General features: G+C 43.2%; 1 protein-coding gene across 1 annotated transcript; it reads left to right on the plus strand.

Annotated features, from left to right (window-relative positions):
- The first annotated feature begins 6,826 nt into the window (after positions 1-6,826).
- On the plus strand, positions 6,827-111,172 carry PLPPR4 (phospholipid phosphatase related 4). The gene is made up of 7 exons (XM_083157064.1): positions 6,827-7,345; positions 70,893-71,078; positions 86,901-87,030; positions 95,932-96,127; positions 98,769-98,826; positions 104,465-104,638; positions 107,427-111,172. The coding sequence occupies exons 1-7, from the start codon at positions 7,268-7,270 to the stop codon at positions 108,768-108,770; spliced, it is 2,166 nt and encodes a 721-aa protein (XP_083013190.1). The 5' UTR covers positions 6,827-7,267; the 3' UTR covers positions 108,771-111,172.
- The last annotated feature ends 33,007 nt before the right edge of the window (positions 111,173-144,179 follow it).

Consider the following 144,179-nt stretch of genomic DNA (forward strand, 5'->3'; position numbering starts at 1 on the left):
AAATATAAACGTGAGAAACGCAGGAAGGTGCAGGCCAATTATGAAACCAATCGGGTATACCAGTGGCTCAGTACGGCGGGGCCACAAATGAGTAACCCTAATCGACAGAAACAACGTCGACATAAACAACCACCGCATATTGATTATGAAGGGACCAGCACCTCCGCAAGCGATATGGATAATCCAAATCCCACTCTCACGGAAAATATCCACCCTTTAGGGGTTCGGACCCGGGCGGGTCTAAAAACACCCGCAGGCAGGGGAGGAGGCGGACGCGGCGCGGTCGGCAGACCGAGAGGCAAAGAAAGCCGAAAAAGCAGCCGCCCCTGAAAGAACTGGTCTTCAACTTATCTAAGACACCACTCAATGAGATGGAGGTGGCAGTCCTGTCTAAAGGGCTGTCATTTGTACCAAGCCACACACGTGTTAACTTTGAGTGGAAGGTTGACTGTTACAAATTTGGAAGGTCTTTACGCCTTAGAGAGTTCTTTAAGGACAAACCTGCAGTGGAATCTAAGGGGACTGATATACCGCTTCAGGTGAAGAAACTACAACAAAAATCATCCTTTGATCCCCCAGTAACAAGCCCATCAATTAAAACCTTGATAAGGATGATGGAGGCAACAAACCAGAACAACAATCCAGGTGGTCACCTAAACCTGACTAAACTGGAGAAAGAAGCCCTTACTAATTTGCAAAAAAGAACTGACATTGTTATAAGGAAGGCGGATAAAGGGGGATCTGTCGTAGTGCAGGATCTCCCTGATTACATCCGTGAATGTTTGAGACAACTGGAAGATGCCACGATCTATGAGGTTCTGAAACAAGATCCGACCATGGAGTATAAGAAAGAATTGGAGGTGGTATTGTCTGCTGCAGTCCGGGAAGACATCATATCCGAAGGACTGGGTAAAGCATTGAGTACAGAATATCCTATCACTCCATCTTTCTACACACTACCAAAAGTACACAAGGGCTTGGAGAGGCCCCCTGGCAGACCTATCATCTCGGCCAGGGGGTCTCTCTATCAGCCGGTGTCCACGTATCTGGACGCAGTATTAAACCCTTGTGTGCAGGCCACACGGTCATACCTGAAGGACACTAATCAATTGATTGACTGCCTTAACAAATTGGGGAATTTGCCAGATGATTTGATCATGTGTAGTGCCGACGTGGTTGGACTATACACCTGCATCCCACATCAAGAGGGTATGCAGGCAGTAGAAAATTTTCTCAGAAACAGTCCACAGTATACTGGTCCCCCTATCCCTTTGTTCATGGAGTTGTTATCTATGGTGCTGCATAAGAACTATTTCTTGTTTAATGGCGTGATTTACCGCCAATGACTTGGCGTAGCGATGGGATCCAATGTGGCCCCATCCTACGCCAATGCGTACATGAATGAAATTGATCATAAGCTTTTTTTTGCAGGTCAACATGCTGAGAAAGTTTTACTGTATTTACGGTTTATTGATGATTTACTTATTTTTTGGCGAGGTACCTCTAGTGAGCTAGAAGATATCTTTAAGATACAAAACTCTAGTGATAGCCCTATCAAGCTCACCTACAACTTGAGTAGGGATACGGTGAACTTCCTTGACGTTAAGATACAGTTGATTAATAATAAAATTGAAACATCATTATACGTAAAAGAAACAGATCGTAATACGATTCTGAGACAGGAAAGCTGCCATCCTATCCCCCTTAGGCAGGGCTTGCCCTATTCTCAAATGCTTAGGGTGAGACGTATTACTAGTAGAGAGGATAGTGTAAAAGAAGAACTTGACAGCATGCAAAAGAAATTTGAACAAAGGGGCTATAAAACTGAGGAATTGGTTAAAATTAAGCAAAAAGTACTGGCCACCCCAAGAGAAAAGGCACTAATTGGAGCCACTAAAGAAAAATCATTAGGAAATAAAATCCCTTGGGTCACAAAATTCAGTGTAGAAAGTAGCGACACTACTAAACAGGTCAAAGCACTTTGGCCCATAGTAGCCACAGACCGTGATTTAAAAAGCCTGCATAATACCAGAATCATGCCGGCCTACAAGAGGGGGCGGAATCTGGCAGATCTTTTGGTAAAGACAGATGTCTCTACATTAGTGAAAAAAAGTATACCATCTCATTTCTTATCCAGGCCAAAAGGATGTTACAAATGCATTGGCTGCATAACTTGCAGTTCAATGCTCACAGGAGATACTGTAAATCATCCACATACAGGGAAAAAATTTAAAATAAAGCATTCTGTAACCTGTTCATCTAAATTCGTGGTCTACATTCTGTCTTGTCCATGTGGTTTATACTACGTGGGCAAGACAGAATGTCAGTTCAAAGAACGTATGGCCAACCATCGATTGGCCATACGCCAGGCAATAGATACAGGGCGAAGTGACCAACCCGTAGCACGCCACTGTGTAGAAAACAAACACAGTTTGGCGAGCATAAGATCGAAGATAATAGATCAAGTCCCAGCCACGGCCAGAGGAGGCAACAGGAAGAAAAAGTTATTACAAGCAGAAGCCAGGTGGATTCACCTGTTAGACACACTGGCCCCCAGGGGCCTGAATGAGCAACACGGGTTACAACACTTCATTTAATGAGTTAGAAGTTTAAAAATATTCTGTATATGTTACAAATGTTGAGTGTTGCTCGGGACAGGTGCAGCTCTTAAAAGAGAAGATTAGCATACAATGATAAAGCTGACCTGCCATATACCTGCTGTGCTATTTTTAAACGTATGTTATATGTATGTAACTTTTACATTTTTTTAAAAACACTGCTGCATTAAGTTGCAGCCAATATATGATGCCAGATTGGCATCTCTTAAATTGACCTGCAAGGGTCTCTTATGTCACGCTTTTAACACATTTTTATTCACAAATGCTTGTTTTTGTTTTTTCACAGAAGCGCCCGGTTGCCTTAGCAACATATCCCTGAAGCGGCACCCAGAGCGAGGCTTGGACTCCCTGTGCGTTCCATATGATGCGCGGCGCGGGCTGATGACATCAGAGGGAGAAGCCGGAAGCCTGTGTGGTAACGGAGCTCTTACTACGGTGTCTGAGCCAGCGAAGCGTGGCAATGGCGGACGGGTGAGACAGTCTGCAGGGGAGCCCACAGGTGAGTGTTGTAGGGAACTAATGAGGCAGGGGCGGGTTTTCCTGTACAGCGTTGTTGTATTTATTTGAGCACATTGCACAGTGTGAATTGTTCCCTGAGGACGGGCTGCGCCCGAAACATGTTGGAGTCACCACAATAAATTTGATTGCATTTGAAAATCCGAGAGTGCCGCCTACCTCCATCCTAGAATCTACAAAGGACCCACCAAGTCCATTAGGAAGGCACCGGGTCATATTAAGTGACATCCGCAGGAGTGCCGGGCACTGGGCAATACTATATATATATATATATATATATATATATATATATATATATATATATATATATATATATATATATATATATATATATATATTGGGTCCGATTTTTATTTTGTGCGTCTCTTATCTGGTTTCTCAGTTTTTCAGCCTGGTTTCCGTTTTTTATTCCTCTCTCACCTCCCTTTTCCCCCCATGTCTCAGTTTCTAAATTCGGGGTTGAATTTCTCCCTGCAGTATCGCCCCCTGCTGGTTATATCCAATTCTTATATCATATAGTCCTTTAGCTGTGTAATCCTGCTGGGTTTCTTGTTAGTAATTAACCCCTTACTGTTACAATGGGAGTACCACTACTTCTCTATCTACTGTAGCTTCCTTTTTGGGTCCCGGTGCTGTAGTGGTATATCTACGGGGGTTATACTTTACGTCCAAATCAGTCCAGTCCAGACTCTTTACAGCTATTAATTTTAGTATCCAGCCGGCGCTATGATGCACTCCTTGCTCCAGTCTCACTCTCCGTGTTTTTTTTACCAGTTCTAGCAGGTCCCAACTATCTGCTGGTAACACTTAACTCCAATCCCATTTCACATATGCTATTGGTATAATGCCTAGGGTATCTTGTTGTTTAGTTTATTATGCCTCTAGATACCTTATCTCTAACTACTGTCCTGGTATCCAATGTCTGGCACACTCTGGCTTTAGTTTTGGGCAGCCTACTCTCCAGTCAGCTTCTGCCTTAATATTACGCAGTTTATATACAGTTCTTTTTGTCTGCAGTAAGCTTGTTTACTCACTACTTATGTTGGCCCTTGCTGCTGCCGTTTATTCTCCTCGGGCAGGCTTTCTCCGCTATGATCAAAGCCGCCGTCTGCAGCTTGATCTCTGTTGGCACAATTTTCTCAGCGTCTCCCTTATGGTGTAGGCTGCCGTTTGGTGTTCAGAGCTGGGGTCAGGGCTGCCTCACCGCACCTTGGTTCTGGTCTCTGCCGCTGCGTCTCTCATCCCCGCTATGTCGCTCGGCTCTCTACCAGCCTCTCTCCGTCACTCCTCCGTTCACCGGGTCGAAGTTCACCCTCTCCGCGTCCTCTTCCGGTTTCGACCAGTTCAGCCGCTGTCCCGCGTCCGCACACTTTCGGGCTCTGTCTCTCCCGACCCCTCCAGGACAGTCTTTTTCGCTAATCGGACCCCTTTGCTTTAGGGGGTGGGGGTTTGTATCTGCCGGGGGTTAGTCCATCTCCTTGTCTGGAGCCGCTGCAGCAACGGAGCTACCCCTTCACACGTCCTCTCACATTAGAGCCGGATCCGGAAGTCAACCCACACCTTCAAATGCTGCTTTCAAACAGCCCTCACTTGGTGCCTGTTAGACTAAATAGAATATACAGTTCTGCTTCACCCCTATGCTGGAGAGGTTGTGGAGAGTCCGGCAGCTTTTTACACATATGGTGGACTTGCCCTAAAATTGTTGATTATTGGGAAGAAGTGGCAAATTTGTTGGGTAAAGTGTTACTTACTAAAATTGATAAGGAACCATGGTTCTTTCTTTTGGGACATCCAATAGCTTTTCTAGACCCACCGTTCGAAAAATTAGCATCCCAGATACTTAGCACTTCAAGGTGTCTAGTTGCCTCACACAGGAAAAATCTGGACCCCCCTTCCCCTCAAACATTAACAAATAAGATATGGTTTGTAGCTTCAATGGAGAAGATAACAGCATTCCTACAGAACAAATCCATAAAATGTATTAAAATATGGAATCCTTGGTTTGATTATACCCAATCTCTGCGTGGGAGAAAAACCACTGACCATCTTGAAAGTTATGTAATCTAATTCTTTAAATTTCCTTTCAAAACTTCTTTCTTCCTTTCAAATACTCCCGGGCAAACCCATTAACTTATTAAATTCATTAAACTTTATTTTTTTATTTTTCCTTCTATATTATTCACCTTTATAATTTAAACTATTAAGTAAGAATTAATATGTTTGTAATGCAGTTTTCAATTTAAAGAACATGTATTTAAAGCATAGTTTATAGCAACACTTGTGTCATTTCATTATTTTTTTTGTTTTAAAAAATAAGTTTGAGTTATTTTTTTGGGCACAATGTACTTTCTATATTTTGAACAGTCACAGTGTACTATGTAAAATTTTGAACAACATTGTCCATTTTTAATGTATGTATTTCTTGATTTTTTTGTATATTGTAAATTGTAAAGCAAAAGATCATTTGAATAAAATATATTGATTAAAAAAAAAGACAATTTAAAAAAAAAAGAACCACTTGGCCCATCTAGTTTTCCCCTTTTTTAAATATGTTATTTTAAACCACATTTTATACTTATTTCTTTGTAAGGATATCAATATGCCTATCCCAAGCATGTTTAAACTGCTCTACTGTATTTGACTCTACCACCTCTGATGGGAGGCTATTCCACTTATCCACTACTCTTTCTGTGAAGTAATTTTTCCTCAAATTTCCCCTGAATCTTCCTCCCTCTAGTTTCAGTGCATTTCCTCGTGTTCTGTTGCTCCTCTAGATGAGGTCGTACCAATGACCTATACAGTGGCATTATTACTTCTTTCTTTCTACTGCTGATACCTCTTCCTATGCAACCAAGCATCTGACTTGCCTTCTTCATTGCTTTGTTACATTGCCTACCTGCCTTTAAGTCCCCTGAAATAGTGACACCTAGATCCCTCTCTTCAGTAGTTTCCATTATAGTGCCATTTATACTACAGTATATTTAGTCTTTGGATTTTTGATGAATGATTTTGCATTTTTTGGCATTAAACTGTAGTTGCCATGCTCTTGACCATTCATGTACCATTCATACCTAGATCATCAGTCATTTGTTTTACCCCTCCTGGTGTGTCTACATGTTGCATACCTTTGTGTCATCTGCAAATAGGCACATTTTACCTTCAATTCCATTTGCAATATCACCAATAAAGATATTAAAAAGCACTGGTCACAGTACAGATCCCTGGGGTACCCCATTTGTAACCTTTCCCTCCTTTGAAACATTTGGATTAGGGGTGCCATGAAACAAATTCTGAAAATCTAGGGTGCCATGATTCAAAAAAGTTTGGGAACCACTGCATTAAACACAACTCTATATACAGGATTTAAAAAACTTTATGTATTAATTTTTTTTACGCATAGTGGTTAAAAAGCTCATTAATCCAGTTTACAAAATGCATTGATCATTTTTTTTTAATTATATAAAAAAACAACGTCATCATTTCATATGGTCACTTGACAGCTGAGCCTTTCTGATCTTCTGTGACATTTCACATCATCTGGCTGGTTGTTGTAACACTGATCAGATCTGAATCTGCATAACCTACTAGCACATAAATAAACTCAGGGCATTTTTTTCCATTTTGCTCCCTGTAGCTTCTTTGACGTCAGACCTAGAGACAATAAGCTGTGAATTCTAATAATGCTTAAGTGAATAGGAGCTCATTGGGAGTTCAAGCAGAGCAAGAGGGGTGTTTTTGTACAGAAGCCATTGCTGTTTCTGTAAGGCGTAATGAATAATTTTCTCTGACTGTGTGGGAACTGGAATTGCTGCAAGCTAGGGAGACAGAGAAAGAGAGAGACAGAAAGAGAGAGAGAGGCAGGGGAAGAGGAAAAGGAGAGACAGAGAGAGGGGGGAGAAAGGAGATAGAGACAGAGAGAGAGACAGAGAGAGAGGGAGAGAGAGAGAGAGAGAGAGAGAGAGAGAAATAAGGAGAGAGAGAGAGAGAGAAAAAACACACACCAAATGCTGCACACTTCATAGGTGGTACTAGGGAATGGCACACACATCAACGCTGAGCTTTAGGTTTGCAAAAGGAAAATCATTTTGAACCAGCTTGTCTGAACAGAGGATTCTGCTGATAAAAAAACAAACATGTCTGCAAAGGAACGGCAAAAAATGAGAGTTACAAAAGACAGCGTTACCTTACTACCATGTTTTTATTTTGTAGAGGTAAGTGATGATAAAATCTTAAGTCTCTTTGATGAATGTCTGTTATATGAGGATTGTGTGCATTGCATGTTGACATCAGATGGTAAAGGATGTGATCTGTATCCATGCTGGAAAATCCTCTTTATTTTCTGAACACTGTATTTGTAAAAATGCTGAATACAGCCTAGTACAGTATGTGTAGCAGAACACTGGTTTGCATCATTTAAGTCATGTCTAAAGCAACATGACCTAAGACATAATGCAGGTGATACTAGATAGATAGATAGATAGATAGATAGATAGATAGATAGATAGATAGATAGATAGATAGATAGATAGATAGATAGATAGATATTAGGACTGTCTCATATCTGGTAACGTAAATCAGTATTATTTGTGATGAATGAAATACAATAAGATTTGTAATTGTACAGACTATGATACCAAAAACTGTAATGTAAATGTGTATAATGATATCAAGGTAAATCTGTTATTGGATACCTGACAGCTGATTCATCCCTCTCATAGCAAAGTCAGAAAACAAAGATATTTTATAATATTTTATACCTCAGCTTAGTAAAATGGTGATTATATTTAATATTTCATTCATACTCCTAATATTACTATTAGCATATCAAGGATAGTGATTTGGCAACATGTAGATTTCAGATGGCCGATTGCTGTTTGGCAAAAAGCCTTTTTTGTTATGTATTTGATAACTAGACCTGGTTGTTGGGTGCACATACATCATGGAATAGCACATATCTAGTGTATGTACAGTAGGATACTGCACACAAATTACACAAATATATAACGCAGAATGTTTATAAGGATATAGTTTTACATTAGGCTTGCAAACAAGGACAAATAGCTTCTTTTAGATGAGTTAATGAAGGTCATAGATGTTTGCCTGTGTGAAGGCCATGCTGATTTTGCTGTAATGCTCATCATTAATTGTAGGGTGGTAGTTTCTGTGTATGTCAGAGTTCAACAACAGGGCATATGTACTGTCATTAGGTTCAGTGTGATGCCACAGTATTATGTGATTGGTCTTTGAGGATTCAAGGAAGAAAGTCCTTATGGCACGAGTATTGACTGTTCCTGATATCTGTATATTTTTGGTTGTAAAATACAGTACAATTAGGAACAAATAGCACCGTACAGTATAACATGTAACAAGTTAAATGCCAGTTCATTAATATACATCATATTGACCATAATATAATATACATCATGTTGACCATATTCTAAAACCCTGGATAAGACCCATTCTACAGAGAAGGCCTATGAAGAGGAAATTATGTAAAGAGTTCCCATTTGCTCCCACTTGTAAAGCAAAAAGGGATATGCTGGTGCTATATAGGTAACTGGTAATAAATAAAATAAAATCCATGAATGTAAGGCAGATGATCTTGTCTGTAGGACTCAGTTCATTCTAATGAGGATAATTGTACCATAGGAGTTATTCTAGTTCCTTCGCTCTCCCGCGCGTTCGCACAGTGGAAAGATGTTTGTCATCTGCGCATACGCATTTATGCGCATGTGCAGATGCTTGGTGTGAGCGGGCATGGTGAACTGCTAGTTCGCTGTCCCGTTCGCACCTAGCAGTGTGGGCGGGGTGCGGTGGCAACGGGCTGCACCCATGGTAACGTCCAGCGTTTCATGGGCGTTCCCATGAAAACGTTGGGCGATCCCATGCCAATGCGCCTGTGACGCACATCTGTGGGGTGGGCAGCTGATGTCAGTAGATGTCAGCTGCCCACCCGCTTCCCGCACAGGGCTCCTGTAAATCTAAGACACCACAGAGGTGTCTTAGATCTGCAAGCGCTTGCAAAATCATTCGATGGTCGATGACTATCGAATGATTTTGTCCCTGCATGCAAGGCTGCGAATGGATGCTTATGCAAAACATCCATTCGCATACCTGCGGGTGATCATGGCGTACGAAGGGGGGCGGATGGCTATGTGGGCAGCATTTGGTGGACTCACAAGCTGCGAAATTTGCAGCTTTTCCGAGTCAACAAGAATAAGGTCCCATATTATGGATTGATGGATGTTCTACCAATTAAGCTTTTCCATACATAAGAACCAGCTTACATTTAGTTGTTTTTCATGGTTTTACAAAATACCAGTGTTGGATTGGCACAGACATACTGTAATAACGAGTTAAATAAGACTATAAAATCAGCCAAATGACAATGCACATATGTTGCTTGGAAGGAGGAATACTAGTTTGGTGCAAAAGGCCAAACTCCTTGAAACTCCAATCTACTGTACTACAATATGCAATTTTTTCCAAGGTTCCTTAACTGAGGGCGGGATGAACTAAAGTAAAGAGTGCTGTATGGTCAATGACACTTGCAGCTGTCGGTAATGACAGCTACATGTGTTGGAATGGTCAAGGCTGCTGACCATTCATATATTGACCCTTCCTATTGGCGCGCTATCTTAAAGATAGCAGCACCAATAATCTGAGGTGCCCAGCACCCCTGTCACAGAGCCCACTTCTCCTCTTACATAAACGGGCGAGAAGCGGTATTAGCGCTCTGATACTGCTTATCACCCACATTGATGCTTCTAACATTGACCCCAAACTACAGCGAAAGCAATAGATAAGCCAGCTGTCAATCAAAATTTGCTTCTGCTGTCACCATGGTCAACAGTCTTTACATCAGGTCTCTAGTATTTGCAAGGGTATCTAAACATGTGTCCCACTAGCTATATTGGCCAAATTGCGCTGAGTCTCAATGACTATCATATAGATTGTACCTTTAAATCCACCAATGAGTCGTCTGATGAATTGGGTGGTTACATTATACATGAGCTGTACATCACATGGGAGGATGCCATGGATGATGCAGTGTTGTTACGTTAAGAATGTAACAATGTTGCTGATTACATTGTGTGTACTATAATGCTAAGGTGTGTACCCAGCTTAAGCATAATTAGATAATTTGATCACATCTACAAGGGGAGTGGTACATTTACATGAGCATGCTCTTACCAGGGCCATCTTAACATAGACTATAGGCCCACCGGACAGCTGCCAGGGCCCCACGATTCTTTCTAATGCAGTTGAATATAGGCAAGCCACAATAATACTGTCAACGTAGAATTCCTGTTTCTGGAAGAGAAACTCTCAAGCTGGGTATACACTATAAGGCACTCTATATTGTACTGTACGATATGTATAGTTGTTCCAACACTGATCTGAATTACTGTGCACATTGTATAGCTTACCTCCCAACACGACCCTCTCCAGGAGGGACACAATGCTCTGCTCCTGGCCTTCCCTGGTAATGGATGATTGCCATCACCTGTGTTGAATCACCTTTCTTATCAATTAACCTGTTCAACACAGATGAAGGTACTCACACATTAAAAGTAAAAAGTCCAGGAGCAGAGCAATGAGTCCCTCCTGGAGAGGGTCATGTTGGGAGGTATGGTATAGTGCAGTGGTAGCCAACCCTAGCCCTCGAGAGCTACCAACAGTTCACATTTTCCAGACAACCTAGCTGCTGCACAGCTGCACTCATTAATCACTGACACATTTTAAAAGATACACAGATGGAGCAAATTAGCTCACTTGTGATTCTGTGAGGAGACCTACAAAACATGCACTGTTAGTAGCTCTCGAGGACTAGGGTTGGCTACCCCAGGTAGCCAATCCTGGCACTCATTGAATCATCCCACAGGATGCTGCTGGGTAGAATTACTAATATGGGGGTTCTGTTGAAGAGGGGATGTAGCCCATAGTAACAATACACCTGGTAACAGGAGTGTTTATCTAGGCTCTCATTTGTGTCTCATTGGTAATTACAGCAAAGTGTGTGGATTGAATGATGATAACACTGTCAAGTAGCATTATTTTATTTGGTATGACGTTGCATCCTGGGGGAGAGATGCATTACCATAGCATTGAGAAATATAGAACCCTGAGAGTGTTTTCCATTTCCCCTTTCAGGTTGCACAGATTACACTTGTCATGCAAATACATAGGGGTACATTTACTAAGATAGGAGTTCTATTTCAGATGGGATGTTGCCCAGAGCAACCAATCAGATTCTACTTATTTATTTAGCACCTTCTAGAAGAGAATAGATAGCATCTGATTAATAGCTATGGGCAACATCACATTTTAAGTAAAACTTCCATCTTAGTAAATTTACCCCTGCATGTCCAATCGGATGATACCATGGTCAACTACACTGTACTTACATGTGGCCTGTAACGATACATTGAACAATACATCATACGAATTGTTCAGTATAAATATATATATATTATATATATATATATATATGGGGTAGGGATCAGGCGGCACTCACGGACTCAATTTCTGGTGCAAAATGTTGTTTTATTTTAGGACAAATAAAACAACATTTTGCACCAGAAATTGAGTCCGTGAGTGCCGCCTGATCCCTACCCCATATAACAGGACCGGAGGGTCCATGCTGGAAGGCACCAGGCGAGCATATATTGAGCCTGCTATTTGGGAGTGCCGGTCACCACACAGAATATATATATATATATATATATATATATATATATATATATATATATATATATATATATATATATATATAGATGGGATCCAAGGGTCCGGCACTCAGGATGGGAAAACTGCTGCTCACGGTGACCTTGCCATAAATAATAGATAATTGCAGATGGGTCTATGATAGACCAGGCCGGCACTCCAGAGACTGACGCAATGAAATAATGTAGACTACACCATGTCGGCTGCGGTCAACGTTTCTGAGGTCACTTTAATACCTCTTTCGTCAATAAAACCGAAACGTCAGACTATCCAGTTGTGGGTCTGAGTTAATTGCTTTATAACAAACCCGTGTGAGTGCCGCCCGTCTGTGTCGACTGACACACTACTTCTATATATATATATATATATATATAGTGGATTGGATGAAGAGACATTGTGAAAAAATAAGGCAGTGATCTACAAGTGACAGTATGTAGGTGTTTAAAGGGAATAAAGGGAATTCCATATGGGTTAGCATGCAAACTTCTGCAACAACCCTGCAGTCGATGAACATGAGCTGCGATGCAGTTGTGCAAGAAATATGCTCTGCTGCCACACTTATATTTGTTGTATTATCTATAGATTGTAAGCTTGCGAGCAGGGCCCTCCTACATTTTGACTGTCTGTAAATACCCTGTCTTGTTGTATCACTGTCTGCTATTGTAAAGCGCAATGGAATATGCTGCGCTATATAAGTAACTGTTAATAAATAAATAAATAAATATAGTGTAGACTTTTTGAAAGAAAATCCATATATTTAGCAAAGTCATTGTGACAGTCTTTGTGTCACTGTTTGAGAGTTCTATCACAGTGCATGTAAACCCACTATGCCCATACTTACCTTTCAGCCCCCTGGAAAGGTGGGCAATCCTCCCGCATGTCCCCAGACACCAGACTCACTGATCAATACTGTGATCCATGGCTCTCCTCGTATACCCATGAATCACAGTATTTGCTGTACTGGGGGTGGGGCTTGATGATGATTAGTTACCGCCCCCCAAAAGTAGGCCAGTATGACTATGACACTAAAGGATGATAATGGCTTCCTTTACCAGTGATCCCTAAGAAGATGATGAGCTGGAGGACCAAGAAAATAAGTCAAAATTCAAGATCCCAGACAGAAAGAATGGTCATGGAATAGGTTTGATCAGTTATGAGAGATCAGACTAAAGGGGCATACATACGTAGCGATGCGGCTTAGCGCTGTAGGGCAGGTAATTTTCCTGATGGCTAGATCACCCATATACACATAAGATATTGCCTGCGATCTGTCCTAACTCAGTGCTCTTTATGCGTGTGCTAAAGATCTGAGTGTTTGATGGAGATGCCCAAAACCGTGCATCGCCATGGCTATGGGATGTACACACTGAGTGATTTGTGCTAAATTTCTAAGCGATCTAGACAGATCACTTAGAAAAAAGCAAAAAACACCCCATGTGTATCATAACACACTAACTAAAGCTCAAAATGAAAACCTCTTGTACAGAGACATTGCTATACAAGGGCCTCATTCTGAGTCACCCCAATACTTAATTTGCAGGAAAAGTGGATTTATCTGGATCTGGCGTCCTCTCTGCATATGCTCAGTTTTCTTGTGTGCACATGTGTTGTTGCCACCCCTCTGCCACCCAGAAGCACACATTAAAAGTCCATGGAGACAGAGCTAAGGTGTGCACAACTGGAATTGCTGTATGTTATAATGCTACATGACTTAACCCCCTTCTTACCATAATTCCCCAGCTGTCTCTACAGTACAGCAAATCGGTATTGTATCTGGAACAATTTAGCAAAAAGAGGAGCATTTGTCAGTTGCTCTAATTATAGGTCTATTTTCCATTGCATAGTTGAAACCTATTTCCCTATTTTTGCACTCAGATATGTTACTTGCAGTGGTGTTTTTTTACCTATGGGGGGCAGCAGCCCCCCCCCCCCCCAGGTAAAATCTGCCACTGTAGTGAAGCCAGGTGCAGTCTGTGAGACTGCACTGGCTTCAATGTGACTGGCCTGACTTCCTATTGGAAGTCCGACCTACCAGTCACCAAGGCAATCCCATTGGGGGTGTTCCCTCCCTCCGGGACGCCTTTCTGCGGGCTGGTGAGCAAAATCCTAGATTGTGCATGCGCAGTACCCACATCGGTACTGCGCATGCACCAGTCCCGGTGCCTGTCGTCGGTATTATACAGATACAGTCTCACATTTGCTCCTGAGGAAGCCGGACAGAGAACATCCGGGGAAATGCGTTGAGCTATTTGAATGATTGCTGATCCATCCATTCCATTCATCAAGTGATTGTCCACCCTCCCACCGACGTCCACAATTCTCCTGATCGATCTGGACCTTACAATTAATTTGGGATATCTGCATTGTTCCTAATCGTTCCAGCATACAAGGAGAAGACGCCTAATAGGGAGGTTTGAGCCCTCTCACTAAGGGAACTTTAGGACTCTTCATCACTCCTACTGGCCTAGAAAACATTGGGTGTTAATATACATCGCCACTTCAATAATCTTCTAAAAAAACTGCCATTTTTATATGGAGCTCCCCAATACTTACTCGAGATACCTGTGATACCTTTTTATGCTCATTATTCATATAGGTGTCATGAAGACACATATATATTTTTACATATATTCATTTTTATATTTGTATGTGTTCACAATAAATTGTATTTTTAACTGAGAACCGTCTTGTCTACATATTGGTACAGCCAGCGCTGGGCACATCCTTTATCTTTATCTTACTTTTTTGTTTGGGCTTGACAACCCAGTGCCAGCAGCTGTTGATAGCGCACCACTCCATCTTCTTTCTTTTTCTTTATGGATTTATTGTTGGCAGAGTATATAGCGGTGCCAGTGGTCTTGTTAGACGACATTCTTTTGAAGCTTAACCAGGAATGTGGTTTATTTGTAGTGAGCACAGAGTTAACAGTTATTAAGGGTAAACTTTGATATACTGTATGCTGTATATAGCGGATATACAAAAGGCAGGTGTACACAGGTGTATGGTGCTGGTACTTATCTTATCCTGTGGCAGCAGATGAAAAATGCATGGAGGTCTCTCTATGGCAATATAAGAAGTCTGCACAGCCATACAGACTTAGTGCTGGTCTGTAATGGCGACTGTGGGGTTAACGCTGCAGGTGCTGTATAACTTGGAATGCTGAGCGGTGATTGACAGCTCCTCTCACTGGCGGGGTATTATACAGCTGGCGCTCAGGACGTGCTGATAAGCTATAATAGCGTGGTCCTGTCAGCTTGTTTCTCTCACACTAGCGCAGGACCACTGTCTCCTCACAGTGGGTGTGCTGTCACATCATTCTCCTCGCAGAGAGGAGGCATGCAGACAGTGACTGCTGCAAATGGCGCGCTCACCACTAACAGGCTGAGTGCACTTTCACTCAAGGTTGCCGCCTACTACCACGGACGGCAAGCGTAAGGGGCCAAACAGCCCATCGGCTGTGGGGACATGCGCAGAGCACACCATATTAACATTTATCACCATCAGAATCCTCAGAGGCGGATGTGCTGTGATGATATCAGCCCAATTCACAATGCAATAAATGATTATATTGCATGGATGTATCAATTATCAAGGAAACAAACATAGCTCATGAGAAAGCTTTGACCATACGATGCCTCACCACAGCCTCATTGGGGTATTTAAAAAAAAAAAATACCCAGAATAATGGCTGCACATGCACCTGTGCAGATATCACTGTGGACATCACCGATACTGCTGGTACTCGTGCCCAGTCGTGATGACGCCACACCATGACCACCCCCCCACTGCTGGTCATACATACCTAAAGTGGGGATCAGTGATTGGAGCTCCTGGAGGGCTGTGGGTCATTGGGGCTATCAGCTGCTGTGAACTCTGGTGCGGTAAACACATGTGCCACTTTGCAGAATCACTTTACTGCATCAGGGGTCACATCCTCAGGAGCAGCAGGAAGCAGCGATAATCTGCCCTCACCAGATCACCGATCACCTGGGAAGGTGAATAAGAGTTATTGTTTTTTTGTTTTTTTATTTTTACACATTTAGCAGCTTGTGTATTTATCGGACACAGATAGCTGATCAGAATTGCCTGGTCACCGTACTGCTTTCCCTGCCTAAAGGGCAATGAAAGCTATGCAGGATCAGGCGTATTGCTGTGAGCCCTGTGAATTTGCTACCTGGAGTTGGCGTTATTATCAGAGGGCTCTGCTTTTTTTTTTTTTTTTTTGCAAATTTGGCCAGATTGCATTTCCCATTATAAGTATGGCCTATGCAATGTGGTTACTTCTGAAATGTGAATAAATTAAGAAAATAAGTGTGGCTACAGTATGTCCCATGCCTGTGATTATTATCTAATGACAATATTAAGCTTTTTTTTAATACAGTATGTGGGAAAGGTTACTACATAAAATGCTCTCAAATTCTTCAAGACTACTTTACTTCCAAAATCCTTGGTCACCAGCAGGGGATGCGGTCAATATGCCGGCGGTTGGAATCCAAATGGACGAAATACCGACGCCAGAATCCCGAGTGCCGCAATGCCGGCACTTTGTCACTCTATGGGTGTCCATGAAACACTGGGCACCGGGGCGCCGAGCGCGCGCCATTTCGGCAGTCGGGATTGCAGCGTCGGTATTTCGACCATCAAGATTTCAATCACCGGCATTTCATACCGAATCCACCAGCAGAGTAGTTCTATACAGAAGAAACGGCACAGATAATGGTTACCTGCTTCCGTGTGCTGAAATAAGACTGTCACTACACACACTCAAATAAGCAATATCAAGATAAAATACCATAAAGGTATCTCACAACCCAAACCCAAAAAACGTAGGGGCCGATTCAGACCCGATCAGTCGGGTTCGAATTTAGCACTGTTTTTGGTATTCGATGGTGAGGGTCTTGGCATGCACAAACCCCCTGTGCGAAAGTACAGATTATTACCTGTTAATAGGCTTTCCTCTACTCCACCATGGCAGCATACTTCTGGGTTTCCGCCCCCTTGGGTAGATATCTGAAAGGAACAAAAAAGACACTGCCCCCTATATAAGGGACCGCCCCCCTAGGCTCTGTGTCTTTCATTTTTCAAGCTTAACTCATACAATATTATATTAAATAACACGCTCAACCCTTTAATTCAGGGCTGGGAAAACGGCTGCCATGGTGGAGTAGAGGAAAGCCTATTAACAGGTAATAATCTGTACTTTCCTCTACCTCCCCATGGCAGCATACTTCTGGGTCTACCCTAGCAGTTTTCTTCACTGGGAGGGCATAATACCATAATGGAAAACAGAAAAGGATACTGGTTTCTTTCACCATATCTAAAAATGCGGCTTCAAGTCTTTCTTCTGACTATTACCTCTCTTCTCTTCCACTCCTTTTTTTTTTTTTTTCAAATTACTGCACTAAGAATTCTTCTTCCTAGTTTTGTGTCTTCAGTAGCCGCCACGTCTACCCTATAGTGCTTAGTGAACGTGTGTGACGAGGACCAGCATGCTGCCTTACACACTTCCTCCAGTGACGCCGCCCCTTTTTCTGCCCATGATGCTGCTAGTGCTCTCGTAGAATGGGCTTTTAGTCCTACTGGGGGATCTAACTTCCTAACCTTGTAGGCTTCACATATGCATGCCCTAATCCATCTGGATATCGTCATCTTTGTCGCTCCTAGGCCCTTTTTTATTCCTTCTGTAAGTACAAACAATCTCTTTGACTTCCTCCAGGCTTCTGATCTTTTCAGATATATTTTTAATGCCCTACTTACGTCCAAATTATGCAGTCTTGCCTCTTTGGAGTTTGCTGGGTTCTTACAGAAGGATGGTAATATTATTTCTTGATTCATATGAAACTTTGAAACGACCTTCGGTAAAAAATGCGGGTTCGTCCTTAATACTGCTTTATCTTCGAAGAAGTTGAGGAACGGTTCCTCCACCCATAGCGCCTGCAACTCCGAGACTCTCCTAGCCGAGGTGATTGCGACAAGGAAGACCACCTTGATGGTGATCTTCAAGGATACTTCTTCTAAAGGCTCAAAGGGTGCCTCCGTCAGTACGTTCAGGACCATGTTAAGGTCCCAGGGTGCCAGTGGGTTATGGAACACTGGTCGGATCCTTTTTATTGCCTGCACGAATCTTTGGATATATCTGTTGTCCGCAATTTTTAAATCTAGAATAGCACTTAGTGCCGATATCTGTACTCTCAGAGAGCTCGCTGATAGGTTCTTTTCCAATCCGGCTTGTAGGAACTCAAGAATTGTATTTATTCTCCTTTCATCTTTGCCCCCTGATTTGCAGAAGTATATATACTTCCTCCATGTCCTATAATACACACTGGATGTTGAATATTTTCTTGCTTTTAAAAGTGTATTTACCACTTTCTCCGAAAATCCTTTCCTTCTCAATGTCCTGGTTTCAACAACCAGGCCGTTAGCCTCCAATTTTCTGGCTGTCTTTGATAATACCGGCCCTGCTGTATTAGGTCCTTGCAATCTGGCAGTATCCATGGTTCTTCTATCGCCATTTGAGTTAGTTTTGCAAACCACGATCTCCTCGGCCAATATGGTAGAATCGCGATCACCCTGGATTTTTCTCTGCTTATCTTGTTGATTAGTCTGTGAATGACCGGAAATGGTGGGAAGACATATGCTAGTTTCACTTCCCACCTTTCTGTCAGGGCATCTACTTTCCATGATCCTGGTTCCCAGTGTCTGGAAATGTAACAAGGCACCTTCGCATTCTTTTCTGTTGCCATAAGATCTACTTGTGGTAGGCCCCATTTCCTCACAATTGCATCGAACACCTTTGGTGACAGCTCCCATTCTCCTGGGGCTATCCTGCTTCTGCTTAAGGTATCGGCTAAACGGTTCTCCTTCCCTGCAATGAATACAGCCTTGAGGTTCACCACGTGACTTTCTGCCCATTGCAGTACCTTTGCTGCCTCCGTCATCAGGGCTTTGCTCCTCGTTCCCCCCTGTCTGTTCAAGTATGTCACAACAGACTGATTGTCCGATCTTATCACAACCTCCTTGTTGATCAGTAACCTCTGAAATTTTTTGCATGCCATCAGTACCGCCATCATCTCTCTTATATTGGAATGGTTCTGGCTTGCTTCCATATTCCATTCTCCCTGTGCCATATGTTGTTCGCACACGGCCCCCCAGCCTTGCTTGCTGGCATCCGTGGTTACTATGATCTGTGTCTGAGTTGCGAACGACTTGCCTAGATTTAATCTCTCCATGTTGTTCCACCATCTGAGGTCTGTCCTTGCCCCCTTTGATAGTAAGATTTTTTGCCTCTTGTCTTTTTCGTCTCCATTCCATTGTTCTAGGAAGCATCCTTGTAATGCCCGCATGTGGAACCTTGCCCATGGTATAGCCTCTATTGCTGCCGACATAAGGCCTAGCACCCGCATACACTCCTCTGTATGAGTTATGTTTTCTTTTAACATTTTCCTTACTTCCTTGATCAGTTTCTGACGTCTGTCTTCTGTCAGCTTCACACGCATGGATTGCGTGTCTAAAACCATTCCTAAGTATGTTACCTTTTGTGAGGGTTCCAGGTGGCTTTTTTGATAATTTATCAACCAGCCATGCTTTTTGAGATACTCTAGCACCAATTTTGTGTGCTGAGCTGACAGAACCTCTGATCTTGCCATAATGAGGAGATCGTCGAGGTATGGCCATATCGCCACCCCCTGAATTCTTAGGTTGGCTACCAGCACCACTAATACCTTGGTGAAGGTTCTGGGTGACGTTGATAGGCCGAATGGCAGAGACGTGAACTGATAAGTTCTTCCTTTTAATCTGAATCTCAGGTATTTTTGGTGACCCAGAAATATCGGAATATGCAAGTAAGCATCCTTTAGGTCTATCGTTGTTAGATAGGCTCCTTTTTCTATGTCTGGAAGAATGCTCCTGATCGATTCCATTTTGAATTTTCTTGTGTGGACAAAGGTGTTCAACCTTCTCAGGTCCAGTATTGTCCTGAAGCCCCCTGACGACTTCTTCACCACAAAAAACCTTGAGTGCCATCCCTGGTTTTCTAGATGTTTTGGTACTGTTTTTACCACACCTTGGTCTATCATGACCTGTAAACTGCTTAGTAACGCTGATCTTTCTTCCCAGTTTCTTGGGACAGGTGATTCTTCCATCCAGTCCCCCGGCAGTTTGATAAACTCTATTTTGTAGCCTGAAGAGACGACTTCTAATACCCACCTGTCCTGGGTTGATTGGCACCAGACTTGTTCGTAATGTATCAGTCTGCCGCCAACCCTTTCTCTGGCGTCATTGTGTCTGACGAAAGGCAAAGCGGCCTTCTCTGCCCCTTTGACCACGAAAAGTACTTCTATTCCCAAACCATGGCCTCCTGAAACTACGACCTGGTCTATACGTCTTGGCTTCTTTATAATCTGTTGTAGAGTACCGGAAGTTCTTGTTAAACTGCCCTCTTCTTACCGCCTTATCTTGGGGTAGCCAAACGGACTTACCGCCGGATATTTTTGTAATTATTTCGTCCAATTGCTGACCGAATAGGTATTTGCCTTGGAAGGGAATAGATAATAATTTATTTTTTGATTGATTATCCGCCGCCCATGGCTTCAGCCAGAGCGCTCTCCTTGTTACTATGTTATTTGCACTGGATCTTGCTGCCAACCGTACCCCATCTAGGGAGGCATCGCACAGGAACTCTACCGCCATCTGAATGTTCTGCACCATTTTCATCAGTTCCGTCCTTTTAATTCCATCTAGCATATCCGACTCAAGGTCCTGGACACATGACCTTAGGACCCTAGACGTAATGGCCATGGCTGATGATGCTTTGATTGCTGCACCAGACGTCACGTGCTGCTTCCTCAGGTTCATTTCTATTTTGCGTTCCATAGAATCCTTAAATACATTAGCGTCCTCTAACGGTAGTGTTGTCTTCCTTGATATGCGGGCAATTGCTGCATCCACTTTTGGTGGCTCCTCCCATGTCTTAACCTCCTCAGGGTTAAACGGGTACATTTTCTGTACTCTTATAGGTACAGGAACTTTCTTATCGGGATGAAGCCATTCTTCCTCCACTATCTCTTTCAGAGTTAATGATAAAGCAAACTGCTTCCCTTTCTTCTTTTTATCTTTGAACAGTAAATCTTGAAGTTTCCCTTCTTTCTGCGTATCCTCAATATTGAGGGATTTATTAATGAGACACAACAGACTTTCTAACAGATCTGGGTTGAAGTCAATTTCTTCCTTCTCTTGAAACACTTCCCCCTCTTCTGCTTCCTCCTCTGGTCTGGCTGCAGGCCCTTCCTCTGGGTCATCCGAATCAGAAAGCACTATTCTTCTTCTTTTTGTAGAAGCCTTAGTACTTTCCTTTTTTGCCATAAACGTATCAGCTAATGCTGTTTTTAACAGTGAGACCAGCTCCGTCATTTGGGGTAATCCCATCTGTTGTGTCCCCTCACATTTGCTACATGTAGAACCTGAATATTTCTCTGGTAGAATCCTTTTGCACAGTACACACTTAGCTGTATGTAATTTTTTAAACTTGGCTTTCCCTTCTGCTTTTTCTTTACTGGGTCCTGCCCTGTACAAGTAAACGCCAAGTCACTAACTATATGTCAACAATAAAAACAAACCAATTCTCCAATAATGCCTGGCTTACCCTGCATCCGCAGGCTGCTTCCTGTCCTCCTCCATAATAAACTGTCACAGTATGCTGTGCTCTAATAGAGAAATTAATACACCTTCAGTTTAGTAATAATTCCGTCATAACAGCCATTGCCCTAGCAGCGCTGCTGCTTCCACAGGGCCTTACCTCGTCTGCTGGTGTAGGAGTACGTCTGCAGCGACCTCCTGGGCTTGCAGACTGGTTTTTAAACTCCATGCCCGGCGTGCGTGTTTCGCTGTGACGTCAGACGCCACCTCCGCTTCCGGGCGCCGCCTGATGACGCGCCCCGTATACACGCCGCGCTTACCGGCTTCAGACGCCGAACACCTCGCCGGGCACTTTCTCCTCTGGACGCACTGGGCGGCAGAGTGCAATAGCAGATGGACGTCCCAGACCACACTCGGTGGCGGGGGTCCCATACACGATGTGCTAAGTTCACAGCTGCACTGGGCAGAGGAACCAGCTCTCCTGATCCCTGCAGGGTAAGCCATCCATCTACCCTGAAAGGAAAAAAAAGACACAGAGCCTAGGGGGGCGGTCCCTTATATAGGGGGCAGTGTCTTTTTTGTTCCTTTCAGATATCTACCCAAGGGGGCGGAAACCCAGAAGTATGCTGCCATGGGGAGGTAGAGGAATGTCTATTACACATCCCAATAAAAAGGTTGGGTATTCCCCTGGGAAAGCAGGCGTGTTGATTCAACAACACCAAACATTGGGAGAAACGATAACTGCATCTTTGCTTACTATTTACTAAAAAGGGATTTCTCTCGTTTTACACAATGAAGAATTTAAAATGTCCAAAACTTGTCATGCTAGAGACTTGATCAGATAAAAATACATTTCTGTGTCATCGGATATGTTCAGCCATCTCTTCATTTGTCTAGGGAATACAGATAGGCCAATACAGTGCTTCTACAACTTTCAAAACGAGTAATTATTTTTAATACAATATACATGAAGCTGCTCGCAGTTCTTGAGAAATGCAACTAGAACTGGATAATGTTAATCGTTTCATTTTTTAAATTCCATTTTGGAAAGTTGAATACAGTATACAATATATCCACACACATACAGTATTAATGTGCAGAATGCTGACTAACAATTAAAATACAATAGAATTGATTTAAAAAAGCTTCTAAATTATAAATATATGATATGTCCTATCAATCACTATCATAAGTCGTACTATATGACTCATTTTAAATTTTTGGATAAATTAAATTACCAATTTGAATTTCAGGTTCACAATCTACACATTTTTCAAAAATACCAAAATAAAAGGGTCCAATTAATATAAAACTACAGATTGAATTTAGTGCATAGATACCATGGGTGACATTCTATGCTATGCGATTTTCTGTTTGTGGCGTTATTTAGACCACAAAATGGCGATATCGCATTTTTCTGCGAAATCGCCAATTTAACGTGATGCGTTAAGGGACAGAAATCGCATATTTTGTGCGTAAAGGTATGCGGACCAAAAGTGCGAGATTAATTCGCACTTTTATCGCATCCAGATGTTTTCCAATGCAAAACTATACAAACCGCTTATTTAATGCTATGCGCATTTGCAAATCGCACTTTTGCGGTGTCTATTTATCGCACTTTTTTCAGACCTGGTTCTGTTTGGCGCATTTGCACACACCTCATTTTGGTCAAGTGCGCACATGGTTAATTTCAACACAGGTGCCTTCATTATCAATCCCAAACCCCCCTACCTTAACCCCAACATTAATAAGGACACCTGTGAGGGTTTAATTCATGTAGATTTGTATGACTATTTTAAAATTGGTTATCTGTCATGTGTCCCAATTGGAGGGCAAACGCAGGAGGGAGGAAGGTGGGCAAAAGATGCTGGTTGCCCCCCCACTACTGGGTTCCCCACGTATGTATGGTGCTCACCTGTACCTGGACTACCTGTCGGACCAACAGGTTGTGGGGATGGTTACGCTGAACCCCATTACCCTGTCGGAGTTATATGAGCAGGTGAGAGATGCTTGTGCCCATTTTGTGGGTGCCAACTATGTAGTGTCTGTCCAGCAATAATGAATGTGTGCCCTCTACTATTTGTCCACAGCCTCCACTCAGTCTGTGACCTCATGGGCCTTGGTGCTATCACAGGCCCCTTTGTCTAAGAATTGTACTGTACTGTTACTTGCTATAAAGAAGTTGTTGCAGACATACATCACCAGGCGTAGCTTTTCTGGTAAGCACATGTGGCCTGTACTCCAAAATGTACCAGTGTTGGAAGTGTACTCATTAACAAATAATTGACCAGTACCACCGCTTTCCACCCATATTTAACCTAACACCAGTCCACAACAGATGCACATGGTGGTGCTGACCTATCCCTTGCTGATATCTACCTTCTAAGTACTCTTGGTCCATGTAACAATTAAGTTTTCGGTGAAACATGGCTCACTGGTGTTGTGGAACTACATGTTCCAGCATGCCCTGACACACTACAACCATTACAGTCCAAACCATGAGTGTCAGAGCCTGCTGGAAAATGTACATCCATAACCTTTGGCAGCCAAGGAGTTATACCACATTACTTTACTGCAACCCCATAGTCATATACCATTACAATATGTTATAAATCACACATTAATTTATATAGAGAAAAAGACACAAACACAATGGAATGCGGTTTGCAAATTTTACTTGTTATGAAGTAAACCATTCTGAAATGTAACATGTGCAAAATACAAACTGTGGGGCCATGTAGACAGATAGTTGGCCTTTTTTAATGTAGAAACACTGATGTAGCAGCTACCTTCGGCCAGCATCAGGCAGCCCTACACCACTTTTCGAGGCGGAACTAAGCCCACCACGGGTCCTCACACTACGACGGGGTGGGGAAGTGGGGGAGACACTTATTGGGGTGCTGGAGACACTGCTGAGGGTTGAGGTAGTGCCACCTCCCACATTGCCTTCCTGCTGCTGCTGTATTTGTGCCTGCATAGCTAGGAGGGCATTGGTCTGCGCTGTGCATGTGTGGGTTAGGGCTGTAAGACTTTGTGCCAGGCTCCCAATATGGCTATTCTGCTCACGTATTGCAGAAGTTAGTTCTGCAAAACGGCTGTCAAGACTGTTGGCAATGCGCACTTGAGTGCCTACAGCTACCCTTACACTACGGGCCATTTTGCGCAACTGCAGGAAGGTGTCACGCATGTACCCCTGTATATTTCCCATTTGGAGGCTTTGGGAGGCCATGAATTCAAGCTGCTTGTCCTTGAAATTCACCAAGGAGTTAGCTACTTGGGAAGCAGTAGCTGGTGTATGCAGTAGCGCACGCAGGGGGGGTTTCTGAGTACCCAGAAACCCCCCCCAGGAGTCTAAGGGCCCATGTCTGAAAGCTGAGGGTCCCCTCTTTCCATGGGTACAAGAATTTTAAAAATCGGCCCTTGGAAACCGGAGATATCTGACTTTAAATCAGTGGTCCCCATCCAAGCCTGTTAATTGCTCTTCCCAGTCAGATATTTTAGTTTCTGTCTGACTTAGAGTTTTTCCAAACTTCCAGTTTTAGAGTTTTTATATTCCAAAAGCTGGGACTCTCCCCCTTTGAAGGACACTAGTAGCTTGTCTCTACTGTTCCAAGAACCAGAGATATCAGCCTTCCAGCAGCTGGTTACTGCTCCAGCTCCACACACCTGGTATGTAGTTTTATATACTCGTTGGCAGATTGCTCTGCCCTCTGATCCCCTAGTCCCCAATATAATTTGGTAGGTGGGATTCTCTAGTGTTTAATTCCATTAAAATCTAAGAAATCTATTTCTGGAAACTGGAGATATCTGCAGTCAAGCAAGCTGTCCTCCCACCAGAAAATATGAATAATAAGCCCACTCCACTATACACCCCTCCTCTGCATATTAAACATCCTCTACCACCCTGGAAGTTATGTATCAGGGCCCCTCTATTCAGCCCATTGCCCCCTTCTCCCGCCCCATCTGCCACCATCTGTGCAGTACAGGGGTAATTAGTGGAAATTACTGATCCAGGCCTTACATGCTGAGCGGTTGATATAATACCCTGTACCACCCACGGGACATCAAAGCTTCCCCCACCCCTACCGCTGGAGGATCGGTAGGTGCCCCAATACATTGCTATGCCCAGGGGTCTGCACTGCTGTTGACGCCCCTGTATATACAGTATATATATTTGTGTGTGTGTGTAAATATATATATATAATTTTTTTTTATTAATATTGTTATTAATATACATTTGGTCTATCTATAATACTTTAACTGACCCGGCATATACTGGGTCACCTAAGTGTCCATCTCCGTACTTTGCCCCGCCCCTCTGGAAACCCCCTTCTGAAAATCCTGCGTTTGCCCCTGGGTGTATGGGGTTGCTGGGTGGTTGGGGGTGGGTTGGGTGGCACCCCACTTGGGGGAAGATCACTCTGGGACGAGCCCGGCATTTCTTCCTCTGCCGCAAAGGTGTCGACCGGATCAAGAATGATGTCCATTTCGTCTAGCACCAGTATTGAAGAATCTGTTTGGTTTGACCCTAGTTGTATAGCACCTGTGGATACAGAGAAGAGGTAAGTACTCATGCATATATAGGCCACACTGTCCTCTATACTGTTTTACATAGGCCTATAGATGGCTGACGCCCATACCTAGGGGTGTTATGCACTTACACATGTACCCCGATACTGCATGCAACAATGACACTATTAATATGTCACATGCCTAGCTCAGATTACACTCATGTCCGTTGCAATGTAGCAGCAGGAGCAGAATGTAGTGTGAGATCTTGTTGATGTGACATGGGTGTGTGTACTGTATGTGTAATGGGGTGTTGTTTAGTCATTTACCTGCTTCCACAGATTCTGCAGCAACGGGCCTTCTTCTCTTAGATGCTGCAGCACTTCGGGACGGACAATCTGTACAAGGAAAGATGGGCAGGCATTATGGACCTTGCAATGGATATGCATTTTCAGAAAACATGCAGTGAATTTACAATAATGGACAATACCCCTTAGAAAAGGGCAGCATTATATCTGGACCACCCTTTGTTTAGTTTTCAGGCCAATCTTTCATTTCAGACTTAGTAGTAAACTAGTGTACACATGACAACTATAGGATATTCGGTGGTTTGTAGGCATGCCAGCTAAACCTCCATTACACCACAGGGTTTTTGTACACATACATGTTAGTCTGCTGCAAAGAATGGTACACTGTTAATCAATCAGATTAGTTGTGGAACTACAAGGGCCAGCATTATCAGCAATTTCAAAGCAGGAGCAGCCATTTTCTTGTGCATGACCTTGCTGGGCTATGTAGTTCCACAGCAGCACTTTACAAAGCATAACAATACAAGTGCACATTACAGGTATAATACATTGGCATGTATGTTACAGTTTGCATGGGGTCACACTTACCAGCTCGCGGTGGCATTTGGGCCCTGTCAGTATCCGCCACATACATCCCAGGCAGGACCTCAGGGGGGATGATGCGCTTCAGCTTCACCTCATATGCATTGTAGCTGACAGTGGTGGGGCTTCCTCCTCCAGTCCTGGTGGCCTCCTCCATCTCCAGGGCCATTTTATGCTTCAACTGGCGTTTTATATCGTTGAAGCGCTTCTTCACATTGCGCACCAGGCGCTTGTGATTACTCACAGCGTTCACCGCCTGGGTGATGTCCTTCCATATAGCGGGCTTGCGCTGGGCAGTGGTTTTGTAGTTGCTTTTGCCAAGCAGCCTCTCGTACACTGGCATGATAGCCCTCACAAGTGCCACATTTTCCTCATAGGAAAACCTGACCATGCGGCCACTTTTGGTGCGACCAGCTACCACCTCCTCCTCCTCCTCATTTTCTGCACCAGCCATGTCACCCTCCTCCTCCTCCATGGCAGTGTCTTCCTCCTCCTCACCAGCATCTTCCTCCACCTCTGACATGTGGCCCTCCTGCAGCTGGTGTGGGGTATGGTCTAGGGCTTGGCTGTAGGATGGGGATGCCAGCGGATCCTTCACCTCCTCCTGCTGGAGCTGGACGGCCAGGGTCTGAGCTGAGGCTGGCCTTGCTGTGGCCATGCTGCCTGCCACACTGCTGCCTCTCCCACTTGTCTGGCTGCTGCCAGTGCTCCCTCTGCCAGTGCTCCCTCTGCCAGTGCTCCCTCTGCCAGTGCTCCCTCTGCCACTGGTTCCTCTGCCAGTGCTCCCTCTGCCACTGGTTCCTCTGCCACCAACTCCTCTTCCTGCACAAACGCTTCCACTGCTCCTCTCCATGCTCCTTACTTCCTATCAAAGAGTGAAATGGCGCCAATGCCCCTTTATATAGGGGGTGTGATGCATAATGGAGGGGACATAGGTGGGCCAATAGGTTTGGGGGTTCTTAGTCATGCGGAGACAGGTTTGTAAATCGCACTCCGGTTGGTCCAAAACTCGCACATGACCAGCGGAAGAAATGGCGCGTTTTTCGGACTAAAAATCGCACTTTTTTCATACTAAAAATCGCACTTTTTTATGACTAAAAATCGCCGCAAATCGCAACTCTTCGCACTTTTCAGCCTCAAATGCGCATCACATTAAATAATCGAATTTGGACTGAAAAGTGCGAGTTAGAAAAATGCGATTTGCGGCGATATAGTGTGCGAATTAAACATGCGCATTTAGCGCATAGCATAGAATGTCACCCCATATATGCATATTACCGTGCACGGAGCAATTGTACTGGCAGTTGTTAGCATATAAATCTGAGTTGGTTGTTTAATATTTTGTTTGATTTAGGCAGTTTTTGGTAGAATTGGTTTCTTAGGAATGGCATCTAAGTTGAAATTATTGGCCAATATTCAATAATATTCGCTGGTACATGGTGTTCTGACAATTGCAGCACTGAAATCTAGATCAAGTCCAATGTTCGAAGCGTGCAGATCAGTGGTGGTTGTAAGATAACATTTATGCCAGGTGGCAGTTACTATAGGTGCCCACACACAGTGCTATTTTACCTTGCGATGCACATTACTGCCAGGGCAGCCGGGAGGAATTCTGGGCCCCGGTAAAAAATGTTGGGGGCGTGGCCTAAGTGGGGTGTGTGGTCACCTCCCGCACTTAGGCCACGCCCCAAAAATGTTTAGAGGAGGGTGAAAGAAAACTCTAAAATCTGTAATCTCAGCAGCAATCTCAGCAGCAGCACACACCTACAGCATGTGCTGTGCTGACAGCAGGCTCAGCATGAGCTCTCACGCTGTCAGTGAGACACTCATGCTGAGCCTGCTGTCAGCACAGCACATGCTGTAGAAGTTTGTGCTGCTGTTGCTACCCGGGAGGGACGGAGGGGTCGGACCTGTGGGGCCCCTCCAGCAAGCCTGGGCCCGGGTAATTTGTACCCGCTCCCCCCCCCTCTCGGCTGCCCTGATTACTGCGCACATCATATAACAAGGCACAAAATATGTGCAGCATGTGCTTTTTATGCTAGATCGCATCTACAGTAGTTCAAATTGCAAGCTGCGTTAGCATATCGCATATGTTTTGAACTAGATGCGATGTGCACTACTGTAGTCATAATTACAACATTCTGTTGTTAAAAATGTTCAATTTCAGTGAGCAGTCATGGCTATACAGTAGATTGGTAGCGTATAGAGACGATCAACTAATATTCAGTCCATTGCAACTTCTACTATTAAAATGGACACTTCCTTGATTTGCAGATCTGTTCTTTGGATGAAAAAAATCAGCAAGTCGCTGAAAAATCTCTGCGCTGTATGTGGATAGATTGATGAATTGGGGAACCTTTATATCTGGGGAAAATTAATCGAATCTTTGAATAATTTTTTTTATCATAAAAAAGTTGTAGAGCTGTAATATCTGAATGTGAAGTTGCTAAAAGTTTTGCTAGATAAAGTGGAGTACTGCCCAACAACTGCCAAGAAAATATTAAGATATGGCAAAGGAAGAGAGGACTATCTTTGTATGCCAATAGATCTCAACAATTGAGAACTTTGGTTCTACAGATGAGGTGATCCAAATTGGTGCTACCGATTTATGAGTAATGTAAAGCTGTATCTATATATACATATGGCAACAATTTCCTCGGTCTGGAAAAAAATATATACCATATATACTCGAGTATAAGCCTACTCTTTCAGAAAAAAAATTATGCTGAAAAAGCCCCCCTCGGCTTATACTCGAGTGAGGGTCCCACTTGAGTCAATAAGTTTTCCCAGTTTTTCTGTTGTAAAATTAGGTGCCTCAGATTATATTCGAGTCGACTTATACTCGAATATAAACGGTACTTCATAAAACAATTCCAGAATAACAAATAATAATATTGCTTTGGATGTCCACCAAACTGGACTCTCAATGAAAAAGGTGTAAAATAGCCACCATAAGGATATAATTTATTTATTATTATTGATTATTATTATTTATTTATTAATAAGAAAACATCCTGCACATGCATGCTTTCTTGTCATTTCAAGAGATGTTCAGGCCATCGAGAGGCTGGATGTGCAAAGCTATTATGCCAGAATGGCTTCATGAAATTTGGTGAAAAATGAGAGAGGTTTTCCTTTAGCCCCATAAGTGTTTAACCATAAACTCAATGCATTTCTTACCTTCTGGGAAAACTTAGTAGGGAGGAGTCACATCGAGACATGGCAGCATCTATATTTTATGCTGGTCAGTTTCATTAAAATACTGTGATACCCACTTTCGGAAGTGTGGTTCTGGTCCAATATCTCTTTAAATGCACAATCGGTACACCATTGGACAAAGCATTGGTAGCACAGTCTCTTCATCCAAGAATGGACCCCTGTTGTGCATCTTGAGAACTTTGGTTCTCACTTTCTCACTTACAGCAACCCATCCACAACAAGCCATAGCCGATCTCCCTTGAGCCACCCGTAAGCATGTGATATATGGAGGAGATTCCGCTGCCAGAAGGCTGACAGAGTCGAAGGTTGGATGTCCAAGCAGGTCCGATTTCTGACTCTGATCCAATACGCATGGGAACGTACATCATATCGGATCAGTTTCCAAACACGGGCTATTTGGCCACTTTTTACCCGATTTCTCAGCCAGATCAGTTGGAATCGGATGAAAAGTGTCCAAACCGGATAAGTGTATGGCCAGCTTATGTTTTGCTTTGTTGGGATGCACTGTTTGGCCACTGACTACATGTTACAGATTGTAATAAGACATGTTTTCCCATTAGAACACATCTATAGTTTGGTATGAACTATACTCCATACAAAAAAACAAAAATGGTGGTGCACTGTGGGTGCAAATGATTTTGATAAATAATTTAAAATGAATATTGTTAATGACATAAGTTCTCTATTTAAGCAGCAGTCAAGTGAGGTATACTCAATCCACAAATGAAGAAACAAATAAACAAAATTGACGGCACTAAAATAAAAACACCTTTTATTAGAAAGGTATAGAAATCTGTTACTGGTACTGTACTTTGTACTATTCCTGGCCCAAAGCAGTCTCTTGAGGGAGCACAAAGTACAGCAAAGGGCAAGGCATGTTATAATATCTGCAGGTAAGCTATACCTGTACTGTATACATACCTCCTAACATTGTCATGTCCATAGTCAGGACTCCTGGGTGGCCCGCCATGAATGGGTGTGGCTTCATTCAAAAGGCAAGCACATGCCCCCAGCCACTCTGCCTCCTGTGAATAGGCAGAGAAGCGTGTGGCAGGGAGGACTCCCAACTGCCCCCTCCTATACACACACACCAGGGGACACTGATAGCCCTGGGCAAGACCTTCCCAAAAAATGTGTGAGGTATGGTGTTTTTACAACTTCCAGATATACAACTTCTAGCTGTCATATCTGTTGGAAGATTGATTCATCCACATGAAATGAAGATAAAGATGATAATTAGCACCACTAACAACTTTTTCAGCTGATATGACTGAAATGTGTCATTTTGGCTGCTACTGTATATTATATGAAGTCTCAAATGTCTATTTGCATTAGTTGCCATTTCCTTTGGACTACACTAGGATTAAAGGGTCCTACTTGTTTTTATAAGGGATAAAACTAACCTAATTTTGTATTTAACTTAATTGAATTTCATTGTATTTAATATGTATTAGTAGTTAATTATATTTCTTCTGGTTAATGTGCACTCTGGCACTGTCAACATACTTTGTGATTTCATTACTTTATCATAGTGTGTGTGTAAATGACATTTAAACACCTTTTTATATAGTGGGTCAATTAGGGGCGCAGACAGATTGGCCAAACCCCGGTAAAATGGAGGGGGCACGGCTACCGGGAGGGGGTGTGGCCATGCCCCATGAGAAAAGGAGAGGACAGGCCACTGCAGCTGCCTCTCTCCCCAGTTTAGCACTGAACAGCGTGCTATAGGGGAGGAGGAAGCAGGACCCGGGCACCTCCATCCATCGGCGTAACTATAGCACCGCAGCCACCGCGGGGGGGTGGCGCTGTGCATGTGGGGGCGCCGGGGGCTGCGGTGCTATAGTTACACCCCCCAATCCCCCGCAGACTTACCTATCTCGCTGGTCCCGGCGGCTCCGTTCTTCTGCTGAGGACCACCACAAAATGGCCACCCCCATATAGCACACAGTTCTCTGAAACTGTCTGCTGTATGGGGGCAGCCATTTTGTGGTGGTCCTCAGCAGAAGAAGAACGGAGCCGCCGGGACCAGCGCGATAGGTAAAGCTGCAGAGGATTGGGGGGGGGGGTGGGTTGCATGGGCGGCCGTGCGGCGGGAGATTGGGGGGGGGTTGCATGGGCGGCGGGGGATTGGGGGTGCTTGGCAGGGTGGTGGCGGGGGGGGCGCCCAAAACTTAGTTACGCCACTGCCTCCATCTGACCCGGGCACTGGGTAAAAATTACCCGCTCCCCCCCTCTCTCTGAGCCACTGGGGCCAATACATTAATGGAACAGTCTTATTTAGTATATACTTGATACTCATAAGGCAAATCTAAAAAATTAGAGGACATTTTTCCCAAAATACAGAGAAGTTTCAACAATAAAACTTGAACATTACATGATAATAATAAATTCAGACAACTTAGTTGCATGTATTTGCAAAATTAAAGTTAAACCAGTAGGCTCTCTGATACTGGTGGTCCGTAGCGCTACATGATAACAGCACGTTCTTGGGGGGGGTATTCAATCTGGGGGGTCATGGCTGTCGAGCTGGCTCGACAGCCGTGATACAGTCCCATTCCCGGTCAGCTCGACTGAGAACAAGCAGGGGAGATTCAATGTCCCGCCTGCCGGGAAGTGAGAAGGGGGCGTGGCTGCGAGAAGTGTCCGGGAATAGTCAAGCTGCGACAATTCTCAATGCTGTCGAGGAAGACAGCATTGAATAGGGCCCGGCAGCCATCTCCCCTGATGGGAGATGCTCACCGGTGATTGAATAGCCCCCTTGGTCACAATGTATAATTACTTATTAATAATAGCACATACTAAAAGATCGAAATTGAGCTCCAACTCATCTGTAGATTTTCCAAACACCACTGCATGGGGGACAATTTTTAGGCCGTGGCACTTTGTTGCCCTGTTTCAGTATTGTGAGCCTAAAATTGACCAGTACCTACAAAATATTTCACTCTACTGTACTATACACCCCCTGGAGTGGGGAGTGATGGGCAGGACATGCACAAACGGCTCCTGTAAGATGTCCTACTTAGTAAACATGTATACATAATTAACACAATATAAAATGTTATAGTTAATAGCTTTTTAATTATTAAAATGAAAATAATACAATTGGGCCAATACTGTTGTGCCTAGGGGCACCCTGATTCCTAAAACCGCCCCTGATAGAGACCCAATGTTGTTAATCTCATAGTAATTGTGCATTTTATCTCTATCAACATTATCATGTGATAAAGCTGCCTCTTTAATTAATTGAAGAATTGAATTTCTTAATTGAATAGACAGCATACACTTCTTGGGTTTGAACAGAAGACAATTATCATAATTATACAAGTAATTAGGAATCCTGTGAATACCACAAGGATTTCACAAGTGTCAAATTAATGAATTTAAAAGGAATTGTTCAGTGCTCTATGAAGTTTATCCATAGCTTCTAAAATATAGTATAACTAAGCTATATTTATTTTATTTACAGTTTCTTATATAGCGCAGCAGATTCCGTTGCGCTTTACAAATGTTGACAACACTGAAAGAACAAACTAGGTGAAACAGACAGACATAGAGGTTGGAGGACCCTGCTGCAAGCTTACAATCTATAGGATATCTCTATCTCTTATACAGTGACTACACACATCATAAACACATACTTCTGCTGAAGTATAGAGGAAAACTGACAGTTGTTCCTATTGGTCTAACCTACATATCAATTAAAATGTATTATAATGATAAAAAATATAATTGTGTGTATATGCATCTCCCAGAGTTGCGGCACTCAGTTTTCAAATAAAACACACTGCATCACAGTTGTCAGCAACGTTTCAATTGTGTGTTTATATATATTTTTCCACACAACCACCCCATACTTTTATCTTTCACCCCTGCCCTCTATTGTATTGTCTCCATTTCAAGCCCTCCTCATGTTACTCATCAACCCTTTAAGAACACTCATCAACCCCATATTTCCCTTCCAATCACCATGCTCCCCTGTTTCTCATTACCCCTATAATATCTATTTATAAAATAAATATTGATAGTGCCCTACATTAATTCCGTTCTGAACAATACACTTCTTATTCATAATATCAATGGTGATGCTCACCTCTCCCACTAATTATTCATCATTCCACAAACCTGGTGAGTTGCACTCCACAACATACTCACTTTATTATATTTTTTATTTTTTACATGGATTGAGCCAAAATTAACATAATGCTACACGGATTAATCCAAAATTCACAATATGCTCAATAAACAGGGACATTGCTTTACACTGTAATGCCCATTACGTGTTAAACCACACACCATAATGTCCATTACATATTATGCCAAACAACGTAATGCCTATTGAAAATGATGCTGCTTAAGTGCTGCTTACCTACGTGCGCATAGCCAGGGGTTCCATGCTCATTGCCAGGGTTTACATGCTAATTGCCAAAGGGGAATACATGCTCGTGGAAACTGGGAGACAGCTGCCACCTGTCAGAAGTGATAGCCATTGACAGCTGGGCAGTGAGCGGGGGGCTGCCCTGCTGTATTCATAACACTGCAGGTCCCAGCTACTTGAAATATTGTAATACCCCTTTCACACAGAAAATGTAGGGTCTTACCTGGGAATATGGTCCCTGGATCATGCAGGGACATTCCAGGGTTGGCCCCTTTCACGCCAGCCTAGCCCTGCATTTTCTGGTGTCGGTGGGGTGAGAAAACCACCCCCCCTTTAACCAGCTATATCGTTTAACCAGCTATTTCTTCTAAACCAATTGATCCATTTACATGAGACCAGTAACATATTAAAGAACTTTCGAGTGGGCTTCCAGAGAAATCTCTCCTCAGAGATAATGAACAGCCAAGAAATTACATTTCAGAAAAAAAATCATTTTACCCGCAATAGCTCCGGAACCAATTGATCCATATACCTGGTATCAGATTGAAGGCCTGGCGATTTGAGTTTGAATGAGATCAACCACAAGATTCTGTGATTCCAGGGGGGGACCCGCAGCCAGCGGAACTGGGTGGGTGTCTGAATTAGCGGGTCCCATGTTATCCAATGAGGAAAATGTTCCAGCGTTGGAAAGCTCAGGTCCTCAGCTACAAAATGAGCTGTGGCAGGAGGGGGTGAGTGCACAGCAGCTCCATCAGCAGGCAGAAGAGGCCCAGCAGTGGCTCAACAGGTGGGCTGGTGGGGTAAAAATGACAGAAATGACAGGGGGGCACGTGCCCGTGTCACCTCCTCCTGAATTTGCCACTAGACTGCTCACCCTAATTATATGTAAAAAAAAAAGCTAATAATTTGCTGAGACTTGTGGTGTTACATACAAATAGAAAGAATTCAGGTGCACTATCCAATCATTACTAATTATTATTACTATTATTATTATTATTATTATTATACCATAATTACCATAACAATAAGCTATGAATATTGTGATTAATGCTGTTCAAATACCCTTACACCAAAGGAGGCCAAGAAAGGACGATCAAGGTTATTCATTGGGTAGTATATTCATTTAATACACTCACACATCTACTCAGAGACGCATCTACCACTATGCAACCTAGACGCTCGCTTAGGGCCCAGCAGGTCCCAAGGGGCCCATTAACAGGCCCCCTGAAATCAGTCTCTAATCAACATAGGCTGTGGCCCTGGGGAGTGGTCCATTCACCTGTTTGAACTGTGAGCTGCTGGCAGGGGGGAACAGTGCCTCAGTCAGTGCGCAGATTCTCTGTCAGCATACAGACAGAGACCTTGTGCCCCTCCAGAGATGGCCACTGCTTTTTTGGAGATAGATGCTAGAGCTGTTCCTTCAACTCTAGCATTTGACAGGGGAACACAGGACGCTCAGCTCTACTGCTGTGCTGTGTCAACTGTCCCTGCATGGCTGCAACACCAGCAATGAACATGTTAACCCCAAGGCAACAAGCATCTATCCCCCCTCCTGTGGCAAAAAGCATGTAACTCCCTTTGGAAATGAGCATGTAACCCCCTAGCAACGAGCATGTAAACCTCCATGACAATGAGCATGTAATTCCCCTGGGCAATATGAATGTAATACCCTAGCAACATGCTTCTAACCCATTGCCATGAACATGTAACACCCACATTTCAAGGAGCATGTAACCCCCTGGTAACAAATGTGTAATACCCAGGCAACATAATCGTAACCCATTGCCATGAGCAGTATGGATGGTGTCAAGGTTTTGATTCCCACCATGGCCCTGTGTTGAGTTTGTATATTCTCCCCATACTTGCGTGAGTTTCCTCCAGGTACTCCGGTTTCCTCCTACATTCCAAAAACATACTTGTAGGTTATTTGGCTCCTAACAAAAATAAACCCTAGAATGAATGAGTGTGTGTACATGTGGTAGAGAATATAGATTGTAAGCTCCACTGGTGCAGGGACTGATGTGAGTGTTCAAATATTCTTTGTAAAGCGCTGTGGAATATATGTGTGCTATATAAGAAACTGTTAATAAATAAATAATAAATTAATAATAAATGTAACTCCTGGCAACAAGCATGTAGGTAAGCAGCACTTTTGTGGCATGATAAGTATATAGGCACTATGGTGTGTGGTATAAAATGTAATAGGCATTACGGTGTGATATAATATGTAGTGGGCATTACAATGTCTGGCATAATATGTAATAGGTATTATGGTGTGTTATCATTTTTAACAGTCATTACTGTTGTGGTATAATATGTAATGGACATTACAGTGTATGGCATAATATGTAATAGGCATTATGGTGTGTTATAATTTTACATAGTCATTACGGTGTGTGGCATTGTGGTATGTGGCATAATGTTTAAGGGGCATTGCAGTGTATGGAATAATGTATAAGGGGCATATCTATATGGTGGAAATATGACAGATAATGCCAGGACATGAATCAGGAATAAAAATATAGTGCTTTGTATTGTTTGAGGGAGTTTCTTGCCTAGGGCCCCATGAGGTCTAAATCTGGCTCTGCATCTACTGTGTATATTAATAGCAGAAGGATGACTTTTATGATCAAAATATTTCTAGAAAACCATTCTCATAGCAGTTCACATCATATACAGTATCTAATTAAAGGCATAAGGTCCTTATCTTATTTAGAACCGGTTGCAACTTTGCAGAATTCCGCAAAACTGCAACCCCTGACGGTGGTTGCGGGGGCGCCCAGCAGAAGGCGAGGCCTCCCTGCGCTTACACCAAGATGTCCAAGAATTGCAATCTCTGATTTTTGGACATCTGTGCTTGGGTCTAAATTAGACCCTTGGTCCACAGATTTGAAGGGAAAATATTTGCATTGTAATTGGTTACTTTGTTATGAGTCAAGGCATTTGCCTGCCATTTACAATACATCACTATTGCACTCTGGAAAATATGACAATTGGTAAATGCTCCCTTTGCACCTGCTCGGAGACCTGGAACATGTGAGCGACTGTGTGGTCTGGAAACTGTGAAAGTTATTCGCATCCACCCACTAAGCAGGGATAATACGGTGTATCAATTCCCATGGCGGTGAAAAACTATATTATTATTATTATTATTATTATTATTATTATATAATACATACTATAAACAGACTTAAAAAGATAAATCAAACCAGCAAAATAGTATAAATATAAAATACTGCTCCATGTTCTAACATGTAATAATAAAATGATCTTTATATAATAAGTTGAAGAGTGTGTGTGCGTGTGTGTGTGTGCGTGTCCGTTGCATTGCGGGCACACCGTGGCACTCAGAGCCGCCAAATTTGGCAACAAGGTACCTCTGGACCTGGTGGTGTGCACCTCGAAGCCGTTTTTGGGAAATTTCACTTAGAAATGTAAAAAACACCAAGGTTCAATTTGCCTTAATTAATGATCTGGGAAAAAAAAGACGATCGGGGAAACTGAAGACAAAGGAACAAAACCACACCTGAGTTCATTGCTGTCATTTAGTATGAATGCAAACACATTCTAGCATTATGGTGAAGGCTTTCAACAATTGTTGGGAATAATTGGGGAAATACATAGACCACACATCACACACACAGTACACCATATACGCACACACAGAACACATATACTGTATACGTAACATGCAACACACACTTACACATTGGCAAGATACACACACAACACACTCACACATACATATGATTGATGTAAACAGGAGCCAGGTCAGATGAATATGACAGGTAGCAGGTGGGATGAATGTCACATGTAGTGTGACATAGAGGTGCATGTCTCTACGTCACCCCACCATCTCTGTCCCTGTGTCACCCCACCATCTCTTTCCCTGCGTCACCCCGTCATCTCTGTCCCTGCGTCACCCCTGTCCCTGCGTCACCCCACCATCTCTGTCCCTGCGTCAGCCCAATATCTCTATGCCTGCGTCAGCCCGCCATCTCTGTCCCTGCGTCAGCCCGCAATCTCTGTCCCTGCGTCAGCCCGCCATCTCTGTCCCTACATCACCCCGCCATCTCTGTCCCTACATAACCCCGCCATCTCTGTCCCTACATCACCCCGCCATCTCTGTCCCTACATCACCCCGCCATCTCTGTCCATGCGTCACCCCGCCATGTGGCATATTGAGAATTTTGGCTCAATCCGGGTGGCATAATGTGAATTTTTGCTCAATCCGTGTGGCATAAAGTAAATTTTGGCTCAATCGGGTGGCATAATGTGAATTTTTGCCTAATCCGTGTGGCATAATGTGAATTTTGGCTCAATCCATGTTGCATAACGTGAAGTTTGGCTCAATTTATGTAGCATAATGGTAATTTTTGCTCTTTCCGGGTGGTATAATATGATTTTTTTTGCTCATTCTGTGTCGCATAAGGGGAATTTTGGCTTTTTCCGCATGGCATAATAATTAGGGGCAAGTGTCAGGGGATCTACTACTGTTTTGCATAATGTGTACAAGGGGCATACAGCATGGTACACTACACTCAAGGACATGCCCCCTTTTGAGTGGCGGCACCTAGGGCCGGCGCCAGCACTAGGCAGCCTTAGGCATTTGCCTAGGGCGCCGGGCGCTGGAGGGCGGCAGTTTGGAGCTGGTCCCCCCACCTCCATCACCCAGCAAGCAGTCCCATCCCCGGGGAGCGTCGTGGCGACCTGCATCACACGGTAAGCTCCCCCCCCTGGAAAGTCACGGCACCGGACCGGACCCAGCAAGCACCCCCCCCCCCGGAACGTCACGGCGCCGCTCGCCGCATTGCTGGACCCGGAAAGCCCCCCCCTCCCTGGGGAGTGTCGCGGCGGCCAGCATCGCACGGGTAAGTGATTGAGCACCGGGGCGCCCCCCCTCCCTCCCTGCCTGGCGGCACCCTCTTTTTCTGGAATGTGCACATAACTTCAGCCTTTAATTTCCCATACCTTACCATACCCCCACTTCAAAATTTCCACTTCGACCATTGCACACACATATTTATACGTAGCGCACCTCACACACTTACACATTGGACAGATACAACACAACACACCACACCACAGTACACATACCCACATACACTACAACACACACAAAAACAGTACAACGCACACAAACACACAAAAATAAATGCATCATAGGTGCTAAATCTCAGGAGTGGATGTGGAATTCATCAACACACACAAGCTATCAAGTCAGGAGTGGTGCGTTTCAAACAACACCACCACCCCTGATTTCATTTCTGCCATAGAGTATCAATGCAAACAGATTATAATTTTGTGGTGGAGGTTTTTGTAAAATTACAATCTTGAGCCGTAAACGCAGCAGAAGACAACATTTTACAGCAATTTTGGACATTTAAAAAAAAAACACCCAAGGTTGTCCCGGGCAATGCCGAGCGGGTCAGCTAGTCATTAATACAAGCCAATGACACATGACCATTTTCACATTTAATACTAACAATGTAAAACAATTAAAAAAGCTATTAAATCTTTACAGAAGAATGTGGTATAATAATGTGGATATTGACTCACGCTTCATTCACAAATAATAGTACTGACATGCAAACAATAAATGTATAGTATGTTTGAAATAAATGATTATGGCTTATCTCTAGAATTGAAACCCAGTGACATTGCCGCTTTCCAAACACAAGCTCATATTACAGAAAACATTTAACACTGAGCCTAATAGCATTTTCTATAACTATGTTGCAATAAAGAATAACATTATACAAATACAATGTAAGTGGAAAAAAATATAGTTCTCATGCAGTTTTATCAATGTATACTGACAGCTAATACAGTACGTCTTTGGTATTATATGGAAATAATAGCCAAGGGGCCCTTGTGTATTTACTACTTCGTTAAATTATTATAGAGTGTACAAATTGGGTAATGTTACTTTGATGCCATCAAGCAACATATGTATTCTTTCGTTACATTTAAGTATATATAGTACATATGACATTTGCATACTTGTTTACTCTCCTGTAAGCTGCTGGAGGCTCCTGATTTGGTTAGGAAAGCAGATCTCCCTCATCCTGCCAGCTTCCTTGTTTAATGGGTAGGATTATCACAGGAATCACAGTGAGAGAATGAGGAGATGGGGCTTAATGATGTAAACTATGCTGATTAGACCCCACTACCTACATGTGGAACCACAAATTGCTGCCTTTTCTCATTTTGGGGCACTCTTAATGACAGGAGTGTCTCCCGAATTGTGAGTCTGCATCTCCTCTCTGTGCTTCTCTTGGAGAAGAAGCAACAAGATTCAGTAATTATAGACATATGCAAGGTGCAAATATCACTGATTTTGAATAGATGAACCTGGACATACCTGTACTGTATGTAGGGTTACCACCTCATCCCTTTAATTCTGGACACATATTAATTACACAGGTTCTGTGGCTGGCTGACTTCAAGAGTCCATTTCAACTGGTTTTTTTTTTTAAACAGCCATCACGACTCCATTTCAACTGTTTTTTTTTTTTTTAAATCTAAATACAATATGCGTTTTCCAATGTATGGTCAATGCACAAAAACAACTCACTCTAACTGAGCCTCTGAGTGTGCAGTATTTAACAACATTCAGTATTTACGCCCAGGCACATGCTATAACTCAGTCCCTACAGCCTTTATTTGTGAAATAGACGGACTAAATCCTAGTAATTAGCACTTGTGCACATGGACACCTTTTAATCAATAGATAGAGGCACAGAACAAAGCAGCTTACTACTTCTGCCTTATAGAAAGCTCAAAGCAAAGTACATGGTCTCTTCATGTAACACACAATAGCGATGGGTCCCTGTAAAAGTTTTCTTGGTGGTTATGCTCTATTGAAATACAAAATGAATAAAGCAACTATCCTCGGAATAACAGAATAGGGAGATTTGTGCTTTTACAGAGATGTAACATACTTTACTGTAGCTGCATTAATTATATAGTTGCACCGTTACATAGTTACATAGTCGTTACGGCTGAACAAAGACATGCGTCCAGCGAGTTCAACCTTTTATTAGAGTGTACAATCTTTTTGGTAGTAGTAGTTTGTATTTTACGACTGTGACAACCTGTCGTATTCCTATTTTTAGAAAAATACGAATTAATACGTTATCAAAAGAATACGCCTTGAATTTTACATTACTCCAATGCAATTTTGAAATCTACTATTAAGTCGTATTTCAAAATACGAACGTATACTAGGCACAGTTGTAGTTCTAGTACAAGTTGTAAAAATACACCTTAATTTACAAGTCTATTTCACAAAATAGGACTTTTAACATGTATATACAGATGGAGCAGGGCTTGTTATTGCTGGCGGAGCGCCAGGACCGTGTCCCTGGCGATCCGCCAGCAATCTGGCGCTCTGGCTGAATGAGACGCTCGTGCGTCTCCCACGCACGAGCGTCTCAATAGCCGGGCGGCGAGGCGGCGCGGCGGGTGCAGTCCTGCCCGTCTCCAGCTTCAGGGAGACGGGCAGGGCTGCGGGGGGCTGCGGGGGGGCGGTGTGGACCGGCGGGGACCCGGGGAAGCCGGCGGGGACCCGGGCAAAAGCTCCGTCGGAACGGGACGCGCGTGCACCTCGTGCACGCGCGTCCCCTTCCGACATACAGATGGCGCGGGGCGGGGGATGGCGGGTGGCGAGTCCTCCGCCATCCCCAGCAAAGACAAGCCCTGCGCTATCTGTACTAGGCGTATTCTAGTACAAGTTGAAAAAAAATACACCAAAAAAATACGAACCTCAAATATACAACACCTTTGTAAATTATGCTCCGGAATAGAAATGTGTTAATTAAATACTCCACCGATAATAGTCGTATTCAGTTGTATACAAAATATGAATATAATTGAGACATAGTCGTATTCTTAGTAAATTTTGCCTGTTATTTGTATTCCTCAATGCTTTTACCCAATAGATGTTTGTCCAACCTTATTTTAAATGTATTTATTGTCTCTGCTGACACCATCTCACCAGGAAGAGAGTTCCACAATTTAACGGTATGACCGTAAAAATGTTTTTCCTTCTAAGGGTACGAAATCTTCTTTCCTCTAGTCTAAACTCATGCCCACGTGCCCTGGAGTCCTACCTCACAGCAAAATGGGTGCCTGACAGTTCCTTATATTGGCCCCTGATGTATTTGTACATGTTACGCAAGTCTCCCCTTAAATGTCTCTTTTCCAGCATAAATAATTCCAAATTGTCCAATCTGAAAATGTCCAATTTTATTATTAGTAGCAATGCTGTGAATGGCGGCTAAGTTATACCCCTTTTCCACCCTGGTCAGGACCTGGGTAGGATTCCAGTGTCAATGGACCTGGGTTGTCCCTTTTACATCAACGCTGACCTGGGTCCAACCTGGGTTTTTGCCTCGGTGTAAAAGGTGTATTAATTGCAATAGAATTACTGTGTCCCTGATGTCAGAATTCTAATCAATCTCACAATGTCGAGGGGAAGATGCTCACCTTAGCTATGATAGAGCATCACATTCCCTTGATATTGGACTCTCAAGAGTGCAATGCATACACAGGGCCTGATTCTGGGCCTGATTCATGAGTTGCACACAATGTGGTCACAGATACGAAAGACTACAGAAGTTAGATGCATTTATGCAACAGAATAACCCCTGCTGTCGCTACTAATAACCATACTTACACCGACCCCATGCTTAGTGCAGAAGAGGCAGTTGGGGAAATCTACCCTCATAAGCTCAACTCAGAATAGGTAGCAACTCTGGCTACACACCTGAAACAGCCCATAGGATGCATCTGTATAGGATATGCGAACATGCCCGGTTGACATCCAGTAATGCCCATTCCGCTGTTGGTAAGTAATGACTAAGATGCAACTATGAATCACTCCTGTCTGCTGTAACTTACAGATGCATGAGTACAGTAGTAGGCCAACATGCACCTCAGAACCAGGCCAACTCAGGGCCGTCTTAACATTAGGAAGGGCCCCTGGGCAACCTAGTTCACTGGACCCCCCCCCCCCCAAATTAGTTTGCCCAGGAGCCCACAGTCACCTCCCCAACCCTCACCTCTCTGGCTCCGTGCGGCAGCCAGTCAGCTTCCGGCGGCCGGGGATCCGATCATCTTCGCTGGGGGATCCGGGCAGCGGGATCAGGGCAGCGGCGGTAGCTAGGAGCCTGCCCTGAAGTGGCAAAGCGCTATTAACTGGCGGGGCGGGAAGCGCTGTTGCATTTGAAAAGACTGGCCAGACGCTGATTGGCTGAATTCAGCCAATCAGCGTTCGGCCAGTCTTTTCAAATGCAGCAGCGCTTCCCGCCCCACCGGCAAATAGCGCTAATGGGAAAGATGGTGGCCGGGTGGCGGGGATCCGACCATCCTCGCTGGGGAAGGGGATCAGGGCGGCGGTGGCGGTAGCTAGGAGCCCGAAGCGGCGAAGCACTATTTGTCGGCGGGGGCGGGAAGCGCTGTTGCCTTTTCAAAGACTGGCCGGATGCTGATTGGCTGAATTCAGCCAATCAGCATTCAGCCAGTCATTTTAAATGCAGCAGCGCTTCTCGCCCCCCCTGCCGGCAAATAGCGCTTCGCCGCTTCGGGCTCCTAGCTACCGCCACCGATGCCCTGATCCCCCTGCTTGATCACCCAGTGAGGGTGATCAGAACCCTGGCACACGGACCCCCGAAATTAAATTCACTGCTAGCTAGGAGGTGAAGGGCTATTTGCCGGCGGGGTGGGAAGCGCTGTTGCCTTTTCAAAGACTGGCCGGATGCTGATTTTCTGAATTCAGCCAATCAGCGTCCGGCCAGTCTATTCAAATGCAACAGCGCTTCCCGCCCCGCCGGCAAATAGAGCTTTGCCGAATCAGGCTTCTAGCTACCGCCACCGCCCTGATCCCCCTGCCCGGATCCCCCAGCGAGGGTGAGCGGATTCCCGGACCCCGGCCACCATCTTTCCCATTGGGCTGGGCCGGGGGCCCCTAGGTCCTAGGGCCCCCGGGCAACTGCCCATCGTGCCCAATGGGAAAGACGGCACTGGGCCAACTGGGTATACAGTATACCAATGTGTTAGGAAGTACGAATATGAGAGATTTGACTCTATTTCTGCCCAGCAGGGTGTAAAAGTGAACAGAGAAAACAGGCCCAAAAGAGCCACCGATCATTACTAAAGTTTAAATGGTGACCCACAGATATAAGGCTCCAAACAGTTCATATGTTCAAGGTCACATATAAAAGTAGATTTATTTGACCCCCTCCTCCTATTTTTACAGAGCTTCTATTTAAAAATGTTCATAGTAAATAAAAATGAATGAATGCAGCAACACAGCATTAAGCAAAATACAATATACAGATGTGGGGCCTCTCAGCCAGCTGAGGGAATCGCCAGCTGGTGCAGGCTGGCGGAGAGGGGCACCATCTGACGTGGATGCCTGAGGGGGGGGCACGTCCCAGTCACTCGGCGGTGGAGAGCGGATTCCCTGCCCGTCTCTGCTTCAGGGAGATGGGCAGGGTTAGGGAGGAGTGGTGCGGGCAGCTACGGGGGAGCAGCAGGGAGGTGGCGAAGGGCAGCGGTGGGCTCTGTCAGAACGTGACATGCAAGCATCTTGTGTTCGTGCCCCCCTTCTGGCGGCTCTGAAATGGCGGCAAATGACGATTCTATCGACAGCAGCAGCTCTACTGACAGATGCTTCATCTATGAAATGCATTCATTATACCATTCAAGTCAAGGAGGCTACTACTAATTTAATTATTATTGAATATTATTATTACTAAATAAACAAAATCTCACATAGGGGCTGATTCAGGATCGCTTGTAGCAGGACGAAATAGGTCCCTTCACCAATGTGCATTTATGCACATGCCCAAAGTCTGGGAGCAAACGGCTTCATTGAGTTTCACACTCGCCACTGTGCATGTGGAGGGTTCTGTATGCATCAGACCCTCAGGTTCACATGCCTGAAGACTCTGATTGTTGACACCTTCATGATAAAGGCATCACAGTATGCCGAAACGCATTGAATTGAGTGTCTAAATTTTATACATTAGCATTGTGTGGAACATTTTTTTCAGCACCACTATGCCATACCAAATTAAAGCGTATTTATCTGGTCTCCATGATAATCCATCCAAAGAAACCTTTATAGGAGTTCACGCAGCCTGTGACATGTAAGCAATATTATAAGATTGCACGAGTGAGGTGACCCCGTTATATCCCCGGAACTTTGGAATCTCTTTCCATAGTCTCCATTTGCACAAAAGGAGGTCATTGTATTTATACAGTATTACACTATTGTATATTCGATCCCCTCTTTTTTCCATATACTGTATGACGAATCTTGGAATTTATGTGAGAGTGAAAACTTATCTGGAGGAAATATACCCTATCTGGACATTCCTGTAGCGCATGTGAGACCTATCCTTTCCATTATTATCCATTTGAGTGATCCGGTGACCATCTTTATAGTCTGATATGCAGCTTGTGAAATTGCAGCACCTGTGGTAGAATTTATTTTTTCTATATTGTGAGTATACGGATTATAGCAAACATGTCTGAATCACGCCCCTTATATTAAACAGCACAGTGATAGTGTCAGAGGCAGAAGAATGAGACGCCACCTTAGAAGACAGTTATTGTTATTAAAGCATCACATAGCAAGTTAGACAAATTGTTCAAATTACAGTAATATGATAAATGATGGCTGTCATTTCTACCTCTTATAGCACATTATATATTACACACATTATGTCGTAGAAGCATGTGATATAGTATGCAGAATCACACTTTGTGGATCAGATTACATAAATAGTAACATCTTCAGCTTGGGAGCATAATATACACAAAGGGGGGTATTTATCAAAGCATGGAGTCAAAAAAAGTGGAGCGAAATAGAGCACCAATCAGCTTCTGTCATTTTGTCTGTAATATAAAAATTAGAAGCTGATTAGTACTTTATATATATATACATCTACTTTATCTCTCTCCAACCCAGTGGCGTAAGTTCCTCCGAGTCGACCAGAGGCAAGATAATATGCTGTACATACACACACACACACATTTCTGCTGTGTACAGTTGATCATTATAGATATCTCAATGACTTGTTCCTGTTATACTGTAGGTCAAATTTTATATCTCTTAATACCTGTTGCTGATATTCCTCTCTTTATGATCTCAGTCACATTTCTTAAATATATTTCCACTGTACTGTATGTCCATGCTATCTAAATTCAGTCTTATAGTGTACTTAAACACAATATTCTTCCAGACCCCCTGGGAGACTCATGAAAATAGGGTGAACCTCCTAGCCCTGCAGAAGGGTAGACAAGTTCTCCTACATCCCAGGACCCCAGCTGTGAGTAAAGTGGCTGCCCAGTTTGAGAGCAAAGTGGGTGGCCTGAATGGCTGACAGGATCAGCAAAAATTGGGTCATCTTAGCAATGCCCCCATCTGAATAATGGCAATAAACTCAGCAGTACTGTATATAGCGGAGAAAGGCTATAATGACATATCTTGGCTACCACTCCACCATTCGGCCCCTCACCCGGCCCCCAGTGATGTTACTTCTCCACAACCTCCCCCTACCCATAATTTAGGTGCTCTGGCTGCTGTCTCCAGGAGACATGCTTCCGCTGCAGGAGAAATCACTCGATGGTTCCTGGCTTTGCAAATAGAAGTCAGTAGAAACTGACTTTAATTTGCAAATGCCGGGACGAAGATGGGGTAGGCTAGCTGACGTCCTGTGACAACAAGCACCCACCCCCCGGCACACATAGTCCCACCTAGGGAAGCCAATCCCGGAGCATTTTTTCAATCCCGGATTTCGGGATTAAAAAATGCCTAATCCCAGGATTCCCGGGATCCCGGGATTGGCTTCCCTAATTTAAAAAACGGGTAATTATGTAATATCTGGGCTCCTGTTTTTCTTATGAGACCACGTCCGCTCGCCATGCTTCGGGCATGGTGGCTCGCTGCGCTCGCCACACTATATAAAATCAACTCCATGCGTAGTTGGATAGTAGGGGTATGAAAAAATGGGGTGCATTTAACATGGGAGCCCAGATAATACATAAGTACCAAAAAACGCACCCCGGCCGCCCCGCATATTTACTTACATGTGGGCTGGGGTGCGGTGCGGCCGGGTGTGTGGGTGGGCAGCCGACCGGGTGTCTGTGGAGCCAGGCAGCCGGGTGGGTTGGCGGGCGTCAGGGGAGCCGGCGGGTGGATGGGCGGGGAGCCGGCGGGTGGATGGGCGGGGAGCCGGCAGGTGGATGGGCGGGGAGCCGGCCAGATGGATGGGCGGGGAGCCGGCCTGGAGGGTGGGTGGATGGGCGGCTAGCGGGGCGGGCAGCGAGCTGGGGGTGGGGGGGGGGGCTTCTGGGGAGCCAGCTGGGTTGGTGGGCAGGGGCAAACGCATGCTGCACAGAGCCACACTGGCTCTGTGCAGCTGCTTGGCCTGCGCAGCATGACCTCTGTACTCATCACGCTGCGCAGGGATGTACTGCCGGGGAAGGGAGAAGCCGGGCAGTGTCTGAGCACACGCTCAGACGCTGGCCGGCATTAGACTGCGCATGCGCAGTGTAATCCCGAAATCCCGGGATTGGAAACTCCAATCCCGGGATTGAAATCCCGGCGTTTTAGGGGCCAAATCCCGGGATCCCGCCGATCCCGGGATTGGCCACCCTAGTCCCACCTGTGCACCCATAGGAATGTCCAGCGTTTTCATGAGGATGCCCATAAAATGCTGGGCGTTCCCATGGGTGATACCCGTCCTTGTCGCCATCCGGCCCGCACCGGTCCTTGCAAATGAGTCGGTGACTATGCAAGTCGCCGAAGCCGTTCGGAAAAGGGAGCTGCACATGTGCATTATATACCATGCGTAGAGCCCCAAACATCGGAACGGGGCCGTATTTGACATTAAACTTAGAAAGTGTTGTTACCTGCTGTCCTTAGGTATGTATAGTTATGGAGTAGTGGACATGGTTAGATTTAAATTAGTCTATATGATGGGCAGGCAGTAGGGAAGAGGAAGAGAAAAAGGTGTCTTGAATTCACAAAACATGCTTGAGATGTCTCAGATTGTAAGACTTATTCTTCGCTTTACCAGGTCAATATAAACAATTTACTACTCCTTGTATAAAAAAAAAAATGATCACCCATGTTTTATGCCACATATAATTGAATTAAGTCAATTTGATTATAATGAGGTATTAGGAATATACAGTAGTAAAGATTCAAAATTATCTTTTTAATTATTTTTCTTTCTTGATCAAGTTACTTATTTGTATGTGAAATCATTTATCTTATTTTGAATTACAGTTTATCTCCAAGCATGAATTAAGAAATCATTACTTAAATAATAACAAAATATATCAGCTATTCCATAGTGCACAGCAACAGTATATCTCATGCTGGTTCTGGGTTGGTTACTGCGCTCTGGTCGTCTTTGTTGCGGGAGCTGCTTAACCGAGTTGGTCAGACTCAAGAGTTAATAGTTTAAAGGTAAAGGTTAAGCACTAACCTGGTGCCAAGGGTGTGTGGGTGCAGTAGGTAACACAATGCTAGTATCTGTATCAAAGGTGTTTATTAATTCCTAAACATAATACAATGATGGGGTACATATGCAAATGATGGAAGTTTTAAGGGTACGTGGGTGGTGTGGTGTCTGTGCTGAGCCCCGCAGGGGATCAGGGTGCCAGCAGGCCCCTTCAAACCATAAACCAGTGAGGGCTTATGTCTCATGCAGGTCTCGTGGGGTGGGATGCAGCGTGCCTCAGATAGGCCCTAGGGCAGGGCCGGCGCTACCCACTCAGCAGAGGATGCGAAGCAGGTAGGCGCCGGGCAGGAGAGGCGCCACTGTCCCTGCTGTGCATCCTCTGCTGTCCTCCGTGCCTGCCGGCTGCTGCTGCTGCGCCTGTCACACTTCATCACAGGCAGCAGCGCCGGAGGCACAGAGATCCCTCCTGGCTCATTATCAGCTGGTCATCGGCAGGGTCCGAACGGGGGCGGAGCTACACTGATGGAGGGGGCGTGGCTACACTGACCAGAAGGGGCGGAGCTACTAAGGAGCAAGGCTGGCTGACTGAAGACACCAGGAAACAGGAGAGGATGAGCTGCCAGTGCCACCATTGTAAAGTGTGAGTGTACTAATGTCGGGAACTGATGTGGGCACATGTGTAGGCAGCACTACTAATGTCGGCAACTGGTGTGGGCACATGTGTATGCAGCGCTACTAATGTCGGCAACTGATGTGGGCACGTTTGTAGGCAGCACTACTAATGTCGGCAACTGGTGTGGGCACATATGTAGGCAGCGCTACTAATGTTGGCAACTGGTGTGGGCATGTATATAGGCAGCACTGCTAATGTCGGCAACTGGTGTGGGCACGCATATAGGCAACGCTACTAATGTCGGGAGCTGATGTGGGCACGTGTATAGGCAGCGCTACTAACGTCGGCAACTGGTGTGGGCACGTGTATAGGCAGCACTACTAATGGCGGCAACTGGTGTGGGTACGTGTATAGGTAGCGCTGCTAAAGTCAGCAACTGGTGTGGGCACGTCTATATGCAGCGCTACTAATGTCGGCAACTCGTATGGGCAAGTGTGTAGGCAGCGGTACTACTGTCGGCAACAGGTGTGGGCACATGTAGAGGCAGCACTATTAATGTCGGCAACTGGTGTGGGCACGTGTAGAGGCAGCGCTACTAATGTCGGCAACTGGTGTAGGCATATGGTTACGCAGTGCTACTACTGTCGGCAATTGGTGTGGGCACTATGTATAAGCAGAGGTACTACTTTCAGGCAACTGGTGTGGGCATGTGTATAAGCAGAGCAACTACTTTTGCCAACTGGTGTGGGTGTTATGTATAAGCAGAGGTACTACTGTCAGCATCTGGAGTGGGTATATGGTTACGCAGCGCTACTACTGTCGGCAACTGGTGTGGGCACTACTTGTAAGCAGAGCAACTACTTTTTTCGCAACTGGTGTGGGTGTTATGAATAAGCAACGCTACAAATGTGGGCATATGCAGGAGTACTCGGGGCATTATGTGTAGCATAATGTGTGTCAATGTCATATGGGCATTATAGTGCATGGCATATTTTGTAAGGGGAATTACAGTGTGTGGCATAATGTGTAATGGGCATTATGGTGTTCTGCATATTGTGCAAGGGGCATCATGATGTGTGGCATTACGAATAATGTGCATTACTGTGTGTGGTTACTATCATGTGTTATGGGCTTTGAGGTGTGAAGCATAATGTGTTATGGGGATTATGGTGTTATTGGTACTTTTATGTGACCACGCCAATTCCCCATGAAGCCACGCTTCTACAATTTTGCGCGCGCCTTCGGCGCGCACTGTCCCTGTTTTTTCACACATGGCACCAAAATGGCTAGTTACGGCACTGGTGCTGTGTTAGGTGCAGGGCCGTTTCTAGACAATTTAGCTCCCAGGGCGAAGAAATAAAAATGCGCCCCCCCCCCCCCCCCCAATACATAACATGGTAACATAGAAATTGCGCGCGCCTGAGGCGCGCGCCGAAATAGGGGGTGTGGCATAATTTTAAAGGGGGTGTGGTTTAATATAAGGGCGTGGTCTAGCAGGAAAACAATAGGTACTTATGTATTATCTGGGCTACCATGTTAAATGCACCCCATTTTTTCATACCCCTACTATCCAACTACGCATGGAGTTGATTTTATATAGTGTGGCGAGCGCAGCGAGCCACCGTGCCCGAAGCGTGGCGAGCCCTGCGAGGGGACGCGGTCTCATAAGAAAAACGGGAGCCCAGATATTACATAAGTACCAAACAATTAGCTTACATCACACTTTTGCAACCTGCATGACCAGACATTGGTTACCGCCACTTAAGTTGGCAGGCTGAAGGCCACACAATGACCTAGTACGCCTCACAGATCAAGGCCAAACAATGACAGGCTACTTAAATCATTATACACTATTTATCCGTGATGCCAATTACACATTACGCCGTACACTGTGATGACAATTACATATTACGCCGCACACCGTGATGACAATTAAACATTATGTCGCAGACCATGATGACAATTACACATTACGCTGCACACCGTGATGCCCATTAGACCCCACACTGTGATGGCAATTACACAACTGATGCCGTTTACTAATATGCCCCCACAGTGCCAGATATGCCCCCACAGCGCCACACATATATGCCCCCACAGTGCCACAAATATATGCCCCCACAGCGCCATACATATGCCCCCACAGTGCCACACATATGCCCCCACAGTGCAACAAATATATGCCCCCACAGTGCCAGATGTGCCAGATATGCCCCCACAGCGCCGCACATATGCCCCCATAGTGACAGAAATATATGCCCCCACAGTGACACAAATATATGCCCCCACAGTGACACAAATATATGCCCCCACAGTGACACAAATATATGCCCCCACAGTGCCACACATATGCCCCTAGTGACAGAAATATATGCCCCCACAGTGACATATATATAAATACATATGTTTATATACATACAGATATATATATATATATATATATATATATATATATATATACACACACACACACATATGTATATATATATATATATATATATATATATATACACACATATGTGTGTAAACAGCCAGGGCGCCCGGCAATGTTTCCTGTAAGGTGCGCACAGGGTCACCACAGGAGAGGACAATACAGCAGAGGCGCGCGCAGCAGTGCCAGGGATGATACACTTCACAGGGACGGGCTTCTTTCAGGGCCCTGTCCCTGCAGTGCCACGGATGATACATCCCAGTGATTTGATCACATTTTACAATGCGATCCTGGGCGGTAATATTCCGCCCAGATCGCATTGTAAATGCGATCATTGATAAATGTGCCCCATTGCCTGCATGTCTGTCCCCTCTTCTGCAGTGTCAATGTCAGATGCAAGCAGGGAGAGCTTGGGAGAAGGAAGCCCAGCATCTCAGTACTGGTGCCGAGCCTGCCCCCAACAGTGACGGTGGTCGCTCAAATAAATTTTGTGCCCTAAGTGAGCACACTGGAGACTGCCCCGCCATTCCCCGATACAAGCCAGGGACTTCGGCGGCTGGGGGGATCCGAACTGTGGGAGCCAGAGTAGCAGCGGCGGTTCCAAGCCAGCTGATATAGCTGACAGCTGCTCTCAGCTGGGGGAATCAGCGGCGGGCCAGCACGGCAGAGGGGTACCTGGAAGAGCTGACAGTCGCTGACAGTCGCCGAAGTCAGCTCTAGTACACATTACTTTGACACTCTCTCCCACCAAGCCAGCATTACTGTGACATTCTCCCCCTACCCCAGAAAACATTACTGTGACTCTCCCCCAGCAAATATTACTGTGACTCTTTCCCCACTCCCCCTAAACATTAATGTAAACCATAATGTGACACGCCCACCCAAACCTTAATGTGACCCTCTCCCCTTCCCCCTCTAAACCTTAATGTGACACACCCCCCCCCCCCCAGGCTTAATGTGCCACTATCCCCTTCCTCCCCAAAGCTTAATGTGCCACTATCCCCTTCCTCTCCAAAGTTTAATGGGACACTCCCCCGCAAACATTATTGTGACACTCTCCCCCCCACACTTTAATGTGACACCCCCAAACCTTAATGTGACACTCTCCCCTTCTCTCTCCAAACATTAATGTGACATCCCCCCCCCCAAATCTTAATGTGACACTCTCCCCCCTCCCTCCCCAAACATTACGGTATACGGTCGTTTTGTAGACCACAATTAGGTCGACAGTCATTAGGTCGACCACGTTGGGTCGACAGAGGGGAAGGTCGACAGGGTTGTAGGTCGACATGGGTCAAGGTCAACAGGTGCTTATGTCGACATGGGACAAGGTTGACATGGGTTAGGTCGACAGGTAGTTAGGTCAACATGGGTTTTTTACTGTTTTTGAGCCGACATGTCCCGACAGGCGGTATTTCATGCCCTACCATCCACTAGGGCATGGTGGGAGAATAAAATAGTGCCCAAAGCATCACGAGCGAAGCGAGCGTTGCGAGGGGCTGTGGTTCACCTCCAGCTGTGTCCATGTCGACTGTGTCGACATTCGGGTAAAAAAACAGTGAAAAACCCATGTCGACCTAACTACTTGTGGACCTTGTACCATGTCGACCTAAACACCTGTCGACCTTGACCCATGTTGACCTACAACCCTGTCGACCTTCCCCCCTGTCGACCCAACATGGTCGACCTAATGACTGTCGACCTAAATGTGGTCAAGAAAATGATCCACACCCAACATTAATGTGACGTTCCCCCCCCCTCCAAAGCTTAATGTGACACTCTCCCCCCTCCCTCCCCACAGCTTAATGTGCCCCCCCTTCCCAGGCTTAATGACACACTCTCCCTCCCACCCAAAGCTTAATGTGACACTCTCCCCTCCCCCCCCCCCAGGCTTCATGTGACACTCTCTGCCCTCCCACCCCAAAGCTCCCTCCCCACTCCCCAAAGCTTAATGTGACCCCCCCAAGGCTTAATGACACTCTCCCCCCTCCCACCCCAAAGCTTACTGTGACACTCTCCCTCTCCCCCTCCCTCCCCATAGCTTAATGTGACCCCCTCCCAGGCTTAATGACACACTCTCCCTAGTCCCTATACCTCCCCCCCCCCCCCCCAAAAAAAAAAAAAACGAAGCTTAATGTGACACTCTCCCCCGATTTTTAGAAGCACTTGCCTGACCTCTCTGCTCCTGTGAGTGTCCAAGAGGTGGCTTCTGCTGCTGCTGCTCTTCTCACTAGTTAGTGGGCTGAGGTTGAGCAGGGCTCCTCGTGCACACAGTGGGCGGTATTCAATGAGATGAATCGTTTGTCACAGCGATTCTGTTTTTTCATTCGCCTGCCAATCGCCGGTTTTTTGCTGTCAATCGCCATGCATGGGGATTCGTGGGGAGTCGCCGAGTCACCCTATTCAACGTGGCTGAGAATCGCCGGCCCTAACGGCGATTCTCAGCCAACCCTGCGTTTCCCAAAGCAGCGTCAGTAATGTCGTCAGTGTTTAAAAAAAAGCAGTGAAATGCAATAGAAATGCTAATTACCCTGAATAAACGCATTCCAATACAGCAGACGCCAAAATCGGGGTAATCTGCACAAAGGGCAAACGAAGGAGTGAGGTGGGGAGGAGAATCATGGGTAAGTGAGGTGCACCATGGGTAAGAACAGTGCTTTGTGGGAGAAAAAAAAAATACCTCACAAAATTAAATATATATTTGTATAACACTTCTACGACCATGACATCACACAAGGGCAGCAAATAATAATACATTACACTTGCACAGTTAAATAGAACACTTAAAACCAATTATTTGACATGTTCCTATCAAAGTTCACCAGAAAAAAATGACGAGGGACACTCGGTGAGGAACGGCGATATGTAACAAGAAAAAGGAATCGCCAACTTCACATTGAATACACTTTTGGCGATTCCCCTCAACTACCGTCGATTCCCCATGAAAAATCCTATACACAAAAAACGGCGATTTGTACAGGAAAACATTTGGCGATTGCAGCTTCATTCACCGGTCGTCAACGGCGATTCTAGCTCATTGAATACGGTGATTCGCATTTGGAGCTCCAAAAATCACCGTCAGCCACGAAAAAACCCCGGAATCGCCATAAAACTTGGCGATTCCGGCTCATTGAATACCGCCCAGTGTGTGTGCACCATGTGACTTCCTGTTAGATCAGGAAGCTGGGGCCGATGACATACGCTGCCTAAAATATCTGACAGGGCAGGGCAGCACAGCGCTGAGGAGAGGGAAGAGCAGGTGAGGGGATCGTGCTGCTGGCTGTCATACAGTATGACAGGCGCAGGCTAAGGCAGCCAGCAGCACACCTGACCTTCCGCTGCGCCTCTGCTGTATTGTCCTCTCCTGTGGTGCCCCTGTGCGCACTTTACAGGAAACATTGCCGGGCGCCCTGGCTGTTTAACAGAGGCGGACAAGCAGTGCAGCGCCCCGGGCTGCTGCACGGCTTGTCCGCCTCTAGAAACGGCCCTGGTTAGGTGAATAAGATTGTGCTACTGTGTGGTGTCATTTGGAGTGGGAGTATTATTGTGTGGCCACACCCCTCCCTTTGTAAAGTTTGGGTGGGCGCAAATTTTTTAGTTTGCAGGAGGGCGCCGAACCCCCTAGCACCGGCCCTGCCCTAGGGGGTATCAGGGTGTCAGCAGAACCCTTTAAACCATAAGCCCGTGGGCTTATGTCCTATAGAGGTTGCTGCAAGTTAGGGGTATGCAGTGCTGATACTCCTGAGGGGTGTGGGGAATGATTGGTGCAGCTTAACTTCTGGAAAGTCAATATTGTTCTGTTAGTCAAGGTGGGTAAGTAAAGGCCCCAAAGGGCTGAAACGCGTTGGATACACCCAGCAACCAGCACTAATATACAGCATCCACACCTACGCCAGCTGATAAGTCTCCTCTTCAAAGAGTCGAGCGCGCAGACCCCCCGGTGACGTCACCCCACCCACCCGGAAGCGGCGTCCGGGTTCAGGGGACTGTGGGAGCCGCGTCTTCAACAACACAGACTGGCATCACCTTCGCAGCCAGCCAGGCGCACAGATCACCTTTCTTCAAAGCAGGAGGATCGGACCCTGCCGGTATTACAACACTGCTGCGCAACTCTGCTTCACACCACAGAGACCACTAGGTAAGGTAGCGGGACGCCGCTACTTACCCACCTTGACTAACAGAACAATATTGACTTTCCAGCAGTTAAGCTGCACCGATCATTCCCCACAGCCCTCAGGAGTATCAGCACTGCATAACCCTAACGTGCAGCAACCTCTATAGGACATAAGCCCACGGGCTTATGGTATAAAGGGTTCTGCTGACACCCTGATACCCCCTAGGGCCTATCTGAGACATAAGCCCTCACTGATTTATGGTTTAAAGGGGCCTGCTGGCACCCTGATCCCCTACGGGGCTCAGCACAGACACCACACCACCCACGTACCCTTAAAACTTCCATCATTTGCATATGTACCCCATCATTGTATTATGTTTATGAATTAATAAACACCTTTGATACAGATACTAGCATTGTGTTACCTACTGCACCCACACACCCCACACACACCCTTGGCACCAGGTTAGCGCTTAACCTTTACCTTTAAACTATTAACAGTATATCTCAGTCTCCTTTTTATAACTGTGATAAAGTCTAAAGCCCCGTACATACTAGATGAGTTTTTGAAAGATATCACTCTGTAGGATCCTTATGAGCGCTATCTTTAAAAAAATATATAGTGTGTTTGCTCAATGTGATTAATGATGCACGCTCCGGTGCATTTTTAATGACCCCCCCTCCCCCTTCATCATCTGTACATGCAGCTCAATCTGATCGTATTGTCAGCCACTGAATGCACAGCCTTGGACCTGGTGACGTCACTAAATGATATCAGTGTCTGATATTGTTCAGTGTGTATGTACTATCTGATTTGACCAGCAGCACCGTCGATATACCTGTAGTTAACTATAGTTAATGGCAGTGTTCATGAGTTCATGAGTTGTACTGTATGTCTGACATCATTATACTTGGTCATTGTTTTGTTGACACCAGTACTGACACTGATGAAAACGTTAAGCAGAAATTCTAATTCATAATAAATCCTAAATTGCAGAATTGCCTGATTTGTTATACTATGCTTGTTTTTTTCGATCCACAATGTACCTTAGATTAAGGTTTTAAAAAAAAGGCTGAAATTGTGCTCACTTGCTTTTTTTTTTATTAAACTGACCTCCTTCTACCTGTGTGAGGATGTTCTTCTCATCAGTTTAATTTATCCAATTTAATCTTTCTCTACTACAGTATAAACAAATGCTATGCTTTGTCTGATTAAATCTGTTATTACATGTCTACCCTATTGCCCTTTTCTGACTGCTTGTCCATGGTATAAGATCAGAGACTGAGATAAAAAAAAAATGTAATCGCTAATATTGTCAGATGCCTACAAGCAGGGCTGGACTGGGGCCAGAAATCGGCCCTTGCATTTTGAGCCCACAGGCCCACCTGTAGTAGACGGGACCCTTGCGCGGTGAAGCTGCGTGGTGAAAAGGGTGCATGGTCTCATGGAAAGGAGGCATGGCGTCATAAAAAGGAGGCATTACACGTTATGGAACACACCGTAAAGCCCATTACAGAATATGACACAATCTGCTCCCCCTGTATTAAAATAATAACTGGACCCCATAGGCTGATCACCTGTATAATAACAGCACACAAAAGGTTGCACCCCTTGTATAATAATAACAGGGCTGTTCCCCCTGTATAACAGGACTCCACACGAGCAGCCGCTGGCGGATGCAATCTTGGTATGCGGTATGGGTAACTTTTTCCAATTCAGACATGACCGAGGGGGGTGCGGACATGGTGTCACCCCATTGAAGGCCGCACCCCCTGCTACTGATGCCACTGCATCCGTCCCACAATGCTACTCTCTCTGTTGCGGCCTCCTGCACTAGAAATGTCCTCAGTGCAGGAGGCCGGCGGCCATGTTTTTTTCAGACCAGTCGGAGACTGGTGGCCGTTTGCAGAGCACAAATTCGGCCCACCTGGCCATCGACCCTTCTGGCATTTGCCAGAAGGGCCAGATGGCCAGTCTGGCCCTGCCTACAAGTTGGAAGGTACAGTATGTAGCCGGTGTGAGCCAGGAGGTTAGATCACAAATTGACTCCAAACCAGAGTAGGTTTTATTGAAGATAAGTTACATTTATTAGAAGGTAAACAGAAGTCAATTTGATAAGGTATCAATCTATCCTGAGCTAAGTACTGTACAGCCATACAGCACTGTGATACTCCAATAACACAGGCTTGGGCATACGAGAACCATTTTATAGAGCCAAGTAAAAATGCAACTGCAATCTCATCAGCCTGGCCGTTAATTCTGATGACTCATGATGTTATTGTGGTCATACACAAAAACACTAAGTTAGACGCAGTTTTACTGTTTAAGCATTTTACTACATGTAAGCAGCTACAACTTTGGGAATAGGCTTAGGAGTTTTCAAATTTAGCAATTTTGTCCTCACAGTCATCCACCCCACATTGTTTAATATAGCTCTGTGCAGAGAGGATCTGACTCTGACCATTGAAACGCTTTCTTTTTTGTGCATCTTGGACAGTCAACTAACCCTCTGAGTACATTAAAAACCATTTTATCCCTTTTCTTACCCAATGTCACCTGCTTGTACTATTAAGCAACACTGCTTTTTACAATTATTTCTTTTTTATTAAACTTTTTTTTTGTCTAGGCACATTGTTTCATTTGAATTCAATGCCATTCTTATTTGTCAGTAGAATTGGATATGTATCTTTGGCTTTGACCTGTAAAATATTGCCCCTTTTTTGGCATTTGGCAACCATGTAAAGAGCACTTCTACAAAAAAATGAAAGATGACATTGCCCCAACTATGGCAACATGTAGGATAAGGTGGAATTCAGCGACCTATGTGCATCAGCATTTTTAGCAAGAACAGCAAACCAGCAATATTTATGCAATAATTCATCAGTTAGGCAAAGAGAAATATGTTCCCTGGATAATTAGCAAATTGAGGGACAGATTTATTAAGCTTGGAAAAGAGATAAACTGGAGATAAAGCGGAGAAAAGGTAAAAGGAGATAAAGCACCAGCCAATCAACTCCCAACTGTCTTTTTCAAACACAGCTGATTGGCTGCGCTTTATCTCCTTTTACCTTTTCTCCACTTTATCTCCAGTTTATCTCTTCTCCAAGCTTAATAAATCTGCCCCTGAGTGTGAGTCTTTGCACAATTGGTTTAAAGTCCCTAGTAGAAAAAAGGAATCTTTCATTTTATGTTTATTTTATCTTTCATTTAAACAAATTAGAACTTTAGCCACAAAAGTGACACTATGTTAATCAAGTTCTTTGTTAAACTATTTGCATGTTCGTTATGATCTACAACATCAAGAATGATAGAAAAATTGTCTCACAATGTTCTATTCAGTAATGTTGGACTTTACTCACACCTCCAGTATATATGTATTAATAAAATGTAATGTAAGGCTGCTCATTCAATATTTTCATTTGCATCCAATTGCATCTTTTAATACTACAGAGAATTGCTAATCATTAGCCACCTGGCAATGTCCCCTCTAATTTTACGAATGCTGTGTGTGGCAAAAGAATTTGGCTGTGCAACTTTGGAAGGAAATTTTAATTTTTGTGCATCACTTATACATAACTGGAAAATGACGTTCAGCATTTGTGTTAACTTTGCTTCAAAATGATATTAAACATTTAAACATTCAAAACAACAGCACACAATGTAGTTAATGGGTGAAACACACATTAATTGAGTTCACAACTGCAAAAAGGGACCACTGCTGCTTTGTGCGCTCTGTTGTAATGTCTGTGCGCACGCTCGTCGAGTTGTGTGCGCGCGCACGTGCGCACAGCTTAGAGGGAACACTGCCACCTGGATGTTTTTATACTGCAATCTGTTCATGCATTGACATTTTTTCAACCATATGCATCCAGCAGAGAATACAGTATACAGTATATATTTTAATATAGTGTTAGATAATATAGATTTTAATTAAATGATATCCTTTTTGGGGTTGTTCTACTACCTATAGTAGTTTCAATTGCATCTAATGCTAGCTGAAATTTACAACTGTATATTTCATTATTCTTATTAGAATTTATTATTAAGCAGCCATCTGCTCATGTAGGGCTGTTATGGCAAGACATAAGATTGCATTTAGGCTTGAGGGCAGATACAGGCTAGTCCATATAAGATACAACAATTTACGTTTAATATGTTTAATATTGTTATTATTATTATTTTATTATATTATTACCAGTTATATATATCGCACACATATTTTGTAGCACCTTACAAAGAAATGTAAACATTCACATCAGTCCCTGCCACAGCGGAGCTTACAATCTATATTCCCTACCACATGTACATACACATTTATTCTAGGATTACTATTTTATTTTTGTTGGCACCCAATTGACCTACCAGTATATTTTTGGATTGTGGAAGGAAACCGGAGTAACCCCACGAAAGCACGGGAAGAATATAGAAACTCCACACAGTTAGGGCCCAGGTGGAAATCAAACCCATGACCTCAGTGCTGTGAGGCAGTAATGCTAAGCATTACACCAATCATGCTGCTAAACTATAGATAACTTTTTGAGCCAGTTAGCTCACTCTTTATCATAAGGTTTTTAAATGTGGAGTAAAGATAACAAATTTCCAAACTCAAAAACAGAACAACAATATCAACACAAAAATGCAATGCTTTTAGGAACAAAACCAAAACAAAGGTTGGTTCTCTCAACTCTATTGTCAAGTAGTGTTTGGGCACCGTTTTCTTTTTCTTTTTTCTGGGAGCTTGTATGAAGTAGAGATTTTGGCCTAATCCAGACCTGATTGCTCATCTGCAAATGATATCCCTAGTCTGTGCAAATGTGAGAAAGTCTGACGCTTCCTCAACTCTGCGACACATACAGTACAGGCTGATTGAGTCTGACACTGTCCTCACACACCCGCCCAAAAAACGCCTGGGAACACCTGAATTTTTTCTAACACTCCCAGGAGATCTCCAGTTACCACTCTTGAATAGCTACTTTTTGTCCATTAAATTTTGAAGAGATTCCGATTAGATATTTGCTATTTGGCATTGCGCATAAGCGCTACAATCTGTAAAAGCTTGCATTTTACTTTAGAAAATGCAATAAACTTAAATGGAAAATTAATAAACAGCAACATAAAAAAATTCTAGAAATTAAAATAACAGTTCACTGCCCCCACTGTTTACTTCTGTCAATGTCACCTATTGGTAGGTGTCAACCTACTCACTGTCACCCATTAATGGTTAACATAGTGATTATCGATGTAGACATTGTCAAGCTGTCGCCTGAATACCTCCATACTCAGACCCTAGGAAGCTGCCTAATGGTACAATTGGCTCTGCAAACTTGACTAAACTTTTTGATTGCTGGAGATATCACATTTTAATTTCATTAAGATGGTGCTGTGTGTGCTGCTATGATACTATTAATTTGCAAAAAAATATTTAATGACTTTTAAATTGCCTTGATAAAACATCTGCTTTGCCATTGTGAGAACCATGCCTATAACTGACTATAAAATGAAATAGATAAAAAAGAAAGCCTATCTACTGAAGCTTGGTGAAAATTCAATTTCCAGGCAGATTTCAAATATATATTTGGTACTTATATACTGGATACTTTATAGCGGTTTCTCCCTTCCTAACCACTTGCCTGGCATTGTCCCATGTAATGTGACCGGAACTAGGTGCATGTTATCTAGGGTGGTAGCATGACATGCAACATGTTGTCAATCCTTATTGTGTGGAAGAGGAGATCCATTCTGCACAACTGCAGTTGCTGACCGCCAACACCAATACCGGAATCGTGCCAACATCACTAATTTTACCCCAGATTGCCATGCCGCTGGCATTCTGGAGTGCATGCTTCGGGGGTGCAAAGTGCAGGGAGGGGAACTTTGTTCCTCTCCCAGCACATTTGATCCCCCTGCACATACTCAGCTGTGCTCTGCATGCAGAGGGGGTGGGGGTCTATTGCTATTGTATTAGCAACAGTTTAGAACAAGAGTGGTTTGAAAGGACTTTAGATAAAGGAAAGCTTCTTGAGCAGTGGTTCAATTATATGTAACATGTTTATTAGTAAGAAAAGATGAAGGTTAAATTGGCATTGAGCCATTGCTGTATATATTCCACTGTGTCCCGAACATTAGATACTGTAGCTTACACTTCAATACAGTTTTCAAGTTTAGCATCTAGTCCATGGAATTTAATGCCTGTACATAATGTTGTGTAACAACAAGGTCATATTACAATATAACCCAAATAAATGATGACATACATCAACAAATTCTGGAATGTTGGCGGTAAGTACATAGATTTGTCTGTATATTTAATACTAGCTGACCCACCCGGCGTTGCCCGGGAAACCCTTGGGGTTTCTTTATTTCCAAAATAGCTGAAAAATGTCATCTTACAATATGCTGTGCCAAAGACCTAAGATTGTAATTTGTTATAGATTCCACCATAATGTTAGAATGTGTTTGCATTGATACTCAATGACGGCAATGAAATCAGGTGTGGTGTTGTTGTTTGAAACACAACGCTCCTGAGTTGATAACTTGTATGTGTTGATGAATTCCACATCCACTCCTGAGATTTAGCACCTACTGTATGACATATCCTCCAACATCTGAGGGTCAGAAATCGGTACAAAATCAGAAAAGGCCACACCTCCATTTCTATACATTCAAATTGTACAGTTTCTAGGGTGTGTAATTACAGGCGCTGAGTGCAAAGGGACCGGGGTGGGCGTTACTTACCCCACCATAATTAATTAAAAATTCACTGCTCCCTGCCACTGCCACTCCCCTCACCGAACCTGCAGCAGTCTCTGAGGTCTGGAGATCTGTAAAGCACATGCACCGGGCATCTCTACCAAACAGTGGGGCAGCCCCTGAGTGTGGGAGCAGGTCCACGGGCCTGGCCACATGATGTCATGACGCGACGCACGCTACCCGCACCACTGTAATGCCCCACTGAGAATGGGTACAATGGGCCAAATTCTTCCCTACACCCGCCGAGCCAATCCACTGATCCAGCCATCACAATCATCAATGGGTGCATTGATAAGGTTTGAGTGTAAGAAGTTGAAGAATAAGACTGAGAAAAATAATTGCCATGTTACAAAGTGTACAATTTACTCAATAAATCGTGAAAAAATGTAAGTGTACATAGAAGTACAATCAAGAAATGAAAGTAGGATTAAAAAATAAGTTCTGATTCAAACTGATAATTGTTTGGATGGGGTGGGTTGGGAAACAAATCTATAGGTGGGGGTATGGATATTGTGGGCATAATTGGTGTTTGTTACACCTACATGGGGCCCTCAATTGATGGGATTTTCACTACAGTGTCACGGTCACATTGTCACCATAGGGGGATTCCCAATTGGGGTCCAGGTGGTCTTTTAGGGACCCTTTACAATCCTGTAGGTCTCTTCTCCTTGAGCTTACGGTCTCCCTTAATGATAGTCAATCACTGAGGGAGACCATAGGCTCCAGGAGAAGAGACCAACGGAATTTTAAACTGGTCCCTAAAAGACCACCTGAACCCCAATTGGAAATCCCCCTACGGTGACACTGTAGTGAAAATTTCTCATCATCTGGGTACCCCCTGTAGGTGTACCAAACACCAATTATGCCCACAATATCCATACCCCCTCCACCTAAAGATTTGTTTCGCAACCCACCGCCATCCAAACAATTATCAGTTTGAATCATAATTTATTTTTTAATCCTACTTTCATTTCTTGATTGTACTTCTATGTACACATACTTTTTTCACGATTTATTGAGTAAATTGTACACTATAACATGACAAATCTTCATCTCAGTCTTATTCTTCAACTTCTTACACTCATAACATTCAAACAAATGCATGCAGTGCTCATGCCCATCGACCAAACATTATCTATGAACCAAAAGAGTCTGGGAAACCCTTAAGGCAGAGCAGTGCCTGATATCTAACTAACTAACAGGGTGAGTGCAGTGTACCCACTTTGTATTGATCAATGGGTGCATTGGCCAGGACAAAGATTTCTCAGTGCAACTGGAGGACTGGAGAGACGGATATGGGGAACAAAGTAGAAATGGTACATTAGGTACAGTTTTTATTTGCCGGTACAGACTGTTAAATAAACGACAAATTATTTTTTATGTGTTCTGTGTGTTTGTGTGTGTTGTACTATTTTAGTGTGTGTGTGTTGTAATGTATGTGGTTTTGTGTGTTATATTGTATGTATCTGTCCAATGCGTAAGTGTGTGAGGTGTGCTATGTATATACAGTATGTGTGTGTTGTGTCTTTGTGTATCTGTGCAAAGTTTAAATGTGTGTTTTGTGTGTGTTGTACTGTTTTTTGGGTGTGTGTGGTGAATATGGGTGTGTGTTGTGCTGTTAGAGGTATGTTATGTGTGTGTATCTGTGCAATGTTTAAGTGTGTATTCTGTGTATTAAACTGTTTTTGGGTGTGTGTTGTAGTGAATGTTCGTATGTGTTGTACTGTGAGTTGTGTGTTATGTGTGTGTGTGTTGTGTTGTGTGTATATCTGCCGAATGTGTAAGTTTGTGAGGTGCGCTACGTATATATGTGTGTGTAGTGTGCTGTGCATATCCTGGCAATGTTAAAATGTGTGTGTGTTCTCAGTGGCGTAGCTTGGTTTGGGGCGCCCCCCCACCCCCACCGTTAATGGGGGGGCGCCTCCCCCCTCCCCACCCCGGCCGCCGGTGCCACTCCCCCCACCCCCATCGCCGCAGGCTTACCTGTCTGCGCGTCCAGGCTCCCCTCCTGGCTTCAATTAATAATTCTATGCAGACGGACCACGATAAAATGGCCGCCCCCATACCGCAAACAGTTTCAGAGAACTGTCTGCTTTATGGGGCGGCCATTTTATCGTGGTCCGTCTCCATAGAATTGATTGAAGCCAGGAGTTGTGTGTTTGTTGTACTGTTTTTGGGTGTGTGTTGTAGTGTGTATGGATTTGTATTGTACTGCATGCGGTGTGTTTCCAGCGATTTCAGCCCCTATCTCCCCCGTGTGTACACAGCTTAAGTGTGTGAGGTGCTCTACGTATAAATGTGTGTGTTGTGTGCTATGTGTGCGTATGTGGTGGTCTGTGTGTGTGTGTGTGTGTGTGTGCGTGTACAATATGTACGTGTGTGTGTGTTATGTGTGGTCTATGTATATCCTCAATTATTTCCTAATTGTTTAAAGCCTTCACCATAATGTTAGAATGTGTCTGTCATACTCAATGACAGCAATGAAATCAGGTGTGAAGTTGTTCCTTCGTCCACGGTTTCCCAGATCGTCGATCTTTTCCCCAGATCATCAATGAAGGAAAATTAAAACTTGGTGTTTTTTTAAATTCTAAGTAAAATTTCCCAAAAACGGCTTCGAGGTGCACACCTCCGGGTCCAGAGGTATCTTGTTGCCAAATTTGGTGTCTCTGAGTTCCACGGTGTGTCCGCAATGCGACAGACACGCACACACACACACACGCACACAGACTCTTCAACTTATTATATAGAAGCCACTTCTAGGATAAAAACACATGAACATACCTGCATATTGTGCATTTGGGACTACAAATTAGAAATATAGAAGGGGACTTAGAGTGGCATCATAAATATTAAGAGGTCGAGCATACAGCCCAAAGCGGAAAAATATTTTGAATAATTCAACAGCATAATATCTTATTACTGGGTCTTTGGACTTTTCGTCAGTGCACTGACTATTTTTATGTACTGTAGATACATTTTTTTTTTGTTTATTTTATATTTTTTGTCCTGTACACATTGCTATATATAGATATACCAAGTGTTTTATTATGTATACATATGTCTATGTATGTGCTAAAAAATTAAAAGAAATAATAATCGACAAATGCCCTTTACACATTATGTCACACACTGTAATGCCCCCGATACATTTTGCCACATACCACAATGCTTGAGACACAATATGCCACACACTGCAATGTCCAATTTGCCACGAACATACCTCACAACACTGAAGGCAGAGGACAAGGGACATCTGCGCATGCCAAAGTCACGCACCCAACATTAGGGGGCATGACCTACTATCGTGGTACTCCTGCAAGGCCTTTTCCGCAATGGGGGCATAGCCAGCCTCTCTGAATAGACGCTGTGCCATATATACACATGCCACAAGCAGTGGCAGTTACACAATGCCCCCAATACCCTCAGTAATGCCATAAACACAATGCCCCCCAGCAGGTACCTTCACACTCAATAGAGTCATAGAAAATGCAGGTACTAAAAGGGCTCAGAAATGCATGACTTTATATAATTTAGAATAGCATATATTTTGGTCAACTGTGCCTGGAGCCTATACTCTGCAGGCCATCAAATGTGCCCATACGTATTTATGTGTAATGGTATTCGCAATTATTTAGCAGCGTTCTTGCTTCACTAGGGTCTCAATGTCTTAAGGCCACACAAGTAACAGTAACTGTAATCAGAGTTAGTGATCAGAGGAGCCAGTTATTTATAAGCAAATGCAGTCAGGAATATACCATAGGTTTGGGTTGTTGTTAAAAGCCATAAAATATTTAATAAGTACAGTCAGAATTAATGAAAGAAGTTTGTTAAACTTGAAAGCTAGATAATTAATAATATGTTTTCTAACTACAATTCTGCTTCTGGAAGAATGGAAATCAGGCGCAAAAATTACTAATTAAATAATTTTAACAAAAAACAAAATATTAATAAGACAGCTCCCAGTGGAAACCCTTAACAGGACCCAATGAAAAAGGAATAGGTTAATATTATTCGGAAATATTAATTGTAGAGAGTGCACTGAATTAAACACATGATATTTATTAAAAAACAATTATTAAAAGGCTTTAACACATTTTAATTAATCTAAAAAATATATAAAGACACACATGGGCAGCCACTGAGACCCAACACAGTTCAGGTGGTGTATATAGATGTCCGGTACTCTTACCCACTATAATGGAGGATGGAATATCCAATTAGCAGGGAGCTTGTATGAATAAAGTGAAAAGATGATGTCCTTTGAAAAGTCCATCCAATATGGTTATGGGCAAATATGATGAGTGAGCTGATGAGGGGGGAGGGAGGGGGTAACGGTGTAATGGTGATCTGAAGCTTGCAGACAACTCACTTGTTTGGATAGATGATCCCGTACTTCAACCGGCAGATGATGGTGATTGGCCGGGAGCACATCCAAAGCAGACAGCGGCGCGGCTAGGTACTGTGATCGAAAGCCTTCTCATCTACCGCCGTGACGTCCAGTGGAGAGAGCCAACAATGGGAGTGACAGGATACCTGCCGCACTCTGTTGTTGTGAGGTTTGGTACAAGTTATACCTCTCAGGGGTCCTGTTGGTGGTGCAGGTCGGTCAGGGTTCGCTGCAGGTCACCCTTCTGTTTGTAGGTAACAGCCCTGAGGGAAAAGATGGAGAAATGGTGGTCGGACAGTGGAACAGGTGGTGGGTATAAGTGGGTGCCGGGTGGTCCTCCTGGTCTTAACGCGTTACTTTGTCGTGGAATCAGACGGTTTCCTCAGAAGATATGGAAGTGTGTCTGGCTGCCCATTTTAAAACGTGAATCAACCAATCCCTGGCCAGACTTTAATTGGAGTACACCTGTATTTCTGCTTCTGGTCTCAACTTCTTTATTATTTCTATTATTTTACTTTTTACATATCTTATTTGACTTAATAGTAGTCCAGAATTTGATTATAGAGACTCAGTAGCTAATCTGGACTTGTAATGTTTACACTGATCAAGTCACTGGGCCAGAATCTCTAAGCTTCAAAAGTGATAAAATGGAGAGTGATAAACAGCCTGCCAATGAGCTCCTGCCTGACATTTTTCAAACACAGTCTGTGACATGGCAGGTAGGAGCTGATTAGCTTGCTGTTTATCACTCTCCATTTTATCACTTTTGAAGCTTAGAGAATCTGGCCCACAATGAGATATTTAACGGAAAATGGACCTATTCTGATCCACACACAATGCTTCGAAATTCACAGCATAGTATGTGGATGGAACGCTGCCTGCCGCCCGTCCGCCGTCCCTCGCATGCTGCGTTCCCCCGCAGGCATGCAAATGGATATTTAGCATAAACATTCATTTGCAGCTTGCAAGGCGGGAAGAAATCATTCAATGGTTGCTGACCATCGATTGATTTATACAGCGCTCACAGAAGTAAGACTGAGGTCATGGGTTCGATTCCCACCGTGGCTCTAACTGTGTGGAGTTTGTATATTCTCCCCGTACTTGCGTGGGTTTCCATTGGGTACTCCAGTTTCCTCCCACAATCCAAAAATAAACTGGTAGGTTATTTGGCTCCTAACAAATTTAACTCTAGAATGTCTGTGTGTGCGTGTACATGTGGTAGGGAATATAGACTGTAAGCTCCACTGGTGCAGGGACTGGTGTGAATATTCAAAAAATATTCTCTGTGAAGCGTTGTGGAATATGTGTGCGCTATATAAGAAACTGCTAATAAATAAATAAATAAAACATGAAGTGGTTAGTTCTCCCAAATAGACTGGGGCTGAGAAGCAGAAAAGTTCTAAACTAGATTAATTTTACAGATGGAGCCGCTCTCGTTAAAGCGACTCCTATTGTCATGCACCAGTGGACGGAGTCCTACAGAACGGGGCACGCGCACGAGACACTTGTGTGTCGTCCCAATCTGTAGGAAGCCCAACCTGTCTCCCTATAAAGCAGAGATGGGCTGGGAAGCACCCTGCCTCCATTCTGCCTGCTCCCTGCCTGTCTCCCTAAAGCAGAGACGGGGTGGCAAGCACCCTGTCCCTGCTGCCTTGCTGATGGGGACACACGAGTGAGTGAGCCACTCACGCTTCCAGGTCTGCCAGCCCGCACATCGCCGCCCTACACCAGCGATTGCCAGCTAGGGCAATGCTGAGGGCGGCTTGATCTGTACATTACTTTGGGCACTTATCATTTCTATGTTTCAGTACAAAGGTTTACAGTAGTCAAGTTAAGAAAATAAATCTAGGTAGTATATAGGAATTGTGCACAATTTTTTTTATTTATCCTTTAAGACCTCCATAAAAGCTGAAATCATGTAACATATTTCTTGTAGTATGAGCAGAGAGGCAATCCCTCATTTCTTGTGGCAATGTGACAGGAAACGGGTTAGGAAAAAATTGAGCCCCATTACTTATTTAAGAGTAATGTAGTGAAAGCATTACAACAAGCATTCCCATTTACCAAGAATATCTCCTTTGAACATTACTTTGGATCTAGTACTAGAGCTATTAGCAAATATGGTTCTCGGTTCATGTTTTCCAGATTCATAATTGGTGCACGGTATTTATTTCTATCTACATTAACTATTTGGAATCCTGAGGGCCAACTTGAGAAATACTATGATAACATATTTAAGAATTGTTCATTGCCAACACCAAGAGGTTTTTGCACCTCTATGACTATAGAAAATGTTACAGCATTGTGTAACATCTTTGTTATTTTGATCATTTTCATCTTTTTAAAGGTTACAAAGTGATTTCTATTATGAACGTTTTTGAAAATTTGTATTTTATGTTATCATAAAAACTTTATAATAGAAAATACATAAATAAATGTATGGCTAAAATATGAATTTTACCATTACTTAAATGTGGAAGTCCAATTTAAAATATATTCAGCTTCATCTGAAATCAGAGCAAACAGATCTTCTTTACTTAAGACCAGATAGAGTTATATAGAAAAGCAATTTTATTTGTCATATTATGCATTATGTGGTCATGACTACAGAGGTCTTTATGATCAAGGGTGGACCAATGTAAGGGGACATTTTATGTTAATGATTTTATGACAATATTACTGTTTGGGTGGTATTCATTCCTGCGTCACGACTGGCCAGCCTGACAGACGTGACCCAGTCCCGTTCTCGGCCACCTCAACTGCATCTTGGCAGACAGGATTCAATGTCCCACCTGCAGAGTGCCGAAAAGGGGACGTGGCCGTGAGAAATGGATGCGGATCATCAAGATCCGGCCGTGAGCTCGGCAGTTCACAGCCATGGGAGCCTGACTTCTTTTAAAGTCGTGCTTGTTTTGCCAAGATGCCCGTTCAATGCTGTTGTGAAAGACAGCATTGAATAGGCGCCCGCTGCTATTTCCCCCATCGGGGATAGTGGCTGGGGATTGAATACCACCCTCTATCTTTATACATTGACATTGGCAAACATTATTATTACCCTTTTGCCCTGTAGCAGACATTATAAATATTTTAATATATTCTTTACTGTGAAAATATCTCTGTTTTATTGGCTATTTTGGATTGAGTGCTTATTTGAATTTTCTCATTTAGATCTTAGGGGCTATTTAAACAGTGGGCCAAGGTGTAAGAATGGGCCCTAGCAACTAGCAACAAATACAATTCTGTCATTTTCTGATGCAGTTCGTAAAAGTACATTTTACAAATAGCATACGTTCATGCATCTGATACAAATGTGGATTAAGTTAAAATTATCCATTATATAGAACAAATATATATATATATTTGCATGAGGGGGTCTATGCAATACAGAAGTAGCCTCACACATCTATCCAGTGCCAAACATGGGACTCCTGTGTTGATTGGCGCAATCCCATTACCATACACGTGCATTGACCACCGATGTTGCAGTGTGGCAATTCCGCAGTGATGGTGGAGATTAAGATCGACATACGGATATGGCAATGATGAGTGCAGCTACATCTGAATGTGTACTTTAATATCTGTATATAGCATAAGATATTTATTTAATGTATGTTTTTCTCCCATAGCTACCTATCCTGGCATCATCGGTGGTCAGTCTCTACTTCCTGGAGTTAACAGATGTCTTTAAACCAGTTCATTCAGGTTTTAGCTGCTACGACAGAAGCCTTAGTATGCCCTATATTGAACCCACTCAAGAATCCATCCCATTTATGATGTTGCTCTGTTTGGCATTTGCAGGACCAGCAGCAACAGTAAGTATGCAGATATAAATCTATTATAAATAAAATATATGCAGTGTGACACACATGCAGGATAATGCGGACTGTCAGTGAGTAGTGCACATTTATATTGGAGTTATTGGGTTTATTTTGTACTTTTTTGTGTTGTCATAACTTAAGTGTTCATCATGATATACTGTAGCACATACCCTAATGTAAATTATTATGAATATTAGTGCAATCCGTACGTTATGTTTATAGAACTACTTTGGTGACATAAGTAAATTTGCAGGGAAAAGTTGTTTTGCTTATATAATTTATGTATTCTTAGTGTTTATTATTGTACTATTCAAATGTTGTGTTATTAGTTGTGCTGATCTTGCTGTTTGGGCTTCCAAACAGCAAATTTATCGCACAGTTCAGCTAGCCACCTCTGCAGAGGCTGCAAGCTAAAATGCCAGTGACAGTGCTAACTGAATTCTCCCTGAATAGTTGTATTCAATGCTCTGGTGGTGAGCTATGACCTTGCCATTTAAGGGGTCAGAAGACAGCGAGGATTCTGGGGAAACATTGAATACAGCGAGGGGGGTTGGACGGCGAGGATGGCTTTTCCTCCTCGCCAAAAATAAGCCATCCTCGCCGTACAAACCCCCCTCACCGCCACATTGAATACACCTCATAGTCTTCAGAACCTTGGTAACATTTGTTCATATACTGTAACTTTAAAGGAATGTCTTTTTGTAAAATTTCAAACAATACAAAAAAACTAATTTATTGAGTACTGTACAGTACTTTTGCCAAAATGACTAAAAACTTAAATAAAGGAACCCCTCATACTCAAGAATTAATTTGAACTACCTAAGTAACATTTATTGCAATTCTACCGTAGTTACAGGTGGAGCCACACTCATCTGAGCAGCTCCTGGTGCGCCACTGAGCACGCCACGGCCGCATGCCTCATTCATGGCAATGGACGCGCTAGCCTCGGCGCGCCAGCTCACCATAAAAGAATGGCTCCATCTGTACTTTTTATTCAAATGTGGATACAAATGTAAATATCAAAGTGTTTACAAACAATAGGGGAGAGGGATATAGAGTGATACGATGGATAGATATTAAGCACTAAACATTCAGCTCCTAACTGCCATGTTACATGACTGTTTTGAAAATGACACTTAGCAGATGATTGGTTGGTACTTTATCACTCTCCCCTTTTTCACTCTCCAAAGCTTTGTACATCTGCCCCAATATGTTTTGAGTAGACAACTTCTGTCATTCTATGTCCTTTTACTTAATATCATAATTATATATGGAGATCATTTTTGAGTTGGGAATATATTGCGATGAAATATTCACTTATGAGGTATTTTAGTTTTATGGTTTGATTAATGAAAAATAAAGACAAATGACTATATTCCTTAAATTAAAAAAAATCTACTAATATCTTATATAAAAATCCCATAAAACGTATCCTATAAAAAAAACAGACTGTTTTAGCCACATAAGGATGGAATTCTGACTTTCATAATACATACTCCCTTTTTTAATTAATTAGAGATGTTCATTGGAAAGTAACATTTGAAACATATGATTTCCAACCTCTATTTACTGTACAAAAAAAATCAAAATGAAAGAGAAAAAAATTCAATAACATATAATTTACTGTAGCAATAACCTACCTTTTTATCAATTCCATTTTTTTCATATTATCCCACAACTACTTATTTCTCAATGACAAATATTATTTTGAAATTCAAGGAATGGCCATGGGCACCAGGTTTATTTGTAAATATATAAATGGATATCTTAAATTAAAAAAAAAAGTAATAATTATATGAGAGCACACAACTTGTTGCATATATTATAAAGTTTACTTTTGCTGGAACCAAACAACAAATATTTCCACTTTGTTTTCTTTCTTTGCAAGCAAAAGGGGGCAACATATAAATAAATATAACAACAATTATTAAATGCAATAACAACAAATTATCTGTTTTATATAATTATCGAATGGTTTAATAATGCAGTATAAAAATAACTTTAGTTCTGTGCAATTTCCCTAGTACAGTGGTTACCAATCTTTTTAAATCATGCCTTGTGTTGATTCCAGCTATGATTAGCATCTTCCATAATCAGGACTGCCTCCAGTAACCGGGATTATTCCCATCCCATTACAATGGAGGGGAGTGCTGGCCTGCTGCAGATAATGCACAAAAGTTAGTCAAATGGAGAAAATAAAAACATTCAAGTGCTGCTGGCTCCCGCCTCCTGCCTTAGCAGATACTCCTATCCAACTGTATAATGAGCAAAAGTTTACCACTGTGGGCCAGATGTACTAAGCTTAAAAAGTGATAACATTGAGAGTGATAAACCAACAGCCAATCAGCTCCTGTCATGCCACAGGGTGTGTTTGAAAAATGACAGGGAGGAGTTGATTGGTTGGTGGTTTATCACACGGCATTTTATCACTTTTTAAGGCTTAATACATCTTGCCCTATGTATGAAATATATTTGGATAACCGGCAGTCAGGATGCAGATGCTAGCCTCCAAAATGAGGGAATTACAAACAGTGGTCAGCTAAGTATACTAGCCTACATATATGGCAGGCTTTCCCAACCACGGTCCTCAAGGCACACCAACAGTGCAGATTTTAGTTATATCCAGGCTTCAGCACAGATGGTTTAATCAGAATCACTCAGGTACTAATTAAGTCACCTGTGCTCAAGCCTGGATATCACTAAAACCTGCACTGTTGGTGTGCCTTGAGGACCGTGGTTGGGAATGCCTGATATAGTGCATGCAGTAATGTTGTTGCCATTCAAAATGTTGACTCCAGAATAGAATCATGGTCTGATTGTCAACATGGACAAATTATTGACCTTGAAAATGTCAACATACACAATGTCTGTATGGACATAATGTCGGCATTGTAATAATAGCCTTTGCACGCTTGTTTTTCTTTCATTGTTGTTGAACATCGTACTCTGCCACCTAAATCATAGCTGGCATTGTAAAAATGTTTAATGGCTTAATGTACTATCAATGAAGGCAAACAACATTCCTACATGCCAAATTACTAAAAGGCAGTTCAAGTATATGTTCAATTCACTGCAAGGTATAGTGATAAACCACAGTCATGGGATGTAAAATTGAATTGCACAACACTTACAGGTAAACAGTGTAAATAAATCTTCCTGTCACACTGCACTACTATGTGGGGTATTCAATTAGTTCTGATTTTCCACTTAGCCAAAAAATCAGCACTTTTCTCCATTTTTTAGGGTGAATGGGGATTCGCTCTATTCTATTGGAGGATGATATTTCACCAAGGTTAAAAAATTTGAAGTGGCACAAAACACCTGGCTCAGCTAATTAGCGCTGATCTGTATGTTTTTTGCCACATTGCCACCAACATTGCAGCCATTATCTCCAAATTTTTTGACAATGCCATTTTGTGTTACAACATACAAAAATAGTGAAAAGGCTTTGGTGAAAAATGCCTTCAATAGCGACAAAATTGGCGCCTGCAGTGAGTTGTGGCCAGTGTAAAAATGATTTGATGGTGAGCCTGTTATGATGGGTTTTGGAAATATTTGCACGTCTGCAAATGGATGTGTAGCCGTATACATTGATTTGCTCGGAGTCACATTGATTCCCAAGGCAGGATTGCACTCCTATAAGAAATTACTGTCATTGTCTGCGCGGACCCTACAACATATACTGCTACAGGATTGCACTCTTGTAGGGTGACATCTTACCTGAATGCTCGCTCTGCGAATTCACTCCCATGAGATCAGGTCTGAATAAAGGTGAGTAGTCTTTGCTATAAGCAAAGGAAAAGAACTCGGTGCTTGTTACATAAATAATGGGGATAGAAGATCACTTGGGGTGCTGGTCAAGGAGAACAGAGTAAGAGGAAAAACAGTGAAATAGAATGAGATAAAAATAAGAAATTAAAAATGAAAAGTAAATAATAAAAATAAAATAAAAATAAAAATAATAAGAATAAAAATAAATAAATAAATAAATAAAAAGTGCAACAATATGTTTATGCTCTTTTAAGATATATTAGGGAGGTCCGGTGGAAGCTGGCTAGTTGTCCCTAACTTCTACCTGAGTTGCTGTCTGGACCTCCCCAATATATCTTAAAAGAGCATAAACATATTGTTGCACTTTTTTTTTTTTATTATTATTATTATTATTTTAGTTTTATTATTTATTTTTTTATTTCTTATTTTTAATCATTCTATTTCACTGTTTTTCCTCTTACTCTGTTCTCCTTGACCAGCACCCCCAAGTGATTTTCTATCCCCATTATATATCTAAACAAGAGCCAAGCTCTTTTCCTTTGCTTATAGCAAAGACTACTCCCCATTAATATAAACACTGGGCAGCTCAAACAAATTAGCTTAATTTCATTTCAGGGACATCTGTCCCTTACCCCTTTCTGAATAAAGGTGGCCATACACACGCAGATTTATCTTCAGATCTGGCTGGTTGGAACAAAAACATGGTTATGGATGAGAGCAAATGACAGTTGACCATTTGCTTGGAAATGCTGGAAAACTGACAAACTGTCACTCATCCATAACCATGTTTTTGTTCCAACCAGCAAGATCTAAAGATAAATCTTACTAGTGTATGGGAAACTTAAGACCCATATAGGATCAATAAACATTTAGGTGATTTAAGAAGGTAAGAAATTTACCATTCCCAATTGGTATACAGTCACTCGGTCGACATACACAAGGTCGACAGGCCTTAGGTCGACATGGTCAAAATGTCAACATGGCTTTAGGTCGACCGAGTCATTAGGTCAACACAAGCATTAGGTCAACATGGGGAAGGTCAACAGTCAAAAGGTCAACATGGGTTTTAACTTTGTTGACATGTGCCGACAGGTGGTATTTCATGCCTTACCATCCACTAGGGCGTGGTGGTCGACCCAATGATCCACATTCAACCAATCATCATGTATGTCAAGCAATTTATGATTCTGGGATAGTTACACACTATTGTGTATTCTTATTAGTACCTGCAGCTGCAGCCACTTTTTCTTTCCGCATCAATAGCTATTTTTTGTCTTCCTCCTGCCAATGACAAGTCATCACAGATGCATTATTTTGAGCACTGTTTTCCTTTTTCTTGAAAAGAATGCAAACAATAAAACGCAGAATATGAAGAATAAAAATCATCTGTCTATCTTTAAATCAGAATAATCACAGGTGAAAAAAGAGATATGGCTTCTGAGAATGCCACTGAATGACAGTCTATAGACAATAGACTAGCAATCATGTTTCTCTAAATTACATGTAAAAGCATAAGAGAGAGACATCCCTGGCACAAAAGTGGTGATTGCAATATACATGAGGGAACAGAAAAGTTGACAGCAGATTGTAATGACACCGCATTAACCTATTGTGGTCTTTCAGCTCTTTCACCAAATCACACACTGTCTTGCTCCTAACAGTAGGGAAGCCAATCCTTGGGCATTTTTTCAACCCTGGAATTTGGGATTGAAAAATGCTCAATCCCAGGTTTCCTGGAATCCTTTGATTGGCTTCCCTAATAAAAACACGCTTCCCTAATAAAAAAAACATCCAGCTTCCGGATGCACCGCCAGGCTTCTGGACGCACCACCTGCCCGGCTCCCAGCCGCACCCAACCAGACATGAAGGTAAATATGCGGGGGAGCCGGGCAGTCGGTGCGTCCAGGAGCCAGGCGGTGCATCTGGGAGCCGGGTGGTGGGGATGAGAACGATATGAGTGGGTGGTGCTGCCGGGAGAGAAACAGGGGTATTCCAATCCCGGAATTGAAATCCCAGCATATATTGGGGCCAAATCAAATTGGCCACCGTAATATTAAGGTGTTTAGGGGTAAATTTAATAAGATCAGATTTATTTATGTATAAACAGTTTCTTATATAGTGCACACATATTCCACAGCGCTTTACAGAGAATATTTGAACATTCACATCAGTCCCTGCCCCAGTGAACCTTACAATCTGTATTCCCTACTACATGTGCATGCACACACAGACATTATAGGGTTAATTTTGTTGGGAGCCAATTAACCTACCAGTATATTTTTGTATTGTGGGAGGAAACCGGAGTACACGGAGGAAACCCACACAGGTACGGGGAGATTATACAAACTCTGCACAGTTAGGGCCATGGTGGGAATCAAACCCATTACCTCAGTGCTGTGAGACAGTAATCAGGGCTGGTGCAAGGCACCGGAGCGCCCCAGGCAGGGGTGGGGGGTGGGGGCGCCCCGGCGCTCACCCGGTCCACGGAGGAGGAGGAGGGGGGTGAGAGTGTGTGGTGGCCCGGCTACTGTGCTACACAGTAGCCAGGGGAGGAGAGGTGTCGGGCGGCTGCTACACGGAGTGGGAGGGGGGGGACGGGTGCCGGGTGTGCGTCAAACCCGGCACAGTAGCAGGGAGAGGGGGGGTTTCAGACGGCTGCTACACGGAGGGGGGGGAACGGGTGCTGGGCGTGCGTCAAACCCGGCACAGTAGCCGGGAGAGGGGGGTGTCAGGCGGCCGCTACACGGAGGGGGAGGAGGGGGGTGCCGGGCATGCGTCAGACCCGGCTAGTAGCCGGGGGTGGGGGGGTTAGGAATGCTCTTGCGGACTCACCCCAGCCTGGTTTGTCACTCCACGGGGGCGGCGATGGGCAATGCGGCGGCGACATGGGTGGAGGGGAGGACAGCTGCTCCAACTTCCGCCCTCCAGTGGCCGGCGCCCTAGGCAAATGCCTAAGGCTGCCTAGTGGTGGCGCCGGCCCTGACAGTAATGCTAACCTAAATAGGTTTAGGTGCTTAGTGGGTACTTAGGGTTAGGCAGTGGGATCAGATTAATACGAATGCGGCTGTATGAATGAATACACCATCGACAGAACTCAGCCGTATGTGGCCATAGAGTTCTATGTGATCTGCAAATTTACAATCATTTGTACTGGTGAATTCTTATCCGAATTCCCCATTAAATACAAATGACAAGTAGACCATGTTTTTGTGGCATATTTGCCTGAAGCCTGCACAGATCCATTTGATCCATGCAGGCTTCTCTGTGTAAAAAATAGATGAATAAATAAATTATTTTAAAAAACGACGTGTGGTCCCCACTGCCCATCAATTACCAGCCCTGGACTTATTGAGCCGACCCTTGTTGCAGAAAAGAATGGGTGGAAAGCTGGGGTCCCCCTGTATTTCTATAACCAGCACCAGGCTCATGGCCCAGTCCTGGTTCCCAAAATACAGGGGATAAAATGAGTACCCCCCTCCCCCCGTATTTTGGAAATCCACACCGGGCTGAAACAGCCAGCAGGCTAATGCCACAGCCGGGAAACACTTTTTTTTACAAGGTTCCCTGGCCAAAACAAGGTCCCCCAGGGCAGTGGGCACCGGCTGATGGCATGAAAAGTGTTAAAAATAGAATAAAAAACATTGGGTTTTGTTCTAGAACTACAAGTCCCAGCAAGCAACCCCTGCATGCAGGGACTTGGTGAACCACAAGTTCCAGCATGCAGGGGATTAATGGGCTTGCTGGGTCTTATAGTTCTACAACAATACCCAATAAATCACACACATACCTAGAAAAATAAAACTTTAATACATACTACAATCACTCATCAATACTTACCTATAGGGTCCACCATAGTCCGCTTCTGATTCGCTGGGGGAGGACCCGGTGAATGACATCACTGGGGAATCCCTCTATCTTGGGGTAGAAGCTGCCAGTGTAAATACACTTGTGGCTCCTCAGTACAGTGGAGGGGGACACTCAGTTTGTTTTTTTTAACACCCGTAGATGTCTACTATGGACTGAAGAGGACGCGTTCTATGCCTGAGGAGCTGGTGAGTATAATTTATTTTCACATGTACCCTAAGGATTTCTACTTTAGAAGAGAACATGTCTACTGTGGACCCTATAGGTGAGTATGTATGGGTGATTGTAGTATGTATTAAACGTTTAATTTTCTAGGTGTGTGTGTGTGTGATTTATTGGAACATTGGTTCTATGTAGAACTAAAAGAACCAGCAGGTCCATTAATGCCCCGCGTGCTGGGACTTGTGATTCACTAAGTCCCTGCATGCGGGGAGGCTTGCTAGGGCTTATAGCTCCACAACAAAACCCAATGTTTACAAATACAAGTGACCAGCTATTGGTTGAGCCCAGAGCTGGTATTTGCTGGCGTGAGGACCGCGCGCTGTTTTTTTAATCTATTATTTATTTATCCTATCTTTTACAAAGGGCAGCATTGCACGGATCTGACTGATGCTGCTGGGTTGTTTGTATTTGGCTGTACGGTAAATCGGCAGCCAAATACGAATGGCTACAACATCGGAAAATATGAATCGTGAGAATATGGCAGCTTTGTTAATTTTCTGTATTCTCCGCTCATATTTTTGTCCCGTTCAAGGCCGATCCCATTCTTACACATTCGAACCGGGATCAGCCATTTACGGCCAACCTTAGTATATTTACCCCTTTGAGTGCCAAGTGAATCTGTCAAAAGAGGTGTGACTGTTGCCAAGCAAAAATATTTATTCATCATAATGACCTGTAATGTTTACACTAAACTCTAATATGATATAGCAGCATGCATTACTGCTCTGAGCTGCATCCTAGTACCTCATACCATGAAGCTGGTGGCCTTATCTAATTTAAAGAAGCCAGTAAATGTCTGTTCTCATACAGTCCCTCCATGGGAAACGGTGGCCATAGACACCCCTTCCACGCCACCCACCAACAATAACATTAGACTGTGTCACGACTGGGGATTTGGGACCCTGGAGTGACCTTGGTGGCTAACTGACAACCAAATGGAAACAGGACGGAGGCACATGGATACAAATGGGTAATGTTAATTGCATAGAATGAAAACTGGTACAGGAGACAATTGAAAGTTTGTAATAGTCTTTGGGACGCTGGAATCTGGTAACAGTTACTTGGAAGCACGGAGTAGGACCACTGGGGCAAAGGTGCCAGAAGCACGGAGTAGGATCACTGTAGCGCAGGTGCTGGAAGCACGGAGTGCAGCGGTGAAGGTGGTCGCAGGTGCAGGTACTGAGGCACGCAGAGGCAGGTGGTCACAAGTGCAGGCAACTCGGAAGCACAGGTGCAGGCGACTCGGAAGCACATGTGCAGGCAACTCGGAAGCACAGGTGCAGGTGGTCACAGGTGCAGGAACTGTAGCACGCAGGTGCAGGATGCAGACGGGCACAGGTGCAGGATGCAGACGGGGCACAGGTGCAGGATGCAGACGGGGCACAGGTGCAGGATGCAGACGGGGCACAGGTGCAGGATGCAGACGGGGCACAGGTACAGGATGCAGACGGAGCTCAGGTGCAGGATGCAGACGGAGCTCAGGTGCAGGATAGCTGGAAGCTGGGGATACCAGCAGTGCAGGATAGCTGGAAGCTGGGGATACCAGCAGTGCAGGATAGCTAAAAGCTGGGGATACCAGCAGTGCAGGATAGCTGGATGCAAATGCTGGGTAACTGGAACACCACAGAGCTTAAACAGGAGCACAGGCTGAAGCTTCCTCCGAAGGGATTGACTGCAATGCAAAAGCCCAGTGTTCATGCAGGGCTGGGAGGATAACCCCTCAGAGCAGCACTGATTGGGCAGCTGGGTGATTAGAAACGGCCACACCTGTTCACAGTCTCTGGATGAGGCAAACAGGGAACTAGCATGACACTTCTCCACTGGTAACTATAGAACTCACCCAGGTGCTCATTACTAGCAAAGACTCAGATATTGCTACAGCAGGCTGAGATACAAGACTGCCAAGCAGGACAGACAGGACAAATACACAGAGTTCTGGCAGGATTGTGACAGTACCCCCCTTCCTTTTCGGGTGGCCACCGGACACTTCAGGAAACTTTGAAGAAAAGTTACAATTCTGCCTCATCATCAGAACAAGTGGACCATCCATCATCGATGTAAACGGAATTCCCATTCCCTCGGACATGATAATGAGGATGACTTCCGTCCTGAAGGAACACTTGACTAGGACGAAGAAATACAGTCAAGTATTTTTGACTGGAACTGAGAGACGAGAAGATCGGGCCCTTGAGGCTAAGGCACCACTAGGACTCAAATTAAATCTTGTACGATATCCAGGGGCTTTCGGATAGCCATCTGTAGCAGCCAACTGAATTTTTCTCAGAGGTAAGACATGGCAAGGTGAAACAGGATTTTCAAGGAAAGGAGTAGAGTCATAATCCTCATCATACTCGGAATCAGAATCCATGTCTAGAGTTAAGACCTTTTTACTCTGGTTGGAAGTTTCTGACGATTCGCTGGGACAAGGTAGCATAGAAGGTTCCACTTGAGGAGGAGACAGAGAGAGCGTACCAATTTTCAAGTCCTTGGATACAGGCTTTGGTGGACTGGAATTTTCCACAGAGGACTCTAGAAATAGTGTAAAATTTGAAGATGAGTACTGGCAAGGAAAAGACTGAGGATTTGCAAACTTAGAAGAATCTTCAGGAGCAGGGGACAGAGCTGTAGAATTCAGTTTCATATCTATTGACTGAGACTTCGGCGATGACTGTGAACCAGACTGTTTTCTGGCAGCTCGAAAATTTTTGATATACTGGTCAAGAAGAACTTGATCTTGTTGAGGAAGTTCTATCTTGGAGGACCGAGGACTATAAATCTTAGAGGAATCTTTGGAAGCAGGAGACAAGGCTAAGTAATTAATGTCCATAAATTGAGACTTTTGGGAAGACTTAGAACCAGTTTGTTTTGTGGCAAACTCTTGTTGAACTAATTTTAGAAATGCAGGAAGATCATTCAAGATGGGATCGTTTGTTTCTGTAAAGGGATTAGCCCAATCCAAGGCTTTGCCTCTGAAAAAAATGAAAGATGTCGGACTGCATTACTTGGAGTGATATTTGTTGATGGATTGGACTCCATTTCAGAGAGGAGATGACTGGCGATCATGCGTAGTTGAGCTACATCCCCATCAAAGTAAAGAGTCTCTGGAGTGTCAACTGTTTGTCAACTGTTTGTTTCAGGATAGCTGGAAGCTGGGGATACCAGCAGTGCAGGATAGCTGGAAGCTGGGGATACCAGCAGTACAGGATAGCTGGATGCAAATGCTGGGTAACTGGAACACCACAGAGCTTAAACAGGAGCACAGGCTGAAGCTTCCTCCCAAGGGATTGACTGCAATGCAAAAGCCCAGTGTTCATGCAGGGCTGGTAGGATAACCCCTCAGAGCAGCACTGATTGGGCAGCTGGCTGATTAGAAATGGCCACACTTGTTCACAGTCTCTGGATGAGGCAAACAGGGAACTAGCATGACACTTCTGCACTGGTAACTATAGAACTCACCCAGGTGCTCATTACTAGCAAAGACTCAGATCTTGCTACAGCAGGCTGGTAAGACAGGACAAATACACAGAGTTCTGGGAGAATTGTGACAGACTGTCAATCACTGATAGTCTGATGCTGTAGCATGACCGATGTCACAGAGCTGGATTCACATAATCAGTATGGGTGTAGCGCAAAGTACCAAACATAGGTCATTTGTGGCATGCACCACTTTGTTTTTTCCATATGTTTCACACTAAATGTTTTGGTACTTGTTTACTAGCATGGTGCCCATCGCATCGCATACCATAAGCGATACAATGGTATGCGATGCAACGCGATGGGCACCCGATGGTATACAATTTAAAATTGTATACCATTGTATATGGCATACAATGCCATACAATGCAATGCGATTTTAAATTGTATAAGCACCCTAATGGGTGCTTACAAAGTTAAAAGCATCCCCACGACACCTCCACTATCAACGCCAACCCGAAGCGCGGCGAGTGCAGCGAGCCTGCGAGGGGCGGCGGTACGCGTCCTACGACCTTTTCATACCGCCACCATCCACGTTGGAGTGGAGTTGCTTTTAGATAGTGTGGCGAGCATAGCGAGCCACCAAGCCCGAAGCGTGGCGAGCGGACGCGGAATACATGTAAAGTAATACGCCTCCCCCTCGCGGGACTCGCTGCGCTCACCACGCTTCGGGCTCGGTGGCTTGCTGCACTCGCCACACTATATGAAATCAACTCCACACCGACGTGGATAGTGGAGGTATGAAAAGGTCGGAGGACGCGTACCGACGCCCCTAGCTGGCTCGTTGCGCTCGCCACGCTTCGGGTTGACGTTCATAGTAGGGGTGGCGTTGGGGTGCATTTAACATTGTAAGCACCCATTAGGGTGCTTATACAATTTAAAATCGTATTTGGGGACATTTAACATTGAATAAACCCATTAGGGGGCTTATACAATTTAAAATCGCATCGCATACGGGCATATGGCATGCGATGCGATGAAAAAAATGCCATGTGACTGAATATCGTTGGTGCCGTGCTAGGTAACAAGTACCAATGTTTCTAAGTATGGTGACTCCATTCTATACCCAATTTATCCACTCCATGTTTTCCCATGGGGGAAAATGCAATAGACTGCAACTTGCAGGCATCAGTGAGATCTCACAGAGTCTGCCCAGTGTTTTAAAGTGGCAATCATTTAAAAGGTCGAGAGTGTGTCAGGCAGAGGGGGAGAGAGAAAAAGTGTGAGGGAGAGAAAGAAAGTGTAAAGGAGAGCGAGAGAGCAAAAATGTCAGCAAGAGAGAGAGTGTATAATGCACGAGAGAGTGTCCAGGGGAGTGAGTGGGGAAGAAAGAAGGAGGGGGGAATCAAAGGCAGACAGAGAAAGAGAGAGAGAAGGGGGGACAGAGAGAGAGAAGGCGAGAGGAGGGAGCCAGAGGGAGACAGAGAGAGAGAGAGAGAGAGAGAGAGGGTGAGCTGAAGAAAGATAGATAAGGGAGAGAGTGGGGGCAAGGCAGAGCACAAGGGAGCAAAAGGGGGTGGGGTGAGGGAGAGAGAGGAGCCAAAGATAGAGAGATGGGGTCTGAAAAGAAAAGGAGAGACAGGGGGGATTCAGAAGGAGAAAAAGGGAGGTAGGGGGAGAGCCAGAGGGAGATAGAAAAAGAGGTCAGAGCTGGAGATAGAGACAAAGATAGAGAGTGTTGGGCAGAGGGAGCCAGAGGGAGGGAGAGGGAGGGGGAGCACCAGAGAGAGAGAGAGGTGTAGACATAGACACCCAAAACCAGAAAAATGTATGTTGACCTATTTCCATGTCACCCTATGTTATGTCGAAACTTTGCGTGTGTCAACATTTGACCCATGTTTTTATGTGTTGACCTTTTGACTGTCGACCAATAGTGTTTGACCTTTTTACTATCGACCACACTCTGTTGACCTAGTAATGACCCATACTCTGGCTCCCCCAAGTCACCGCAATGTTTCTAGCACCATTGCTAGGCCATTGGCTTACATAGAAGCAACAGCAATAGCTCTAATGTGGTAATGCAGCAGGAGGTGTCATGCTACCTGCTGCATGACTGATCCTATGATGCAGCATCAGATCATCTGTGACAACACCGGTTGTCCTCGTCCTTCCTATGCAATGCTTGCGACAATGCCAGAGGCCATCGCTGCCCCCTCCCCACCCCAATCAGCATCTGACTGTTAATTACTGACAATTTGATGCTGTACTGCCATCGCAGACCGATACAGCACATGTGCAGTAGGGTTCAGCGCATGCACAAAGTCCTTTGGGATCTGAAAGAAGGTCAGTGTTATTGCAGTGGTATAGTTCTCTAGAAGAAATTAGAATGTATTGCATGCAAAATAAATATTGGGGCAGATTTATTAAGCTTGGAGAAGAGATAAACTGGAGATAAAGCGGAGAAAAGGTAAATGGAGATAAAGCACAGCCAATCAGCTGTGTTTGAAAAAGACAGTTGGGAGCTGATTGGCTGGTGCTTTATCTCCTTTTAACTTTTTTCCGCTTTATCTCCAGTTTATCTCTTCTCCAAGCTTAATAAATCTGCCCCATTATATCTAGCTGATAAATCCTTGGAACATTTACTGAAATGTTGTCTAGAATGTTAGTCAGTGTCAATTATTACAGATTAATAAAGCTGTAGAGTTTGCAGCAGACACTGTGGGAAGTAAGTAGCTCTGCTTAAATTGCAGAGTAGGAGTAGGACCTGCTGAGTAGGTGACTCACGTCTTTCCTATCCTGCTGCTTGCTTGCATTACTAAGGAGTTATTAAAATTTGAGCAAACATGTGTTTGGAATAATAAAAAAAATACTACATTTAAAAATGTGTTTTAAGGCATTAGTTTAAGTTTTTTTTAAGCAGTAAAGGTGACAGGTACGTAGGTAGGAAGATAAACGACTCTTTTCCTTTCTTTTCCTTGCATGTCGCCAGTGGTTGGCATCTTCTGCTCATCAGGCTGTAAGGTGGCATTGGGCTTTGACATCAGCCCAGAGTCACAGTTCCTTCCCATTACCAACATGGAAAAGCATACGCCATGCTTCAAACTATACCTACAGTACGCCTATATCCATGGGGTAAATAAGGACACTGGATGAGTCACCATACAATATATCAATCATTCAATGTGAAAGTTATTATCTAAGACCCTAGGTGACAGCAAAAATCACATATCTGCCTTTTTTTTGCTAATTATAAAAGACAATTTAAAATTTGTTCATATTACATCAATCAGTAAAGTATATTAGTAACCAATAATTAAATGTTTACAAGAAAATCATTTTCATTTAAAATAACTGGCTACATTTTGTTGTTCCCCAAAAACATAGAGCCTGGTTCAGCTTTACTCGGAATGGTCCAAATTCTGGCCCTTCGGCGGCATACGCATCTCCTGTGTAAATGCCTTTGGCTAGTATCACACCCTTCGAGGCTTTCAAACTGGTAGGGGAGAGAGGAGGGTAGGCGGGGGCAGACACTGGACTGGAGCAAGAGAAGACCCAGTGGTTTATGGACTTCCCCATGAAAATGCTGGGCCGATGTCTGCTCGTGGCGGGGGTCTGACATCACATGGCGTCAGGGAACAGCGGCGGAGATAAAAGTCAGTTTTCAATGACTTTATTTCCAAAGGGGAGAGAAATCATTTGGTGGCCATCTATTACATGTTTCTGAGGGGATGCGGATGGTACCGGTGGGCGGGGCTTTGTCAGGGCGGAGCTGATCTGTTCGCTAGGCTGAGAATTCAGCCTAGCGAACAGGTCTAAATTTTGCCTCTTATTCCTGCCTGACATTTAACAATGACCCGCTGCCCAAGTTCTACCTTTAGAGGGAGAAAAACACAGCAGTTACCTTGGTCGAGATGCTCTAATGCAAAAATGCGGTAAAAACCCTGTTATCTGGGTTTTTACCGCATTTTGATATGCAGGAAAACCCGCACGCAGGTTATCCTGCATATACCCTGGTAACATAACAGTGGTATCAATTATTCTTCATATTGTGGAACTAAATATACCAAGAAATGTAATTCAATATAACATTCAGTGAATCTTGTGCATTGGCAAATTTTCCCTTTACCCTTCCCCCACACAGATCGCCCATAAAAGAATATGGGCTTCTTAACATGACCCAGCCTCGCCACGCACCGCCCCCCACGGACGCCCCCTTACCTGTGACCTCCTCCTCCCTGCACTGTACTTGCCCTTCTGCGTGCAGAGAGGAGGAGGCAGAGCCCAACAGCAGCAGCCAGCAGTCATGTAAGGGATTAAGGGAGGGGGAGCCACTGGGGACCTGCTCACCCTCCGCCGGCAGCTCTTATCAAGTGCTGCCTGTTGCTATACTAATCGCATATGTTAGAGCATATGCGATTAGTATAGTAGCGGTCGCCGGCAGAGGGGGGTGGTAATTGGCGGCGGAGGCTAGAGCATCTGAAAAGTTTTCTGAAATAAACATGTATTTTTATTTTTTGTGACTGACTGAAATTCTTTTATTTTCAGATAATGGTGGGTGAAGGTGTCCTGTATTGTTGTCTGTCTAAAAGGAAAAATGGGATCGGCGCAGAAGCAAATATCAATGCTGGAGGATGCAACTTTAATTCCTTTCTAAGAAGAGCAGTTAGGTTTATAGGTATGATTTATTGCAGCATAGTATCATTGAAACAATGGGACGGACTAAGAGCATAGAACATAAGTGCAGGGAGTGGAGCTGCTAAGGGGCCCAGAACTGAGAGGTGCCCACTTTCGTTCTCAAAGTTGCATGTGTCTGGCCACCCTTAAGCAGAAAATTATTAGCTGCCCCACCACCACCCAAAGAATTAGAAAATTCCTGCCTTCTTACTGTTTAGAATATAATGTGCCTACTCTTGCCTATATTATAGATTATAATATGCCTCTCCCTACCTATAGTATAGAATATAATGTGCCTCCCCTTTCCTATATTACAGAGTATAAGCTGTCTCTCCCTTCCTATAGTATAGACAGAGGTGTAGGGAGGGCGGAGCCGGCGGAGCACGAGCTCCAGGCACGAGACATCAAAGGGCGCCGGAGCAGTGCCGCCCGCTCCCCCGCTCCCTCACCCGCCTGCTCCCTGCTCTGCCAGGCTTCACTGAGCCCTGTCCGCCACTATTAACACTGCCTCTGGACCGCTAGCCAATAGGCGCTTGCAGTCCAGCAGCCAATCAGAAGCAGAATTGATGGCAGCTGGACCACAAGCGGCTATTGGCTAGCGGTCCATCGGCAGCCTTAATTGAAAATAGTTGCAGACAGGGCAGGCAGCTCAGCCGGGCAGAGCAGGAAGCGGGCAGGTGGGGAGGAGGGGAGGGAGTCCCCCTTGACAAAGAGCAATAATAGTCCTTGGCAACGAGCAATAATAGTCCACCTTGGCAACGAGCAATAATAGTCCCTCTTGGCAACAAGCAATAAAAGTCCCCCTTGGCAATGAGCAATATTAGTCCCCTTGGCAACAAGCAATATTAGTCCCCCTTGTCAATGAGCAATATTAGTCCCCCTTGGCAACAAGCAATAATAGTCCCCCTTGGCAACAAGCAAGATTAGTCCCCTTTGGCAACAAGCTATTTTTGTCCCTCTTGGCAACGAGCAATTTCAGTGCCCCTTGGCAAAGAGCAATTTCAGTCCCCCTTGGCATCAAGCATGAAGCCACTGGCATCGAGCATGAAGTTCCTAGCAATGAGCATGTAGGTAAGTAATACTTGTCAGATGTGTAATGGGCATTGCAGTTTGTTATATAGTATGTAATGGGCATTATGGTATGGTATATAGCAGTGACGTGCGGTGAGGTTAGTGTTAGGTGAGGCAGGAGCTTTTATGGACAGTGACAGAGGGGTATGTGGGACTCTCCCCACATACCCCTCTGTCACTGTCCATAAAAGCTCGACAGTGGGGGATGGGGGAGAGTGACAGTGGGGAGAGTGACAGCGGGGGATGGGTTTAGTGACAGTAGAGGATGGGGGAGAGTGACAGTGGGGAGAGTGACAGTGGGGGGATGGGTTTAGTGACAGTAGAGGATGGGGGAGAGTGACAGTAGGGAAAGTGACAGTGGGAGATGGGGGAGTGACAGCAGGGATAGTGAGAGTGGGGGATGGGGGAGAGTGACAGTGGGGAGAGTGATAGTGGGGACATAGGGCTGAATCATCACTTACTTTTGAAGGCTACCAGGGCTCCAGCGGCATTGGCAGCGGGATGAGGGATTACAGCCTAGCGGAGGGGATGATACAGACGAAGTCACGCAGATCATGAATAAAGCCGTCCCAGGCTGCAGTTGCAGGAGGAAGGAGAAGAGCCAGGTCTCACAGAGGTGTCCCGATATACTGTACAGCGCTACAGTGTCATCTTGAAGAGAGCGGGGAGCGGACCGGTAGCTGGAGGAGTGAGGGGAGCCAGGCCTCCCAGCGTGGTCCCAGCATAAGAAGAGATCAGGATCCAGTGGGGTTGAGGCCGGGGTAGGATGAGGGAGGTTAGCTGGGGCACCCTAACAGATCTCCCGGCGCCCTGCGCTCCTGGGACTGCAGGTTATTGCTGGCGATACTGAGCTCAGCTCGCAAAGCAGGCTCCGCTCAAGGCATGCTTCTGCCCCAGGACCAGCTCTCCCGGCGCCCTGCGCTCCTGGGACTGCAGGTTATCGCTGGCGATGCTGAGCTCGCAAAGCAGGCTCCGCTCCAGGCCATGCTTCTGCCCCAGCACCAGCTCGATCTTGGCAGCCAGGTCCTGGGCTAGCTCGACTGCCGTTAATGGGTCCAGCAGCCTCCTGCCCAGCCGTGTGTGACAGCGGATCAGTCTGTCAGTGTGTGACAGACTGATCTGCTGTCCAATGACATCTGTCTCAGTGACAGGGGTGTGCTTTCATGTGAGCTGAAGGCACGTCCCTGTCACTGAGGCAGAGGAGTAGGTGCCGTTTCCCCATTCTAATTCAATGGGCTTTTCAGCCTCTGCTTGTGCCCGCAATTTAGCCCTGCCCCCCGCTTCTGACAGTTTTAAACTGTCAGCTTGAGGCACAGCTACCGCTGCTTCCCAGCGCTCACACAGCCTCTCAAACCATAAATTATAAAAATAAAAAATACAAATAAGATATTTATAACACAGTATATGTTTATAAATATCATCTTTGTATTTTTTTTTTTTTTTTTATTTATGACAGGTGAGGCTCTGCCTCCCCTGCCTCCCCTGACTGCACGTGCCTGGTATATAGTATATAATGGGCATCATGTGTGGCCTTATGTGTAATTGGTATTACAGCATGTGGCTTTATATGTCATGGGTATTACAAAGTTCGCTAAAATGTGCAATGGGCATTACGGTGTGTGGTATAATGTTAGGCCACACCCCTTTTTGCCGCGCCAGAGCCCGGCCTACTACAAATTGGGGGGGGGAGGGGGTGGGAAACATGCCGGGCACCGTGGCACCTAGCTACACCACTGCGAGTAGAATGCAATGAACCTTCCCTTCCTTTAGGGTGAGATGTACTAAGCCTTGAAAAGTCACAGACCATGTGACAGTTAGGAGCTGATTGGTTGGTACATTTTCACTCTTCATTTTATCACTTTTTAATCTTTGTACTGTACATCCGGCTTCTGTGAGTATTGGAACCTCACTGAATTTGTTTCCTTTAGAACCAATGCATTGACCTGTTCCAGCTGCTTTTTTCCCTGTATCATGCAGCAAAGGAAGCTGTCCTGCCGCCTTCAGCAGCGGCCGCCCCTAGGCATGTGCCTCACATGTCTAGTGGGAAATCCAGCACTGGTTATATACATTAGCCTCTATTTGTGGTACATAGGAGCCCTTACAAAGAATGTTGTTGTTTTTTTAACCTCCCAATACAGGCGAGGAATTGTTATTCTAGTAAAATGGAACCGAGGTGGAATTTAGTAGCAGGAACACAGGACCTCAATGAACAGTCTAAAACCAGATGCATTAACTGCAGATATTGGGCCTTATTCAGCGTAGATTGCTAGTTAGAGAAAAAGCAGTTGGCTGCTATCATAAAGTCAATGCCGAGACAGAGAGCAAAGCAGTCAGACAGAGAGAGAAGCAGTCAGAGAGAGAAGCAGCCCCTTGCAAAATTGCGAATGCATCACAAATAGCGATATATTCACAGGTCCATTCACAACAAATGAACCATCAAACAGTTCTCCATCTGTGTCAGTCTAGTTCTCCATCTGTGTCAGTTCTCCATCTGTGTCAGTTTCCATGCCACTTCTATTCGTGCGGATGTTTATTCGCTAATAGCAACTGCACATGTACAACGCAAATACGAAGCACACACACTCATTTGATAACCAAACAGTTTTCATATTCTCTGATTAGCCATCCATGCTGAATTTGGCACATTGGACACAAGTCTGATACCATCATGTCTTCAGTAATCATATTTCCAACTGGATAGCAGTTTTCATACTTTCTCACTCTTGTAAAGGATTGTTTCACATTCAATTGTTGTTTGTAACTACTAGCCTTCCTGGTCCCCTTCTAGAATGAAGCACCACCAGTCACAGTAGAAGCAGCAATCCCTAGCACAGAAGCATACTTCTGGGGAGTCCTGGATAGGGAAGAGGTCACTTAGCCTTTTGCAAACTGATTGCAGGACTTAATCTAATCATTAATGAGAAGATTGGTGATGAATATGTTGGTAGTGGAAATTGCATGTGCTGGGATTTAGCTGAGAGCTGGGAACCAGCTGATGCTAGATGGCATGGTAGTATTTTACCAGTTGAGCCTGCAGGAGGGGAGGCTGGGCTAAGGCTGCAGGGAGGGAGGGTTAGGCTGAGGGGAAGAAGGGGGGGCGGGTGGTTAGAATACTCACTCTAGACCTGGCCATCTGGATGCTTAGGCAGTCTTCTGATTGCTGACATTTTCAGGAATCCGGTACCCAACCCCTTTAAAAGATAATATGGAAATATACATAATTACTATATTGAAAAATAAATATAGAGTTTAACTTTTGGTAACCTTAACCCTCTCGGTTACAACACAACAAAGGCAGGTTGGGCGGTACGAAAGGCATAGAGTGTCTTCCCACAGGTAAGTGCTCATCGTAACCGATACTGGCATTCCCAGGAGGAGAAAACTCCTTCCAATGAGACCTATCCAATGAGTGACCGGCATGTAGCACTTCCAATAGTCACTGCAAGCCCCGGTATAGCCAGTGTTGTTATGTACTGCAATTGGCTCACTGAGGAGGTGAATTTTACTGGGTGGGCACTACCCTGCAGCCCAAATAAACAATCTGCCAATGTTCCTCACTGTCCTAGATTGCTCCTATTGATTGACATTTCACTTATATACCATTTTAACACATCTCTGTACCCAGCAAGCTGTATTTGTCAGCGGGGGAGATATAAACTGTACTTTTATATTTAATTGGCAAGTATAAATATTATTGTGTTTTTCAATTATCATTCATTTGTATACAGCATTTTACTCCTTTTTATGATATCAGTCATCAAATCTGCCTTGTCAAGTTTTATTATTATAGAGCGCAGTGCCATCCTTAGCTTTATTATTAAACTATGAAAAGCGATACTTTACATCGCTGCGATAATCAATGGGAGAAAAATGTATACTATGACTGTGTATAGTTAATGGACCTCTATGTGCGATGCAGTTATTCGTGACCACCGTATAATAACATAGGCATATGAGACATATAGTAAATATAACAGTGAAAATAGAAGAAAAGTTGTTTTGTATGATATATTCTGTAAAACTCTACTATCTGAAAATGTTTCGAATTAATCTTGCGATAAAAAGTCAGTTTAATAATAAAATCTCTAATAATATATGCTTGATAAACAATAGGACACTACTCAGGGACCACATGGGTGTCCCTGACTTATTGGGCCTTATTTAGATGTGGCATACTTCATAATTGCATACTTCAGCCGCTTGGTGACCACATCTACCTGAGGCTGATTACTGTTAATGTCAATAATCAGATGAACAATCAGCGGCGTAACTATAGCACCGCAGCCCCCGCCACCGCGGGGGGGGGGGGGGCGCTGTGCATATGGGGGCGCCAGGGGGCTGCGGTGCTATAGTTAACCCCCCCCCCAATCCCCCGCAGTCTTACCTATAGCGCTGGTCCCGGCGGCTCCGTTCTTCTGCTGAGGACCACCACAAAATGGCCGCCCCCATATAGCACACAGTTCTCTGAAACTGTCTGCTGTATGGGGTCGGCCATTTTGTGGTGGTCCTCAGCAGAAGAACGGAGCCGCCGGGACCAGCGCGATAGGTAAGTCTGTGGGGGATTGGGGGGGTTTGCATAGGCGGCGGGGCGGCAGGGCAGGGAGGTAGGGGTGCTTGGCGGGGCGGTGGCGAGAGGGGCGCCCCCCCTAACAGCGGGGGGGCGCCCAAAACGTAGCTACGCCACTGTGAACAATACATAAAAAAGAGCCAGCTATCTGCAATAATTTAGGATAAGGCATATTCACGTTTGAGTAACCAGTTTCAGAATCTATAACCAAGAGACCAGGCAACAGCAGGACAGTGCTATGGCGCATACAGTAGGTGAAGGCTCAGGCGGGTATGGATCATTAGGTAGACAAGGACAGTGATTAGGTTGACCACTATTGGTTGAAAGGCAGTAAGTCGACACATTAATAAGGTCAACATGCATTAGGTCTGCATGTTTAAAACGTCGACATGACAAAAGGTTGACATGATGTTTTATATGGTTCTTTTGGTGTCCTTTTCGACGTAGGTCAACATGGACATCGTATAAGTGTACTGCGTCCTCTCATATGACTTGCTGGACTCGCCATGCTTTGGGCACTATTATATTCCCCTTCACGACCACTGCAATGGTGAAATAAGTCCTTTTTAAAAAAAAATGTAAAAAACTCATCTCCACTTTTTGACCGTCGACCTTTTGACCCTGTCAACATCATCACCCAGTCGACCTAATGCATGTCAACTTTGTTCGTGTGTCAACCTAACATCCCCACAGCCTGGTAGTCAGCACTGCTGTTATGTACATTAGGCAATCAGACCTGTGGAAGGAATTAAAGAAGGGGGAATGTAGGCTGTAATAAAGCATCAATGTGACATATAGTACACTGCTAATGCAGCGCCTACTGTAACACAGCAGCCTCTCGGTTATTGCGTTCTCATGGGTGTGTGATTGAACAGAATATAGGTCATGTCATGAGTGGATTTTCTCTTACATACAATAGGTCTGAAGACTTTTCAGTGCTGAATATGAGCCTTAATAAAAGAGCAGACATGCTGCAAGTTTTTACAATATCCCTTTTATCTAAACAATACACACATACATATATGAAAAGACAGCATTTAAATCAATATTTTTATACATTTGAAAGCCATTTAAATGATCTATTGCTGCATGTAAGGAGAGTCTGAGCAGGGAGAACTAAACATAGCATTCAGATTACAGTGTGCAAGAGCGCAGATAACATCAATGTAACGGTGTGCGGACTTTAGTGCGTCAGTGTCATTGATATTGGGAGTTGTGCCTTCCTTACTGTAAGGCAGGGCTGTAACTGGGGGAGTGCAAGCACTGGCGCTACTACCAATGCCCAATGGCACCTATAATAACTGGCTTGCTGGGTGCCTGGAACACCACTTTGCAGCTTGTAGAGCCACACTTAGGGACACATTCATGTTTGTGTGCACATGCCCATGCAGCTGCATTTTTCGAGGTTACAGAACTGATAATCATTGAAAGTGAAGGTGTTGACCAGGAAAGAAGATAGACGCCCCTCATAGCCTTCAAAAAGCCATCCTCATTTGCATACTCATAAGCAGCACTGGCGCAATAATGGGGAACATTGGCTCCTACGGTTGATCAATGGCTACATGGACTATCCGGCGCCGGTCTCCTGGTGGTAGTCTGGATGCATAACTAATATGAATTGATCCTGGTCCACCAACCCAAGGCACCCCTATGAGTGTCCTGAGGCACCCCAGGGTGCCTAGGCACACAGTTTGGGAACCACTGGCTTAGCCATTAATTCTGTTAATAGATTGCGTGGGTTCCATCCAGCCGAGCCTTACACCCTAATTTAACCTGATATGAGGAAGAATCTTTGTTTTTCCGGTATGTAGAAGCTTTTTGAAGTTGTATTTGTACTATTTTTATGATATTCTATGTATCCAAATCCTGATAATATGTTAAAGTTATGTATAGTGTGATTTGGACTTTTCCGGATTATTTGGAAAATTCTACTCCGGATGTCTTTATTTTGGACACACATAGGTATGTGTCTGATACATGTTTCCACTATACCACCAGTTGGTGATCAGGGACACCTAAGGTTTATTAAGGTGACATACCCATCTTGGTCTTTCTCCTCCCCTCCATCTCCAAACCTGTTCTTTTCTTCGCCCGAATTGACCAACCTACCAGAGTTGTACATGCATCCCACACCCCAGTGAGAGTTTTTATATGATTGTACATTTTATAGCTATTAAATATCAATTGTTAATTTAAATTGGTTTATTTCATTGAGCGCCCTCTGAAACCCCATTTCCTTTCATTTCTATTGCTTGGGTCCTGTCTAACAGAGGATCCTTCAGAGGAGCTGCTCCTTTTTTCTGAGCGCAGAGAGAGGACCTCCGTATCTGTTATATATATATATATATATATATATATATATTAGTAATCCCGCTCAAAGCTTTGAAAGCTAGGCTGCTACCTTCTGTGTTTGTGCATGTGTGAGAAAGAGATGTAGTTTCACTTTCTGCCAGCAGGTGGCAGTGTTTCGGAGACACTAGACATATAGCAACTCCAGGAAGGCAGCACTCAGAGACTTGGTACAGTGCAAAAAACAGCTGTGCTTTAATACTGACTGACACATTATAAATGATCCACAGGTGGAGTTAATTACTTCACTTATGATTCTGTGAGGAGACCTGGAAAACGTTAACAGTTGGTAGCTCTCGAGGACTGGAGTTGGCTATCCCTGGTATAGCTGGTATAGCTGGTACCAGCAGGGAATAGGCTGTCTATTACTGTTATCTACTTGTGTAAAGCATTAGTGATATCTGTGATCCACTGGACAAGTCCAGTGATTACCGTATAGCATTTAGGTGCAATATAGTGCTGTGCCGTGTTTGACAGTCTTCCCTGCCTTCCCCCACTGTGTCTCCTGCGTCCGTCCTGGCCTATAAATGCCACACCCCCTGTGCAATGTAAAATGTAGGACTTTTAGAGTCACATTCTTGCAATGTTGGAATATAAAATGATACCTATTACTTTAAATACAAACAATAAACCTTTCACATGTTCATCAGGTGTATATATATAACACCAAAGTTTAGGTATGATATACAATATGTTTTTGATGTACAGTACATGTGATGGGGCTGTAGGGGTTCTGAGTATCACACAATGTCCATGACAGACATACCTCAGTACCTCATCCATGTCAAGGATGCTACATTTTTAAGAAGCCAAAAATGTTTGATCAAACCTCATTAGTTATATATATTTTGTAATATATGCCAGATACAGTACATGGTATTTGTCACTAACTACTGTTATTGGTTTCCATTCAAGGTGTCCATGTGTTTGGACTTTGTTCTACAGCTCTCATTACTGATATCATCCAACTTTCCACTGGCTACCAGACCCCTTACTTCCTGACAGTCTGCAAACCCAACTACACATCTCTAAATGTATCCTGCAAAGAAAATCCCTATGTGTTAGAAGACATTTGCTCTGGACAAGACCTTGCTGTGATAAATGCTGGCAGGTAATGTGTACAACTAAAAACATTTGTTACACAGGCTTCACTTTTATGTTTGCCTCTTGCAGGAAAAACTACATCTGACATTTACCATATAAATAGTACCTAATGGGGCAGAATTTGTGGCAATTACTGTATGCTTTAATTTGCAGTGAAAAATGCATTCATAAAAATACCACAATCACATGCCTGCTACTATGACAATCTGTGTGCAGGTTGGCACCAATACCATAGGCACCCCGTTTATACCAGCCATGCCTCACACACATCCATGATTTTAATAATTTGCTTTTCTAGTGAAGTACACCTTGGCTATTAGGTATTCATGAAACTTTAAAAACCTATGTACTACAACAGAAACAGCTCTAAACCGATTGTACATGCACAAAACTGGTAACGCAAGACAAAAAAAAAGGAATTAACAGGACTAAAAAGACTTCTGGTAGCCCGAGTGCTCATGGGAGTAAAGACATTGGAAGGGCATGACTACTCCTACTTGCTATGTACAGTACATAACTATTAACAATGAACATGGTCACAGGGGACATGTTTATGCCTCCCATGCACCCCCAGGTCTTTGCAGCAGCCTAGGGCTGGGGAATCTGTAACTGCACCCCCACCCCTCTCGTGTCCCTGAATATACAGTATACATCCAATGGAAGCATCTACCAGCTTCATAAATGGATAATCTGTTAGGCAACCAAGTGAGCCCTGAAGTGTCAGATTACCATAACCTATGTTTATGTTGGTTCTTTTTAGCAAACTTCCCAACATGACCCATTCCAGGAGGGACAAACTGCTCTCTTGGACTTCCCTGACGACCACCTGTGAACAATATCACCATGCACTACGGAACAAATTTATATTTTAAATGTATTTCTCCATACTCCATATCTTGCATCTAATTGGTTGCTATAGAAACAGCTCCACTTATAAAAAAAACACTTTAATAAATATTTCCTTAATACAGCCCCATGAATTCAGTAAGAAGACACAGGGGTGTATTTAGTAGGGTGTCAGATGACTCACCGACAGTCACGATTCCGATGGTTGTTTCTCCATCATCGGAAACCCTACTGGCAGGAGTATGACAGTCGGAATCCTGAGTTACGCAGGCTATTTTCCCTTGTGGGATTCCACAACCCCCATAGAGGGAGAATAGAATACTGTAGGTGGCAAGCGCAGTGTGGCGAGTGCAGGGAGCCCACAAGGGACTTTAATGCGCTCGCCCACCTTTTCGGACTCCTGAGAAACATCCCTCGGAATCCCAACTGTCGGAGAATCATACCATACCCATTTAGGAAAATTAGATTTCTATTGAAGATTGCTCACAGCAACCTATTAGGATCTACTTATTTATTTAGCACCTTCTAGAAGATAATAGATACAGATGTATCGGGCCTTATCCTTGCTGGCGATCCGCCAGCAGCATGCTGCTGGCGGATCGCCAGCAACACGGCGCCTCTATCTGACTGAGACGCGCGTGCGTCCCCCACGCACGCGCGTCTCAGTATCCGGGCGGCGGGGCGGCGAGGCGGACGCAATACTGTCCGCCTCCTGCTCAACAGGGCTGGGGGGGACCTCTGGCCACTGTGGGGGGATGCGGTCGCCCGGTGTGGGCACCGGGCGACCGAGGGCAGCACCGTCGGAAGGGGACGCGCGCGCACCTCGTGCGCGCGCGTCCCCTTCCGGCATACAGATGGCGGCGGGGCAGGGGATGGAGATGGCGAAGCCATCGCCATCCCCTGCAAAGATGAATCCCGCTACATCTGTAGCATCTGATTGGTTGCTATGAACAACATCCCATCTTCAATAGAACTCCCATCTTAGTAAGTTTACCCCACTGACTGTGGATAATGGTCATCTTGCTGTTTAGTCATGCATAATCTGTAAACAACCTCTCTGATTATAATAGTGGTTCCCAACCTTTTTTCTCTCCCGTACCCCTTGATTAGGCTTTTCATTTATAAGTACCCCTCATCTCAATTTGAAATTTCCACAGTACTTATGAGTGGAAGTGAGCAGTTTGCGTGTCCTAATATTAAGGAGTAGCCGTGGACTAGTATATGGTCAGGAATCAGGTCCGTCTTTGTCTGGCCGCTGGCTGTGTATTGTCTCCAGAGTTCCCGCTAACGCCTGTAGGATTAATGCTTCTTCCACCCATGTCAGTGCGAAGCAGATGTTCACAGGTAGCTTTCAGTGAATTGCTGGTTGGGCAAAAGCACGAGGAGACGCTGATGACGCTGCAGATGGAACTGGAAATGATACAACGTGGCTTGTTTCCATGTCAATGGTAGACTTCTTTTGCCATTGAGAGACTTTTTCTTCTTCCCCCATTATCAATATTATTTTCAAGTACCCCCAACTGGTCTGCAGAGTACCCCCAGGGGTACTAGTAAGCCAGGTTGGGAACCACTGGATTATAATAATACCTTTCTATAGCTAGAAAAATGTTAAGCAATAATCATCTGGCGCACAGAAACGGGCCCTTTAAATTTGAGCCATTTTAGTTTGAAAATGTAAGTCTGTAACAAAATTTGAATAGGAAAGTAAACTAATTAAGGCTTTCGTCTTGAGGAGTAATTGGTTATGTCTCTAAAGGAACTTTTACAAATACATTATAATTTTGCTTGTCTTTTCTTGGCAGAAAATCATTCCCTTCTCAACATGCCACCCTGGCAGCATTCGCAGCTGTTTACATTTCTGTAAGTAGACAAACTTCATTTAAATTCAAAAAGACAATTGTAGCAGCAGTGTATTAAAGGGATATTACCTTTTGTATTATAATTTGGGAAATCATATGTTTTACATGACAAATCTGTTACTTATGGTTGAACGCATATTCTGTAGCTGTGAATCAATTTACACCTGCGTGTAGATTAATAGAGAGACAGGGGGAAAATTACTAAGATGTGCATTCTACTTCACATGTGATGTTGCTATGGGCAACCAATCAGATCCTGTATACTATCTTCTAGAGGGTGCTAAATAAATAAGAAGTAGATTCTGATTGGTCTCCCATAGCAACATCACATGTGAAGTAGAAAACACATCTTAGTAAATTTCACCCACAGTATCTAGATAGATATGCAAGAGGTCTATAGGCAATAAGTTTACAGGATCAAAAGGTCAACAGGGTCAAAAGGTCGATATGGAAAATGTAGACACATGAAAAGGTTGACATGAATGGTTTTTTTTAAATGTCGACACCTGTTAACATGGACCCTCGAATAGTGTAATGCGTACCCTCGCATGGGTTGCTTCAATCGACATGCTTTGGGTCTGGTGCCTTGCTTCGCTCAGCACACTTTAACATTCTCAATTGTAGTCCACATGGATGTTGAAGTATGAAAGAAGTCTATAAAATGTAAATATTTGTGAAAAAGTCCTGTCAACCTTTTGACCATGTTCATCTATTGCTGGCCTGCGCCTGGCTTTGCAGCTAAACTGCAGCTAGGGAGCTGTAGGTCATATGCGAGCACTGTATTGCGAAGCGCTCGCACTTAAGCGATATGCCCACAAATTTTTGCCAGCACATCGCAGGGAGAGACCCTGTAAGTGGGGAGGCCTTGCTGTACTCTGAGAAGCCCCCCTCAGAATACCACTTGAGCTTGCAGTTTTGTGAAACTCTACTATACACTGCAAAAGAGGGCATTTATGTTCACCTCAGCAGTTGGGACAAGAATGCGCATGAATAAGAACTTAAACTGTGGTCTCGACGCGACAACAGTTTAAGTTGCATCAGGGGGCAGCAATGTGATAATGCGGCAATGCGGGGGTGGGATGGAGCACTTTCTGGGATCGGGCTGGAAAATAAAGGAGTGTCTGGGGCAGTCCAGGGGAGGGCCACGATGGCTGAATGACATCACATGCAGCCGTTGTGACCCGGAAAATGACCAGCTGTATATCAAAGTGCTTGCACTTTAAAGATGTTCCCAGCAAACAACTCTATATCAGGACCATAGTCCGATTTCTTTTCTTCTTCTGTGAAAATGAATGTTACCAGTTGAGGGGCTTTTAGTGATTTTTCTGCAAGCAAACTTTAAACTAGAGTACACTACATGGTATGATGGAGCTTTAAAATCCCATCTGTATTTGCTTCTTTAATCAACACTTCTGAGAAGACTTTATGCTATTTTCTGGAACACCTATTCAGTGAAAAGTGCATTAGGGAGGTCAGGCTCTGTTAACAAGCTCAGCAAACCATAATGTGCTCTCTTTGTGCATGGGGTCGTGCTGAAATAGAAATTGGCCTTTGATAAACTGTAAAATGTTATTGCCTACCAAAGCATTAAGATCTGGCTTCACGGGAATTTAAGGGCCATGAACAAACAAATACTTTGTGCCGCCATCTTCTGCACTGTGTGGTTCCGATGGGTGATCACTGCTGAACTGTTGTTTCTAGATTTTCTGCTTTACAATAATAACACTTAAAGCTGATGCTACCTCATTGTGGCTTAAATGATTAAACACATACTTTTGGTCATGCATTGTATTTATTTATTATTAACAGTTTCGGTACTTGTGTACTAGCACTGCGCCCATCGCATCGCAGACCATAAGGCATGCGATGGTATGGGATGCGATTGCAGCCGATGTTATACAATTTTAAATTGTATACCATCGAATTGTATGGCATTGTATGCCATTGTATGGCATATACAATGGTATGCGATTTAAAATTGTATAAGCACCCTAATGGGGGCTTACAATGTTAACTGCACCCCCATGCCACCCCCACTATGACGTGTCCTATGACCTTTTCATACCCCCACTATCCACGTCGGCGTGGGGTTGATTTTTTATAGTGGGGCAAGCGCAGCGAGCCACCGAGCCCGAAGCGTGGCGAGCGCAGCGTGCCCCGTGAGGGGACGCGGAATACATGTAAAGTAATACGCGTCCCCTCGCGGGGCTCATAAATCAACTCCACCCCGACGTGGATAGTGGGGGTATGAAAAGGTCGTAGGATGCGTACCGCCGCCCCTCGCGGGCTCGCTGCGCTCGCCACACTTCGGGTTCACGTTCATAGTGTGCATGAATAAGAACTTAAACTGCGGTCTCGACGTGACAACAGTTTAAGTTGCATCAGTGTATTAATCCCATCTTGCACTGCCAGTAGAAGTCAGTATTGGAAGCTTGGGAGATATGGCATGTTGGCGTCAACAACAAAATGCTTGACCATGCATGGAAGTGTGGAAATGGCATTTCAAACCAGCTGCATTGATGAATATACACCAACCAATCTGGTTATAATGACATATATCCCATAAGGCAGCACATGAGATTCCCAAACATGAATCTTTTTTGGCAAGTTTTGGGAGATAAATGCACCACTTGGTGGTTAGAAGTGACATGCTCACTCTAGCAACTGTATACACGCATGTACTGTATAAAGTCCAGCTTATGCATAGAGTACATGTCAGCATTTTGTGAATGTTATACAGGTACTGTACCTAAAGTCAATCTTTGCAGATTGTAGAAAATACTTTGTTTTCCATGTGAAATATGTTCACTTTAGAAGCAATAGAAAATCCGACATTGATTGACATGATGACAAGCTTTTAACTGTGCATGAAATACTTTGCCTTCCCTCCTACAGATAGAACAGCTCATACAGGAGAGGCAGGCAGCCAAACCTGCTAACTATCAATTAGACATTCATATTTTACCCACTCCCCCTCATTAACCCTGTGCATATCAGAGGAACTTTTCTCTTTAATAGCTTTATAGCAAAAAGTGTTATTTAAAACATCAATTAGAGACCTTCAGAATAATCTAATCTTGGTACATCTATTACCCCAGTGGAAGCTGCTAATCCTGAGTCTTTTTATTCTAGTTTCTGCTCTTTAAATGTGATGTTGAAGTAGGCTTACAATACTATACCTTTAAACCGGGACACTAATGTTCTGTGGCTGGCTGACTTCAAGCCTGCATTTCACTGGTTTTACTCAGCTACCGAACCTGCATAACGCATGAGCATTACGTTTTAAAGGGCTAAAATCGTAAGCGTATGTTTAAGCACAGGTTCTCAAACTTGGGACCTTATTCTAGTTCACTCTTTCTGACAAAATCCTTCTTAGATGGAAAAAACCATGTGCACTGCAGGGGGGCAGATGTAAAATGTGCAGAGAGAATTATATTTGGGTGAGTTATTTTGTTTCTGTGCAGGGTAAATACTGGCTGCTTTATTTTTACACTGCAATATAGATCTCTCTTTGAAGTAAACCCCCACCCAAATCTAACTCTCTCTCTGCACAAGTTACATCTGCCCCCCTGCAGTGCACATGGTTTTGTCCATTTAATAAGGATTTTGTCAGAAAGAGTGAACTAGAATAAGGCCCTCGGTCCACAGGACCCCAGACAGTTCATATTTTCCAGATCGCCTTACAGAATCACAAAAGCAATATTTAGCTTCACCTCTGAATATTTTAATATGCATCAGTAGTAATAAATACACCTGTGCACCTCCAGATGTGTCCTTTCATACGGTTACTTAATGTGAAACTCAAAATGTACAACTTATTCACATAAATAAAATAACAGGAAGTGGCAAACTACATTTAAATTGATGTTTTACATTTATACATCTGTATGTGTTGGATTCCGAATCTGAGTGAAAAAATCGATCTGATGCAAGCAATTGTGGCTTTTGTGCTTCATAAGTCACTTTATATATGTGGCAATCCAATGTACAGGTATTTGTCATTAAAGCTACAACCTAGCATCCCTAGTAGACTGTGAGTGGCTTTTCTATCCGTCTGTGATTTAAATAAGACACAAAATTTGTACACAAATACCATACGCTTCCCTACATTAGTGTTGGCCATTGGCAACTGATGGTTAACCACCAATATTATATAGCTTTGCTATAAATGGTGGAGCATCAATGGTTTTTCACCATCATGATGAAGAACACATAGATGATTTCTTCCTACTTGGTGTAGAGTCTGGCTCCGTCCCCAGATGCACCAACATAGCTCTGCCACCACCTTTAGTTGGCCTGCAGCCCAGAGAGTTATAGAGCAGGGATGATCTTTAATGGTGACCGTCAATATTTATCCCACCGAAGGCCATCCTTCTTCCTCCTCTTGGAGCATCTTAGTCACTCAGTGTTTATTGTGCCTTATGATTTACAGACTACCAGTGAGTACACATCCATGGATATGCTCCATACCTCCCACCATAAAATGACCTTTACTTTTGTACACATTTTCCATACTGGATTTTGTAAACAACTCATTGCAAAACTTTAAGTATTTCAGTCAGTCATTAGATTTTTTTATTCAGTTTTTATTGTAATTGGCACTACATGTAAACTTATTACATTATGTATTTTTATTATATGTCTACCTAAACCTGTATCAATGAAGTATAGTATTTAGACATGTATGGAAAACAGAAAGTGTCCCACACAACATACAGTATATACTTTACTAAGGATTATAAATATAAGTGACATTCTACAGAGCATAAACCAGCATTTTATACATTTTTAAAGACTACTATTTGACTTTTTCAGATATGCGCTGGCAGTGCTCCCGATGGTTATGTATACTAAGTACACAATAAGATTTTTTTTTCATTGTATATATAGACGATGGTTCCACAACTTATTATGGAATTGTAGGCAGCTTTCTAAAGATGGAGCAAGCATAAAAATGTAGGGTTCGAATTAAGAAGTTATATGAAACCAAATATCTAATGAAAAGTTATTTCTCCATATCATTTAATCACAAATATTGTTCGTTTCACTGCTGTTCACACTATGGGGATTTAAAAAGTTGTTGAACAGCCTACATTTGTGTTAAGTGGTCAAACACTTTATCCAGGCAACAGATGGACATGTGACAGATTCTAGATTGATAATAACAACAAAAAAAGAAACAAGTAGAGCAGGGAATAACAACAGAGTTAAATTAGAATACTCAACAAAACTGAAGTCTGACCATGCAACACAATAGTTTTGTTTTCTGAATTTGCTCCTCGGTTTAAATCAGCCCGATAATGACTCATGAGTTACATATCTCGCAGTGTAATTAATTATGTATTCAAAAATTTCTAGATTTTGCTGTGAGTGAGGTTATACTTTATCCTTATAGGCAAAAATACAAATTATTGTTAAATAATAACAATTATAACACTCAATTTACTAAGCTACACAGCAAATTTATAAATTTAATAATTAATTATCCAGTTAATTGTAGAGGTTTTCAAGCAAATGAGATTTTTTTTAAGTGATGCAGCACAGTAAAACGTATTTATTACAATATGTAGAAACGATAGTGGATATAAAGCCCATATATGTACCATTACTAAACTATAGGGTCTTCTTTTACTTTCTAGATGTACTTCAATGCAACGTTAACTGATTCCTCCAAGTTATTGAAACCATTACTGGTGTTCTCCTTTATAATTTGTGGGATTATTTGTGGTCTGACTCGGATTACTCAATACAAAAGTCATCCAATTGATGTTTACAGTGGCTTCCTTTTGGGAGGAGGAATAGCTTTATATTTGGTAAGTAGCAAGAATGGTTTATGTTATTACAGATTTCAAAATTGTAATCACTGTATTTGTAATTTGATTGTATTATTTGTATGTTTTGCATGTGGGATATTTAATAATAAAAAATGTATTATTTCATAGCAATAACAAAATCCTACCTGCAATTTTGGATGCAAAAATTACAACTAGGCCAACATTTCCTTCAATAAGAGTTATTTTTTCCTGGCATCTGTACCAAAGAGTATGGCACAGAAAGCTGGCTATGATTTATTTTACATTATCTATGAAATAAGGAACAATTACAGAAAACTATAATCTGACTTCTGGTAACAGAAACAAATGTACTAATCTACTATTATTCAATGTATTGTTAGTAAACACCTTAGTCAGAACATAAGAGGCCCATGCATCTACTGTAGCCTGTATTATTAGTATTATTAGTATTATTATTAGCAATTATTTGTATGGTGCCACAAGTGTTTCACCTGACAGAATATATAAATAAGCAATAGCAAGAATGCCTGTATTGAAGTAATTCCTCATTCTGTCAATACTGGGGTCGGGGGATCTGAAAAATCCAACATGTTGAACAAGCTCGATTCCATGATTCCAACCTAACAATGGTTGGAATCGGTGAGACTTAGATTTTTAACATGTTGTATTTACCCGTTTTCCATATTGGTGATCATCCATGCCCACTGATCTGAAGGTGTGATGGCCCCGAATGCGGAATCGTGGCACAGATGCATAGCCCGCTATACTCCTCAAAACTCTATACCCAACAATAACATTTACAGTGTTTCTATAAAACATATATATTGAGCCCTGTATTCTTATTAAGGAGTCTACTACTAACTAATGGTTGGTTGTCACCTGGTAGTTTTTATGTTCATAACATATTTAGTAAACCAAGCCCACACTTATACCAGAATTTCTTTGTGTTGTGGTCTTGTTGCAGCTATAGAGCCATTAAAGACGTGTTTAGTTAAAGACTCCAGGTTTGACAGGTTTTTTTCATGCACAGATGATGGAAGTAAATAATTTTTCTTTAAGAGAAACCAATTTCTACTATATACGCCGAAGGTGTCCGCATGGCGCTGTCATTGAGATAGTCTTTATCCATCTATCTATATAAAGTCCAGCATGTCTGCACTCTAAGCAAATTGTGAATATATGGGATACTCCATTTAAAAAAAGTCCAAATATATAAAAAATAAAGGAAGATAGGTCACTAATTGATGCAAATAAATAACTGTTGAACTAATTGTAACTCACAAGCAGTACAAAGTGCAGTACAATGCAGTCAGTCAATGCATTGACTGAACTTTGTATGGGTTCAGTATGATTTCCCAACATTCAACAAAAAGGTGATCAAAATACCGACAAGAATGGGCAGACAGTAAACATACCGACATGTTCAACTTCCCAACATTCATTATGCCAACATGGTCAAAAAGCCAGCATGGTCAAAATGCCATCATTAAAAATGTCAACATGTCAAAAAGTCAACATGTTGTTTTTTTTTTTTTTGGGGGGGGGGGTTCTAGGTTGATATGGACACCGGATAAGTGTATCACATTACCTCACATGCTTTGGGCACACTGTTATAATCTAACTAGGCCCACTGGGATCTTCAAGTAAGAACAAGTCGGTTTCAAAGAATAAAATCATTAAAAAAAAACGCATCTTGACTTTTTTAACATTTTAAATGTTGGCAATTTGACGTCTCCGTATTTTCAATGTCGGTAAATTGACTGCATCTCTTTTGTATTAATTGTGAGTTACAATTAAAATGACAGTAGTAAATTTTTTTTGCATTTAAATAGCTATCTGTTAAGGGTGTATTATGTTATGTTGACAAGAAAGCTGATGTTCTTGTTTGCACTATAATGGAAGAACCACTATGTCAACCCTGTAAAATTCTAATTAAAGCATTTAATGCTGTTGGCGGATTTGCTGTGAACATGGGTTGACAAGTGACAGCATGCCATTTACAAAATGTAACTGCATTTGCATATTGCGGTATCAAGTCTGGTTGTGATCTTTAAAACAGGATTGAATTAAACTTACAGTCTGCAGTGATTCTGGTGCTGAATAGAAAAATAGTCAGGACACACCTGCATTTTTGCCACCACTCCCTGTTAGTTCACCCAAATGGTTCCTGACTGCTAATCACTTTACAAATCCTCTCTGCAATCACCATTGCAAGGCCATTGCGACAGATGTGCAGTGCAACTTTGTGCAGGCATATGATAGCCGATAATCTTTCAACTGTGCAGAAATTGGGTTTGCGTACATCTCTGAATCAGGCCCAGGTGCTTAGATGTCTAAGTAAAAATAAAATTAAAACAGAAGAACCCATAAAACACATTAACAAAATAAATGACTGGAAGAAATTGCAAATAACGGAAAGCAATTGTTAAAAGTCGCTGTTTAATAACCGGCATGTTCTACTTTCATTAGCAATAAAACTTCCAGCAGAAAGCTATGTTTGGTGAAATAATTTGAAAATCCCTGGGGCTTTTCCCACTTGCCTCTACAAATTGATTATTTTTAACGTAATGAGCCTTAGAGGGCAATAATTACAGCAATAATAAAAACATTGAGTCCTAATAAATCTGAGCAAATTTAACTCATTTTTTTTTCTATACTTTTTGTCTTTTTTGTCTTTGTGGAATTTAGACCACATACATTTGACTTCCTCTTACTTTTGCATTATTTATGTTTTAATTTGTGTTACTCTTATTTTAGGATAATTCTAACAGTATTTTTCTTATGATTTTCTTTATATATTTGACAGGGCCTTTATGCTGTTGGAAACTTTCAGCCCAGTGAAGACAACATTCCCCAGAAACCTCCTCCTCCACTCAGAGAGCCATTAAGGTCATTAACTGACCTCGGTCAAGACACCAGCAGGATATTACCAGGGAAAAATGGGAGTAGCACTGATGGCATCTCTTCCCATCCCTCTGAATGTATCTTGAACAGAAATAATCGAGAGTCAGGCTCACTGACAAATATTAAGAGAGCGAGTACAGATGTAGAAGTATTAACTCCCCGAAGTCCCATGGGCAAGGAAAACATGGTCACATTTAGCAATACTCTTCCCAGAGTTCATGCTCCATCATTTGAAGACCCAGCTAGGAGAAATGCAACTATTCATGCATCAATGGATTCAGCTCGTTCAAAGCAACTTTTATCTCAATGGAAAACTAAAAATGAAAGCCGTAAACTGTCTCTGCAGGTTATTGAAACTGAGGGTGGACTATCACCACAAAGAGTGATAGAAATGAGATCCAGTTCTGAGCCTGTGAGGGTCGGTGTCAATGGAGACCATATTGGCCCAGGAAATCCATACTTTAAATTACAACCAGGTAGTGTGCCAGGCTGCAACAATACCGGAATTCCTGGTGGACCTAGAGTGTCTATACAGTCACGACCTGGATCATCTCAACTAGTACATATCCCAGAAGAAACTCATGAAAATATTTTAAATACATCTCCTAAATGCAGTTCTGCTAGATCAAAGTGGCTTAAGGTTGCAGAGAAAAGTGTTGCTTGCCGAAGTAATAGTCAGCCGAGGATTATGCAGGTCATAGCTATGTCAAAGCAGCAAGGTATGCTTCAAGGTAGTCCAAAAAGTTCAGAGGGGAGTACTGTCAGTTGCACTGGATCCATCAGGTATAAGGCCCTTATGGAACATGAACCATCAAGTATTGTGCGGATTGAAGCCCATCCTGAAAACAACAGGCCAATTATCCAGATGCCTTTAGAAGGTGAAGGGAGCGGATCTTGGAAGTGGAAAGCTCCTGAGAAAGGAAGTTTGCGTCAAGCTTATGAGCTGAATGACCTCAACAGAGACTCTGAAAGCTGTGAGTCATTGAAAGACACTTTTGGGACTGCTGAAAGAAAAAGAAGCAATATTGACAATGATCACCTTCTTCATGGAATAACCACAATACGAGTGACACCTGTAGAAGGCAGTGAAATTGGCTCAGAGACTTTATCCATTTCATCGAGTCGTGACTCTACTCTAAGAAGAAAAGGCAACATCATCTTGATCCCCGAGAGGAGTAACAGCCCAGAAAGCACTCGGAATATCTTCTACAAAGGAACATCACCAACACGCACCTACAAAGAGTGAAAAAATAAGGAATGTTTCCATTGGTTTATGCCCGAATCAATTCTATTTGATAAAGCTTGTGCTCTTATTAGTTTGGAGACAAAAAGAGAAAATGATCATACACGTGCCAAATTTACAAATGCTCAGATGGTCTGTGGTAAAACTTTACTGATGTAGACAATAAAACCTAAACTTGTGCAGAATGGGACAAAATAAAAGCACAATGGAAAGAAATCAAACCAATGTGAAGGAACAAAAGCATCATACAATCAGTTTCTTTAAACACAAATGACTATAAGAAGTAAAGAGATATAGTTAGAAACAGAACAGTGGTACTTAGACACTTTATTTCATGAATGTGCCAACTTTGATGTTTCTTAATCTACGAAATACTTGTTTCCACCACAAAAATAGCAGAGATTTTTTTTCTAATGTAAAATATATATACATTTGCAGATTATGCACTAACATGTTAAGAGGTGGCGCTTGTTAAATCTAGCTAGCAAATCTGCACAAGTACATAATACAGTTACTATGTAGTTCTTTTGACCGTTCAGTTGCTTCTGCTAGGGTGGTAATGACTGCCTTTGTACAGAATATGACATTCGGCTCTATTATTGTGGAATAATCACACTTGACTTGCCATAATTTTGTGCAGAACTGTCCTCACGGTTTACTTTGAAAAAGCGTGGGTGTAATTCACTTACAATAGTATAATTGTTTTATTTTATTAGTTCTCCTGTAACCTGCTTATTATTCAAAGTGCAGATTGTACTCATGAAAAGGTGCTCAGTAGTGGAGACATTCATGTACTGTGGATGTCTTGCCACTTTCCATAACTTTTCCTCTTTTCATAATCTCATAAACACAGGGTTTAATGTTTTTAAAAGTAGGTATAAGCCTTCAAGGTTCATTGGTTCCTTGACATAAACAAATATATTTTATACAGAACACTGCCTGATCATGTTATGGAAAGTGATGAAAAGATTTTATATTGTGAGATGAAATGTTCTTAAAAGATGTATAAACAGAGTTGTAATACAAATGTGGAACGTAGGTACAAAGAGACCGAGGAGAAAGGTCAATGATCTTTGATGAATATGACTAACTTTGTGAAATGGAATGCTTGTCCCAATGTGGTCATTTTGTGTAAGCCGTAGTATACCCAAAAGGTTCCACTGGATTGTCTTTAACATACAGACCAGAAGCAAATGGTTCCTCTACTTTTTTAATATTTATTTTTATTATCAAACAAAATATCACAGTTTGGGCTAAAGATCAAATTGCCCCTAAATGAGGCACTTTTGACTTCTATAGTGTACACATTGGGTGTTAATCTGGAAACACAGACGATATCGACCCAAAATGTTTCCTGTTAAATTGGGGCAACATATTGGGCATATTGTTCAGTGTGTATGTCGAATAGGCTGCATGGCCAACTGAGTGATATTGCCTGCGACATGGTGCATGCTAATGAATAACAGAACAGTGATCTTTCCATCTTTCAATAGCTCATTCTGATGTGTACCCAGGATCAGATATGTCATCCTGTCGGGCTGGGTGCACTTAACGTAGTGTGTACTTACTGTAGCTATAGGACAATGTTTTCCCACTTAATAAATAGGTATAAATGGAGCAAGTGCAAAATCAACATGACACCCATCTGTAAATTCGAAATATAGTTGAAGACAAAAATATATATTGGCCCCTCTTGACATATTCCTTCATCTCATCAATTATCCCATTTCTGAGGGTGGTTTATAATGTTATTCTAAAATCTAATTTGAGAAAATGTAAATCTCAGTACAGTGTATCAGGTATGTGACTTTTTTCTACTCGAACTTTCCAAAGTCTTAAACATGATTTCTGATTGTTTCAGTAATCCCTGAAACTGTGCTCTTTACATGGACTTTGGTCGTGTAAATCATTTTATACTTAAAGTGCCAAAATCTACTTTTTTTCCTTTATTTCTTTTTCTTTATAGTGGGCGTAAAATGATATCAAAATAGGATATTGTGAAACATCAATTAAAAAAAGTCCGTTATTTCAAATAGACACCTGCATGAATATTTGATAAGATAAAAAAAATGCCTTTTGTAAATGTCACATTTGTTTACATTATACTAATACCTTAATTTCAAAACAAATATCAGATGACATCTTTTTAAATTTCTAATTTTCTTACTTACTAAAGGGGCACTAATTTCTTTGTGAGGCTGTGCTTTACTGAATAAAGATTATAAAATATGACTATGTTTTTCAACGAGAAGACCTGTATGTAAAGTATTGTGTTTAATAAAATGTTATGCAAATGTTTTCAAAATTGAAAAATTTGTAAATTGCTATAAATGTATTTTATCAATGCTACTGTGTGAGTTTATTGTGTAAAACACCACAAAAAAATAAAGATACAATCTACAATATATTTTTGTGCTCCCATCTGTAAAAATCACAAAATGAAATTTGATGGGGTAAAAAAAAATTCTACTTTTTTACTTTGATGCTGAACATTCTCAATTACAGTAGATCTGATTTTTGTCATCTCTTGTCTGTAAGTTTTCATATTTAAAGTACATGAATAATTCTCACGAAAGTCTATCTTTGCAGTTAGGACTACATTCCGATTAATGTGCAAATAGTGCTGAGAACAATTATGCTACATTTTCTGAGCTGGCCATATGTCCCCATGTGACCAGAATTAACAAGAGCACATGTGGCAATAATATTATAGGAGGTGCAGTGTACAATGGACCTTATTCAGCACTGGTCATTTCTACAGCGCATTTCGCAATTTACCAATAGTGGATATTTTGTACATGTTCAGGACCTTTTCAGTGCATACGTGAATGGGTCTTGCAATGTAGGAAGCTTAGCTTAGCTTAGCCGGCAGCAGACCTGGGGGGGTGGTGATGGCCCTCATTTCCCAAAAAGGAGGTGTGTCACATATGTTAAGGTGGGAGGGGGGGCGTATATAATCCAGGATCTCCACAACTAGCTGAGATTTCCTGGCCTCCAAAACAGGCAGCTTGTGTGTCTCCATTAGTGCTGCATGACGCCTGATGGTAATTGAGTCATCTAATGCCTTGAGTGAGCGATCTGATACCTGTGTAGTAAGAAGCAGGTTTATTCTCTACTGCAGCAGGAGGCGTCTGCTTATAATAGACACATAGACATCTCCTGCTGCATTACCATACAGATCTATCATTGCTGTTTCCAAGGGAGCATCAGTGATAACAACTCCAACCATATCTGAACTAGCCCCAATGCTCACATATTGCAGCAATTAGACAGAAATTGCAAGTAGTAAGTACCCATTGATTGGAGCATGTAAGATGGTACTGGGACAAGATGCTACTATAAAATGTTATATAAAAAAAAATACAAACACTCATATACCTTGCAAGAATTAAATTTTGTTTTTGTAAAACTAGTATAATATTTTTAACTCTGTGATTTTCATTTGATGAATAAATTGCTGCCTCTGGCCATCATCAACTTGCAATTTGCACAATTGTTTAAGTCCTTTAAACGGGTGCCGGACGGGTTCCCGACAGTCGGGATCCCGACAGTCGTTTACCTGACGTCGGGATCCCAACTGTCAAAACGCGACAGCCGGGTGCCTGACGGCCACCCGCTATCTTCCCTCATGGGGGTCCACGACCCCCATAGAGGGAGAATAGAATTAGTGGCTCGCAGCGTGGTGAGGGCAGCGTGGCGAGCGCAGCGTGGCGAGTGCAGCCAGCCCACACAGGGCTTATTTGCGCTCTCCATGCTGTCTGACTCCGGCCATTCGGGATCCCGTGTCAGGATGATGACTGTCGGGATCCCGACTGTCGGAGTCCCGTACCATACCCCTTTAAACTGGTACATGTGCAACTTTTACTGGTTATATTGGACACTGTTTGCCTCATAAATTCCCACAAGAATACCCATAATGCATTTTCCCCGTGTCTACACAAGCCTTCCAACCTCTCTAATAGCCCCAATGCAATTGGGAGGTACAAGAACACCTTGCCTGGAAAAAAAAGCACACACACAATAAAAAGGTGGCCAAAAAATATGACACTTGCAGTTGTGTCTAACTCTGAAGGAGGTGGTCAGTGATGATTTCTGTTCTGAAAAAGCCATTCATTTATTAATTGATGCATATTCAACAAACTTGAAAGCTAGTCTTTCTTAAGCTAGTGCTATATCAAGTGTGTTGTTGGGAAGAAATAAATGCAATCCTGATTTTTCACAGTTCAGCAATTATCAGCCGCCTACACATGTGCCAGCATGCAGGGCCGCCACTAGAAATGTTGGGGCCCGGGACTGACCTACAGTCTGGGCCCCCAGTGGCACAACACCATACCTCCACCCCCCGCGCGCCCGCCCTCCCTCCTGCCAGCACCCCCCCGCCCCCTACCCCGTCCCCCTTACTAACCATCATGTCGCTGCAATGTCCTCCGGCTCCTTTAGTCTCCACGGTCAGGTCCGGAGCGCACACTGTACAGTGCAGCCTGCAGAGCGCCGAGCCCCTCTGTGTCCTAGGCTCGGCGCTCTTCAGGCTGCACTGTGTATTGTGCTTGCCTGGTTGCCGGGTGGGGGAGGCTGTGTGCGACTGCGGGGGGGGGGGGGGGGGCTGTGGGCAGTGCCTGGGCCCCTCCAGAGGCCCGGGCCTGGAACAGCTGTACCCAGGACACCCCCCTGTCGGCGGCCCTGCCCGCATGGTCCTGCTATTGTGGTAGTAGGAAGGATTTATTAAGAAATGTGATTTTTAGACAGGGACTGTCTGTAGAGTGGCATCATAAAAGCAAGCATTCTTGTGGCATCTGCAATACTGTACACAGCTGCAATGGCTTCTGCACCTTACTTCCTGTGGCCATGCTGCATATCATAGGACTTCTCAGAAGCTTGATAATCCATTGACCTTTGAATGACACAGCTGCTGGGACTTGCATACCCTCTATTTAGTGGCCCCGATTCAGGACCGCTTGCTAAGCAGTGGTCTATCACTGCTTAGCTAGAGGCTAAATGCCACCCTGCCCCCCCCCCCCCCCCACAGTGAATCCCCTCAGTAACATGCGAGGGAATGTATGCAAATACATCCCCCTGCATGCAGCCATACTGGAGAGAAATTATTCGTTGGCCAATGACCATCAAATGATTTTTCTCCCCATCAGAAATAAAAGTCAGTCTGAGAATTTTTTTTCCAGCATTTTCATGGGGATGCCCATAAAACGTTCCCCTATCCGCCTCCGTCCACCCCCTCTCCTGGAGGGAACGGATCAGCGAGTGTGAAACTTACTGAAGTCGTTCGCTCCAGGGATCTGCAAATGAGCAAGTATTTGCGTGCGCAGACCCCTACCATCGGAACGGGGTCGAATTCGGACCCTTTCCAAATGATGTTGAATCAGGCCCAGTGTCTCAATGCAAAATGCAGGCAGCTATGGCATTTGCATATATTTCCACAGCTGCTGCATACATATTTGCAGCTACAAATACATTTGTGTACATCTCTGAATCAGAACCATTAGATGTATATATGACCAGTGTCATGGTATCAAAACACCACAATTTTCAACAACTGGTTTTACACATTGTGTATGTTTGTTATGGTTGGAACTGTTCATTTTCTTGATGCTGATTTGTGATGTACAGTAAGTCTTTAGGTGAAGGAAAACTAACTTAACATACATTAAATTACTGTCACAACATTCAAGTATTCTTTGGTTCTTACCTGGTTTGTGACTTCTCCTGTCAGTTCAGCTCTGCTCCATGCTGCAAGGAAGTTCTTTGTGGTCTGAGCTTTGCTAATTTATCACAGCACCTGGCAGTTCTGTGTAACCTGACCATTGCTTATTGATTTAAGCACCTGAGTGAGACATGCTCAGTCCTCATTGATTGAGGCACCTGTTTGAATCCAGTTCCTTGTGCTTCCTATAAAAGGCAGCCTCTGGCAGACAGGCTCTGCCAGAGTATAGCGCAGAATTGATGACAGAATAAGGATTAGTATAAAAGTAACAATACCAATTTATTTGTACACACAATACTTTAAAATGAGGTGCAATTGCCTGGGGGGGGGTTTTAAAATACAAAAAATGGGAAATGGGAAAATAGAAAAAGCTGCGTCCAGTACTGGGTGTTAACACCTTATTCTCTGGCCAGTGGAGGAGGAGAATGTGGACAATGGAATAGTCTTCATAGACACTGGGACTGGAATCCCTTTGCAGAGTGTCCTCCAAATCTGAACTAGGATGGTGTATGTCCTTGATTTGGATTCTCTGTGGTATAGGGTTCCGCTTTAAACCATAGGTCAGTACCTTAGATAGGTGGCGTTCCTTCACAGGTGGGTACTCCAATTGAAATGGTTGGTGGATGAATGTCCCGGTCTAGTTCTCCTTTGCTGGTAGAGATGATGTAGTTTTTCTTTTGCCAAGGTGATGTCTGGATGGGCAGCAAGAATGGGGGGGGGGGGGTGGCTGGGTAGCCTGGTGTTAACACCCAGTACTGGACGCAGCTTTTTCTATTTTCCCATTTCCCATTTTTTGTATTTTAAACCCCCCCCCAGGCAATTGCACCTCATTTTAAAGTATTGTATGTACAAATAAATTGGTATTGTTACTTTTATACTAATCCTTATTCTGTCATCAATTCTGCGCAATCTCCCCCCCCCCCCCCCAATTGTTTATTGTTCTATAGGGACTGACAATCCCTGCTTCTGATTGCTGCAGGCCCAACCGCTCACACAGGCGCCCCAAGCAGACACCCAGGTGTCTGTTTACCTTTTTTCTGCCAGAGTATAGGTTCATACCAGCTCCAGCATTCCTGTGCCTTATCCATTACCTTGAAATTCCTGACTATTGTATTTGACCTCGGCTTGTTTCCTGACCATTCTCCTGCATTCTCCTGTTTGATCTTTGACCTGTATTATCAGGTGTATGATCTCAGCTTGCCTAGTGACCATTCTTCAGCTTCATCCTAGTGTACTGCGAACTGTGCTTTCCTGTGTATTACCCGGCCTGACCTTGGACTCCCTTTGCCTAATCCTCTGGTACCTGCTTTGTCCGTTCTGATCTCGTTCTGGCTAGCCGACCATGCTTCCATATTTCACCCTCGTTAGTACTTATACGAACTCACAACGGAAACCTGACCAGGGGGCCACGACCGACGTGTCCGGCGCCGCAGAAGCCCATATCCCAATTGGTGGAGTCACTGTCAGAAAACCCCCGGCACGGGTAGACTCCACGTCCCTGCGTCAGGTCACGCCAATTCCCGAGTTAGACAGAACATTACATTTTCCTACACAGTTATTTTTTTTGAGATGTGGGTGGATGAGAGCATCCTCAGATTTGGTGGGCAGGCAATTACTTTTTATTTTCCATGTTGTCTAACGGTACATCCTTCTACGCTGCTATGTGCCTGATTTTGCCACACTGTAGCTGCATCTTTTGCTGCAATCTTGATCACAGCTGCATGGCTAGCCACAGTCATGCCTGTGTCTTTCTGCTAATGCCTTGGCCTATTTTTTTTTTTAAACTGAGACACCTACTTGTAATATCTTAGGAAAGTACATTTCCATCACTGTACTTATTAATATGCACCACTGACATATTGGTCACACCATCAAAACTTACAACAGCACTATGGCAGGTGTTACTGTGTGAATGGAATGCAATCACTTTCAGTGACACATCTGGGTTACATAGTTAGATAGAAGTTAAGCCCGAATAAAGACTTGCATCCATCAAGTTCAACCTTGGTTAGCATGCATGATCTATCCAAGGCTGAACTCGATGGACGCAAGCCTTTATCCAGCCTTGACTCTGCCACCCCCATTATCTTGCACAAATGACTACTTAAATTCTCAGACCCTGCCTCCGGTTCTGTGCTGCATCTCTTTGCACAGACAATAAGGATGCATTCATGGTGTAACTGGGATGCCTGGATGATGTAACTGGGATGCATGCACAACATGAAAATCAATGGTCAATTGCACATATATGGGTACTATGTCAGCCTCTGAATTCAACCCGCTGTCGCCTGAATCTTCATTGTGTACAAATGACAATACAAAATTGACTAATGATAAGGATTCAACATCACTAAGGAGGGCCATTGACCATTGATAATAAGCAACATTGATGGTTGATCGTTAGCTCTCATTGGTCAATGGTTTTACTATAAAACAGCAAAAAAACATCACTTTTTAATACGCATACAGTATGTGAATGTGTTGTTAAAGGTCTCCATTCATTTTGTGTATGAACAGCCCTGAACCATTTATGGTTAATCCCATATGATTAAACACTACAGACCATCAATGGTTAACCTACTGTATTGATGAACAATCCTAATTACATTCTTATTTGTCTAATTACCACTGGCACTATCTTTGCTTCTATTCGTGTAAAATCTACTGTACTTTACTGTCTGAATTTTGCAGAATTTTAGAACAATTGTGGCCGAATGTATTGCGGTGCGCATCCGGAGGCCGTGTGACATGATTTGATAACGTTTCTTTATCATCAAAAAACATCAACATGGACTAGTCACTCCATAATTCAATGACTTATATGTACAAAATGTTTTATAAGATCAGGGACATAATAAGGGAGGTGTGGCTGGTGCCAGCACACAGGGCGGAACCTGCCATGTTCAAGTATAAACACATCCCACCCTGCTGTGCCTCCTGGTTTCTGCACTGTGTATGAAGAGCCATCTCCCACAGTGCCGCGCAAAGAGCCGTGGGGCCTGTACAGCCTCTTGGAGCATCCTCAGAATGCTCCGGACTTTGCCATAGTCACCGGCTGATAGTATCACCTACCGATATCCCTGTGATGCACGACTAATGGGCAAGGATATCACAGGGAGCCTTGCCCCCCTGTTATGGGCTGGCCCAGATATATGGCCACCTGCAATTATTCTTTTTGTTACATACAGTACTGTGTTGCCAAATATGTAACAAAAAAAGAGTGGAAAGAATCCACAGTCAAATATTGCATTATTAATACAGTATAACATATCAAGAACATTTTGCACTTCTGAGACACTCTTAAAATACACCATCTTTTCTTTAAGGTGTGTATTCAATTAGCAGTAAAGGGCACAAGGGGACTAATTCAGACCTACTGTATATGCTGGACAAATTTGTTCTCAAAATGGGCAAAACCATGTGCACTGCAGGTGGGGCAAATGTAATATGTGCATAGAGAGTTAGATTTTGGTAGGTTTATGTGTTTCTGTGAAGGGTAAATATTGGCTGCTTTATTTTTGCACTGCAATTTAGATTCCAGTTTGATCACACCCGACCCAAATCTAACTCTCTGCACGTTACATTTGCCCCACCTGCAGTGCACATGGTTTGGAACATTTTGAGTACAAATTTTCCCTGCGTTCAGGCCTGAATTAGGCCCAAGGTGTCAGTGTTCTGACTGATTCCTTGGTGTTTTGCATACACAAAAATCCCAGATTTTCCTCTTACCCCATAAAGGCTATGGGCCAGATGTACTAAGCTTCAAAAGTAATAAAATGGAGAGTGATAAACAACCAATAAGCTCCTGCCTGATATTTTTCAAAAACATTCTGTGACATGGCAGGTAGGAGCTGATTGGCTGTTTATCACTCTCCATTTTATCACTTTTGAAGCTTAGTGCATCTGGCCCTAAATTTTCATATTTAGTTTGAAGTCTGCAGCGCACATTGCAAGGAGTCAAAATATCACCGCTATTTGAATAAGGGCCAAAGAATCCCTACAGTATATTACTATATCAATACATTCCATTTTCTGCACATCTCAGGTAAAATGTCGCTGCTCAGAGAGACATCAATGCAGACAAAGGTATGCTTGTTTATAAGTATGAAAATATATGAATGTGCTTAAAAAAAAGTTGATAGGATTTTGATCACTGTGCAATATAATAAATAAGTTACGGTTCATTATACAGGTTGAGTATTCCTTTGCCGAAATTTTTAAACATACTTACCTGTTCCCTGGTGGGGCCCAATGGTCCCTCGGTGTCCACTTTGTCCCCCGGTGTCCACGGCAGGCCTCCAGCACAGTCTCCGGCATCTCCAGCAGTCCCAGAAGTTCCCAGGCTCGCCGGTGACGTCACCGGCGTGCGCACACACTCGTGCAATGCACTCCTGGGACCGCTGGAGAAGCCGGAGAGGATGCTGAAGGCCTGCCGGGGACTTGGTAAGTATAAAAAAAGGGTTAGGGGGGGGGGGGGGTAAAAAAAAAGATAAGGGATGCCCGGATACGGGATACTCAACCTGTAGATTTAATTGCAATTGCTGTATGAGAATCTAATGAAACATATGGTAAAATGAATGAGGGAGAATGCATTTTTTTCTATAATGTAAGTAATATAACTGTATAAGAAAGGGTGATTACAGATTTCAAGTTAGGACCAGGCAGGCTGGCAAATTTCAGTAAGGGGGAAAGCAATGACTAATAGAGCATTAGCAGTGAAAACTAAACACATTTTACAGTATAACCTGTAAAGCCATAATACCTGTTAAATTAGCAGAGAAAAGTCTTTCCTGGAATAAGCAACTCTAATGTCAGCAGGGTAATTTCTGATGATAGCTGTGTTCTAGCCGAAGGTAATACTTTGAATAATGTATTACCATTAGTGAAAATACTTGTTTATGCTAGTAATAGGTGTTTTCACCTTTCAATAAATCTGCTTTTAGTGCATACATCTTCAGTAGCAATAACTCAAATCCCTATTAGCAGTTTTGTTATTGGGGTTTTGATCTTGATGAATTGAACCAATAATATATCATACCAGTTATTTATGTGATATGGACACAGCAGTGTCTAGGTTCATCCATTACGTTGAATTGTCATCCACCAAAAGCAGTGTAGCAGAAAATAAGGAGTTAGACAAATAGTTGACCAAGGGCTTTATTTATTAACTATTGTTGTTTGCATACTCTCCTTTTGCAGGTAATACCCCTTTCACACCGCACTTGTAAAACGGTATATTGTCGGGTTTTTTCACATATCAACACGTTTAAGGCTGTAGCGGGAAAGTGCCAGAGTTGATTTACCGTTAAAGATAACCAGTATTTTAAAACGTTTAAAAAATGTCCTACACTTTTCAGAGCCGTATTTTATGCAGTGAGAATGGCTCTGAAACGGTATTTAGCAAAAAACAACAACAGATTACAGACCTGTGATAGGCTGTCCCCTGCATTCTGCCTTGAAACGTGTTGAGGGGATTAAAACGGGTTGACTGATGTGAATGGTATTTAAATGGTATTTAAAGCGGTAATCTACTGCAATGTCAAGGCTCAGACCCGTTTTAAATACCGTTTTAAAATAAGGTTTTTAAAAACATTTAGGCAGTGTGAAAGTGGTATCAAAGGGTAAGATTGTATGTATTATTTAATACTAGAATGCTAATAGTGCAGAGCCAGACATGGAAGGTCATGGAAATTGTGGATGCTACTGTGGAAGCGCAACAGAATGAAGCAGATATTTGTATATCTGATGCTAATGAGACTGTTGATGTGATGACTGTGTTAAATAAGAATTTTGACCAAATTTAGCAAGATGATAAAAAGTAGAGCATTTTCATGTCTGGGTATAGGACCAAAAAATAAACCTAATTTATGTGAAATATTTTTTTCCCAAATCGTGAAACATTTGTCAAGGCCTCTGTACCATTTGTGGTACCAGGTAAGTAGAGGTAAGGACAGTAACCATCTAGGTGCTCCTACCTGTTATGTTGGTTACAAATTATATATCAAAATGGAAAAAATCCTGAAAAATAAAAACAATCAGTCCAGCATCAACAACCAAAAGTTTGGACCAGTACATGCAATCTCCACCTCCAACACCCTCATCTTCAATGTCTTCTTAAATGACCGGACATAGTCCTGCTGTATAGTATTTACAAAAGCTACCCAATGTGTCTCCTATCAATGAATCCCCATAATATTCTTTTCACACAAGGGCTGCTGCTGCTGGGGTGATATTTCATCCCAGAGGACATCAAGAATTTTAGCAGTATCAAGCAACAATTGAATGTGAAACAGGAATTTACAAGAGGAACTACTGTTCCACAACAGATCAAAGAAGCCATGGCTATGTTAGCAATAGTTCTGTATCTAATATCTGTCATCTATTTACAGGTTGAGCAGGGGTGGATTAAGCCTTCAGGGGCCCAGGTCACTTTAGACAAGGGGGCCCCCTCCCACTTGTCATGATTAGCTCCAAATTGCACGAGAGACTATTACACTGTCAATAAAGTAAAGGCAGTATAAACATGGTCAATGAGTAACTGCAGGGCGGATATACTGTATGTATATATATATATATATATATATATATATATATATATATATCTCACGCGGAAAGGCTTGTGGTTTGTCCCTCTGTACATTACTCTGTAGGAGAGCTCACAGGATCAGTGATGCCTCTGATTAAAAACCTTCCCATGATGAGGCCACTGCTGCTGCTGTATTCCATGGGCCTGAGAAGCATGTGATGACCTCCATCAATCAGAGCTCAGCACAAGATTCTCAGCCTCTGACCTATTGTGCAAAGTTTCATGTGTGAACTCCCAGTAATGCACTGCACACTTGTGCAGTTGGTGTGCCTTGGCTCCTGATGCTCAGAACCATTAATGATTGTCACATTGTCAGATAGGTGAAGCTGCAGCACTACCCCACTCCCATGCACAAAACCATTAGCTAAAAAAAAAATTAAATACATGCTGACCAAAGGGGGCCCTAGATGGAGGTGGGCCCAGGGGTACTGACCCCCCCCCCCTCCCGAGCCCCCCTTCCCACCCTTAATCCGGCCCTGAGGTTGAGTCTCCTATATCAAATATACTTTATTAAAAACCCCATTGGATGTCCAAGTACTTGAGTCCCATGTATGTAAAAACAAAACAAAAAGTAAAACAAACAGCACTTTCAGTTTAGGTCATAAAAAAGTATTTTTACTGATAGAGAAGCATCGCTCATCAGAAGTATAACATTTATACTTCTGATGAGAGGTAATAATGACTCCTCAATATACTGTAGTGATTCTTCTCTACTCTTCCAGTAACATGAGACACAACATACTCAGAAACACTTTTTATAGTTTTAACATCATATCTATAACTATCAAAAGGGGCCTTACCACCCACAGTCTCTCAAACCACTTCCTAGCAGCCCATGAAAAAATCCAAAAGGCTTGCACTTTATCGGAATAAAAAAATTGAAACCACATTGGAGGGTTGGAGATTTTATAAAACAACTAAAACAGAGTCAGATCTTCGAGCTGCAAACCCTTCATCCAAATGTCATGAATATTGATTTTGAGTTAAATGCATTTTTATAAACCCATACCTTCAGAATAAACACAATAACAAAAATTATTATTATTTTCTTTTTGCTAACCTTTTTTTTTCTTCTAAATTTCCAAAAAAGCACCATTTACTTTTATTTTAGATATTTATTTTTAGATATTTATATATATCTTACAGCTCCTCTCCAATTTTTGTGAAAAGGCATCCCTGTAAACCTATACAAAAACCTATACAAAACATGCGGTTCCCACCATATCTGGTGACCACTTCCGCTTTTTACAAATAAAGTTTTTTCTTATAAAAGGACAAACAATACTAGCAGTTTTTATCTTGAAAAAGTGCATCTAGACGCATGAAACGCGTTGATCCTGCGCTCACTAACCCTGACACCAGGACAAAGCCATGGCCACCGAGTGACGTCACCCCCAGGTGCATACATGAGCCAAAGCCAGGGTGGGGAAACGAATGGCTCATTCCATCAACTGCCACCAGCACCCGACACCGCCAACAGTGTCTCTCCTGGTAGAGATAGGAAAAGTGTAGCACAATCCACGAACTGGTCAATTACTCTAAAAGGAGTGTAAACAACACTTTTTCTTTATACAGGTGCTTTTTTGCATCTTCTTTTTGCTCTTTCTTTCTTTCCTTCTTTCTTCTTTCTTCATTACACGTTAGCGCTCATTTCACCCCTTTTTTCAGTATAAATTTTATTGAGCTGCTTTGAATATATTATAGTGCGGTGAACATCCCCATACAAGGGTTCTATTATGTAAGGGTGAAAATAATGTATCCTTCATAGCAATATTTTAAGAACCAGAGAGTTCAGCTCAACTAAAGATTTATACCGATTTTGTGACTTCAATAAGGGCAATAATTTGGGGTATTAAATACTCATCTACTGATATGTTATGCAGCCATATGTGATAGGGCAAGATTTCTAAAAGCAACATGTATGGGATGTCACGTTTACAATATTAATTCTAGAATACAGACGTTGTTTAGGATCTTACCTGGCAACTTCATTTCAAACAGCAGGGCTGTAAACTCAGTCCTCAAGGCATCAAGGTTTTAACCCTTTGAGTGCCAACATCTCTGTAAGAGATGTTCAAACTATCCACTAAAAATAGCAGCGACGCTCACATTTGTTTTATAAATTCAAGTATAAAATGTTGTGTAAAAATAGATTATATTTCCTATATAAGGAAAACATTACAGGTTGAAAAAAAAAATATTTGCTTGCTAATTTTCACACCAAATTTGACAAATTGACTCGGCATTTAAAGACTTAAAGATATCCATGCTTGTGTACACACAGTATAATCAAACTTACTAAATTACAAATTAAATCACCTGTGCTCAAGCATTGTTCATGATTTATTTTTAATCTGGGAATATCTTTGTGACTGATATGGCAATAAATGGGAAATTCACTCTCAGTTATGAGAATTTAGTTATGAACAATTTAGAAGATATATTTATGTATGGCAGTAATGATTTTTTAATTGGTCTGGGAAAATTGTATTGCTAGATCGATATAGATGATTACCTCCTCTTATAGAGATGTGATTGTCGTTCCAACGAACTGTTTCTTTTTATTTAAATATCATTGAAATAGATATTCATCTTGTGTCTGAGGGGGGGTTGATCATTATATTCGTTAGAGTTAATTTCTTGGAACAGAATACATTTATCCAGGATAAGCTAATTAGACAAAACACAGTTTGGCAATAGCACAGGTACCAAAATGGTTTACAAAGATTCCTAAGGGGCAGTTCAAGCAGATGATGAATAATTATAAAAAAAATATGCTGTACAAAGGAATATCTTAAAAGCATGTTGTTAATATGCTGACAGCTGGAATCCCGGCGGTTAAAATGCCGGAACCAAGATCCCAACTGCCGACATTAACACCAGACAGAATCCAGGCACACTGGGTCAATTCTCACTTGTGGAGGTCCACGACTCCCATATAGAGGGAATAGAACCTTGTGGTGAGCAAAGCAAGCTACTGTGCCTGCAGAGTTGTTAGCACAGCGAGCCAGAAAGGGGCTTTGCTGCATTCCCCCGCTACCAGCATTCTAGAGCAGAGGCGGAACTAGCGAGTTGTGGACCCAGGTGCAAAAATATGCTTAGGGCCCCCACCCCATACTCAAAATAGTTTTTTTTTTAGCATAGCTTTGTGTCACCCCTGTATCTCTCACTCCCTCCACCTCTCCATGACTGTCACCCCTGCACCTCTTCATCTCCATCACCCTGCATCTCTCACTCCGTCCACCTCTCTGTTCCCGTCGCCTCTGCATCTCTGTCAGCAAAGAACCTCTCCGTCCATCTGCACCTCTACGCCCCTTGCTCTTCTCCACCCTCCTTGTCACAGCTGCTAGCCCACATACACCCCTAAAAGCTATCTCTATACCCCTATACCCACCACACACACTACTCACTACACACACCCCTGTCCACCCACGTACACCCCATATGCCTCTACCCTTGCATAACCTACTGCCCATGTCTTCCAACATGCAGACCATACCCCTCTACCCCAACATACCTTAATCCCTCTATCTCCTACAAACACCCTAATATACTGCTACACCAACTACATCCTGCACTTCAGTTTCTGACCCCCAACATACACCTCATAACCCTCTATAACCACCACACACCCTATTCCACCCACATGAACTCTTCGTCCCACATATGCTCCATGTCCCATTACACACCACCCACTGCCTGTCCCCAACATAGATACACATGCCATAACTCCCCTCCCACACACCCCGCATCCCACACCCGGGTGACCTTTATCTTTGATAAGTCAGTTGCATGGTGACGATCCCTTTCTGGTAGCCTAGCCTCTCCGGGGAGTAGTCTAGCACATCGGGGGAGCCAGTCCCGGCTGGATTAGGTTAGCTGAGGCGGCAGGGCAGGCTTTGATCACCTTCCTGCAGCCTGCTCCTGGCGCAGGCTGCACAGTCAAACAGCCGCACAATCAAACAGCCGTCACAGCCCACACTGAATCTGCAGAGCCAGCGGCTGTGACGGCTGTCACTTGGGGCAGCAGGACCGGGGATTGGATCCACAACAGAGATCCGGTCTGTCACCCTTACCTCACCGCACAGCATTCTCCCCGCGTTTCCCTCTTGCCCACACCCACGCCGCCAAAATAAAAACAAACAAAAAACAAACAGAGAACTGCTGGATGCGGTGCAGACGGCAGCGGGCCCCAAGAACTCTTTGGGCCCCGGTGCACTGCACCGTCTGCACCGCCAGTAGTTCCGCCACTGTTCCAGCGGTCAGGATCCCAGTGTCAGGAAATCTTACTGAATCCATCTTAAAACAGATATTTATGAAAAAGAATGAGAAGCTTCATAGCTTCATCGAAGAATTCAGCATTTGATAATATATAGTTAATAAGAATGAATTACTACTACTACTACTTCTACTACTACTACTACTACTACTACTACTACTGTACTACTACCACAGTAAGGAATTCTGATATTACTTTTTTAGTAACTTATATAAAAAAATTCAATAGAAAATGTAATGAATTTGGGAAAATTTGTGTTTCATAAGGTTATCATAAATTTAACAACACTATTTTGCCAGATAAAAGTCTATATTTTGTGGCTTTAAAAGAATAAATTATTCAAAAATCACATCAATTAGACTTAAAAGAAACTTGTTGTAAATGGGAAATGGTTTGGAGGTGAGGCTAAATACTCCTCACCTGAAGTACAGCCAGTAACCACTAGAGGCCACTTGACAGACCAAATTACTGAGCCATCATTTTGATGGTCTTTTAACTAGTACTGTAATAAGAACAGTGAATTCATATGTTCCTATGAAGAACACAAATGTCCATGAATGGACAGGATGCCAGTAAAAATGTATATATACAAACACAAAAAAAAAAAAAAAATGATATTGTAGTTGTGAAATACTGGCTATGGATGGCAGTACCCAATGCATGATCACATTGTACTACAAAAGCAGACTTAAAGATACAGCACTCCTAAATAACACAATGCATACCTGGCACTTCCCCTGAGAGTCCAGGCAACTAAGACTAACTAAGCTCATCTGCTTGGTGCCTTTCTAATACTAGTACTACAATGCTTGATGTGAGCAAATAGTTAATCTTTGTGTTCTATTGGTGCTTCAGAGTCTGATTTTGTTTGTCTATTCATCAAGTGCAGCTTTGTCTTTCATGATATTACATTTCCTAATAAATGAGTTTTAGCTTTGTGCTTTACGCCCCCACATGCTCAGGAATGGAATGTGCAGCTTAGGTGAAAGTTTATGTGACTCTTATAGCTACTTCAACAAGTGGTTCTTTCCTAAGAGAAACCACAACTGGTGCTGCCACTGCAAGGAACAGGACTGACAAAATAGGCAGGGCCCTTCTGTTTCAGCAGCCAGCTCTCCTTCTGTTTCAATCCTCCTTCAGTCTATTCAGACATCCCTTTCTGTCTCTCCAGACAGCCCCCCCCCCTTCCGTATCTCCAGCCAGCACTCCTTTTGACTCTCCAGCCAGATCCCCCTCTGTCTCTCCAGCCAGCACCCCTCATGCTTATCCAGCCAGCCCCCCTTTTGTCTCACCATACAGTCCCCTATTTGTCTCTACAGCCAGCCCCCCTCTGTATCACCAGTCTGCATCCATCTGTGCCTCCAGCCTGCCCCCCTCCTGTCTCACCAGCCAGCACACTTCTGTGGCACCAGATACTATAGCACCTCCTTCTGTTTCTCCAGCCAATTCTAATTATGTTTCACCTGCCAAGCACCCTTCTGTCTCTCCAGCTCCAGGCCGCTTCTGAAGCTGGAGACACTCTGTGAACTTACATTCCCACAGACACCCACAATTATATATGTAAAATAATTACAGATACAGTTAGTTTCAGACTTGGGATTTTTTTTTTTAATTGATAAAAAAAAACAAGTATTGTTCTTACAGTATCAATAACATTCATTTTCAATCATTTCCATTATAAAATGGCATCTTAATCCAGGACTTACATGCTATCAAAAACACAAGATTTTGCTTTTAGATCCGAGATCAGAACCAAAAGTGACCTGAGCTGGGACTTCAAAGTCCCTTCAAATCTTCAAAGTTTCAGTGTAATAGAATTTTCGTCAAAATTGAAATGCTCATCTCTAGTTTAAACAGGCTTCCCTATGAGTGCTGTGACATGACTGGTCAGCAGTTATCATGTGATCCAGAGTGCTGAGCAAAGGTTGTCATCTTCTATGGAAGACACTGCCCTTCTTTGCAGTGCTGCTGATGAGGATTAATGCACCTTTGTGTAGCATCTGTTGAGTGCTGATCACCCAAGATAACAGTACCTCCATGAACACCTAGGTAGGTAATAATGATTGGGCCTGGTCAGTAGGGGCAGTGGTCCAGATAACTCTTCAGGAGGCTGAAGGGGAGTCATCACCCATATGCTGCAAAATAGGTTTATGACATTACATTTTCCACACAATTTATGATACAGTGGAGGGCTCTGTCAGAACAGGTGGCGCGAGCATCTCCTGCACATGCGCCCCCTTCCAGCGGATGGTGGCGGTTGGCGATTCTTTGGCCGGGAGCTTCTCTATCTGTACCTATACAGCTGCAATTTTCTTTATCCTACAGACTTGCTAGTCATTGCGAATGAAATAGCCCCCCAAAGACACACACCAGAGTGTATACATAAGCAGCATCAATGCAGTAACGAGGAACTTTCCCAAATAAGTGTCACATAGCCTGGACGTAGCAATAGCGACTTTGGTGCCATATTTTTCTTTGTACATGATCTCAACTAAAAGCAGATACACACCCCTGAAATGGCTATGACACACTTGCAAGTTTGCTGGCTCTCCCTGCTACCTTCCACATGCACATTGCAATCGCGGCACATGCCCATGCTACCAATAATGGCTTAGTTGAGTTAACATTGGTATTTCTTTCAAATCTGAATTAGACTCTTAATGCAGACCTGATTTTCATGTACAATTCTGTTTTTTTTTTTTTTACTAATTCCATACTGATAAGTCTTATATTATGTAATATTATTTCCCCAAAACATAAGAATCTCTTTAAATGTTTTGGTTGTAATTTATGTAATATAATTAGGCAGAACCTCTCAAAACTTTGCACTTTAAATTATTTACCAAAGTTATAATTCAGTCTCACATTGTGGCCCATTTACCAAAGGATCGCATATTCAGTGCGACCTGGGTGGGATCTACTGCCAAGGATTGCATTGCAATATGCGATCCTATAGGTGGTATGTATGTCCCTGCAGGGGCAATGACAGCGGCTCCGCAATCTGCTCCGCCAGGTGCCAGGGGACCTGCACAGGTGTGGTTAGCACTAACCCACGCTGACTGCATTGCCGTTGTGTAGCTCATAGGCTACAATAAGCTACCACCAACTCAGAATGGCAATGATTCTGGGACCCGATGCGATGCTGCCTGATATTGGTATCGCTTATGGGGGAAGCAGCTGTGAGCAGGGCAGGAGGGATCGCAGCAGGGAGCAGAGATTCCTGCTGCGGTCCCTCCATCTTACATTTGGGAGGTACTTGATATTTGCTAACCCCTCAAAACAGGTGTTTGCTGTGGATTAGATGCAAATATTCAATATAAATTGGGCCCCATTATCTTTATTGGAGAATGGACTTTAAAAACAGCAGAACTTAGACAAGCAAAACAAGTTCAAACAAAGTAAATGATAATTAGAAAGCAATTACATAATCTGCATGTGCTGAGCTGATAGGAGCACACAATAATAAAGTATGCTGTGTGGGAGCTTGGCTGTCACTTGCTAAAATACAAAACAAATTCAGAAGACTGCATAATACGGTAGCGTGCCGAAAACTTCTCTGGAGGCTGATAATGGTGATCTATGACTAATCGCTAACGCCTGCATTCAGTCTCCTCAATCTTCAGCAGCTATCAAAAGACTGATACAGAAAAGGTTACTCTTATATAGACAGTATTGATAGACAGAATTACATTGATATTTACATGGTCAAGACAAGAAAATTTAATGTAGAAGGTTCAACCTGTTAACAATAATGCTGCAGAATATACAGTTCAGAAGCAAAAACTATAGTGTTTGTCGATAAGAAACGGATTTCCTCATGGGGCCCTAGGCAAGAAACTGGTTTGGGCTCCCTCCCTCAAACAATACATAGCACTATATTTTCATTCCTGATTCATGCCCCAAAATTATCTGTGATATTTCCACCTTATAGTAATTCCCCTTACACAGTATGCCACACCGCAATGCATGTTAAACATTATGCCACAAACCGCAATTTCCCTTACACATTATACCACACACTGTAATGTTGCTATGGGTAACATCCCATCTTCAATAGAACTACTATCAATTTACCAATTACTTTCTATGTCTTTGATTTGTCTAGATTCGTACTAGTGCCTGAGGTTGGCATACATAGTAAAATAGTGCTTGTTTATTGAAAGCTTGGGATTGGATTCTAAGAGGGTTGAATCGATACGATCTTGGTTGCAGGACAGAAAACAGAGAGTTGTAGTAAATGGCATGCAGTCACAGGAGGGAAAGGTTACCAGTGGAGTACCCCAGGGATCTGTACTTAGATCAGTGCTTTTTAATATCTTTATTGGAGACATTGCAAATGGAATTAAGGGTAACATATGCCTTTTTGCAGATGACACAAAGGTATGCAACCGGGTAGACACTACAGGAGGGGTAAAACAAATGATCTAGATGATGATGATGATCTAGGTAGATTAGAGGAATGGTCAAGAGCATGGTCGACACCTGTTACGTTGACAACTGTCATTGTCGACAGGATTACTAGTGTTTTTCACAATTTTTGGGTATGTGTCTTTTTTGGAATAATCTAAACAAGAAATAATTTCAGATAAAGTGCGCAATTAAACTAAAGTGCAGCTAAATTTTTTGGAATAGTGCTGCACCCCTATACCCGACTAATATTTAGACGCTCTAGCTTCTAAATTTAGATGCACCCTTGTTAACGGTTTGCTAGAGCGTCTAAATTTTAGACGTGCCATTATGTTAGAGGTTTGCTGGCGCTGTACTTAGACGCTATAGCGTCTAAGTACTAGACGCACCCTTTAGACGCCCCCTTTGTTAGCGGTTTTCTGGGCTGTCTATTTCTCTGTGGAACTACAAGTGCCACAATGACCTGTCAGCGCTGGGCTGCTGCGGAGTCACTACGCTGACAATGTAGGTCAAGCTGCCGCCATGAAACTACACAAGTAAGGCAACCTATGAGCTACACCGATAACGTCAGCCTATGAGCTACGCTGATGACGTAGCGCCCTTTTTTTAGCGGTTTGCCACGTTGTACTTAGACGCTATAGCATCTAAGTACTAGAAGCACCCTTTAGACGCCCACTTTGTTAGCGGTTTGCCGGGGTGTCTACTTTAGACGCCCCCTTTGTTAGCGGTGTGCCGGGCTGTCTATTTCTCTGTGGAACTACAAGTGCCACAATGACCTGTCAGCGCTTGGCTGCCGCTGAGTCACTATGCTGACAACGTCATTTAAGCTGCCGCCGTGAAACTACACAAGATAACATCAGCCTATGAGCTACGCTGATAACGTAGCTTCAAACAAACTTAGCGTAGCGCTGCTGCCGGCTCTATGCTGATAACGTAGCTTAGAGAAGTAAGTCAGCCATTGGGCGTACATCTGCTAGGATTCAAACATAGCGTAGCGTAGAGCTGGCAAGCTGCCAGGATTCAAACATAGCGTAGCGCAGAGCTGGCGCCGTAAAACTACACAAGTACCGCTGGGAGTGCCACTAGATTTTCTGGAGCCTCCCGACTGTTCCAGGAGAGTGGGCTCCTCTCTGTTGAAATTTTAACTAATTACACTAAATTATTATCCAATATCCACCAACGAATGAGATTTCTATAAGTGAGCCATGTACTTACTCTGAAAGTCCATAGTTTTCATTTGCTGCTTTTCATTTCATGGAGGATGAATTTGAATGACGGAAAAACGCAGAGCAACATTGAGTTACCAATTATTTCTGCTACATGAATTAATTCGGTTATACAGGCCTCACATTTAAAAGACATTGCTTGACCTTATAAAAATGAAATACAGTAATGATTTTATGAATAGATTTCCCGTCTTCATAGTGTATAAGACACAATTACACATGAAAGCTATTAATTCTGAAGTCCATCTACTGACATGATTTGCATAACACTTAACAAACAGATCTATATGTACCAATTGTGCCAAGGACATTTTGATTGTTGTGACAAAAATATTTTAATGTTAGGAAACAAGACATTTCTTCTGGTTGACAGGAAATTATTTCCAAAGCATAATGAGGGGAGCTTGGTAGCAAAACTTTGTAATAATTTGAAGTAAACAGTATATATTTACTTAACTAGAACATTGAATTTTTTATTTAAAAAAAATATTCCTGTATTAAACAGCCCCTGACGAAGTCCGTTCCTGTGACTAAACGTGTTGGGCGTGGCTTGTTGATGGTCTGATGTGGTAACGTCCTCCTTCCACCGGTTATCCAGCGGGCGCGCCGTATGACCTCCAGGTAGCTCCGGCGTTTGGTTTCCTGACCGGCATCGTGCAGCTGATCCGGGGGTTGTTGGTTAACATCGACGAGAAGTGCATGCTAGGATCCTGTTGTACACGTGGCTGGCAAGCTTTTATCCTTTTCCAATGTATGTGAGCATATTGATATTAGTAAATCTTTTTATATATTTTGCTCATTAAGTGCGTTTCTCTTGTTTCCTTTCTACAAGTATCTCCGTTAAGATCTGGTACTATCCACAAAGAGTGACTGCACACATTGTGGATTCCATGGGTATTTTGTTTTTCTAGATATATATATATAACTAGTAAATAAAATAATTATATAGTTGATTGCCCACTTGTACTGTATAATCAATATTGATCAGGAAGGAGTCAGGTTCTAGCCTATGGGGAGTAGTGAACGAGGAAATGATGAAGATTAGCTTAATATTGTTTATGTTGACACTAGTATTGCCCCTTGGACAGAATGCAGAATTAATAAATAACCACTGATTACACCAGATACCACATCAGCTTGAGCTCGTGTTTGGGGCTCCACCCTACCCCCCACATATAATAACACCGTATACACAGTGCACTAGCACTTATGAATTTTTACAACAGGTTAAAACAGTGAATCCAAAGAAGAGTTCCAGCATATAGCAGTCTTTCAATTTCTATCATAAAAAGTAGATGGGGTCATTTCAAGTGAAAAATCCTCTTCTTCCAGAGGTTATAGAAATAAGTCACTTAAGGTATGGCTATAATGGTAAGTATGTTGATGTCGACATTTAAACACAGTGTATTATCACCCTCAGGTGATAATGGAAGAGGTTTATGTAGTGGAGAGTACATCTCTCACCCGGACCAGCAATGGTTCCCTTCCAAGTCCCGGACACTTAGAGGGGGAACACCATAACTACAGAATGGACCTCTCCATACGACTCATACTTCTGCCACAAAGTCACTGGCTTAATGCATTTCAGACATCTGGTCTTTATCTGTGCTACTGCGCAGAACAGTACACACACAAATCTATGTCATGTCCATACATCAATGCATTATGCACTGTTATTTACCATCAGCACATAAACTTTCAAATTGTATTGCCCCAAGTGGCCGTGTGAATGGCTCTTGCGATTCTCATGACGTGCAACTAAACTTTTAAAGTTCTTGTAGAGCTTCACTCTGTTCTGCTATTAAACTGAACAAAGTTTAATAGAGCCAATGTGAATGGACTAACCATATTTATGTACCATCATAAGTCCCTCTGATATTCAAATTAACATTAAATATTCAAATATAAAAACAAAAGGCCATGTGTCCTTCACCTTTAGAAGCCCATTGACCTGTTTAAGAGTACTCAGTTGCCAGGACTTGTCTACGGGTTATATGAGCTTATACAGTAGTAGAAATAATGCTATTGAGAAGCAGAGGAGAGACGGGAATGATTCCAATAGAGGAATTAGGAATAAGGTTTGAAATGTAATCTTTGTTATCATTATCCTTACATTTTGTACAAAAATAATAATTCCATGTATGCTAAATACTCATTTATAAGGGAACAGTACTTTTCATTTCTAAACATATCTACATTTCTAAAGCTCCATATGTTGTTTGTTTCCATGGAAACAAGGAATAAAATGTTTAACATTAAAAGACATTGCTTTTTTATCACTAGTGTACTGCTACAGGAAAGAAATAAGAAAAGCATTTCCTTTAACTCTATAGCAGAATCTACTTAGGAATTACAAATTTGTATTCCTTATATCACGTACTACAAAGCAAACATGTTACAAAAGTTTAATATTAGGGTTATTTTAATAAAGGCTCTGAACTAACCATCACAAAGCTCTGAACTTCATGGGAAGGTAAGGAAAAACAGAGTTTTATCATTTGTCAAATGATTTCTGTTTCTCGTTCTATTACTAGGTTAAGTTATCGTTTATAACTGATGTACAATAAAAGTGCAAGTGGGTGCTGTAGTCCATAGTAACTAAAGGGAAATTTGCTTTTGTTTTATTTTGATTGCCTTAGATAACAAACAAGTACAATTGTATTTGCTCGCATGCTACAGTACATGAATTACTGGCTTGCTGTAGTACATGATTTTTCAGTTACCTGTGCACCAGTTGTCACACATGAATATTCCTATACTCATTTCTAGCCTATGTATTGGTAACCTTGGAGATGTGTGAAGTCAGTAGAGCACTAGATTCCTCCTCCACTCCATATTTGTTTGGACCATTTAAAATTGAGGTCTGCAGTTTTCAAGATAAGCAACCAAAGATTGTAAACCTGTCCAGTAAAATATTTATTCCAATGTCATCATCAAGAAAGGATACCACAAAGTCCCTGTTTTAGAGGTACAAGTAAAGCAGTGTCTCTATTGTGAATGCGCCTGATACACACTGTGCATGCATCCCAACGGTCACTAGGGTGGAACCAGAGCAGTAATTACAGATCCATGCAGGCCAGATGGGCATTCCAGGACAGTGACAGTGGATATCTTGATTCGGGGGCATGTTGGGGGTGTGTTGGGACCATGCTGGTAATATATACTACAACAGCAGGTGCAGTTCTAACACCAGAAAGCAAATAAGGTTGATCATTCTGAGCAACCCTAGTGTTGCCCATAAGTTCATGGTGAGGCCGGTGACCACTCAGCTGACCATCGGCTGCAGCATCATTTTGCAGTGCTGGTTAGCATCTATCTCTGAAACATCCCCCAAATCCTCTAAGTCTGGATTTTCCACTTAATTTAGTTCAACACAAGAGCACTGCAGTCATAAATGAAGTGGTGAATCCGTGGTCACAGCATTTCATACCTGGTGTTAGTTGACATGTTGGAGTGTCTACATCAGCATCCATTTGACTCCTATCCACAATCTACTTTTGTTTGATGCCTATAATTCTAATTATAGATAATTTAGAAGGTGCCTTTCAGGTCATTAGCTTCCTGTGATCGGTAATACATTTCGTGTTTGCTAGGGCTTGAAGCAAACTCCATTTTTTTAGATTGGGATTTCAACAGTCAATGCACATATCATTCAAGTACAGTATTATCCTTAAGTAGTGTACACACGGTGCAATTTACTTTCTATTTAATCCCTATGTGAACCAATCGGGATTGAATCACACAGCGCTGTGTACACATTTCATTTAAACTATATAGTATAGATCTGTACTATATAGTCTTGCCTGCACAGTCTATTTTCCTATTCGATTTCGATGCCGTCAGGCTGCACAGGATCCAATGCGTTCCATTTCCATTGGATTTCGATCTTATACTGTATAGGCAAGATTGGACAGAAAAATAGACAAAATCGAACCATGTGTACACTAAATTAACTCAGATCAATCAGATGATAATACTTAAACTTAACAAACTCATAATATAAACAACAGATTATTAACCTTAAGAACAAATTACATTCAGTGTTTTCAGCTGACAATACCTGCAGTGAAATGCAAGAAAATGTCAGAATAAATTACTGTTGGCTTAGCGCATAGTTGGAAGCCACAGTGGAAAGCAATTATGTGGCTAAAATTAGGCCACTAATGGCTTCCCAAATATTTGTCTCGGAGTTGTTGTTGACAGGATGTGTTTATATCACGAAAATCTTCATTACTGAGCTAATAATTTACTTTCTATCCTGATTCATGCAAATAAGAAAGCAAGTCCTATTTGTAAACATCAGTGTATTGTTAAATAATAATGAGTTCATAGGTAATGTGCAATAGTGATACAAACTCAGCATTGTAACCACAGTGTGGCTCCATTTACAGAAAAATGGCAGCATTTGCAGAAAAGCAGGAGTGGAGGAGTTGGCTGGAGAGGGGCCTTCCTAAAGAAGTAAAAGGTAAGTACAAAGATTTAGTGGATTTTGATTATAGATAAGTACGCCATACTTACCTACTTTTTCCATCTTTTCAGAAAAAGCCAGGAGAGAAGACTGGTGGCCACAGAGGTAAAACTGTACCATACTTGTTGGATATCCCCCCAAAACACCTGTTTTCAGAAGGTACCTGCAAATATTAAGCATCTCTGGAATCTACTGTAGTAAGGACTGCAGCGTCAATGTGGAGATTTCTGCTGGAATCCTCCCCTTTTCTATTGTGAGAGTAAAATGTAAATTTTGGAGCTTGACACCAGCAACTAAAGCTGGGTACATACTGTACTATACGAATCATCATTACCAAAATGCATGATAACTGTATCTTTAACACTACAGATGGAACCCTACCTTGCCTACCCTCCCGGAATGGCCGGGAGTCTCCCAAAAATCGGGTCCCCCTCCCGGCCCACCGGGAAGGTGGGCAAGGCTCCCGCATTCCCCCAGAGCCCCCGCTCTCCCCGGAGCTGGGGAAAGAAATGCCGTAAATTGCGGGGCTGGGGGAGGGACTAAAATTATGCATTTTGCATCATTTAGTCCCGCCCCCTACTCACGAACCCGTGAATCACTGTGTTTGCGTGGATTGGGGATGGGGCTTTGATATGGCAGCCTTGTCCCCGCCCCGCCAACCTGCACATTTTGTTCTCCTCTCCGGGCTTCTCCCGGAGAGGGACATTGAAAAGTCGGCAAGTATGGATGGAACCACACATGTTCATTCGACCGGCGCCATACCTTTCCATCTCGGTGTGCCGTTCCATTGAGGGGGCGTGTCATGCTCCACCCAAAAGGCGTATCTAGTTCCATATATGGAGAGATTGTGAAAGAGATTGTGAACTTGGCACCTAGAAGCGTGGGTGTGTACTGCTACATATGAGAGGAATCTTTTCAAATGACTTCTATACAAATGTAGATGAGCCCCAAAGCCGTTAGTAAGAGCTACTATACTTGCAAAAGTGTTAGAAAATGGTGCTGATGATTCAAATGTATCTATATCTCATTACTTTTTTCCCCCAAAAAATTGATTGTACATCCAGGGACAGGTGATCAGTGCTCCGATGAGGGCTGTCAGTCATTGAATCTTTGTGTTTCTACTGTGACCACTGGTGCAGTAAAGAGATGCTGTGCAGCAGTAGCAGTAGCCTACTTTACAGCATCAATGGTCACAGCAGGAACACAGGATACAGTATGCGACCGGCTACCCTCCCACATCACAGATCGCCAGTCCATTGGCAGGATTCATCAATGATAAAAATGTGTCCAAAGTCCCGAATTTATGTTTTTGTAGATTTAGCTGCATACTGCATTTACACCAAGCCCTGCAATGTGATAAATTCTGGGGTGTGGATGCAGTGGACAATGCTAAATTTAGATGGCGTTGTTGTATAGAAGTCTATGGGATTCCAAGACCAGCTCTTACCACAAAAGTTGTCCTTTAGTGATTCTTGCAAGAAAGCTCTGCTCCTGTGAAGCCAGGGGTCAGCATACAGGGGTCAGCATAGAGTACCCCTGGGTTCACAGGGACAGAGCTTTCTTGCAAGCTCTGTCCCCGCATGAGATAATTGGGTACTTGTGTACTTTCACGGCTCCCATCGCATGCCAAATGTAGTGGCATGCGATGGGATGCGATTTTTGCAGTTTTTAAGCATTTTTTTGAAAAATCGCATGCGATTTTTAACAGAAATGCATCCAAATGAAATTAGTATGTGAAGGTATCCGTGTCCCCTCGCGGGCTTCACAGGTGTCCGCGTCTGCTCGCCACGCTTCGGGCTCGGTGGCTCGCTGCGCTCGCCACACTATTCTATTCTCAACTCCACGCCGACGTGGATAGTGGGGGTATGAAAAGGTCGTAGGACACGTACCGCCACCCCTCGCAGGCTCGCTGCCCTCGCCTTGCTTTGGGTTCGCGTTGATAGTGGGGGTGGTACAGCCTCAAAAATGACATTTGGGGGCCATTGAACATGTTTGACACTAATTTCAATGCATTTCTGTTAAAAATCTTTTTACTATGCGATGGACATCGTGGGAGCCGTGATTGTACACAAGTACCGATAATTGCTATATCTCTGTAATGTATTTAACTATTGCTGTGCAAAGGCTAATTTATCGCATTCCATCCGATTCTAAGATGCAGATTTTGATCAATTAAGTCCAAATCTATTTAAAACTACATCTATACATGTTTTGTTCCAAATTTCACATATTTTCTAAGACCATTTTAAACTTGTGAGTTTCATTTTTCAACGTACATAAAGGAAATAATTCAGAGCTGAAAGCTATTTCCATAGTGACGAGAAATAAATTTGCTTTTGTTCAGCTCATGTGGCTGTACCTGCAGTTTGTTCTTATTGCTCTTAATTACACTGCAGGAAACTATAACGAGCAATAGGCTTTTTATTTATTTTGGATACATAATAATAGTACTAGATTTAGATTTAAACCGTCCCGGATCAATGTACAGTTAATCAAATCCCATAGCAGGTATCTATAAATTCCAAGTGTACACATGCGTGGGTGCTTTGGAGACCCTGGTAAAAAAAAACTACCTGGACTCATAGGCCCTTATTCTAGTTCACTCGCAAAGGCAAATTCCTTCTCAATTGGACTTCTCAATTGGACAAAAACATGTGCACTGGAGGGGGGGGGGGGGGGCAGATATGACTTGTGCAGAGAGAATTCGATTTGGGTGAGGTTTTACTATCTACAGAATTTTGCAGTGTAAAAATAAAACAGTCAGTATTTTACCTGCACAGAAACAAAATAACTTACCCAAATGGACATGTATTTGTGCATTTGAGAAGAAAACATTTTGGAAGCGTTGTTAGAGCTGATACTGTATACAGTCACATGTTTCAATAATACAACTTTATTATAATCAATGTTTCTTTATATGTAATGTAATAAAAATGCCCCGGGGACATAAGTTAATATAAATAGAAGTGCAGTAGGTGCCCCCTGGCTCATAGGCAGTAACAAAGCCAGCCACATTTCTCTGTGTTTCTGAAACTCCAGCCCTTATGTCTATTCAGCTTCAGACAGACCTTTGGTGTCCCTAACCTGCCCAATTCTGTCTCTCCAGCCAGCACCCTTCTGTCTCTCCAGTAAGCCTTATTCGGTCTCTCCAGCACTCCTGTATCACTCCTACCTTCCCCATTATGTCTCTCTAGACAGCCTACTTCTGTCTCTGCAGAAAGCACGCTTTTGTGTCCAGTCTTCCAGCACCTCTCCAGCTACAGCTGTTTTCTGTCTCTCCAGCTCCTTTCTTCTGTTTCAGTTATATCACCACAGTCAGTCCTCTTCTGTCTCCAGCCCTGCAGTGTGTCTCCATTAACGTAAGACCACACAAACCTTCTGTGTCTTCTGTCTGCAACTCCTGTCAGTCATGACATAAAGCTTGCCATGTCACAATAAAAAACCTTGCAGGTAAAAGACCCAACAGATAGATCCATCTATAACAGTCATTTTCAACCGGTGTGCCCAGAGCCAGATTAAGGTCTAAATGGGCCTGGAGCTGAAAATGATCAAGGGCCTATTATGCACAATAATAGGGGTTGTGGCCAGCACCTAATAATGTGGGGGCGTGACCAGTGTTCTGGTTGGGTGGTCTGCTCATGGGTGTGTCTCTATTTGTGTAAATACTTTCAACTAATTATATTTGCCTGGAAAGGGCAGGGGGCTGGCATAAGAAAAATGCAGGGAGATATATTGGTGGGTGAACTCCAAAAGGCGCACCCGCAGGATGCCTATGTCCTAAGATACTTGTGAGGTGAGACCGCACTCCAGAAACTTGGTAGACAACATTTCAGCACCTTTTATGTGGTCAACTAAATTTACCACATCATATACCCCTTATACAAATCATGCAACACAATAGTAACTCCCTCATACTGTACTTGCCTCTTACACATTATGCCACATGAATGAGCAAAAATTCACACTATGGCACACAGATTGAGTCAAAATTCACGTTATGCCACACAGATTAAGGCAAAATTCACATTTTGCCACATGGATTGGGCCAAAATACACACTATACCAGGTATGTCCAGCTGTTGTGAAAATACACGTCCCAGCATGCCCTTGACATAGTTTTAGCATTCCCTAATAACAAAACTGTGGCAATGTATGATGGGACTTATAGTTTCACAACAGCTGGAGGGCCATAGTTTGGACATGCCTGCACTATACCACACAGATTGAGCAATAATGCAAAATATGCTTCATAAACAAGGGCATTGCGCGCCAAGGGCGCGCATTAAAAATTTACACCATAATGTCAATTACACACCACAATCTCCATTACGTATTATGCCAAACACCATAATGCCTATTAAAAATTATGCTACATAAGTACTGCTTACCTACATCTTCATTGCCAGGGGTTCCATGCTCGTTGCCATGTGGGATTACATGCTCGTGGGAACTGGGGGACAGCCGCCACCAGGCAAAAATGACAGCCGGGTAGAGAGCAGGGGGCTGCCCGGCTGTATTTAGAGCACTGCATGTCCCGGCTATTTGAAATAATACCCCTTTAACAGAAGAAAATGCAGGGACTTACCCGGGAATATGGTCCCAGGATCATGCAGGGACATTCCCGGACTGGCCCCTTTTACACCAACCTAGTCCCTGCATTTTCTGGTGTGAGGGGGAGAGAAAACCACCCCCGTCCCCTTTAAACAACCAGCTATATCTTCGGAACCAACTGACCCATTTACATATAGTCTTCAAATGATTTTGGTCCTGTGAAACTGGGCCGTTTGGTTCCAGAGAAATCTGTCCTCAAACAACATGAACAGTCATGACATTACATTTCAGAAATGAAAAAAAAAAAATTGGGTTACCTGCAATATCTCTAGAACCAATGAACCCATATGGACCAGGTATCAGATTGAAGGCCCAGCTATTTAGCTTCGACTGAGATCAACCTCGAGCTTCTGTGATGCCGGAGGGGGAACTGGCAGCCGTTGGAACCGGGTGGAGGTCAGAATTAGTGGGTCCCATGTTATCCTATGGGGAAAACATTCCATGTTTGCCTGGCGGTATCTCCGGTTCCCGGGGGGCTAGCGACGCAGGGCTAGGCTCGCTGGAAAGCCCTGACCCTCAGCTACAAAATGGGTCTATTTGGAGAGTGGTCCTGGAGCTGTAGCTCCATCAGGTCCATTATTAATCCGGCCCTGGGTGTGCCGCGGCACACTAGTGTGCCGCGGCCAGTTGTCAGGTGTGCCGCCTGACCGCGGGTCACGGCGGCTCACCAAATCAAAATCATGGGTGCCACTGGCGCCCACTGGCATTCCTGGTGGCTGGCCGCACAGTCACCCATATTTTCTGGCCGGCTTGTGATGTGACGCGCTGGCGTCACACCGCGCTCTGCCCTCTCTCTCCTCCGCCCTACGCTGTACTCCTCCTGAGTCAATACAGCACAGGGAGAGGGAGCGCGCTGTGATGCCAGCGCGTCATGCGGTGTCTCTTCGGGTCCCCCCTCCTCACCTCCCATCAGTGACTTACTTTTAACATGCTTATAAAGATCCCGCAAGAAGCCGCAGCACTGTTTTTATTCCCCCATGTAAAGTGTACAGACTCCGTCTTCAGCATGAAAGCCGGGACCACGGCTACAGTAGCCGTCGGGGAGTCAGCCTGCATTTGAGTTATGGTACAGCGGAACAACAATGGGAACGCAGTGCTTAAGGACAGGCAGGAGATTTGTGGATTAACCCTTCCTGTACCCATTGTTTCTTCTATGGGACGGATTGTTCTTTAAACAAGTACTGGACTTCTTTTGTGAGTGAACATTTTTCTTAATTTCATAAGTGTATTTTTTTTTACAAGATTAAATTCTGCTATACTAGTACAAACACCGGACTGAGCCTCTTCTAAACAACTAACCCTAAGCGCCTGTACTATATATTTCTCCAAACCTTCCTGCCTTTTATTATTGTTTTGCTAATTGAACCGGCTGGAAATCTATTAAGGCTGTTGGGGGAAAGGTGAGCTTGATTAGACTACACATTTCACCATATTTTACAAACACTACACTTCCCAGACTGTATATACACATGTCTGTATTATAGAGACCATGCCCACTTTTCTGAATAGGTCACGCCCCTATATTTTTCCCCGTGAGCACCCACCAGCAAAAACATAAATCGGCACCTGTGGGTGGCAGCGCTGTCACTGTGTGTAGTGACACGCAGGGGTCGGGCAGGGTGAGAGGCTCGTGCTCGGGGCTGTCCTGTGGAGCCGACGCCGGGATGTGCCTGTGCTTAGCAAGCAAGTCAGTTCAGCCTGTGCGTAGAAGCGCCAAGCCTGTCCCGGCGCATACGCAAAAGGCCCTCATGGACGCTCATGGACGCTGGGGCTTCTGTCTGCGCCATCTTACAAGGTGACGGAGACAAGAGCCCGGCCGAATCCTGTGTTTACAGCCTGCATCCTGCAAACACAGCGCCGCTTACAATGGACCGCTTCCGCTGCAATGTAGGGGTAAGCGCAGGTGCCAGCTGGCAGCCGCCCGCACAAACTGTCAGGGCTTTCACTTCTACAGTTATTTGTATTTGGGTTGGTGCAGCTGTCCCAGATCTGCCACCTACCATGTGTGGGTGGCTATAGTATTATATTAATGATAATATTTGATTAATCGATGTTATGCTTGGCCAACCTGTGGTTTTTGGAAATTGTGAAACTACATATGCCAGCATGCCCTGCCACACTTTTAATGGTCTCTAATAACAATACTGTGACAGGGCATGGGCATATATGTCAATATTTGCTATTATATGTAGTATATTTGATTAAAAACTGTTGGTGTGCCTTGGCGATTTGAAAGTCTAGTCCGGTGTGCCGCGAGCTAAAAAAGGTTGAAAATCACTGATCTATAACCACTGCAAAGAATAACAGGATGCAGGCAGCAGTAATAGAAGCATTCTTCTCTGCCCCTTGTACAACTGACAGCTGGCAATGCTCCTTATTCACATTCTGCCACACAATAGTGCCTATTATTCACCTATACATCTTCACATTAGCCAGACTGACCATGTACATGCTAGTTAGAAAAACATGAAGTTTTTCTAACTAGCAGTTGCTGATATTAGCTGGCTCAGAGCCCTTCTAGAACACATCAACCCAGGAAGGAATGTAAAGAGTTGGGATACAGCAAGAGGGCCAGATTCTCTAAGCTTCAAAAGTGATAAAATGGAGAGCGATAAACAGCCAGCCAATCAGCTCCTGTCTGACATTTTTTGAACACAGTCTGTGACATGGCAGGTAGGAGGTGATTGGCTGGCTATTTATCACTCTCTATTTTATCACTTTTGAAGCTTGGAGAATCTGGTCCAGAGTGAGGAGTGTTTGACAGCTACTGTAGAAGGAGAAGAAAAAGAGGACTCTTTGCTGGTGCACAGTTTGTTCAGTTATTTTTATATATTAAAATATGTTTTTCTAGATATACTTAAAAATGTTCACTTTTGCCCAAGCAAAGAGAGTCTTCTGTGATTCTGAACTTATCCATTAGTCTTAGCAGCACCACAAACACACCACCAAAATTTGGGGGTTATTCAGACCTGATCAAACAGCTGAGAATTTGCAGGCTGGATGATAATCGATAGTCTGTGCATGCATACGTCTCATAGTGGGCAAGCGCAATCCTTTCCTGCGATAAAATCCTGCCAGGTTTTGAATCACTGGTTGTATGCATGTTGATTGACAGGAAGCCAGTGTTTGGGGGTGGTAACCGGATGTTTTCTTGGAGTGTCAGGGAAACCACAGGTGTGCCAAAGACATTTTCAGTATCGCTGCTGCTGTGGAAAAGTAATTTGATGGTGAGTGATTGTGAATGGATTTGCAGGTAAGTACATCAGTATTATTCTATCAGGACACTACAATCTGCTCCAACTGAATTATAATAATAGATAGCATTGTCTACTGATCGTCACATATATGTCTTGTCTGCTACCTCATACCCATGTTTGCCAAACTGTAATGCACCAGTGTAATTGACCTTTAAAAAGTAAAATCATATCTCTTCAGATACATGTACAAAACAATTTCCTTACATGTCTGTATAAAACCGAATATCTGCAATGCATTCCAAACCCATCGCTCTGTCTGCTACTTCAAATGATTCTGTTTAAAAAGCACTTCTCTGTATATAAGCAATCATATGCATGAGTAAAGGTAATAAAGAAAGAAGTGCTGAAAGCACTGCAGATAAATAAATCATCTGTCTAGTAAGAGGTGGGGGTGTTTTTTAAATGATTTTTTTGTAAAAGGTTTAATACAAGTAAAAATAAAAGTATAAGTAACTCTCACATGTTCTCCAAGATATCTGCTGTATACCCCAAATGTAATAGCCTATGACATGTGGGCACAGTAGCAGCCATGTACTGTAGCTGCTTTATAGCCATACTTGCCTACTTTTGAAAACTAGTTTCAGGAAGATTATAGTTGGTAGTAGAATTTTGCAACGTGCCCCAATGAGGGGGTGTGTTAGGCTCCACCTAAAGGGCATGTCTAGTTCCATATATGGAGAGACTGTGAAAACAGATTGTGAACGTGGCACCTAGAAGTGTGGGTGAGTATTGCTACATCTGAGAGGAATCTTTTAAAATGACTTATATCCAACTGTAAATTATCCCCAAAGCAGTTAGTAAGAGATACTATACTTGGTAAAGTGCTGGAAATGGTGCAGATGATGCCATGTAAATGTATCTG

Source organism: Crinia signifera, chromosome 8 (assembly GCF_055691185.1).
Source record: "Crinia signifera chromosome 8, ASM5569118v1, whole genome shotgun sequence".
In the NCBI taxonomy this organism is placed as follows: domain Eukaryota; kingdom Metazoa; phylum Chordata; class Amphibia; order Anura; family Myobatrachidae; genus Crinia; species Crinia signifera.

What these genes read in the sequence shown, in the direction of transcription:
- PLPPR4 (XM_083157064.1), top strand. Translation starts at nt 7,268, where the DNA reads ATGTCTGCAAAGGAACGGCAAAAAATGAGAGTTACAAAAGACAGCGTT. An exon ending in GCTGTGATAAATGCTGGCAG is followed by an intron (nt 96,128 to 98,768) that starts GTAATGTGTACA and finishes TTTTCTTGGCAG; the next exon opens with AAAATCATTCCCTTCTCAAC. An exon ending in GAGGAATAGCTTTATATTTG is followed by an intron (nt 104,639 to 107,426) that starts GTAAGTAGCAAG and finishes TATATTTGACAG; the next exon opens with GGCCTTTATGCTGTTGGAAA.